The following is a 121,896-nucleotide window of genomic DNA, read 5'->3' on the forward strand; positions in this document are numbered from 1 at the left end:
CAATTCATCGATTTTTCAGTTGAATCGGTCGATTTGGTCCAATTTTAATAATACTAAAATTAATTACTAATATATATATATATATATATATATATATATATTTTGATGATTTTGGTGGCAATTTTAATATACAAATAGAAAAAAAGTTAGATATATGCCAGAATGCGATTATATTTTTTTGGTGACTGGAAAAAAATAAACAACAATCAAAAAAGAAAAAAACAATCAAGAAATTGCTTAAGAAATGTAGTTCTATTGAGTATTATTTTCAAATTTTTTTTAAGGCAACTACTTGGAGAGAAAATGTCCTTATTGCAGTTTTTGCTATGATGTTTGCTACTATGTTTGCATTTCTCAAGATCAACGGGAGATTAACATGCCATTTTTAAGATATGATTCCTTAGATTTTCAACATCAAATGATCAATAAAATCAGAATAATCCTGTAAATTATTGACAATAATAAATATCTCTACATAAACGGTCTCACATATAATATCTCTTTGTCTCGAGTCTCAAGTAAAAACAAAAACTTCTCCAAATAACAAACAACTCTACTTACAAAATATTATGACTCTCAATTATTTTCTGACAACTTTGTTGCCACCTTTCTTTTCAAAAAAATATTTTTTTTTTATTTTTGAAAAAAAGTTTCAGTACATACGTCGAACAATGTTAACAAGTATTGTATTCAAAATGTGTTTAACATAACTCAACTAAATACTTACATGAAATAATACTATTTTACTTCATCTGAAAATTGGCCTTAAAATACATGTTATATTTTTTGTTTTATAGGAAGTATCTATATTGTGATTGTCTTTTACTTTAAAAAATACAGAAGCTTATTATTACAATTCTAAATTTATAATAATTGCGGACAAGAGATATTCAAAGAGGATAACAAAAGAAAGTCCGTAGGGTAGTACGTTTATTCAACAAGGCAGTTCCAATATGTCCTTGAAAGTTTGTCAAATTAAAAGAGAGTAAGAGAGACTTTGTCAATTGACATAAATGTATATAGTATACTTTTGTTAACTATTAGCGTTTGTTTTGAGGTACTGAGACAGAGATTGAGAGACTGAGATTTAGTATCGTGTTTGTTAGTTCAGAGACTGATACTAAAATTTCTATCTCTGTCTCTAAAATTTCAGTATTTTAGTACTTTCAAAAAGTAGGGACACAGAAGACTGAAATTTTTAGAAATGAAGACTGAAACTTTAATAACATTTTATACCTAAAATACTTTTATTTCAATTAATTAATTCCAATTTTACCCCTTGTGCAAATTAAATTAGATTTTCATTCTTGTTTCAATTCCTGTCTCCTATTTTGCACCAAATAGAATACTGAAATTTATTTCAATCCCTGTCTCTTAGTATCTGTCTCTCAATCTCAGTCTTTCCGTCTCTATCTCTCCACCAAACGCTACCATAATATTTATGATTGTCCCAAAAAGTAACCGTTAATAACCATACACAACCGGCCAGTGATAACATTATTATGCCAGTAGTGTTTCTAATTCTTGAGCTAATTTAAGTCTGTTTTCTATTTTGTCGGTTTATCAATTTAATTACTTTCTTAGCACAAGTCAACGAGCTTCATTGGTTCAAGGTAACTTATTAGGAAAAGTCAACAATCATATTACTATATATGGTAGTGATTAATTGCAGTTAGTTGAAATTGAACCTAACTTTCTTGATTTTCCACTGCTCAATTAATATCGTCTGACTCATTTAACTTGCATTCAGGGTTATGTTAGATTGAACAAATTAAAGATATCAGAGTGGAATAAAAAGTAATCTAAATTAGTTGAATATAATAATATATAATAGGAGACCAAATGAATATGTCTAGTTTGTATTAATTAGTCCCACATTGAAGAAAATAAGAAAGAATGACGAGTTTATAAGATAAGAGATTCACCAATTTAGTCAAGAGTTTTTGCCCTTACATAAGCAAAGATCCTTGTTTAAGAAAAAGAGAGAGTTAGAATGAACGGTTGTTGTTTCCAATTGAAGAATCAAAGTTTGCCAATTTTGTTCTTACATTATTGAAACAAGATGTATCTAAAGAATAATTATGACAAGACCAAATTTGAAAGTGACAAACACTAAAAACACGATATCATGATCACCTTATCACTAAGTTTGTAAGGCGAAAAAGACAATGTCTATCGGAATCGGAATATTAGTGGCCATATATAGGTTTATCACTATAATTAAAATCTGTAATCACTTGTTGGAATATATGAATTCAAATAAAAATCACATTATTCGAATCAACTGAACACACCAAGTGAATTATACATGACTTTGAATTGCTATTATTTTAATTAACATCTATCTCACAAATGTAAAATAATTAAACAACTCTCTCTTATTAAGGTCTAAGCTATTTACATTTTGCAATACAAAGTCGGCTCTATTAATTTTAATAAGCCAAAATAGTTATGAGGCTGCAGTTAAATGAGTGTGATGTTTAGTTCCTTGAAAGAGATCCGGTGAATGTGTATGGTTGTCCAACTCATTCCGGCCGTCGCCGTCATCGTCATCGTCTTCAGCCTCCCAGAGGAACTTCGCATATGAAGCCATGACATAACTACCAATAAAACATTAAGATTTATAAATTGGTTTTATTGCCAAAGAGAAACAAGGACAGTATTTTTCTTTTGGATATAATACAAGTTTGAATTAATTGAGCAAAACTATTCCCAAATATTATAATTTTCTTGTATGCTAGAATATCAAGTAATTAACTAATTATAACATAGTTTAAATCTAACAAATAAAGAATAGAAACTATAATAATCAATGTTGATTTATATATATATATATATATATATATATATATATATATATATATATATATCATACCAATCTTCTGGAGAAGTATTAATAGCTTGATGAAAATATGCTTCAGCACGATCAGAATTCTTCTCTGTTTGCCAAATTAAATCTGCATAGAGTGATAAAATATGACCATCACTAGGAGTAGCCAAAATTGCTCTTTCAAAAAACTCCTTTGCTCTAGGGTAATCTCCACGAACCTATTTGTAAAAAAACAAATATAAGTCATGATATGATGCAAATAATTTTACATGTACCAAGTTTAACTTTTAATTAAATTACCTCTTTCAAAAACTTAGCATAATTTCCCAACAGAAGAGAATCATTGGGGTTAGCTTCAATCATTTGTTGATAATAAGCATCAGTTCTATCCCCACCATTATTACTATTATTTCCTTCAAAGAATTCCCATCCTCCTCCATCACCATAGCCTACTCTTCCACTACCATTACTTCCCATACCACCATCCATCACTAAAGTTTGCAATTTAAGACTCTCTTGCTTCCCCTCGCCGGCCCCGGCGCACCCTTCATGATTAAGGACTACCTTATTATCTAATCCGGAGCTTGAAAACAATCCTTGAACCGAAGATTTAGCTTCCATGCACATCTTTTGTTCCGGATCTTTTGCTTCGTCTATTTCTTTGATCTTTGTACTATGTTGAGTTCTTAGAACTTTACTACGTGGCGATGGTGGGACAGAACATTTTTTCTTAGGACTTGGTGTGTTACTATGGAGTTCTGTCTCCACCAAGTGTTGGCTTAGACAAAAAACCGATGTTGCCCTAGGGAGATGGACAACCAGTTCGGCCGGCTCGGTGGAAGACTCCATAGAGTATGGTAGCAAGGAAGTTAGAATTGGTGCTGAAGAACTTCTAAGTAACATGTTTGCAATTCAAAGAGACAATGAAAAAAAAAGGGGATTTTTTTAATTTATAATACAAGCAAGATTGATGGAAGATATGATGGATGAAAAAGAAATGGTGCAAGTTGAAGAATACCACCTTAGGAGACAGCTAAGAATTGAAAAGTGAGTGAAAAGTGCTTGATAAGAAGAATGAAAAGAAATAAAAACACTGGGAGTGGTAGAAGAGAACTCTCCCATATATTGGGACATATAGAATAGAGTTTAAGAAGGAGTGTTAAGTCTTTATATAGAGCATGACCTAAGAGCTCTAGTCTTGGAAAAAAGAGTATTTTTTTTTTCCCTATGTGATATTTAATAATTCAGTCTTTGCATAATAAAATATGATTAAAACAAAGTGATAATAATATTATAACTCCAAAAAAAAAAAGATGTTAACATCAAATAATCTACATTTTTCTTTGGGGCATTTGCTTCTTTTTTGGTTGATATGAAATATTATCCTTTTTGTAAGATTTTTTATGAAACATTATCTAAATTCCCATTTAGATTAAATTCGCATTCAATCTAATAGTAAATGATAAATACAAGTAGGAAAGTATGACCTCTGCCAGAGGGACACGTTTGCTTGAAGGATGCATGGCATGAGATTAGGGTGGTGACCCACAACGCCGTTCTTGTGTTGCTTTCAAATGCAAAATTGAACGGACATAAATTGGTCCTTGCTAGTGACACAAGTTGAGTCACTATCTAGCCTTAGCCTCTCACCAATTGAACCAACTATGTATTGACAACACCTTAAGGGGAACCATGGGCACATTTTGTTGTCATATATGAGTGTTTTCTAATAATGTACCAAGACCTTCTATTGAATAGTAACTAGAATGGGAGAGATATATGATGTTCTTAACTTTTTATAATGTGCATCACATCATTCACGTGAACTTTCATCGTCTTGCTCAAATTAATCCCTACCAAGGAAAAAATGAAGGCTTTGACTAAGACTAGTTTCCTAGTAGATAGTTTATCAATAAAGGCCTCATATTATTAGAAAAAAATCATAGTTGCGTCTTTTTGAGATATAGGATAACTCTATAACAACCTTGGTCACACTCTATTCACTTTTAAAAGGTCGTTTTATAGGGACCTATCTAAAATTTTCAAACTAAATATACAAAAGTTCCTATTTAGAATAGATACCGATTTCTCATTCGTAAGAGATACTAAAATTCTTACAACTTAGGTTATTTTTAAAAAGTTCTAATTAATTGTATATTGTTGTTATAATATGTAAACCACGAACTTTGAACCTCATAAAACAAACCATTGTTTTTATATTATATAATAGGATGTAATAAAATATAATTTATGTAACTAATGCCACAACATGGATGATTTAATCTATCAATCTTATATTGGATTATTAGCATAAAGAATCTCTAAATGGGATCTCCATTTTCAGCTTTTACGCTGTTATGTGGTCCCAGAGTTTCAACACATTAGTATGGTATTGTGGTGATAAGACACTCAGATTAATTTGAGTCGTTGTTGGTTTATATCTCATTGGTATTATTCGCACCACTAAGACAAAAGTATGCAATGTATTGATAAGTGCTATCAAATCCTAAATCCAACCCCAAGCACCAAGTTACACAATGTGCATCATAATGAAAACTTTTCTATAGTATTAGTTCTGATTTTCAACTCTCTCATCCACTACTCTCGTTTAATAAAGACATGACATGACATGAGGAAACAAAAAATTTAAAGAGTAAAAAGTTATTTGAGAACCAAGATACCAGCATAAACAACAATGATATGTAAAACTGAGACTAGATCAGTGCCTCGGTTTGGTTAGTCAACTTAGTCTACTCCCTACTTTTAGGTCTTGGGCTGGAGACCCATTAGTAGTAGTAGTAGTTAGGAATATTGTACTATAGACCTAAATATAAACAACTATTATTGACAACTAAAAAATATAAAGATGTGTACTATAGACCCTATAACAAGTGCAAAATACATAAATATTTTACTACCTTCCAAGTTGTCTTCCTAATTCTTACACTTTTAAGAATTAGAAGGATAATTAGAAAGACGAGTTAGGAATTCTAATCATTACTCTTTCCAAAAATAAGTGCTTTGTACAAGAAAGAGCGAAACTTTCCACAAGAAGCGAGCCAGTGGGAGGGAACTGCTTAGTTGACTTGTGAGACTTGAAATGTTATGAAACTATGGTTACCAATGATTTTAGTTCATAAACAAGTTAAAAAATCTCAAATGTAAAGACTATTGAAACAAACTACTAAGTCCTATGTTACCTCTTATCTATATGACTACAAGCTCCTTCAAGATTCAGTACTAACCCAAAGCATTTAAACATTGAATATATAAAGAAGGAAAATGAGACCAGAGTGATTAATCAGATATGGTGTTTAGTGTAAAATTAATGGAGAAACAGAACATTCATTCCACACATTATAATTTTTTTCTTTTTTTTTTGTTTTGTTTTCCTGTTCCTGTAAAAAATTGTCCCCCTAGATTATGATATGCTATCTATACAAATTAAATGCTTACTATTTCTTTTTTTTTAATCTTCTAGATATTGATCACTTGTTTGGTCTGTTTCTCCCATCCCAGGCAGAAGCCCAAAAGAATAGCGACACCCAGAAAAGAACAGCAAAGAAGATCTGTGCTCTGTCTTGAATTTTTGATAAAGATGCCGCAAGATCTGCTTCTCAAATAAAATAAACCAAAGACATTTATCAACACCAAAAGCTAAACCTTTCTCATAGAAGCACAATTGCAAATGCAAAATCGAAGTATACATAACAGAATTTGCTCACATGCTACTGAAACAAAATATAGACATAATTCAGCATAATCATACTTCATACTAAGACGAATTAAATGTATAACCCCAATCAGCTCCTCTCACTGTGGAAGCATACAGAATAATTATTTAGACCAGAATGAATGGCTATCTTAATTAATTAGGAATTGTGCAGCTAAGGGAATTTCTCGTTGCGTTACTTGCTTTCTTAAAAACGAAGAAACCTCAATTCATCATAGCAGTGAGTTATCATTCATACATGAATTCAACATACAAGACTTCATGATGCAAAGTATATACTATGTATGTCCTTAGTCATGAAAACAAAGATACAAATACTGATGTTAAATCAAAAGAAGATAGAAGGAAGAACTACTTAAAGTCTATGATAGCAATTTATAATAGGATCCTATAGTGTCACCAAATCTACGTAGTTGACCTCACTTAGCGGTGTAATGAGACAAGACTAAGTTTTGTTGTTCTTAATGAATACAGCAGTTAATCATCAAATGCCTAGAATGGTGACAGAATATCATCAACCCTTTCTATAAAGTCTAACATTGTCTAAAAATGAAAACCTGGTGGCCTTTATAAGTGTGAGGCAATCTTCACCTTTTAAGCTAGCTCTTGAGGTTGTGTTAGTTCCATTTAATTTCTTATACTTTCTTTCCTTAAAAGACAATAAATATGTGCCTTAAATATCAAATTGATTTCCTGAACCTATGGTCCTAAACTACACAACCTCTTCGAATCGGTTGCTAACTCTACTAAAACATACTCCGAATTCACCAATAAATTTCTCACAATGTCTTGATCTTAATGATAACAAGTCCTTATTTATCTCCAAAATTCCTAACTAACCCTTAACAATCCCTAAATGTGCCTAAATCTTGATGAGCTACCACAAGTGTTAGGCCTTATGGTGTATCATACTTAATAAAATCCCCTTGAACTTTTTCATCTTATATCACTCAATTGGAACCAACACCAAACAAGATAGAAACAGCAACTACTAAACTATCTTAATTCTTTTTTCAATTATACGGAACAATATATACATAAACATAGAATTCAGATGATAATAGAACATAGAACCATGGTCACGAACTTCATATAAATAACTCCAAACAATAAACTTCCAGCTAAAACATGAAAGATGCAAAATCAGGCAATTAAAAATGAAACCTCGAAGCATGCCGGAATCATTTCCGGGAGGAGGATCAGTCCCGGGAGCTGGAGGTGGGCCGGGGGAAGCGGCGCGGCAGCCGAAACGGCGTCGCCGGAGGAGGACGGTGGTGGAGAGTGGGTGAACAGAAGGAGTGAGTGAAGGAGAGAAGAGAAGGAGGTTCACGGAAGAAGAAGAAGAAGAAGAAGAGAGAAGAGCCATGTGGATGCATTTCAACAACATTCGTGAGTCGTGACAGTTAGATTCTGAATTTTCGTTTTGTAGTGTTTAGGGAACATCTTTTGGGCCTTAAGTGGGCTTCTTCTTCATGCATAATGGGCTACATCTAGGCACAGTATATGACCTGCCAAGCGCCACAGGCCCACACACAGACTACAAATTGGTTACCAAATAATAATAAAAAAAAAGTTTCTTATATAGATAAATATAAAAATAAAGATAAAGTATATTTTTTATTTTTAAAATCTATCAAAATTTTTAAAAATATTCTTAAATTTTATTTTGTTTTAAATTTAATTTAAAAAATTTTTATTTACATCAAATATATTCTTAACAGCTAAATTTTCAAAAATTTTAGGATTAGTCCAATAATAATATATGATAAGTCGCAGTGCGGTTTGGATCGGTTTTGCGTCAAAAACTCATCCGATTCGAACACTAATTTTACTTGCGGTGCGGTTTGGATTGAATGATTTTTTTAAAAAAAATCGATCCGATCCAATTTCAAGCGGTTTGGATTTGATTGATTTTGCGGTTTTGTAAATTAAAAAAATTAAATACATATAACAAGTCTCAATGTCAAATTTTAAATAATTAATAATGACATAACAACTCTCAACAATATCTCAAAAAGCTAATGATAACATAATAATAGAAATAAAATTATAGGTTAGTTAAAATAAATAAATAAATAATATTTTGAAATAAAATATTTATTAAATAATAATAATACATAAATAATATAAAAATATCTAACAAATTGAACATGTTATAAGTATAATTGTAAATATAATAATGAAATAATAATATTATAGCGCATTGTGCGGTTTGGATTGGATTGGATCGGTTATGAAAAGTAGATCCGAAATCCGATCCAATCCAGCGGTTTGCAAAAAATAGAATCTAATCAAATTCAAATTAGTGCGGTTTTAATAGGTTTTCGATTTGGATTGGATTGGATGAGCGATTTAATTTGGATCAGTTTGAATTTGAACACCCCTCTATGTATAGTTTGTTTGTGTTAAAAATTGTTTTGGTGAAATTATTGTTGAATTAACGTATAACTAAATCCTAAATTAACAATTAACTTAACCCTAAATATTTAATTAGCATATAATAATTAAATTCTTAATTAACATATAACTAAGTCCTAAATTAACTTAAACAAAGAAAAAGAGTGACAATGGAACTTGACGAGCGAAGAGGAAGAAGAACTCAGGAAAGGAAAATGCAATGGCGGTGCTGAACGGCAACGGCGGCACACGGAGAGAGAGAGAGGGGAGAGGATGAAGGAATGAGATGGTTTCGGTGAGGGGAAGACGAGGTGACGACAGGAGGGGCCGATGGCGACAAGACTGACGGAGCGACAGAGAGAGGAGAGAGTTAGAGAGAGAGGTAGAAGAGAGGTTAGACAGAGAGAGGAGATTTCAGGGGAAAGAGGGTTCACATTTTCAATTTTAAGACTTGTTACTGTCGGATAAATTCGACGATAACGCATTGCGGTGATCAAAACCTAGCATTCCACTAAAATAGATTTATTGGCGGATTTTTCTATTGGTAAATCCTACGATACATTTTGCGCCTATTTTTTCCGTTTTTTCTCTGATTATTATCAGCGAATTTACCGTGACAAATTCCACATAAAAATTGTCCATAAATCCGTCAATAAAATTGACGCTAAATTGGATGGCACTCAACATTTTTTTTATAGTAAATTTATGTTAGAATAATTTACCAAAGGCTTCATACTTGAGGTATATATTGTACAGAGTTATTGGTTAGTATAGATTTCTTATACATAAGATTGTATTTGTCTTATGTTAGTGTAGAGTTGCTATAGATGATATATACTTTTAATTAGAATTTGTAATTAAATTAGTATTTGTGGCAAATTAGATTAGTTTTAAAATTTAATGGTTGAATAATTTTTATGGTTTAAATAGTTGTTGTAATTGGACTAGTTATGTATGGGATATTGATTGTAAAAAAATTATTGTGTGATGTAGTCGATTTGTTGTATTAAGACTATTAAGAGTTCTTTTGAAAAGTAGCAGAAGTTATTTTTTTTATTTTTAGATTATAAAAAGTCACAATCTGTGTGTTTGGGACAATCTTAAAAAAAGCTTTTAACTTTTCAAAAGGTTAATTTGCAACTTTTTAAAAAAGTAGAAATATATGACTTCTCTACTTTTCGAAAAGTTATTCTACCACTTATTTAAAAAAAATTAATTTCAAAACAAAAAAATCTGCTTTCATTTTTTATTCTATTAAAAATACTGACCATTCACCACCATTTTCACGCAAGGTTTGCTAGGGCCTTCCACCATAATTCCACCATTATTCTCACGCAATGTTCCAAACCTCACCATTTTTACGTAATGATTCATCTGATGGAAGTATTGATCATCCACCACCATTTTCAGACAATATTGCATTTGAACAACTTATTGCATATATTCCTTTTAAGTATTTTTTTTTTATCATTTTATCACTCTATTTTTTATTATTAAATTTGTATTTAACTGTGGTATGAAATTTCAGTTTTAATTTTATTTTTTTCATATGTGATTTTATAGTTTGCTATTATTTTCATAGTTAATTATAGCAAGTTCTTGACCTCAATAAAAGAGAAGAGAGTTCTAATAGGAGTAAAAAAAATAAAAAAAGGAACAAAATATACATTAACACACATTTTATATTTATTTTTTATTTTCACCTACCATATCATACACAATATTAGTGATTAGGTTATGTAAAATCAATATTCAATATTAAAAAGTATTTATTATCATCGTTATTTTAATATTCATTCTCTTTGTAAAAAAAAAATTATTTTTTGAGTTATTTATTCAAACTTGCCCAAAAAATAATAGAGTATGTCTCTTTACTATCGCATTATTCTCTACTTGAAAGCTGTCAAACTATATTACTTATTAGGAATGATTTATGTAAAAGTTGAAACTCTTAGTAAATTGATTTAAGTAAAATCGAATTTCACAAATATAAAGTCTCTAATAAATTGGTTTAACATAAATTGAATTACAGTAAAATATTATTTTCCTACTAAATCAATTTAATTTAAAATGACTTATATAATAAGATAAATTAATTTAACTTAAAATGATGTACATGAATACATATTAAATTGGTTCGATTTATATCGATTTAAAAAATAAAAATAAAAAAATCAAAATAAGATAATAAAATAATATTAGATGTAAAATAATTAAAAAAAGTAATTTATTCCACTTTTTAATTTGATTATGTAGATAAAACTGGTGCTGGACTTGAATATGAGAAGGAGTAGTGCTTAACATTGGTATGGTGTTAGACACAATTCGGACTCAACGATTTCTTAAATTTAATTAAAAAACAAATTAACAGAGAAAATGGACCATCCGATTTCATGTAAATAGTCAAAAAAAATTTTGATAATAAAAAAATTGCAGGATTCAGTTTACTTTATGTGAATTTCAGATCCTTCCTCCATGCAAAATGGACCCTCCGATTTGCTTCCAAAAACTTAAAAACAAAGAACTAGTAGAATCCGATTTTTTAACACCAAATCTGAGTAAAAAGTTGTCCTGTAAATTAGTGTAGCACCTCCATTATCCATAATTTGACACAACACCTTCACCTCTTCCATAACTAAAAAAATCAGCCGATTTACTCCTATAGATACTTTTAATAATTTTTAGCAAAATTAATCTTTATATATATGATCAAAATATTTCATGTAAAGAATAAAAATATAGATCTTTGTAAGGACAAAATCAAAAAAATTCGTTAAAAGTGTAAAAAACCGAAAGAAAAGATCACATCATTCTACCAACCAAGGTAGCTAGGTAGGCTAGAAAGCTAGGATGGAGTTGGGGCCCTGATGAGTACTGGAATTATTTGCAGTGCATATGCCAAAAAAGTCATCACTATCGATGCAAGGTCTTATTATACCCTCTATTTGTTTCGGTCCAAATTTGCTAAACAAATTTATTTACACCCATTTGTATTTACTCTGTGTCTATTTGCTAAGGTCCCCTACCTCCATATCCGCTGAGCTATACAACTACTCCCATTAATCAAGTACATGCACCCGTTGCAAACCGACATATATATATGTTGGGAAAACTCAACACAGGTTTAAATCAAGAACCTGTCTAACAGCGGAAGCACCAAAAATAATTTTCCCACAACCTGTGCAATTAAATGAGCAACACCAAAGATACTCCAAGCAACAAATATAATGGCAGAAATTAAATAATCAGACACCAAAATTTTAACGTGGGAAAACCCCCAAAAGAGGGACAAAAAACCCACGGGACCTAGTCCAGAAAAATCTTCCACTATCAGAATAATGGGTACACAAATAGTCTTCCTAGTGACACTAGGGCATCTCAACAATCAACAAAATACATCACCAAAACTGGTGGAATCAACATAAACCCTCCACAAAAGTAGGTATCTCAAATCAGGCAAAAGAGAAGGCAATACAACAAATAAGTTATATCCTAATGTTCATCTCTACACCAGGAACAACATACTAAAATTTCATAAGAAATGGAGCAAGTTTACCAAGTTAATGTGATCAAGGTTGGCTTGCCCTTTTCCCCCTAATTTCTCTTCTCCTCTTCGGCGCTGTTGTGTTTTCTTTCTTTCTTTCAAATTGAAAGAAGCCTTTCTCTCTCTCTCTCGTGGCTCTCAGCCACTTCCTTTTACTTTATTGTTTTTTTTTTTTAAACCTGTGGGCCCCACTTAGTTTGGGGACCCACCAACAAATCTCCCCCTCACCAACTAAGTGGGGATAGGCTGCTCAACCAAGCCCGCCTTCTCTTTGCAGAAATCAAACTTCACTGCAGGTAAACTCTTAGTCATCATATCTGAACCATTATCATCAGTATGGATCTTCTCAAGTGCATATGACTTCATCTCAAGCGCTTGACGTATCCAATGATACCTCACCTCTATGTGCTTCGATCTGGAATGAAACGTTGGATTCTTGCTGAGATGGATAGCACTCTGACTGTCACAAAATAACACAAACTTCTCTTGATTGATGCCTAACTCTTGTAAAAATTTCTTCATCCACAAGAGTTCCTTAGAAGCTTCAACAACAGCAATGTATTCTGCCTCTGTAGTAGACAAAGCAACACATTTCTGAAGTCGAGATTGCCACGACACAGCTCCCCCTGCAAAAGTCATCATATAACCAGAAGTAGACTTCCTTGAATCAAGATCCCCAGCCATATCTGCATCTGTGTAACCATCCAACACAGGTTGGCCACTCCCAAAGCATAAACAAACTCTGGAAGTACCATTAAGGTATCTGAGAATCCACTTCACTGCTTGCCAGTGTTCCTTGCCAGGATTAGAGAGAAACCGACTAACAACTCCAACTGCATGAGCAATATCCGGCCTGGTGCAAACCATAGCATACATCAAACTGCCAACTGCAGATGCATATGGAATCTTCTTCATTTCCGCTTTCTCTTTCTCACTTGTAGGACATTGCTGCGAACTCAGCTTGAAATGACTAGCAAGTGGAGTATTAACAGGTTTGGAATTACTCATGCTAAACCTCTCTAAAACCTTCTCAATGTACTTCTGCTGTGACAACCACAGTTTCCCATTCTTCCTGTCACGAGTGATACTCATGCCAAGGATTTTCTTTGCAGGACCCAAATCCTTCATAGCAAAGGATCTGTTCAAGTCTTTCTTAAGACTTTCAATCTTCTTAGTGTCATGACCAACAATCAACATGTCATCAACATAAAGCAAGAGAATTATAAAATCACCATCAGAGAATTTCTTAACATACACACAATGATCAGAAGAAGTCTTACTGTACCCATGACCTTCCATGAAGGAATCAAACTTTGTGTACCACTGCCTTGGCGCTTGCTTTAACCCATATAAGCTCTTCTTCAACTTGCATACAAGGTGCTCCTTTCCTTTAACCTCGAAACCCTCTGGTTGCTCCATATAGATTTCTTTATCTATGTCACCGTGAAGGAATGCAGTCTTCACATCAAGCTGCTCAACCTCTAAATTCAAGCTAGCCGCCAATCCAAGCACAACTCGAATAGAGGACATCTTCACAACTGGAGAGAAAATCTCCTCAAAATCAATACCTTTCTTTTGCTCAAAGCCTTTCACAACCAATCGAGCTTTGTACCTTGGCCGTGAGACACTTTCATCCGCTTTCAATTTGAACACCCATTTATTCTTGAATGCTCTCTTACCCTTCGGCAACTTCACCAATTCAAAGGTATGATTCTCATGCAAGGATTTCATTTCTTCTTGCATGGCCTTCAACCAATCTTCCTTATGCTCATCAGACATAGCTTCCTGGTAGCTCTCTGGCTCCCCAGTCTCAGTGTTCATCACATACTCATGAGGAGAGTATTTCTGAGAAGGATGACGCTCTCTAGTAGATCTTCTCAATTCAGGCTCAACTGGTGGTTCAGGTGGAACTTCAACATTTGGCACCTCAGGTTGAGGTGTAGGTTCATCATGCAAATCATCACCATCATTATCAACTTGTACATCTCCCCCATCAATAGGAGGTCTAGTGGAAGGACCAGGTTCATCATCAACAGAACGTCTAACAGTTACTGTTGGCTTATCTGTCTTCTCAAGATCTTCAATAGTTTGGTCTTCAAGAAAAATCACATCTCGGCTTCTAATTATCTTCTTGCTCACCGGATCCCATAATCTGTAACCAAAGTCTTCGTGACCATAACCCATGAAGATACACTGCTTTGACTTCCCATCAAGTTTAGACCTTTCATCTCTTGGAATGTGAACAAAAGCTCTGCAGCCAAACACTCTCAAGTGACTATAGGAGACATCTTTCCCTCTCCAAACTTTCTCTGGAACATCACCATTAAGTGGAACAGAAGGAGAAAGGTTGATCAAATCTACTGCAGTCCTCATCGCTTCACCCCAAAAGGATTTAGGCAACTTTGCATGAGAGAGCATACACCTGACTCTATCATTGATAGTGCGATTCATTCTCTCTGCAACTCCATTATGTTGAGGAGTCTTAGGAACCGTCTTCTCAAGCTTGATTCCATGTCCTTTACAATACTCTTCAAACGGACCCCTGTATTCACCACCATTATCTGCTCGAACACATTTTAATTTCCTTCCTGTTTCTCTTTCAACACTTGCATGAAAGTGTTTGAAGATACCGAGCACCTGGTCTTTAGATTTCAAAACAAAAGCCCACACTTTTCGAGAATAATCATCAATAAAAGTAACAAAATATGATGCACCACCTAGTGTCTTAGCATCCATAGTGCAAACATCAGTGTGAACTAAATCTAGAACATGTGATCTCCTATGAGGTCCAGAATTATGAAATGATACTCTAGCATGCTTTCCAACAAAACAATGAGTGCAAGTATTTAAAGTTGTACCTTTCCCTGGAAGTGAGTGCTTCTTGGCCAAGACGCTTAGTCCTTTCTCGCTCAAGTGACCAAGACGTATATGCCACAAATCAGAAGAGGAATCATCAGCTACATTCACATCTTCTTTGCACAACTTTGCTTGCAACCGGTAGAGAGTAGTGAGACTATTGTCTTCTCTAGCAACAATGAGAGCCCCTTTGGTAATCTTACATTTTCCACTACCAAAGGAAGTGCAGTATCCCTCTTGATCCAATGCCTTCACTGAAATGAGATTGAACCGCATATCTGGCGCATGCCTAACATTCTTCAACTGCAACTTACATCCCATATTAGTTTCAAGCCACATATCACCCATACCAATGATATCACACACTCCTTTATCTCCCAATTTGATCTTGCCAAAATTTCCAGCAGTATAAGAAGTGAAAAACTCACGTTTCGGAGTGACATGACATGAGGCACCAGAGTCCATAATCCAAGTGGAATCATCACAGACAAGATTCACATAATTTTCATCATATGTGATAAGAACATCTTCATAAACAATAGCAGCAGTTTCTTTATCACTATCTTTACCTTTGTCTTCGTTTCTTCCCCTTGATTGTTCTCTTTTCAAGAACCTACAATACCTCTTGATATGCCCCGGCTTGCCACAATGGTGACAAATGAACTCCTTTCTTGGCTTGTACTTTCCTCTTGACTTGCTTCGACTCTCTGACCTGTCAGAACTGTGAGGTTTTCTACTTTGACTTCTCCCCCGTGACTCTGAAACAAGTGCTTCTGATTGGGAGGAGGCATTAGTCAAACCTCGCTCTCTTCTTCTGGCTTCTTCATTCAACATACTCTCTTTAACCATTGCTAACGTCAACTTTCCTTTTGGAGCTGAGTTAGTCAGTGTCACAACCAGAACTTCCCAACTATCAGGCAAAGAGCTCAACAACAACAAGGCTTGCAACTCATCATTCAAAGTGATTTCATTATTTGTCAGTTGGTTCACTGTCTCTTGAAAAATGCTCAAGTGCTCCGGCATTGATTTACCTTCAACATACTTCATATTGACAAGCTTCCTAATCAAAAATGCTTTGTTTTGCACATTCTTCCTCTCATATAACTCCTTCAATTTCTTCCACATCTTCTCAGCATTCGTTTCGGTGTCAACATGTGGATACACACTAAGATCAAGCCATTGCCTAATCAAAGCAACTGCCTTCCGATTCAGTTTCTTCCATTCAGCATCGGATTTAGTACCTTTGGATTTATCCCCTTCCACAGGATCATACAAGTCCTTGCTATACAGCATATCTTCCATGAGGGTCTTCCAAATTGAATAATTTTGGGAATTCAATTTGACCATATTCGATCCATGAGTATTTTCCTCCATTTAATCAGCACAGAAATAAACAACCAAAGCTCTGGATACCACTTTGTTGGGAAAACTCAACACAGGTTTAAATCAAGAACCTGTCTAACAGCGGAAGCACCAAAAATAATTTTCCCACAACCTGTGCAATTAAATGAGCAACACCAAAGATACTCCAAGCAACAAATATAATGGCAGAAATTAAATAATCAGACACCAGAATTTTAACGTGGGAAAACCCCCAAAAGAGGGACAAAAAACCCACGGGACCTAGTCCAGAAAAATCTTCCACTATCAGAATAATGGGTACACAAATAGTCTTCCTAGTGACACTAGGGCATCTCAACAATCAACAAAATACATCACCAAAACTGGTGGAATCAACATAAACCCTCCACAAAAGTAGGTATCTCAAATCAGGCAAAAGAGAAGGCAATACAACAAATAAGTTATATCCTAATGTTCATCTCTACACCAGGAACAACATACTAAAATTTCATAAGAAATGGAGCAAGTTTACCAAGTTAATGTGATCAAGGTTGGCTTGCCCTTTTCCCCCTAATTTCTCTTCTCCTCTTCGGCGCTGTTGTGTTTTCTTTCTTTCTTTCAAATTGAAAGAAGCCTTTCTCTCTCTCTCTCGTGGCTCTCAGCCACTTCCTTTTACTTTATTGTTTTTTTTTTTTTAAACTTGTGGGCCCCACTTAGTTTGGGGACCCACCAACAATATATAAGGGTATTAAAAAAAAAAGTAAAAACTCAGATGCAGTCGACTTTACGTAAAATTGATACCTAAGAGTCGTTAGATCTGAAGTCAGACTTCACATGAGTTTTCACCTTAAAAAAATAGTTTGCTCAGTACCAAAAGAAAAAAATAAGTTTTAGTTGAAATTATTTTAAGCAAACTATTTCTTCTTAGTTAAACTCTAAAATAATCTTTTAGATTGAATATTTGTATGAAAAAAATTATGAAAATCTTAATTTTATCATAATTAATTCTAAGATTAAAAAGATTATACCATATTAATCTTTCGTTCTATTTTTAATGAATTACTTTTTATTTGTCGAGTTACTCTTTATTTATCGTATGTATATCTTTTTATATTGGACTAAATAAAAATGACATTTTAATCTTGAAACTAAATACTAAATAAAACGATATCATTTAACCTTAATATATAGTTATACATTTTTTTTGGAAATAAGATGCTTTGTAGTTCGTTAAGATTAAGCAACGTCATTTCATTAAGCATTTAATCCTAAAACTAAATTGATGCCGTTTTATCTAATCCACTAGAGAATAGTATGTGTTAAGTCACTTATGACGTGATAAATAGTAATTTAATACGTACCGTGCAATTTTTTAAATTTATAAATGTCTATTGTGCAATTAGAATCTCAAAAATTTTTTTAGTATAAGTAGTTAATCTCAAAAATCACTTTAAGTTTAACTCATTTTTTCAAGTTTTAAATTCACCATTTTTTAATAATAAATATCTTTTTTTCTCTACAACAATTTCAATCGATTGCGCCAGTCGACCAATCTACTATGATCGCCTAGGTCAGTTTAGATTAACTTTTAAAAATATTTATTTTATCTTTTTTAAGATAATATTTTTTAATAGACAAAAATTATTTTATATTTAGGTAAACGTTTTAAAAGAGCTTTTAAATATTAAAAACATCTTTTGCTCTTATTTTTTTAAAGTAAGGTATTGTTGGTTTTTTAAAAAAATAAATATTTGTTTTTTTTAACAAAAATAATTTGCTTAAAAGATGTATATAAACGTATTTAAAACTTAATAAAAATATTTTATTTTTGATAAAAATATTTTTATTCAAATAAATCAATAAACTAAGATTAAAAATAATTTTTAATATGTTACAAATCAATTTTTTTATATAATTCAGTTTAAACTGATTTTTAAAATTAAAATTGTTTTTTTCTAAATTAATTTAAATACGTACACCATAATAAAACTAATTTAAAATCAGAGAAATTTAGTACAATTTTAAAATAATTTTGATATAATTTCAACTCAGTTTATAAAAAAAATGTATCATGATTCATGAACACCTCTTCACACACAAAGAATTTTACATGAAAAACAAATTATGTATTCACATTAATAAAATAACTAATTTTTAAATATTTTAATACGTAAATCTGATTAGATGACTAAATTAGTGTCTCAACTCTCAAATTCAAACTTATATATATCTTAAAATTAGTTACATTATATTTAATAATAAAAAGTGTATATTGACTACCTTTTATTGATTCTTATGCACAAAATAAAATGATTAAATAAAATATTTCTTTCACGTATTAAAAGAAAGCATAATATTAGAATCCACAACAATAAGACAATAGTTAGAATGTATACTCAAATAATTATAAATTATCATTATTAACTAGCTACACACACATATCATATTATAATGTATATCAATAAGGATCCGCTAGGGAGACAATAGACTATTTGTACAATGTGTATAATGGGTTATTGAATTACAAAATGAATATCTTCCATACTATTTAGAATAACCATCCGAGTACTAGGGATAAGAAACATCTTCCCAAAAAATTAAACTAATTTTGGAGTTTACCAAGAATCGAACTTTTGACTTTTCAAATCTAGCGCTCTAATACTTCATAAACTTTCATCGTACACATTGTATAAATATTCCATTGGCTCCTCGTACTTTTCCTAAACAAAAACATAGCCAACTTGGTAATTAAACAAGCTAGACCTAAAACCAAAGTAGGGTTCCTCATCCCTTTTCTTTCTACATATATAATAATAATAATAATAATAATAATAATAATAATAATAATAATAATAATAATAATAATAATAATAATAATTAAAATGAATATAGATGAGAAATCATGGTTGATACAACTTGTTCCCACATCTGCATTTCCAATGAAGCAAGTAATAGGTATCATCATCCCCATGAGATGATTTGATGAATTGGTTCTTGTTCTTGTTCTTGTTCTTCTTCCCTCTTGGATCATTGTTATTGGAATTAACAAGTGTAGCCATGCAAGGCCTACACTTCATGCACTTGTTCACACATGCAGGAGGACTTGATCCTACCTTGCTTTCCACCATTATTGCTCTCTTCAATATCAACACTGATCCATCTAACATCATCGACACATACATGCATATATGTACATCAATGCATATTCAGTTCAACTCCTTCAACAACATGCATTATATTGAATCAACCACCTTCAGAAGTCCATAAAAAATTTAAAATTCAAATTTTAGACTTTCTCATAGACTTCTGAAGATGGTTGATTCAATAGTTTTAAAATAATTGTTAATGTTATTAATAAAATACAACTTAATTTGCTAAAATACATATTATTTATTTTAAATTAATAGTTATTTTGAAACAAAGTCAAGGTTTTTATTAGCTAGCCAACTCAATAAGAACACTAGAATAATAAAAGGAAGAAGACAAAAAGAATTAGAGATATATGTAGAGAGATAGAGATTATTGTAAAACTAAAAAACCCTAGAAAATTATTTAATTAATTAAAACCATATGAAAATTAAACAGGAATCATTATATATCAACAGTTCTTATTATAACTAGAAAATAAGGTATAATTATTAATTATTATATAAAAGTGATAAAACATTTTTATTTTTTTTTACCTGATTTGGGAGGTAGAATGGAGAGGGAAAAGATGAAAAGCACAGTGAGAAATTTGATGAGTCCATGTAGTAGTAGAGAGTAGGATCTACATGCAGGTGGAGCCATGATCAGTGAAAATATAGTGAAGGGTTTTCTTTACTACTACTCTAGGGTGGAAGAGAGAGCTTTAATTATTTGACCAATGTTTTTGATGTAAGTAACAGTAGCTATGAATGAAGAAAGTTTAATGTGTTTGAGAATGAAAGAGTATGGAAGCAGTGAAAGGGAATTGGAGTGGTTGGGACTTGGAAGTGAATTGATAATGACTAGTGAATGGAAATTGGAAGGTTATAAAAAAAATAATAAAAAAATAAATGAGGTTTTAATAATGTTGTAATAATATTAATTAATTATTAAAAAATGGGAGATGTGTTTCCTGTTTGAGAGACAATGGTCTGAATTTATGGCTTATTCACCAATCAAAGTGTAAAATCATACAGTGAATAATTTCTTTCATTTTGGTCCTTTTTGGAATATGCAATGGTGATGAATAGATTTTCTTCATTGGATTCATATTGTGTGTGACTATTTTGAGTTTGACTTACTTATGATGATGAAAACCAAATCTTTGCAAAACAAGAATAACCCAGCCACTTGTTATTATTTTTTCTTAAGATAAATGGTAATTATATATATATATATATATATATATATATATATATATTTTTTTTTACGGATTGTTGCATAATAGATGTGTTTTATATATTTTTAATATAAAAATAATCATATATTCAAGCAATTTAATATAATTAAAATTTGGATGAAAATAAAATTTTAGAACGTATTTATTAAGAGTACACACAAGTATTTTTTAAGTTTATTTTATAGACTCGTAAAAATAAAAATAATTAATTTACTATTTCATAATTAAAAATATCATCAAGGTGTAATTTATAAACTATTTCATACACTTTCAAATCACAATTCGTTAATTTATTCTCTATATTTTATAAAAAATTTAATTTTAATATATTATTAGTATAAAATAATTTTATACACACATCAAATATCAAATTACATAATGTATGTATGTCATTTTAATAAAAATAATTTTTTTTGAATTAATTACATAAATGACCGGTCATTTTAAATAATAAATATAAATGAATTGAACATAAAATATTTTATATTTTTAGAATATCAAAATTAAACTTATTTTATAAAATCAATTGTTTCAAATTTTTTAATATATTGAGAAAAAAATTAAGATATATAATAATATATATTAATTAATAATAAGAAAGTAAAAATGCCACAGTAGTTATTAAAAGTGAAAAAATGTGATACTTATTTTGTTAAATAAACATTCAAGTTAATAAAATTTATTGTTAATATTAGTTAAGTTCAAGTCAACAAATAAACAACTTTAGAGAAAAGATAACATTAATTTATTATATTTTTATTTCTCATTTTCTCTATATTGGATTGATTCATATATACTTCATATAGCTTCGATCAAATTGCTCCATTAAAACCCTTATCTTACATTGGTACCATGTTAAGTCATTTGGGTTGACGAGAGAGGATGAAAGTTCTGACTTTTTTGTTCATGGATTGGTTTTTGTTGAAAAAGATAAACCGTTGTATTCAGTGCATAAACATTGGTCATGGGACACAAAATACTTTTACATTACTTAGCTTCATCATAAATATTATCCAACTTTGAAGCATAAAAATAAATTTGATTATTTTCCAGTAATTAAAATGTGAAAACCTCATACTTCACTCTATTTGTTACTAGTGCTACAATAATAATAATAATAATAATTTAATTTTGATGCACTATCAATATAAAATCGTTTTACACATACATCCAATTACATAACGTCACATTAGTAAAAATAATTATCTTTTAATTGATTGCATAAATAATTATCTAAAAATATGATTATGATTGCACTGTAAAATATTTTATACCGTTAATATATCAAAATTAAACTTTAGTAATCATCTCATTATATAATATTAATGGATAATTTATATATATATATATAGAAATATTATATTAATAATATTTCTATAATTTAAGTATAAATACGGTATTCTAAGAGTATTCTCATGTATATTTTTACTAGGATAGAAAATTATGTATTTTAATTTGTTAGGATCGTAAATTATATATTTTAAGATAGGAAATATTTGATATAGTTTCATATCAAAAGTTGAATTTTTTATATGATATTAAAGCTCTATGTCCGAAAGATAAAGACTTTGATTCTTGGTGAAATCCAAAAGCGAAAAAATAGCATAAGATAAATAAAAGATAAAAAAAGACTTATGAAAATTAGTGCTTGTTTGAGAAGAAGTATTAGAACTATTAATATTACTTTTTTTTGGAATAAGTAATTTTCATATAACAATCAAATTTTATTTAGTTTACTATGATAAGTGACAACTCAAATAAATTTAAACATCTCATTACATGCAAATAGATGTACTTATTATATTATTAACTTCCTAGAGAAAATGAAAGTTTGGAAGTGGATTTCAAAAATAAAATAAAGTTTGCCTTTAAATAATGAGTTGAGAGTTGTAACTGTTACTGCTGACATAGGAAACTTTGAAAAGTTTGCTTAATGGAGGATATGGGATGATTCTATTTTCAGAATTTTACCCACCCCATTTGCACTTGCAACATTTTCGGTGATGCCATTCAACAATCTAAAGAAACTTCAACAAGGTTCATTTTGAAAAGAACAACACCATTACCCATTTCCCAAAATAATAATAATAATAATAATGAAACAAAACAAAAACACAAACTGACGTGTACTATTGCTCAATAGTTTATATGGAAATAGTGAAAGTTAATAAGGCGTCAAATCTATCAGCACACTTTGCGGTAAAAAATTAAATCATTATAAAAAATCTGAAATATTTTTATTTTAACAAAGTAAATATATGATTTGTGTGTGTAGAAGTGATGGTTGAAAATAGATGAATGTAAAACAAGAAAAAAATGTTTTTTTTAATTTATTGAAAATTTAAATATATTTTTAAATTTTATTTTATTTTAATTTTGTTTTAAAATTTCTTATTTATATTAAATATATTTTTGATAATTAAATTTTTAAAAAATTTAAGATTGATAATTATGCTTGATAATCGACGAAATTTTATGTCTGACTTGTTTATATTAAAGGTTATTAATGTAAAATTGTCGTTGAAATTTTGTTAAATTCTTGAAAAATTAGTTGTCAGATATATATTTAATGTGAATTGAAAATTTTTAGAATAAAATTAAAATAAAATAAAATTTAAGTATATTTTTAAACAAACAACAAAAACAAAGCCTTATCCCACTAAGTGGGGTCGGCTACATGAATTAAACGATGCCATTGTGCTCTGTCATGTATCATGTCTACAGAGAGACCGTTTACATGTAGATCTCGTTTGACCACCTCATGGATGGTCTTCTTAGGTCTTCCTCTGCCTTTCGCCCTTTGTCCATCTTCCATCTCATCCACCCTCCTGACTGGATGTTCTATCGGTCTTCTTCTCACATGTCCAAACCACCTGAGACGCGATTCAACCATCTTTTTCACAATGGGTGCTACTCCAACTCTCTCCCTTATATCTTCATTCCTTATTTTATCCAATCGCGTGTGACCACTCATCCATCTCAACATCTTCATCTCTGCCACACTCAGCTTATGTTCGTGCTCTCCTTTAGCCGCCCAACACTCCGTACCATACAGCATAGCCGGTCTTATAGCGGTGCGATAGAATTTACCTTTAAGTTTTAAAGGCACTTTTTTGTCGCATATAAAACCAGATGCACTCCGCCATTTTGACCTTAAGTATATTTTTAAAATTAAAAGAAAAATTTGTAAAAAAAAATTAGAATGCCTATTTCTTTCTTACTATTAGATTTACAGAGGAGAGTAGGATTGATAAAAGATAGGGTAAGATAGAGTTTAAACTATATTCTAAACTTATTTGTGAGTTGAAAATTGTTTTAAAATTCAACTCTATTTTACCCGTAAATTGAGAATATCTCAACCTTAATTCTATTCACACCCTAAAATTTCAACCCTATTCTAACTGACCCAACAGAAAAATAAAATTTTTTCAAGTAAATATAAATTTTAATCATTTCATACTTTATACATATTAATAAAATAAAAAATAAAAATTTAAGTCTAAATTAAAATTAAAAACCATAAAATCTTTAAAAAATTCAACATAAAATGATAATAGCATGATCATCATATTTTTAATAAAATTAAAATAACACAAATAAAAATAAAATTTATTGTTACTTTTTTTAATTTCAAATTCTTGTAACATTATTCTTTAAATAACAAATATAATAAATTAGTAATTTAAATAATTAAAAGTTTAGTAATTACTTTAAATTTTATAAGAAAAAGAGCCACTGTATATATATATATATATAATTTTTACCTTGCTCGCAAGCAAACCTGCACTACACACTATCTTAAATTAATTGACATAATAATTTAGTAAGGTACATGGGTAAGATTTAAGTAGAAGTGTTTAAATTTAAATCGATTAAAATTAAACTGCTCATCTAATCTAATTCAAATCGAAAATCGATTAAAATCGCACTAATTTGAATTTAATTTGATTCTATTTCTTATAAACCGATGGATTGAAACAGATTTTGGATCTACTTTTCATAACCGATCTAATACAATCAAATCCAAATCGCACAATGTACTATAATATTATTATTATTTATTATATTTACAACTATATTTATAACATGTTCAATTTGTTGAGTAAATTCCCATAGTGGTCCCGAAATTGACGACGTGCACCAAAATGGTTCCTGAGATTCCAATTGGACCAATTATGTCCCTGAAATTAGAAAAATTGCACCATAATAGTCCATGACCCATTTTCCGTTAACGATGCGCTGACGTGGTTTGATGACATGGACTTTTGGTGACACGTGTCACCTCATGGGTTGGCCATGTGTAATAGTATGATGACGTGTCGGTCAACGACACGTGGCATGCTGACATGGATGGGTATGCCACGTGTCACAGTGCTATTTTGCCACGTGTCAAATTATGCCACGTGTTGTAATACTATTTGTCCACGTATCATCCACTATGTCATTGTTACATGTGTAACAAATTGGTTCCTGAAATTGAATGTCGTGCACCAAATTAGTCCCTTTATCAGTTTTTTCTCATTTGTTTGATAAATTTAAAATTCTCAATATTTTTTTACACTAATTTTAATTATATTTTTCATTATACATATTTTATAATAAATTTGTAATTAATAATGTTAACTTGTATCATTAGAGTACATGTTAACTAAAACCAAAATTTTATTATTGTCTCTTGTGTTTATTTGTATCTGTTTTAATACTGTTCAAGTCATGGTTACAATAAGTGCTTATATTGATTAATAGTGTAATGTACGAAAAAGCCGCCTAACTAAGTTATAGATAAAATAAATTATTATAATCCACAGTAAAAATCTATCTTATTAATTTAGTGAGAAGTTAATTATATGAAAAATCAGACATTCTTAAAATAGATGAGAATAATGAATTTATATTAGTTAATAAGTGCCTTATCAAGTATTTCTAAAATATTTATTAAAGTGTTAAATATTAAAAAAATTGTATTAAGGAATATTATTATACTCTTAACTTACACTCTTTATTAAATCAATATCAATATGTCACATAATTTTTTAATAAAATATTATAAAAAATTATATAATTAAAACTAATATTTTAAAAATATTTTATAAAAATATTTGTATTTAAATAATTTGTGAAAAGATAAAATTCAAATTATTGTATTTAAATATATAATGAGAATCTTAAATCTTTATCTTTATATCTTTATTTTTATCTTTATAGTATACAAATGGGAAGCTCATATGCTGACGTGGCGCTCATACGTTGAGTCTGGGAGTTTATTTGCTTAGGTGTCGTCATTAGAAATTTTTAGAATTATATTTATTAATTATAAATTATTATTTGTTTAGGTTGTTATTTTCAAATCTTTATAGTATACAAATGGGAAGCTCATCTTTATCTTTATAGTATACAAATGGGAAGCTCATATGCTGACGTGGCGCTCATACGTTGAGTCTGGGAGTTTATTTGCTTAGGTGTCGTCATTAGAAATTTTTAGAATTATATTTATTAATTATAAATTATTATTTGCTTAGGTTGTTATTTTCAAATTTTAAGTTTGGGTTGTTTTACTTAGGTTGTTATTTTTTAAATTTTAAATTATTTTATTTAAGTTGTTATTTTTTAAATTTTAGATTGTTGTACTTAGATTATTATTTTTTAAATTTTAAATTATTTTACTTAGGTTGTTATTTTTTAAAAATTTGTTAATTCTTTTTACTATTATTTTTTAAAATTTTGTTAATTTTTTTAAAATTTGCAGCTACATACGTTCTTTTAAAAAATTTAGAGTTTTAAAAAAATTTACGTTAATTATATTTCGGCTGTTACATACTAATATTACTATAACGATTTACGTTAGTTTAGATTTTTTAAATTATTATTTGTTTAGGTTGTTATTTTTAAATTTTAAGTTTGGGTTGTTTTACTTAGTTTGTTATTTTTTAAATTTTAAATTAAAGTCAACCAAATTTTAAAAAATTTAGTTATGATGCAACTATAAAAGTATAAGTGATGAGAGATGTAAAGCACCACAATTTAAAGTACATCAATCCCTTTCTCTACATATATCCAAAATCTCTCTACTTATTCCAATGGCTGGTATTCACAAAATTGCTGACATCAATCCTACAATTGACAATTTGTGTGTACGTATACGAGTATTACGGTTATGGACATTACCAAGTTACGAAAATTCTCCATTGCCATACTCAATTGAGATGGTTTAGCTCGATGAAGACGTGAGTTTTTTACTAATATTTTTCTATTTTATTTTAAATTTATATTATTTATTTGTTTATTTAGGGATTTAATCATTAATTTTTTATTTAGAATGCTATTTGTGTTGTCTTGGCTACTATAACTCATATTATGGATATTCCAGACTGATGGTACGACCAATGTGAATGCAACACGTCCACATATGCTTTTACAAAAACTTTCAAATGTTCAAGTTGTGGCCGTCTCCCTTTTTCCATAACTCCAAGGTTATTTATTTATTTTTTTTAAATTAAAGTCTATGCACATTGGATTAGATATTGAATAGTCTATATTTAACTTTTTTTATGTTATTTTCTTTTTTAAGCAAGTACCGAATAAAGCTTGGTATCATTGATGATTTTGACTGTGCATGTTTTGTAGTCTTTGACAAATAGGTAAAAAACGTTTTGAAAAAGAGCTGTGTGAAGATACTTGATCCACTCCTATTGATAAGATCTAACCAATATTTATTTCTAAAAACATAGTGAAGATATTTTTATTGGTAATTTTTATATTATTTATTATTAATCTTTATAGTATACAAATGGGAAGCTCATATGCTGACGTGGCGCTCATACGTTGAGTCTGGGAGTTTATTTGCTTAGGTGTCGTCATTAGAAATTTTTAGAATTATATTTATTAATTATAAATTATTATTTGCTTAGGTTGTTATTTTCAAATTTTAAGTTTGGGTTGTTTTACTTAGGTTGTTATTTTTTAAATTTCAAATTATTTTATTTAAGTTGTTATTTTTTAAATTTTAGATTGTTGTACTTAGATTATTATTTTTTAAATTTTAAATTATTTTACTTAGGTTGTTATTTTTTAAAAATTTGTTAATTCTTTTTACTATTATTTTTTAAAATTTTGTTAATTTTTTTAAAATTTGCAGCTACATACGTTCTTTTAAAAAATTTAGAGTTTTAAAAAAAATTACGTTAATTATATTTCGGCTGTTACATACTAATATTACTATAACGATTTACGTTAGTTTAGATTTTTTAAATTATTATTTGTTTAGGTTGTTATTTTTAAATTTTAAGTTTGGGTTGTTTTACTTAGTTAGTTATTTTTTAAATTTTAAATTAAAGTCAACCAAATTTTAAAAAATTTAGTTATGATGCAACTATAAAAGTATAAGTGATGAGAGATGTAAAGCACCACAATTTAAAGTACATCAATCCCTTTCTCTACATATATCCAAAATCTCTCTACTTATTCCAATGGCTGGTATTCACAAAATTGCTGACATCAATCCTACAATTAACAAATTAATGTCATAAAGTTATAAATTTTTTCTTTGAATTATTGTTGATACAATTAAGTTAGTTATTAATTTTTAATGTGTATTTATTTAAAAAAAATCTAATTATAATTTTAATTAAAGTATTATGGTTAGAATTTTAAATTTAAATTCAAATATATATTTTTTTTAATTTTTACGTAAGCAATTGGATTTGAGAATATTTTTTAAGAATTTATATAATTTATAAGCTACTATGCTAATTACAAAGGATTATAATAAAGTAAATATAATTACCAGTCTTATTAAGATGTGAGGTTATTTATACTATTTAAAAAAATATAATACTGTTTAAATTTTAAAAAAGGTACAATAAAGTTAATACTGTTTATGATGAAACTAAAAAAAATTATTTTTAAATTAACAAATTTCTATATTTCTAATAGACAACGAACATTTTATTAGAAAAATTTATTTAAAAATTTAAAATTTATACTAGCTAATTAGAAATTTCTATTTAAAAATTTGAAAATTGAATTTCTAATACTAATTTCTAATTAAGTAAGTTCTTAACCATTTCGATTTTTAAATTTAAATTTTTTTACTTGCCATATTTATAAATTTTTATTATTATTTTTTAGATTATCTTTCCACAATAGAAGTATTTTCATCGTTTTCTCTTTTTTTAAATATTTTTTCTAAATTTACCTAATTTATAAGGTTATTAATTTTTAGATTATATTTAATTTTATTTATTTTTATAGATAAATAATAGGATTGATACTATTTATGACGAAACTAATAAAAATTATTTTTAAATTAACAAATTCCTATATTCTTAATGAACAATAAACGTTTAATTAAAAAAGTTTATTTAAAAATTTTAAATTTGCACTAGCTAATTAGGAAATTCTATTTAAAAATTTGAAATTTAAAATTCTAATACTAATTCCTAATTAAGTAGCTTCTTAACCGTTTTGATTTTTAAATTTAAATTTTTTTATTTGTCACATTTATAAATTTTTTCTATTTACTTCGTTTACATTGTTATTTTTTAGATTATCTCGGCACAACAATAGATGTACTTTCATCTTTTTCTCTCTTTTTACTTATAAGTTATTCATTTTCAATCTCTTTATTTAAGGAAATGAAAAAAAGATTTTAACTATAACTTGAATTTATTGATCGTGAGATTAAACTTATATTTATTTGAAAAAAAGATACTTTTATAAAAAATATATATATTATTTTTCATAAAATATGTTTACGTAACTAAATAAATGAGAATAAAAAGGAAATTAAAGCAACCAATAAAAATAAAAGCTGTGCGATTTTACATAGACATAAGAAGATACTAATTTCATATTCTATATGGTAAGTTAGACATGAGAAAAAATTGAAAAAAATTAGTGTCTCAGTACTTTAAAGAGACACAAAATACATATTTTTAATAGGTGTTTGTGTATGACCATGTCTTTCATTATTTTTGTGTCAGTAAACAAACACCATACATGTACTCTGTGTACTCCGTGTCTATGTTTTGATGGACATGTATACCAAAAATAAACGCTGCCATATGTGTACTCTTGTGTACTTTATTTTTTTAATAATATAAAAAATTAATAATAAAAATGTATTATGTATAATGTATATATATTTTTAATTGGTTAAAAAATTTATTTATTTAGTATTTTCAAGTATATATTGAAAGATGCAAGAAGTCCAAAGAGAAGCAAGATTGAAGAGAAATTGATATTAAAAGACAAAGAAAATATAAAACAGAGCACAATTCAAGGTAGATTTTATACAAAAAAATAACTAACATGTTATGAGTATTTTGACCGAATGAAAGCCCATAAAATACAATATTCTCTATATATTATTTAGCTATTGACAAGTATTTGTCTGCATGTGAGACTGTGTGGAGAACCTTAGCGTATGATATTCATCAAAGGTGGCCTTCAATGATGAGATTAACCTTTCATTTGCCTGGAGAGCAAAATATTATCTTTAAAGATGATGACGATCTTGAAGAAATCGTGGAAGAAGAGGAAGAAAAATGTACGATATTCTTAGCATGGATGGAGGCCAATAAAAAACTTGAAGCAGGTCAAACTTTGACGTATGGTGAGTTTCCAAATCAATTTGTTTATGATAGAGAATCAAGGGAATGGCATCCATGCACAATAGGGTATTCTATCGGGAGGTTAAATTATGTTCCACCGGGTACATGTGATATTTATTATATGAGAATTTTGTTAGCTGTTCAGAGAGGTTGCACAACATATGAGTATATTAGGACAGTTAATGGAATTATATATTCTAACTTCCAAGATGCTTGCTATTCCAAGGGACTAATGTGCGATGATAGGAAATTCATTGTAGCTATTAACGAGGTAGCTGAACTCGCATCTGGTCATCAATTGAGAAAACTATTTGCGATGCTACTGATATCTAATAGCAATAGCAATCCAGAGCGTGTTTGGAATGCAACTTGGACATTATTAGCTGATGGAATACTATATGAGAGGAGAAAAGCTTTGAAAAACCAAAGTATTTTACTATGTCTTTTTTTTATATCAAGATTGTATTCTCTTATTATCTTTATTTTTATTAATAATATTAATAGTTTTATTTTGGAATTACTTATTAAATATTTCATAAAATCACCATGTGCTTTTACTAGGACTAAACATGACTCATGACGAATTGAAAAATCTCTGCCTTATTGAGATTGATGAGAAGATACTCAACAGCAATGCGAGATCTTTAAGAGACTATCAATTAATGCCATATTCTGAGATGTCTGGTGTTCGCCTTTTTCAGAATAAGCTAATAGAGAAGGATTTAGCATATGACACAAATGAGTTGACTCATACAAACTTATATACGAAACAAAAGATGACTCATGAACAAAGGTTAGTATTTGATGAGATACTCAACGCTGTTATTACATACTCTGGTGATTTTTACTTCTTTATGGGCATGGTGGGTGTGGTAAGATATTTATTTGGAATGGACTTTCTTCTACTATTCAGTCTAGAAGAAAGATTATTTTAAATGTTGCATCCAGTGGAATTGCTTCTTTACTCCTACTTGGTGGCAGAACGACTCATTCTAGATTTTCAATACCCATTACAATTACTGATGAATCTACTTGCAACATCAAGCATGGCAGTTTGAAGGCTGAGCTGCTCATCCAAAGTAGCTTAATAATTTGGGATGAAGCTCCAATGCTCAATAAAATGTGCTTTGAAGCACTTGATTGGACGCTCAGGGATCTTATGTCAGTTACCGATCAACATAAGACATATAAACCATTTGGTGGTAAGGTTGTTGTTCTAGGAGGTGATTTCAGACAGATACTTCCGGTGATTCCGAAAGGAAGTAGACACGATATATTGGCATCCGCTATTAACTCATCCCATCTATGGTCATTTTGTAAGGTTCTGAAACTGCATATAAATATGAGGCTTCTAATGTCTTCTTCGGATCAAGATGAAGGTGAAATGAAGAGATTTGCTAATTGGATACTTGATGTTGGAAATGGAAATATTAGCTCTATTGTTGGTGATGAATCAGAAGTTAAAATTTCAGATGATCTATTGATTACAACTACTGATGACCATTTGGTAGACTTTGCATATCCAAATTGTTGTAAAACATGTCAGATTACAGGTATTTTTAGAGTAGGGCAATTCTTGCACCCACGCTTGAGAGTGTCGAGAAGGTTTTTTTTTTTTTGAAACATAGAGTGTCGAGAAGGTAAACGATTTTGTCTTGACAATCTTTCCAGGGATAGAAAAGGAGTATTTGAGCTCTAACACAATATGTCAAGCTGATGAGAATGAAGGTGTACAACAAGAGTGGTTCACACCAGAGTTCCTAAATGACATCAAATGTTCGAGACTACCCAATCACAAGTTGACTTTGAAGACAGGAGTCGCTGTAATGCTACTCTGAAACATAGACCAGACTTCGGGTTTATGCAACGGGACAAGATTAATAGTTAACGAACTTGGCAGCAACGTAATTGGAGGGACGATAGTGACCGGTAGAAATATTGGATATAAAGTGTACATTCCAATAATGAATTTGATCCCTTTAGATTCAGGATTGCCATTTAAGTTCCAACAGAGACAATTTCCATTAACAGTATGCTTTGCAATGACCATTAACAAGAGTCAGGGTCAATCATTATCACATGTAGGACTTTATTTGCCAAAATCAGTGTTCACGCATGGACAACTTTATGTTGCTTTGTCAAGAGTTAAGAGTCGCAGTGGCCTCAGGATTTTAATTCTAGACGAAGACGGTAATCCAAAGTTATCAACAACAAATGTCGTGTTCAAAGAGGTTTTTAATAATATTTAGGTAAGAATAATATTATTTTCGCTTTAATAGCATGTTATGATTTATACTTTTGTACAAATATTTACTATAGATATAACTAATTTATTTATAACTCCTTTTTCAGGTTTGAAATGAAATGTGTAACAAGGAGCACAACATCCTATGCCAATTGCTTTTCTAATGAAGTTAGTAAGATACTAGGTTGTCGATAAATTTTTATTAGCTTTTTGATAAAAAAAAATTTAGTGTAAAATTAACATGCTATTATTACAATTATATATGTTTTTATTTTTTTCATGTCTCCCTCCTTATGATTCAAGAATATTATAAACTTCAAATTCTTCTATTTATATTTTACTTTGAATAAAGATAAAACAACATATTTAACACGTTTATTATATAAGGACGATAATAGTGTTATACTAACTTTAAAAAATATATAGGTATAAAATATTATTTTTAATTTAACTTATCAAATTTAAATATAAGCCCGTGCATCTCACGGGTTTAACACTAGTAGTATACAAATGGGAAGCTCATATGCTGACGTGGCGCTCATACGTTGAGTCTGGGAGTTTATTTGCTTAGGTGTCGTCATTAGAAATTTTTAGAATTATATTTATTAATTATAAATTATTATTTGCTTAGGTTGTTATTTTCAAATTTTAAGTTTGGGTTGTTTTACTTAGGTTGTTATTTTTTAAATTTTAAATTATTTTATTTAAGTTGTTATTTTTTAAATTTTAGATTGTTGTACTTAGATTATTATTTTTTAAATTTTAAATTATTTTACTTAGGTTGTTATTTTTTAAAAATTTGTTAATTCTTTTTACTATTATTTTTTAAAATTTTGTTAATTTTTTTAAAATTTGCAGCTACATACGTTCTTTTAAAAAATTTAGAGTTTTAAAAAAATTTACGTTAATTATATTTCGGCTGTTACATACTAATATTACTATAACGATTTACGTTAGTTTAGATTTTTTAAATTATTATTTGTTTAGGTTGTTATTTTTAAATTTTAAGTTTGGGTTGTTTTACTTAGTTTGTTATTTTTTAAATTTTAAATTAAAGTCAACCAAATTTTAAAAAATTTAGTTATGATGCAACTATAAAAGTATAAGTGATGAGAGATGTAAAGCACCACAATTTAAAGTACATCAATCCCTTTCTCTACATATATCCAAAATCTCTCTACTTATTCCAATGGCTGGTATTCACAAAATTGCTGACATCAATCCTACAATTAACAAATTAATGTCATAAAGTTATAAATTTTTTCTTTGAATTATTGTTGATACAATTAAGTTAGTTATTAATTTTTAATGTGTATTTATTTAAAAAAAATCTAATTATAATTTTAATTAAAGTATTATGGTTAGAATTTTAAATTTAAATTCAAATATATATTTTTTTTAATTTTTACGTAAGCAATTGGATTTGAGAATATTTTTTAAGAATTTATATAATTTATAAGCTACTATGCTAATTACAAAGGATTATAATAAAGTAAATATAATTACCAGTCTTATTAAGATGTGAGGTTATTTATACTATTTAAAAAAATATAATACTGTTTAAATTTTAAAAAAGGTACAATAAAGTTAATACTGTTTATGATGAAACTAAAAAAAATTATTTTTAAATTAACAAATTTCTATATTTCTAATAGACAACGAACATTTTATTAGAAAAATTTATTTAAAAATTTAAAATTTATACTAGCTAATTAGAAATTTCTATTTAAAAATTTGAAAATTGAATTTCTAATACTAATTTCTAATTAAGTAAGTTCTTAACCATTTCGATTTTTAAATTTAAATTTTTTTACTTGCCATATTTATAAATTTTTATTATTATTTTTTAGATTATCTTTCCACAATAGAAGTATTTTCATCGTTTTCTCTTTTTTTAAATATTTTTTCTAAATTTACCTAATTTATAAGGTTATTAATTTTTAGATTATATTTAATTTTATTTATTTTTATAGATAAATAATAGGATTGATACTATTTATGACGAAACTAATAAAAATTATTTTTAAATTAACAAATTCCTATATTCTTAATGAACAATAAACGTTTAATTAAAAAAGTTTATTTAAAAATTTTAAATTTGCACTAGCTAATTAGGAAATTCTATTTAAAAATTTGAAATTTAAAATTCTAATACTAATTCCTAATTAAGTAGCTTCTTAACCGTTTTGATTTTTAAATTTAAATTTTTTTATTTGTCACATTTATAAATTTTTTCTATTTACTTCGTTTACATTGTTATTTTTTAGATTATCTCGGCACAACAATAGATGTACTTTCATCTTTTTCTCTCTTTTTACTTATAAGTTATTCATTTTCAATCTCTTTATTTAAGGAAATGAAAAAAAGATTTTAACTATAACTTGAATTTATTGATCGTGAGATTAAACTTATATTTATTTGAAAAAAAGATACTTTTATAAAAAATATATATATTATTTTTCATAAAATATGTTTACGTAACTAAATAAATGAGAATAAAAAGGAAATTAAAGCAACCAATAAAAATAAAAGCTGTGCGATTTTACATAGACATAAGAAGATACTAATTTCATATTCTATATGGTAAGTTAGACATGAGAAAAAATTGAAAAAAATTAGTGTCTCAGTACTTTAAAGAGACACAAAATACATATTTTTAATAGGTGTTTGTGTATGACCATGTCTTTCATTATTTTTGTGTCAGTAAACAAACACCATACATGTACTCTGTGTACTCCGTGTCTATGTTTTGATGGACATGTATACCAAAAATAAACGCTGCCATATGTGTACTCTTGTGTACTTTATTTTTTTAATAATATAAAAAATTAATAATAAAAATGTATTATGTATAATGTATATATATTTTTAATTGGTTAAAAAATTTATTTATTTAGTATTTTCAAGTATATATTGAAAGATGCAAGAAGTCCAAAGAGAAGCAAGATTGAAGAGAAATTGATATTAAAAGACAAAGAAAATATAAAACAGAGCACAATTCAAGGTAGATTTTATACAAAAAAATAACTAACATGTTATGAGTATTTTGACCGAATGAAAGCCCATAAAATACAATATTCTCTATATATTATTTAGCTATTGACAAGTATTTGTCTGCATGTGAGACTGTGTGGAGAACCTTAGCGTATGATATTCATCAAAGGTGGCCTTCAATGATGAGATTAACCTTTCATTTGCCTGGAGAGCAAAATATTATCTTTAAAGATGATGACGATCTTGAAGAAATCGTGGAAGAAGAGGAAGAAAAATGTACGATATTCTTAGCATGGATGGAGGCCAATAAAAAACTTGAAGCAGGTCAAACTTTGACGTATGGTGAGTTTCCAAATCAATTTGTTTATGATAGAGAATCAAGGGAATGGCATCCATGCACAATAGGGTATTCTATCGGGAGGTTAAATTATGTTCCACCGGGTACATGTGATATTTATTATATGAGAATTTTGTTAGCTGTTCAGAGAGGTTGCACAACATATGAGTATATTAGGACAGTTAATGGAATTATATATTCTAACTTCCAAGATGCTTGCTATTCCAAGGGACTAATGTGCGATGATAGGAAATTCATTGTAGCTATTAACGAGGTAGCTGAACTCGCATCTGGTCATCAATTGAGAAAACTATTTGCGATGCTACTGATATCTAATAGCAATAGCAATCCAGAGCGTGTTTGGAATGCAACTTGGACATTATTAGCTGATGGAATACTATATGAGAGGAGAAAAGCTTTGAAAAACCAAAGTATTTTACTATGTCTTTTTTTTATATCAAGATTGTATTCTCTTATTATCTTTATTTTTATTAATAATATTAATAGTTTTATTTTGGAATTACTTATTAAATATTTCATAAAATCACCATGTGCTTTTACTAGGACTAAACATGACTCATGACGAATTGAAAAATCTCTGCCTTATTGAGATTGATGAGAAGATACTCAACAGCAATGCGAGATCTTTAAGAGACTATCAATTAATGCCATATTCTGAGATGTCTGGTGTTCGCCTTTTTCAGAATAAGCTAATAGAGAAGGATTTAGCATATGACACAAATGAGTTGACTCATACAAACTTATATACGAAACAAAAGATGACTCATGAACAAAGGTTAGTATTTGATGAGATACTCAACGCTGTTATTACATACTCTGGTGATTTTTACTTCTTTATGGGCATGGTGGGTGTGGTAAGATATTTATTTGGAATGGACTTTCTTCTACTATTCAGTCTAGAAGAAAGATTATTTTAAATGTTGCATCCAGTGGAATTGCTTCTTTACTCCTACTTGGTGGCAGAACGACTCATTCTAGATTTTCAATACCCATTACAATTACTGATGAATCTACTTGCAACATCAAGCATGGCAGTTTGAAGGCTGAGCTGCTCATCCAAAGTAGCTTAATAATTTGGGATGAAGCTCCAATGCTCAATAAAATGTGCTTTGAAGCACTTGATTGGACGCTCAGGGATCTTATGTCAGTTACCGATCAACATAAGACATATAAACCATTTGGTGGTAAGGTTGTTGTTCTAGGAGGTGATTTCAGACAGATACTTCCGGTGATTCCGAAAGGAAGTAGACACGATATATTGGCATCCGCTATTAACTCATCCCATCTATGGTCATTTTGTAAGGTTCTGAAACTGCATATAAATATGAGGCTTCTAATGTCTTCTTCGGATCAAGATGAAGGTGAAATGAAGAGATTTGCTAATTGGATACTTGATGTTGGAAATGGAAATATTAGCTCTATTGTTGGTGATGAATCAGAAGTTAAAATTTCAGATGATCTATTGATTACAACTACTGATGACCATTTGGTAGACTTTGCATATCCAAATTGTTGTAAAACATGTCAGATTACAGGTATTTTTAGAGTAGGGCAATTCTTGCACCCACGCTTGAGAGTGTCGAGAAGGTTTTTTTTTTTTTGAAACATAGAGTGTCGAGAAGGTAAACGATTTTGTCTTGACAATCTTTCCAGGGATAGAAAAGGAGTATTTGAGCTCTAACACAATATGTCAAGCTGATGAGAATGAAGGTGTACAACAAGAGTGGTTCACACCAGAGTTCCTAAATGACATCAAATGTTCGAGACTACCCAATCACAAGTTGACTTTGAAGACAGGAGTCGCTGTAATGCTACTCTGAAACATAGACCAGACTTCGGGTTTATGCAACGGGACAAGATTAATAGTTAACGAACTTGGCAGCAACGTAATTGGAGGGACGATAGTGACCGGTAGAAATATTGGATATAAAGTGTACATTCCAATAATGAATTTGATCCCTTTAGATTCAGGATTGCCATTTAAGTTCCAACAGAGACAATTTCCATTAACAGTATGCTTTGCAATGACCATTAACAAGAGTCAGGGTCAATCATTATCACATGTAGGACTTTATTTGCCAAAATCAGTGTTCACGCATGGACAACTTTATGTTGCTTTGTCAAGAGTTAAGAGTCGCAGTGGCCTCAGGATTTTAATTCTAGACGAAGACGGTAATCCAAAGTTATCAACAACAAATGTCGTGTTCAAAGAGGTTTTTAATAATATTTAGGTAAGAATAATATTATTTTCGCTTTAATAGCATGTTATGATTTATACTTTTGTACAAATATTTACTATAGATATAACTAATTTATTTATAACTCCTTTTTCAGGTTTGAAATGAAATGTGTAACAAGGAGCACAACATCCTATGCCAATTGCTTTTCTAATGAAGTTAGTAAGATACTAGGTTGTCGATAAATTTTTATTAGCTTTTTGATAAAAAAAATTTAGTGTAAAATTAACATGCTATTATTACAATTATATATGTTTTTATTTTTTTCATGTCTCCCTCCTTATGATTCAAGAATATTATAAACTTCAAATTCTTCTATTTATATTTTACTTTGAATAAAGATAAAACAACATATTTAACACGTTTATTATATAAGGACGATAATAGTGTTATACTAACTTTAAAAAATATATAGGTATAAAATATTATTTTTAATTTAACTTATCAAATTTAAATATAAGCCCGTGCATCTCACGGGTTTAACACTAGTAGTATACAAATGGGAAGCTCATATGCTGACGTGGCGCTCATACGTTGAGTCTGGGAGTTTATTTGCTTAGGTGTCGTCATTAGAAATTTTTAGAATTATATTTATTAATTATAAATTATTATTTGCTTAGGTTGTTATTTTCAAATTTTAAGTTTGGGTTGTTTTACTTAGGTTGTTATTTTTTAAATTTTAAATTATTTTATTTAAGTTGTTATTTTTTAAATTTTAGATTGTTGTACTTAGATTATTATTTTTTAAATTTTAAATTATTTTACTTAGGTTGTTATTTTTTAAAAATTTGTTAATTCTTTTTACTATTATTTTTTAAAATTTTGTTAATTTTTTTAAAATTTGCAGCTACATACGTTCTTTTAAAAAATTTAGAGTTTTAAAAAAATTTACGTTAATTATATTTCGGCTGTTACATACTAATATTACTATAACGATTTACGTTAGTTTAGATTTTTTAAATTATTATTTGTTTAGGTTGTTATTTTTAAATTTTAAGTTTGGGTTGTTTTACTTAGTTTGTTATTTTTTAAATTTTAAATTAAAGTCAACCAAATTTTAAAAAATTTAGTTATGATGCAACTATAAAAGTATAAGTGATGAGAGATGTAAAGCACCACAATTTAAAGTACATCAATCCCTTTCTCTACATATATCCAAAATCTCTCTACTTATTCCAATGGCTGGTATTCACAAAATTGCTGACATCAATCCTACAATTAACAAATTAATGTCATAAAGTTATAAATTTTTTCTTTGAATTATTGTTGATACAATTAAGTTAGTTATTAATTTTTAATGTGTATTTATTTAAAAAAAATCTAATTATAATTTTAATTAAAGTATTATGGTTAGAATTTTAAATTTAAATTCAAATATATATTTTTTTTAATTTTTACGTAAGCAATTGGATTTGAGAATATTTTTTAAGAATTTATATAATTTATAAGCTACTATGCTAATTACAAAGGATTATAATAAAGTAAATATAATTACCAGTCTTATTAAGATGTGAGGTTATTTATACTATTTAAAAAAATATAATACTGTTTAAATTTTAAAAAAGGTACAATAAAGTTAATACTGTTTATGATGAAACTAAAAAAAATTATTTTTAAATTAACAAATTTCTATATTTCTAATAGACAACGAACATTTTATTAGAAAAATTTATTTAAAAATTTAAAATTTATACTAGCTAATTAGAAATTTCTATTTAAAAATTTGAAAATTGAATTTCTAATACTAATTTCTAATTAAGTAAGTTCTTAACCATTTCGATTTTTAAATTTAAATTTTTTTACTTGCCATATTTATAAATTTTTATTATTATTTTTTAGATTATCTTTCCACAATAGAAGTATTTTCATCGTTTTCTCTTTTTTTAAATATTTTTTCTAAATTTACCTAATTTATAAGGTTATTAATTTTTAGATTATATTTAATTTTATTTATTTTTATAGATAAATAATAGGATTGATACTATTTATGACGAAACTAATAAAAATTATTTTTAAATTAACAAATTCCTATATTCTTAATGAACAATAAACGTTTAATTAAAAAAGTTTATTTAAAAATTTTAAATTTGCACTAGCTAATTAGGAAATTCTATTTAAAAATTTGAAATTTAAAATTCTAATACTAATTCCTAATTAAGTAGCTTCTTAACCGTTTTGATTTTTAAATTTAAATTTTTTTATTTGTCACATTTATAAATTTTTTCTATTTACTTCGTTTACATTGTTATTTTTTAGATTATCTCGGCACAACAATAGATGTACTTTCATCTTTTTCTCTCTTTTTACTTATAAGTTATTCATTTTCAATCTCTTTATTTAAGGAAATGAAAAAAAGATTTTAACTATAACTTGAATTTATTGATCGTGAGATTAAACTTATATTTATTTGAAAAAAAGATACTTTTATAAAAAATATATATATTATTTTTCATAAAATATGTTTACGTAACTAAATAAATGAGAATAAAAAGGAAATTAAAGCAACCAATAAAAATAAAAGCTGTGCGATTTTACATAGACATAAGAAGATACTAATTTCATATTCTATATGGTAAGTTAGACATGAGAAAAAATTGAAAAAAATTAGTGTCTCAGTATTTTAAAGAGACACAAAATACATATTTTTAATAGGTGTTTGTGTATGACCATGTCTTTCATTATTTTTGTGTCAGTAAACAAACACCATACATGTACTCTGTGTACTCCGTGTCTATGTTTTGATGGACATGTATACCAAAAATAAACGCTGCCATATGTGTACTCTTGTGTACTTTATTTTTTTAATAATATAAAAAATTAATAATAAAAATGTATTATGTATAATGTATATATATTTTTAATTGGTTAAAAAATTTATTTATTTAGTATTTTCAAGTATATATTGAAAGATGCAAGAAGTCCAAAGAGAAGCAAGATTGAAGAGAAATTGATATTAAAAGACAAAGAAAATATAAAACAGAGCACAATTCAAGGTAGATTTTATACAAAAAAATAACTAACATGTCATGAGTATTTTGACCGAATGAAAGCCCATAAAATACAATATTCTCTATATATTATTTAGCTATTGACAAGTATTTGTCTGCATGTGAGACTGTGTGGAGAACCTTAGCGTATGATATTCATCAAAGGTGGCCTTCAATGATGAGATTAACCTTTCATTTGCCTGGAGAGCAAAATATTATCTTTAAAGATGATGACGATCTTGAAGAAATCGTGGAAGAAGAGGAAGAAAAATGTACAATATTCTTAGCATGGATGGAGGCCAATAAAAAACTTGAAGCAGGTCAAACTTTGACGTATGGTGAGTTTCCAAATCAATTTGTTTATGATAGAGAATCAAGGGAATGGCATCCATGCACAATAGGGTATTCTATCGGGAGGTTAAATTATGTTCCACCGGGTACATGTGATATTTATTATATGAGAATTTTGTTAGCTGTTCAGAGAGGTTGCACAACATATGAGTATATTAGGACAGTTAATGGAATTATATATTCTAACTTCCAAGATGCTTGCTATTCCATGGGACTAATGTGCGATGATAGGAAATTCATTGTAGCTATTAACGAGGTAGCTGAACTCGCATCTGGTCATCAATTGAGAAAACTATTTGCGATGCTACTGATATCTAATAGCAATAGCAATCCAGAGCGTGTTTGGAATGCAACTTGGACATTATTAGCTGATGGAATACTATATGAGAGGAGAAAAGCTTTGAAAAACCAAAGTATTTTACTATGTCTTTTTTTTATATCAAGATTGTATTCTCTTATTATCTTTATTTTTATTAATAATATTAATAGTTTTATTTTGGAATTACTTATTAAATATTTCATAAAATCACCATGTGCTTTTACTAGGACTAAACATGACTCATGACGAATTGAAAAATCTCTGCCTTATTGAGATTGATGAGAAGATACTCAACAGCAATGCGAGATCTTTAAGAGACTATCAATTAATGCCATATTCTGAGATGTCTGGTGTTCGCCTTTTTCAGAATAAGCTAATAGAGAAGGATTTAGCATATGACACAAATGAGTTGACTCATACAAACTTATATACGAAACAAAAGATGACTCATGAACAAAGGTTAGTATTTGATGAGATACTCAACGCTGTTATTACATACTCTGGTGATTTTTACTTCTTTATGGGCATGGTGGGTGTGGTAAGATATTTATTTGGAATGGACTTTCTTCTACTATTCAGTCTAGAAGAAAGATTATTTTAAATGTTGCATCCAGTGGAATTGCTTCTTTACTCCTACTTGGTGGCAGAACGACTCATTCTAGATTTTCAATACCCATTACAATTACTGATGAATCTACTTGCAACATCAAGCATGGCAGTTTGAAGGCTGAGCTGCTCATCCAAAGTAGCTTAATAATTTGGGATGAAGCTCCAATGCTCAATAAAATGTGCTTTGAAGCACTTGATTGGACGCTCAGGGATCTTATGTCAGTTACCGATCAACATAAGACATATAAACCATTTGGTGGTAAGGTTGTTGTTCTAGGAGGTGATTTCAGACAGATACTTCCGGTGATTCCGAAAGGAAGTAGACACGATATATTGGCATCCGCTATTAACTCATCCCATCTATGGTCATTTTGTAAGGTTCTGAAACTGCATATAAATATGAGGCTTCTAATGTCTTCTTCGGATCAAGATGAAGGTGAAATGAAGAGATTTGCTAATTGGATACTTGATGTTGGAAATGGAAATATTAGCTCTATTGTTGGTGATGAATCAGAAGTTAAAATTTCAGATGATCTATTGATTACAACTACTGATGACCATTTGGTAGACTTTGCATATCCAAATTGTTGTAAAACATGTCAGATTACAGGTATTTTTAGAGTAGGGCAATTCTTGCACCCACGCTTGAGAGTGTCGAGAAGGTTTTTTTTTTTTTGAAACATAGAGTGTCGAGAAGGTAAACGATTTTGTCTTGACAATCTTTCCAGGGATAGAAAAGGAGTATTTGAGCTCTAACACAATATGTCAAGCTGATGAGAATGAAGGTGTACAACAAGAGTGGTTCACACCAGAGTTCCTAAATGACATCAAATGTTCGAGACTACCCAATCACAAGTTGACTTTGAAGACAGGAGTCGCTGTAATGCTACTCTGAAACATAGACCAGACTTCGGGTTTATGCAACGGGACAAGATTAATAGTTAACGAACTTGGCAGCAACGTAATTGGAGGGACGATAGTGACCGGTAGAAATATTGGATATAAAGTGTACATTCCAATAATGAATTTGATCCCTTTAGATTCAGGATTGCCATTTAAGTTCCAACAGAGACAATTTCCATTAACAGTATGCTTTGCAATGACCATTAACAAGAGTCAGGGTCAATCATTATCACATGTAGGACTTTATTTGCCAAAATCAGTGTTCACGCATGGACAACTTTATGTTGCTTTGTCAAGAGTTAAGAGTCGCAGTGGCCTCAGGATTTTAATTCTAGACGAAGACGGTAATCCAAAGTTATCAACAACAAATGTCGTGTTCAAAGAGGTTTTTAATAATATTTAGGTAAGAATAATATTATTTTCGCTTTAATAGCATGTTATGATTTATACTTTTGTACAAATATTTACTATAGATATAACTAATTTATTTATAACTCCTTTTTCAGGTTTGAAATGAAATGTGTAACAAGGAGTACAACATCCTATGCCAATTGCTTTTCTAATGAAGTTAGTAAGATACTAGGTTGTCGATAAATTTTTATTAGCTTTTTGATAAAAAAAAATTTAGTGTAAAATTAACATGCTATTATTACAATTATATATGTTTTTATTTTTTTCATGTCTCCCTCCTTATGATTCAAGAATATTATAAACTTCAAATTCTTCTATTTATATTTTACTTTGAATAAAGATAAAACAACATATTTAACACATTTATTATATAAGGACGATAATAGTGTTATACTAACTTTAAAAAATATATAGGTATAAAATATTATTTTTAATTTAACTTATCAAATTTAAATATAAGCCCGTGCATCGCACGGGTTTAACACTAGTAGAATACAAATGGGGAGTTCATATGCTGACGTGGCGCTCATACGTTGATTCTGAGAGTTTATTTGCTTAGGTGTCATCACTAGAAATTTTTAGATTTATATTTATAAATTATAAATTATAAATTATTATTTGCTTATGTTGTTATTTTCAAATTTTAAATTATTTGTTTGGATTGTTTTACTTAAGTTGTTATTTTTTAAATTTTAAATTATTTTATTTGTTTGGGTTATTTTATTTAGGTTGTTATTTTTTAAACTTCAAATTTGATTGACTAATTTAAAAAATTTTAGTTATGAGTCAACTATAAAAGTATAAGTTATGAGAGATATAAAGTACCACAATTTAAAGTACATCAATCCCTTTCTTTACATATATTCAAAATCTCTCTACTGGTTCTAATGACTGGTATTCACAAAATTACAGATATCAATCCTACCTTCAACAATTTGTGTGTACGTATATGAGTGATACGGTTATGAACACTACTAAGTTACAAAAATTCTCCATTGCCATACTCAATTGAGATGGTTTGACTCGATGACGTGAGTTTTCTACTAATATTTTTCTATTTTATTTTAAATTTATATTATTTATATTTTAAATTTATTTCTTTATTCCCACCTAATCGTTCTTTGATTTTTGTTCATCAATTCTATTTTATTTTATTTTGCATGTTTTTGTAGTCTTTGACAATGAGGCAAAACAAGTTCTTGGAAAGAGCTGTGTAGAGATACTTGATCCACTCCTATTAGTAGGTTCTAACCAATATTTATTTCTAAAAATATTAGTGAAGATATTTTTAATGGTAATTTTTATATTATTTATTATTAATATATTATATAATACCCTGTAGAAAGGAGATCTATCGGATACACCTACACTTTTTCTCAACCTAATTGATAAGACCTTTATCATTATCGTTGAAGTTCAAATATCGGATAATCCATATTTTTCACCTTCTTATAAAGTTAAGAAGATGACTGATAATGTATGTGGACCTCATAAATAAATTTAAAGATGCTCACCCTATTCAAATTGTGAGTATAATTATAAGTGTATTTTTTATTAAAAATAAGTTTATTTTTTGCTTCCTTGATCAATAATAGTATCTAATTTATAAATTATAATTAATAATTAATTATAATTTTAGGATGTTGACTACACCAGTAGTTTGCTTTCAATTTCAAAGGCATCCTCAATCATTAAAGGGGAGAAAGTAGAAGGGGTTAAGGTATTTGTTCAAAAAATAATTTTTTTGTTTGTTTGTTTTCTCAAAATTAGATCTTAATTTTATTCAAAAAATATTAGTGAGATAAAATCAAAAGTTAGAAAGAAGTCTTTAATTTAACGTGGTAAAAGTACAGAATTTGTTGCTTGAATTTTCTAATGAAGTTACGGCCAATGGTAAACCTGAAGTATTGAAAAATGTTATATTGTTGAATATTGTTGAACTAATAATTTGCTTAGGTGTTATCACTAAATTTTTTTAAAATATTATTTATAAATTATAATTTATTATTTGCTTAAATTGTTACTTTTTAAATTTAAAATAATCTTTTCTCTAGACCGAATACAAATGAGGAGACTTTTTGCTGACGTGACGCTCATATGTTGGTTTTCGAGATTATTTTCTTAAATATGGTTATTAGAAATTTTTGTAATTTTATTTATAAATTAATAGATTATTTGGTTAAATTGTTTGATAATAATAAGGATTTAGTTTTTGAATTTATTAGCAAGGTAGTTAGATATTTAAATTTTAATATTATTAAACAAATTTAAAAAAATTAATAAATTATTTGATTAGATTATTAGATATCAATAAAGATTTAATTTTCAAATTTATTAACAAGGTAGTTAGATATTTAAATCTCAATATTATTGAACTAATTTAAACAAAGTTATTTATAAATTATTTTAAAATTAAGACGGTTGTTTAATAATGAAATAATCAACAATTTAAAAGTAATAACAAAACAACAAAAAGCAAGTAATAGTAAAAAACAAGTTCGAAAACAAAATAATAAGAGTTTAAATTTGAAAACAGAAACAAAACGTCATCTTTAAAAGAAGTTGTTATTTTTTAAACTTAGTCATTTCTTTAAGTTGTTTTGCTTAGGTTGTTATTTTTTAAATTTTAAGTTATTTTGCTTAGGTGGTTATTTTTTAAATTTTAAGTTATTTGCTTAGTTTGTTATTTTTTAAATTTTAAGTTATTTATAGATTATTCTTTTAAATCATAAATTATTATTATTTGTTTAAGTTGTTATTTTTTAATTTTAAATTATTTTCTCATAATTAAATTTTTTAAAAAATAAAAAAAATACATATCTCAGTTAAGAGGGCTTTTATGACTTGATTCATGAATTTGCTAAGAGAAATCGATGTTAAATAATCAATTATTATTTTTTAAATATAAACACTTACACATAATAGATGAATAAAATAAAATCTATGAATTTTAATGTTAACTTCATTGTAAGTCTATATATTTGAATTTATTTATTTTAATATTTTATATTTAAATTATTAATTTAATTTTATTTTGTTAAAAAAATTTTATAATATTAATTTTGTTTGTACTTAAAGGATTTTAATTTATTAAAAAATTATTTTTTTAAATAAATATTTTTTCTATCTTTTATTTAAAATATTATTATTAATATGTTAATATTAAAAATATAAAAAATAAACATACTTTTAAAAAAATACTTTACGTCATTTTATCTTATAAAAAAATTAATTAATTATTAATGTTTAAATTGTAACTATTTCTTTAAATAAATATAATTTATAAATTGTGTTTAAAATTTTTGAATTTGTTAATTTTTAATTTTAAAAACATAGAATACATATGTATATAATTAATGATTATAATTTTTTTGTTGTTATTTGTTATAATTAGTTTTTTTAATATAAATACTTACACGTATTAAATAAGTAAAACGAAATCTAAAAATTTTAATATTGACTTCAATGTAAATTTATTTATTTAGATTTATTTCAAGATTTATTTTATAAATTTAAATTTATTTATTTTAGTATTCTCTATTTAAATTGTTAGTTTAATTTTATTTTGTTATAAATATTTTTGTAATATTAAATTTTTTTGTGCTGGAAGAATTTTAATTTGTCGAGAAAAAAAATATTTTTGGTGAATGATATTTTTTATTTTTTATTTAAAATGTTATTATTGGTATGTTAATATTAAAAATATAAAAGATAAAACATATTTAAAAAAATGTATAATGAGATCAAATAATTTTATGATTGTGGGTATTTATCTACACGGAAGGCTATACGGAGAATTTTGGCTTATGATATTCAGTTATGAGATTAATCTTTTATTTACCTAGAAAATAAAATATCATCTTTAAAGACAATGACAATCTTGAGAAAATCATTGATTACGAGAAAGGGAAAGGTACAATATTCTTAATATGGATGGGAGGCCAACAAAGAATTTGAAGCAGGTCAAACTTTAACGTATACTGAGTTTCCAAATCAATTTGTTTATAAAATAGAAGAAAAGGAATGATATCCACGCAAGAGAGAGTATTTTATCGGGAGATTAAACTATGTTCCACCGGGTATATCTGATATCTACTATATGAGAATTTTGTTAATTATTCAAAAAAATTGCGTAACATATGAGTCTATTAAGATAGTTAATGGGATTATATATCCTAACTTCCAAGATATTTTCTATTTTATGGGTCTACTATATGACGATAGAAAATTCATTGCAGCTATTAACGAGGTTTGGTCATCAATTGAAAAAACTGTTTGTGATGCTATTGATATCTAATAGTGTTAATAAACTAAAACATATTTAGAATGCAACTTAGACATTATTGGTCGACGGAATACTATATATGAGGAGAAAAACATTGAAACCAACGTATTTCACTATGTGGTCAATCATTATTGCATGTAGGACTTTACTTGCCAAAATTAGTGTTTATCAATGGGCAACTTTACGTTATTTTGTCAAGAATTAAGAGTCGCAATGGTTTGAACATTCTAATTCTAAATAAAGACAGTAATCCAAACTCATCAACAACAAATGTCGCGTTCAACAAAGTTTTTAATAATATTTAGATAAGAAAATAGTATTTTCATTTTAGTAACATGTTATGATTTGCACTTTTATACAAATATTTGTCATAGATATAACTAATTTATTAACTATACTTTCAGACTTGAAATAAAATGTATAACATGAAGCACAACATCATATTCCAATTACCTTTCTAATGAGGTTAGTAAAATACTAGGTTGTTGATAAATTTTCATTAGTCTTGTAACACCCTAACTTTTAGCACGTCATGATCATACCAAAAGTAAGGCGTTACTAACCTGTTCTACTTATTTACTATCTAATATTGAGTCTTTAGGTCGATATCGCATTTCAGTTTATAAGAAAATACCAGAAAAATTATTTGTAGTAATTAAAATCACACAATTATTAATAATAATAAATGCTATACAAATGAATTCAATATAGAGCTCAAATACAATACATATCCCTCTGGATAAAATAAAACTTAAAGCAACAAGGGCGAGGGAACTCTATAAAAACAACAGGAATCACAAGTAAATATACTAATCGTCTGCAGCTTTTTACTGAATCTCCGAACCTGTGTCTCTGAAAGGGTGGAAGATTTGGGGTGAGAGTAAACCACATGTTCTCAGTAGGAAATAGGAATGCCGTAAAAATAATGGAATAAAATGCAAATAATTAACTTTACTCAATAAAAATATATTTTTATCAAACCCTTTGAAAATACTCTTGGTTCTACTTTAGATAATTAATTACCTCCTTTTAAAATCTCTTAACTCAAAACAAAACTTAAATATAAAATTAGTCACACTTTCTGTCTCTCAGCCACATATTAATCTTCAGTCAAATGTCAACTCGTAATCACTTTAATACACTCACAAACAAGTAGTGCAAGCAAGAGATTCAATTCAATGTACAAGCAAGTCACAACAAGACAAACAATACAATCACAAAGTAATAAGACAAGCAAGCGCAATCAAATGCGAATGTGCAAACAACATGATGCATGTCTATCCCTAACGCAGACCATGAGCTCATGTGTCGGTTGCCTACCTGCTCCCGACATTACCTGGGCACAAGTCCCAGATATAGCTTTCCAGATGCATCAGTGTGCTTATAAGTCGTACGGCTAGGCCGCATCAGTGTGACTTTCCAAATCAATAAGCGTACACCTGGAAAACAGTTTTCAGTGTGTGGGCGTCCCCACTCTACATTTGACACTAAGGCCTAAACAATGTCACATCTGCTCTCCTGTGGCAGACACTTTATTAATTAATATATTCTTTAAATCATTGTTCTCTGCTCTCCTGTGGCAGAGATTCCTTTTCTTAATAAACCGAGCTCAAATCTTTACTTAAAACAAAATCTCTTCTTAAAAGATTGGGTTTAAAACATTATATTTTCCTTAATAAGTTAAACTTTAAAATAGAGTAAATCTTTTCTTAACTAAATATATTTTAAATAATTTAATTTTCCAAAACCAAATCTTTTAAAATAACTTTTCAAATAAAACCTCAAATTTTATAAAATTTTGGCAGCACTTCCCCTAAAACTCGGGGTTAGCCACCCTTTTTCGGGTTCTAACTGAACCCTTTTCAACCTCTTTTCAATCAGTAAATCAAATACATATTCATTATTCAGACATTTTAAACAATCATAAATTATTTACAAATACCCACTAGACTTCCATGGCATTTATAGTTTAAAAACAGTTAATTTCAAAACAAAATCCCCTACCTCCGTATGAAATCAAAATCAACAAAAGTTTCGAAAAAACTTTCTGACTGAGCTGCTAAAGAGAAAAACGTCAAGAATTATCTGTGCCTCCTAGAACTCCAATTGGCCGAACTCAATAGGAAGGAGAGCTATATTACCGTCAGCTTCCACCGAACAAAAATAACGTCAACGCATAAAGAAGAAAAATACGAACACTTTTACTGGATTATATTTTTTATTGGAGTTACGGATCTCTAAAAATTGGAGCCGGAAGCTCATGGTTTCCATGGAAGCTCATTCGGTCTTTCTTTCTTCTTTCTCCCAAGTTCACTCAGTGAATAATGAATAGAAGGGAAGATGATTGTGATAAGTGAAGTTTTGTGGTGATTGAAGCATTATAGGTGTCATTAGTTAATAAGGAATGAAACATGTGTCATGATATTAACATATATATACATATATATGTATTAATACAAGCTATCCTAGGTTTTTCTTACTTTTTGTTTCCTTAATGGTTTCGGCAAATAATAATAATAATAATAATAATAATAATAATAATAATAATAATAATAATAATAAATTTTTATTTTGTCTACTAAAATAATTTTTAATAAATAATTCAAACTAATAGAATAAGTTATAATCAAATTAAATTTAATAATAATAAAATTCTATTTAATTATTTTTGTTAGAAATAATTTTCTTAAAAACAAAATTCAACAAATATAATAACTCATAAATAGCTAATTATTTAATTTTCAAAAACTTGGGGTCTTACAAGTCTTATAATATATAGTTTAGTGTAAAATTAACATGCTATTATTACAATTATATATGTTCTTATTTTTTCAAGTCTCTTTTCTTACGACTCAAGAATATTATAGACTTCAAACTGTTCCATTTGTATTTTATTTTAAATAAAGATAAAATAACATATTAAATACGTTTATTATATAATGACAATGACAATGTTATAGTAAACTTAAAAAATTTATAATTATAAAATATTATTTTTTATTTATCATGTGAAATTAAAATATAAGCCCGTGCATCGCACGGGTTTAACACTAGTTTATAAAAAATGAGAAAAAAAACTAATGAAATGACTAATTTGGTACATGACATTCAATTTTAGGGACTAAACATCCACGCCAACATGTCACGTGTCGTTGACCGACACGTCATCATACTGTTACATGTGGCCAAACTATGAGGTGACACGTGTCACCAAAAATCCATGTCATCAAGCCACGTCAGCGCATCGTTAACGGAAAACAAGTGAGGGACTATTATGGTGTAATTTTTTCAATCTTAAGGACATAGTTGGTGCAATTAGAATCTCAGGAACGATTTTGGTGCACGGTGTCAATCTCGGGGACCACTATGGAGATTTACTCTCAATTTGTTATATATTTTTATATTGTTCATGCATTATTATTATTTAATAAATATTTTATGTTCAAAATAAACTTTATTTATTTATTTTAATTAATTTATAATTTTATTTTTATTATTATATTATCGTTGGTTTTTAAGATATTGTTGAGATTTGTTATATCATTGTTGGTTATTTAAAATTTGATGTTGAGACTTATTATATATATTTAATTTTTTATATTTATAAAACCGCAAAGTCAATCCAATCCAAACTGTTTGAAATTGGATCGGATAAAAAAAAATTATTCAATTCAAATTGCACCACAAATAAAATTAGTGTTCGAATCGAATGAATTTTTGACTCAAAATTGATTCAAACTGGCAAGCACCCCTAAATTTAATACTCACGTATAAGATACATGTTGCTGCCCTATATGAAGGGAGTATTAATTGACATAATAATTTAGTAATCTAGTTTTTTATTTAATATGCTTATTAAAAATAGTAAACAAATAAATATTAAATTAATCAAAAATATTTTAACTAAGTAATTTTGAATGTTTAACCATACAACTAGTTATATAATATAACGTACACACACCTTAGGTAGATTTATATTGGGTGTTTGAATCATTATATATCATATATTTACAAAAATAAAACTGCGTTTTTTTTTTTTTTCCATTGGGTTACAATTATTTGTATAACACCACGAGATTATAAAGAACAAATAAAACATATTATCTAAAAAATATTAAATTATTCAAATTAAAAGTGGGAAATACGGAATGAGATCGAACGGTTGGTGTTGTAAAGTGAGAGATGTACGGATAATAATGGAAGAAAGTGAAGAGGAGATCAGAGACGCACGTAACTGTTCCCTGTTAAGTGTTCAGTGTTTGAGATGATAACAATCACGTCATTGCTGTCCGTACACTATTTCTTCCATTGTCTAGTCTTTTCATTCTTGCTTCCCACTTTCCCCTCTTTTTCTTTCTTTTCTACTCACCACCCTCATCATATCTCTTATCATATACTACTATAGTACTAATGTCCTATACTATGTATATATGTTTGGACAATTCTATTTTTAATCTAAATAAAATATTATTATGATTAATTTTACAAATGTACAAACTTTTTGTTGTAATTTATCATTGAACTAGTAAATTTTGGTACAACTTAATAAAAGACTTACAAGTTACAAATCTTTCATCTGTGTTGAATCTCAGCTGATGAATAATTTCTTTTACAGGAGAATACAAAATAATATTTTGTAAAATATGAAGCTAAACCTAAGATGCACGGACACGAACACAGACAAGGGACACGATAGGACACGGGACATGCCGATACGTGAATTTTAAAATTTTATATAACACGGGAACATGTATACATATAAAATATAAAGTATTTTTTAGTTAAATTATAATAATATTTTAATATTTTATTGATATTAAAATATAAATTAAAAATTTTAATTATTTTTAAAGTTTTATTTTAATGATATAAAGTATCTAAAATATTTTTTTAATAAATAATAATATATATTATATCTAAATTTATTTTAAAAATATAGGTTAAGAATAAAACTGGAAACGCTGATACGTAATGGTATTTAAGTGTGTTCAGACGTGTCCAGAAAAGAATTTTTTTCTTTTTTACTAAGACACAATTGAAACACAGTAGACACACGTGTCGAACGAATGTCGGTGAATATCGTGTCCAAAATATGTCCGACACGCGAACACGACAACTGAGTAAAGTGTCCATGCTTCGTAAAGCTAAACCCAAAAGAGGATCTTTGCTTGTCAGAGTGATCTTTTTTTATTTATATTGGTGTGTAGAAGGGCCAAAGGCCCAACAGTTTCACTAGGTTTTCAGCCTACGAAGTTATTAGGGTTTAAGCCCCATCACTCATATTCATGACCACATTTGTTTTTCTCTGTCAAATTGACGACCCATCTTTACATCATTTGTTAAATTTAGAACTTATCTGACAACCAAAACAAAAAAAATTTAAAACTTGTCTTACCCGAACTAATTTGGATGGATCTATGCTGTTATTTTTATATAAAATCATTAATTAAAAATTATTAAATAATTTAATTAAATTATTATTTAATATTTTTCAACTAATAATTTCACCTAAAAGATAAATTATATTTAACTTTCAACCTTAATAATTAGACCACAATTTGTATAAACAGTATAAAAAATTATTTATTAACCAACAAAAAAAAAATAAAATTCAGATTCGCACCAACAGGCCTTAAATAAATTTAAATTTACAATAAATTAATATTTAATTTAAATAAAAAATTTAATTCAAATAAAAAATAAATTATATTATATATATATTAAAATTAATCATTAAAATTAATTATCAATATAAAATATATATTAAAATATAAATACACATTAAAAATAAATTAAATTATATATATATTTATATATAAATATTTTAGTAACTAATTTTAGTGATTAATTTTAATATATAAATAATATTTTTTATAACAAAATATTCTTTTGAAATTTTGACTTTTGAAAAATTAAAAGAAGAGGAACAAATTAAGTTGGAAGATGTGATGTCACGCTAACATCGTGATAGATGAATAAACTATTTAAGGAGTGGGTGCTAACAATTAGCAATATACATTTTATATCATAAATATTCGAATTTGGTGGTTATTCCAATAAAGATTTAATAATTATTATCATATAAAAATATATTATGTTGATTATTGAATAATAAATTATAAGTCTTAATTTTATTTAAAATAAAAATATTATTTTTATTTAAAATATTACAAAATAAATAAATTATATTTTTTAAATAAAATTGATCATAACAAAATATTTTTGGCATCTTATCGAGAGCAGTTGCCTTCAAGTTTCACATAATGTAAACTATTTCGATCTGAGTATACAAAACAAGTCTGAAATTTTATTTCTTTGTTCTCTTTAAAGTCCAAACCCACACCCTACACACGTTATTAGTGTCATAAGCCTCACACCTTGACAAATCCATGATCAAATTACATAGAAAAAGGACATATTTATTTATAATATTTGTCTAACATCATGTTAACATACTCCAACCACTAAATCAGAGTACATTAAACATGTCTCCTTCAATGGACACTAATTTGCTTAACATCCTTTTTTTGCTGCTGAGTCCTAGGAATGGTAATAGTTAAGACACCATCCTTCAACTCTGCCTTAATCTCATCAGCTTTAGCATCATCAGGCAAAACCAAATTGGTATCATAGTAGCCATAGCTACTTGAAGACCAATACTCATCATCATCCTCTTCATCTTTTTCTTCCTTGTGTTCACCCTTTATCTTTAGCACACCATCATCAATGGTGATCTTCACATCCTCCTTCGCAACTCCGGGCATGTCGTATCGCAGCTTGTAGTGGTCTTCGCGCTCCCTAACTCGGCCGGTCAAGGACCATGGTGTCAAGTTCATGTTGTCAAATAGCCTGTTGATGTTCTCACTTGCTTGCATCAATGCATTTCCAAGCCCTGAAGGGAAGAATTCTAGCAACCACCAAGCAATATTCATGTTTTCTTGTGTTTCAAGTCATCTACACATTTTTTTCTTTTAATAATTTAACACAGAACTAGAAATTCATACCTAACGACTTTTAACTATCAATTTCACGTCAGTTTTAGCATCGAATTTCACTATTGATATAAGGCAATATTCAATATGATATCAATATCTCTAAATAATTTGTGTTATGTGTATACCATTTTACAAAAACAGAGAATTGTGATTGTTTTACTTACCAATAGAAGAGTGTTATGCATAATATTGCACAACTAAATTAAAAAAAAAAAATTTGAATGTTAGGCAGAGAGAGAGGGGGGTTGAGAATTACCATAAAGTTGAGGGGTGGTGAAATCAGTTAAATCATTAGTTTCATTCCTTCTCCAAGGCCATGATCTCCTGCTCCTCCTCCTAGGGAACAGCCTGGACCTTCTCCCACCAGATGATGACACAGCTATCTCATTCCCTTCAGATTTCTCACTTGCTGTTGCTGATGAACTTGCAAACCTTCTTCTTAATAACTCATTCCCAAACCTCCGTGATGATGAAGAATTAGCCACCCTTTCTTCAACCTTCTTCATAGCCAAACGTGCCAAAGCCATTTTTGCTAACTATCTATTCTTCAATACAAATGGTTTTTGTTTTTGTTTTTGTTTTCCTCTAATTTGTCTTGTTTTCTGTTGTTATAATGAGGAACTTAAATAGTTACCTTTAGATGCTTATAGAACTCTCTAAGAGATTCTACCACACAATAGCAATATAGAACCGTCTCGAAGAATTTTCACACTAGTCTTATCTTAATTATTAGTAATAGTTTGTCAGAAAAAAAAATTATTAGTAATATGTTTATTATACTCATGTTGATATGAGTTTCGTATGTATTGTTTTTATTTAATAGTTTATTAAAAAAATAATTTATTAATGTGACTAATTTATTTATTAGAAATACTATATTTTCTATTCAAGTAGAGTAGAGTGTTCGAGATGGAAAATGCACCAGATTCCATGTCTTTCGTGACATGTAGAGAAAGAACTAGACGCTTTTTTTTCACTTGTTTTTGGTAAGATAAATTACATTCCCTTTATTAAAATAAAAAAATCTTTGGGCCAGGCCCAAATAGATACATTTTCTACACCAAAAAAAAAATGAACCAATTCTCATTGTCTTGCATGATGATTAAAATCTAATTGAGTAAAGTGTCGTTTTTGTCCCATCGTTTGAGGTAAATCTCAAAGTTGTTCCTAACGTTTCAAATGTTCTATTTAAGTCTCTAACGCTTCAAAATTGACTCAATGTTGTCCTGCTGTTAGATATCCGTTAACAGAATTGACGGCGGAACAAAATTGAAACGATTTTAAAACGTTAGGTATTTAAATAGAATGAAAACGTTGAAGATAAAAACAATACATAGAAATAAATTTTAATTTAATTTTATCCTTTAATAATATCAATTTTTTACTATACATAGTATTCAATTATTTTTTAATCACATTTAAATAAATTACACTTAATCATATTACTTTCATTCTAAATAAATTATTGTTTTTAATAATTTTACTCTTAAAGATTTTTAGTTATCATGAAATGTTTATAGAATAACTAGTATATAAATTTGTGAAAAAAAATAATATATATATATATATATATAATAAAATATAAATTATACATTTTGTCTCTAATGTATGAAAATTTTTTAAAATTATAAAAAAATAAATTTGTTTAAAATAAAAGTAATGTGATTAAGTGTAATTTACTTAGATGTGATTAAAAAATAATTGAATACTATGTGCAGTAAAAAATTAATATTATTGAAGAAAAAATTAAATTAAAATTTATTTTATGTATCGTTTTTGTCCTCAACATTTTCGTCCTATTTAAGTCTCTAATGTTTCAAAATCGTCTCAATTTTGTCCCACCGTCAATTTTGTTAACGAATCCCTAACGGCCGGACAACATTGAGTCAATTTTAAAATGTTAGGGACTTAAATAGAACGATTGAAACGTTAGAGACAACTTTCGAACTTACCTCAAACGTTAAAATCTAATTTAAAAAAAGATGGAGCTATCATTCAACTAAACGAGAAAAAAGTATACAACTTTCTAAGGGATTTGATAGAGAAAAATTCCCTCCAAAAATTGGCATGTTGAAAATTTTGATATACAAACTGCATTTACTGCCAATCTTCCTCTTCCAACTGAAGCATATAACTCATTATTTCAGGGACTTAACCAAATAGGCGGCGCAACCTCAATCTTCGACCGGTCAGTCGTATAGGCCTTCCTGTTCCCAGACCTCCACAAGAAAATCTACCATTTCCTGTCAAAATTGGTGTAACAAATTGTTATCAGCTAATCAAATTTTCACTTGAAAGTTCCTGATGCTTAGAAGTTTGGGCTTTACTGCAAGAGAGACGGGCTGCCGGAACGGCTTGCTGGTTCCTAATAAACTCTCATATGTGGCATTCCAACTGCAAAGCCAAAAAATGTTGGCAAGGCACAGACAATGAGTTCTGATAAGATCAAGAAACAAAGAAGGAAATCACAATTACTGACAGAAGATAAAGTTCATCATTGGTCACTCATGGGCATCATATTAGACCAATTTGAATAACTTCTGCAATACGCAATGCTAGCATGGTGTGTTGCTGTGTGCCATAGGAGTTTCAGTATAGAATAAAATGATTTTCTTTCTTCTCTATGGATCTAAGAAATGTAGAAAAGTAAACTCATTCCAATATTATCACACAAAGATGTATAACAATATGGTACAAAAATCAGGACAGAGGAAGGAATATAACATACCAAGATCCTAAGATGAAATTATAGAAACAAGCAAGATGAAATGGACTATGGACCCAACAATGTAATTTACCTCAATTTAGGTTCACGCAATTGTTGTGATCGGTTCTCAGGTCTTTTATCTCCTACCCAACGTTGCCGAGTCTGATTCCAGAGAATAAGACCTGAAACCAGAAGTATTTTCATTAAAACACATAATGCTAACCAAAATTAGGAGTATTTTGCAAATGAGGATACTGCATTACTGTTCAAACTTCAAATAAGATTCTTGAATAATTCAATTTAGCCAAAGTAGCAACATAGTCTAACCATCCATTAACAGACTCATTATGTGTTAGCTTTAGCATTGTTGGAAAACAATGTCTTTGGTTTTAAAGAATAAAAGCTCTAAAGAAATACCATGGTTTACAAATTCTTCAGGGTTACTGGTCTTGGAAGCACTAGGCAGAGCCACAGGTAGGTTTGTCGTACCAATCGAGGACATGCTTCGTTGCGACTGACCAATACTATTGTCTATGTCATGTGTGCTGGTGGTCCAGAAATCCTCTGAAGAGGTAGGTCTCTTTACCGACTCTGCGGTACCTTGATTTTGCAATTCATTTGATGGTAAATCGGTTGTAGTAACTACTACAGGCTTTCTATAGCATCCCACACAAGCACTGCACTGTTTCAATTCATTTCAGTTATGCACCATATAATTATACTCATAACATTGTCTCAAAATCGATTAGCACACAATGCAATCTAGTCATTCTAATTTATAAACTTCCAGATCCATATAACCAATCATCAAAGGACAACTAGTCTCGGCATAGCAATAAGATTGCTGTCTTGTGACTTGAACATCAAATTCATAGGTTCAAATTCTGAAAGCAGCCTTTCAATTTGCATAATCAACTATATTGAGCCGACTTTTCTATATATACAGAAAATCACAAGAACAAACATAAAAAGTTCCCCATTTTCAACTACTTGATGTTGTTTCTGTGGTTGGTCTCAGATTTTGTCAGGAAAGAAAATGAAAATTCCACTTATTAACAATTGGTTTCATCACATCACTAATCTGAGTTACCCTATTTCCAGAACAGAAATGCTGGCATTGGAAACAATAATCCTCCTTGATTCCAATTCATCAAATTCACAAAAAGGAAAAATTATCATAAATCCACATGATTATCAATGAATATAATGAAAAGTAGAGATACCCATTTAGGCATTTAGCATAAATCTAACTGAAGGGGAACGAAATTAACTTTCTTCAGATACTATGGTTGGATTGAGAAAAAGAAAAAAAACATACCCCATAGTATATGCATGCAGTATCTGAAACACCCCAAAAAGGAAACTTTAGAATCAGATCTAACACAATGAATTTGCAGAGATAAAAGAATCCACAGCAATCCTAACAATTCAGGAAGGAAAAAATTCAGAACTTTCAAATAAGAGAGAAAGAAAGGAGTGATTATATAATAAGACAAATGCACAAAAAAATAGGGAAAAAAAAAACCTTTTTTTTTAATTTTATTTTATTGTGGCCTTTTCCTTCTGATGTGCAAACACAAAATGGGGATGGCTTTTTTGGATGCTTCTCCTTTTTTTTCTTCGTCCTTTTCCCCTTCTCCTCAGAGAGAGAGAGAGAGAGAGTAACGTAATGCAAAGAGTATTGGAATATTATGCAGCAATGTGTTAATTATTTGTTGTTAAACTGTAATAATGAATTGGATGATGAAGGTGAAGAAGGTATGAGATTTTGAATCAAGATTTTTTTTTTTGGGTGTCTATTTTGAATTAAGATTTCATCTGCTTTGTGGTTTTTGCATTGAGTTGCAATAAGAAATTGTTGTTTAGAATTAGATTTGATTTGATTCAACTGCTTTGTTTGTTGCTATTCCTATTTCCCTGTGTTTGTATTCTCTAAATGACTAAATCCTTGTTTGTGAAAGTTAGGCTCCTTTTGTTTATAGAGACACGATATTGGGACAAAGACACGACATAAAATTGTGTTTGATAAGTAAAGATATGGATAGAGATAATGTGTCTAAAGATATTAAATTAGTTTATTTTGTGTTTATTTTGATAAAAAAGATACAAAAACACTAACAAGAGATACAACTTATTTTTTTTTCTATTATTCTTATTAATTTTTTATAATTATATTTTTTATTTCAAATTTTTTGAATAAAAAAATTTATTTTTTTATAATTTATTCTAGTTTATCATGAAATCAAATATAAAAACATAAAATTTTATGTCTTTATCTATTATAGTGTCTTATCCTATTATGTTCTTAATGTTTTATTTTATTCTTTTTTTAGAAACAAACACAGTTTTAACTTTTCTTGTTAAGACAGTAAATTTACCCAATAGTTAGATAATTTAATAAATTATATTAAAATATTATTTAATAATTTTTAATTATTAACTTTATAAAAAAATAATTGTGTTTAAATTTTGACCTTTAAATATAATAAATTTGAATTAACTTGTAAGTTATACTATTGAATATTCAGTATAAGAGAAACGAATTAGATGGTAACAAACAAAAATTGTGTTTGACTGAGTTTATTTATTAATTATCGAATTTTTTTATTTTATTAGACAAAATTGCTGTCTATAACATATAAACTTAGTATTGGCTAAATCTGATCTTATATACATAATTTCCATCTAAATTAAAAATTTAAAATCCATAACTTGTGTGCCATTCACACATTGGCCCCTGCTTCTTTCAATTTTCTTAAAAATAGCCCCTACAACACATACAAACTACATAGAGGACCCAAATAACAAAGAACTAACATATCAGCCCAGAAAAAGGGCATCAATCACCAGACAGTCCCACAAAAATTTTTAAAATTTTAATTTATTAATTATATTTTTGACATTAATAAAAGTATATTACATTAGTTTTCGATCATTTTTTTAGTAATGCTATGCTAATATAGCTTATTGAGGTAGATTATTAATAATACGTGTTACTCTATAATTTAATTACGTGTAATAGTACAATAATAATTCGAACAATAATATCATATATTACGATACTATTTGGCTATATGTCAACTTGCACTATATATTATAATATTATTTGTTCACGTGTTATCTGTTATATTATTATTGTAAATATACTATGTTATGCACTAAATTAATCTCTTCATCTATTTTTTAAATTATTTTATACAAATTTAAAATTTTCAATATCTTTAAATCATACTTATGTCAACTATTTTGTTGATTAAAAAAAATTGATTTTAATAATATATAATAGATAATAAATTTTTACTATGAACTTATTTAGACGTTATTTTTAACAAAGTTCTTTTTTAAAATTATATTTTTTAAAAATATTTTTTACAAAAATAAAATTAATTTTTATATTTAAATATCTCATATAAAAAGATCTTTTTAATTTATTTATCAATGATGTTTAATAGATTTTTATTATGGACTTATTTAGACGTCATTCTCAAAATTTTTTTAATTATATCTTTTAAAATTAATTTTTACAAAAATAAAAATAATTTAATATTTAAATATTTTATATAAATTTTTTTTATCTATTAATTATATTTAGATAAAATAAGATAAAAATATTTATTTATTTATTTATTATGTAAAAAATATTTTTTTATATTTTAAAAAATATAAATTATAATTTCTTAAAAGATATTTTTTATTTTTTAATATTTTTATTTTTATTATTAAAAATTTATTAAACATAATAAAAAATGTTTTTCGTTAAATTTTTTTTATGGATTTAATAGCTCCAAATACACGCTATATAAAGTGCATTGGGTGACTGAAATTAGGCTTTCTGTTTTTTGGCATGAAGAATTGAAGATGAAAACGAAAAATGAGGACGACAAGATCAGCGCCTTATCGGATGAGTTGCTCCTCCACATCCTCTCCTTTCTCTCCGTCACCGACTCCGTCGCCACCTGCGTTCTCTCTCGCCGCTGGCGAAACCTCTGGGAGAGTCTCTTCGTCTCAGACTTTGACTATGACGACGGCCACCGCCAGATTGATTTCGTGGAATTCGTGAAGAGCGGTGTTGTTATAACCCGCCGCAAGGAACCCAGCAACATCTGCAAGTTTCACCTCTTGTCTACGTCTTCCACTGTTGACATTCAGAGCCCACTTGCCACGTGGATTTCTGCTGCTCTTGGGCCCCACTTGCAAGAAATCTCCATCACTCTCTCATCTCCATGTTTCTTCCCTCTCTGCATTTTCAGGTATTATTCCTTCATTCTTATTCAATGTTTTCGTGAGAGATGCATGCCGGAAATGCGTGTGAACCATCAAATTAGGAATTTAGGATCTAGGGTTCAACAGTTGTTTTAATTTGTAAAATGTTGAAAAACTAAATGTGTTTTTGTTTTAAATTAAGGTAGAAATTCACTGTGAAATTAATAAGTAAAAGTGATTAAATAATTTAAAAAATTGAACTAAATTTTAGTCTAACAATTCATTTTACCTTAAATTAAATTTACTTATAATTAGCATCTAATTCTTCTTATTATTATTATTACTATTATAGTTATTACTATTATTTTATCTAATGGGATCAATAAATTCTATTATAAAAAGATAATAATAAATACAATACATAAAAATTATAACTATAAAAATATATAATGTCAAATAAAAAAATTAATAAAGAATATAAATAATAAAAAAAAAAGAGTTCATATAGAGAGAAATGATAAGAATTCTATAAATAATGTAATAATATGTATAAAGGATAAAGTTAGTAAAAGAAAAATAAATATTAAAGGTATTGGCTAAAAGGACGTTAGTGCAACGGAGAAGGTAAAAATTATAGCTTCTTGTAAACGTGATTACCAAAAAAATGAAGCTTTCAAGAAACTCTAATTCTTTCAAACGTGGTTACCAAACACACTCTTAATCATTTATAGATGTAAGTCGCTGGTGTCACCCCGCTTGGAGTGTCGTCGTATGCATGTTGAGACGATTGCCAATGCCTATCAGTTGCCATCACTGAAGAAATTAGAATTGAAAGTCTGCTCTGCAAGCTGCTTAATTTCACTTTTATTGTGCTGTCCAAATCTTGAAACTCTTGAGCTCGATTTCTATAAAGGTTATACACCTCTACAGCACATTGGTATGCTCTCTTCATTGAAGAGTTTAACCCTTTTAGGTCTTGGCAAACAAGTTGGTAGCATCACTATAAACACCCCACTTCTTGAGCACCTTAACATCAACCTAAAATCAACCAAGTGCGGCACTTTATCAGTAACAAGCAATTTGCACAGCTTGGTCCATGTGCATCTTAACATTCTTCATCCTGTTGGAGATGTTGTCAAGCTTCTCAACAAACTCTACATGGCACAATGCCTAAGTTTGAACGTAACAACAATCACGGTAACTTTTTATAATAAATATGCTTATTTAGAAATTATAATGACAATATTTATGTATAACAAAACAATTAGCCATCAAATCAATTACCAAGTATTACATCATTGTTTAATTTATTTTTAAGCGTATATTTTATATTGACGGCTGATTTGGTAATTGATTTTCGATAGATACAATATGATTATTATTTTAAAGTTATATTAGTTTTGTGCTAATATTATAGATTATAATTCACAAATTTATAAAATCAAACTATTTTTAAAAAAGTCGTAAAAGGACAAAAGTTCTTGTTGGCTAAAAAAATTAGGTCTCTGTCAACAAAAAATTAAATAAAAAAATTCTTAGTTTTTAGTTATTACTTTTATATGAAAGAGTTTAATTTTTTATTTACTATTTAAAATTTAAAAAAATTTAACGTGCATATTCTTATATTTGATTAGGTGTTAATTTTATTGTATAAATAAAAATAATTTATTTATGCTTATTCTTTAAAAGTAATATTTTTTTATATACATAATAACATGATTGTTATATGTAATTAGTATATTAAATTAGCCACTAAAATCACTCACTAATATATTTATATATAAATATATGTGATTTAATTTATTTTTAATATGTATTTATATTTTAATAAATATTTTAAACCAATAATTAACTTTAATAGTTAATTTTACTATTTTAGTACACACATAACACAGCCATTAATTTTTGTTACTTTTCGTGTATACAGAACTTTCACGAGGGTGGGGGCATGGAATTTCCAGAATTTCATCGTTTGGTTCGTCTAGAATTGATCGTAAATTATTTAGATTCGAGCTTCGTAATGGACGTACTTCAACATTGTTGTGTACTAGAATCTTTCCAAATTCATTGTTTGGAATATCGGAGGGTACGATATAACTACTTCTCTGTTCTCTCAACAAGTTTTATCTTCAATATATCATACGTGGAAATAATTTGACATGTTTAATTAAATTATTTATTATTTAACCAGAGAACAAACAAACATTAGTTAACTTCAATCAATAAACAAATAAATTTAATCATTCGCAAAATTTTTAAATTGTTTTTTTTTTCAACGTCACAATTTCATCCACCACAATCTCCTCTAGTCACATCAAATTTTAAATCCTAAATTCAATTTCTAAATTTTAGAAAACAATTTTATTTTATTTTATTTTTAAATAATTTTTATTTGAGTTTTAAATATTTTTATTGTTTTTAATGTTTAATTATTATGAGCTGAGATTCAAATTTCTTAGATGAACTAATGTTAGCTCTCTAAACTTTTTCAATTACTTAACATAACATATATTATTGTATTAACTACATCTTAACTTTTATCTTATAAAAATAGTATTCATGTGAGTAACTATTTGCTAATTTAATTTGTTTTATTATTGTTGGCAGAAAAGAAAACGTACTTGTTGGACACAGCCAACCGTTGCTCCTTCTTGTGTTGAATCACACTTGAAAAACCTTGAATTTAGAGGATATTGTGATTTTGAGGAAGAACGTACATTTCTGGCTTATTTTCTTGAGAGAGGACTTGTTCTGAAGAAAATGAAAATCTTTCATGGCTTCAGAAACTTATCGGTAGTTAGAAAGCATCAGATTCTCAAGACATTATCTACTTTACCTAGAAGCTCTAACATATGCCAACTTATGTTTGATTGACCCATCATGTTATTTCATACAAATATATATACTTGAATAGGTTTGATTATGGCATTGTTTAATAAAAATGCTGAAACATTTCATATAATCCTTAATCTTTGTTTTTTAATTTAGTTTAAAAATTGAGATTCCATGAAAATAAAATTTCATATACAATTATTTTTAGTCTAATTTTTTTTTTCTCGTATTACTAGTTGGAGTTTCAAACATTCACCTAGTGCCACGTTTCTTCTAAACACAGAAACTCGTGTACGTACGCTAGAGTGTACACGTGTCCATGATCACATTACATGTGTGAAAAGAAACAATGCAATAAGAGAAAATTTTCACACGTTACAGTGTAGGAAAGTTATCAGGTGTACCTAGGAACACCAGTGTTTCTGTTGTTTTAACCGTTGATTTTAATTAATATATAAAAATCAACATATATTATATATATTTTTTATAATTCAGATCAACGGTTAAAACAACTGAAATACCGATGTTTCCGGTACACCTGATAACCTTCCTATAGTGTAACACAAAAAGGTTGTCCTAGATAGCCATCCACTTGTGAGAACTAAATTTAGTAATAAGGGTCATTCTTCACATGATTTTTTAACTTGCTAGTTATTACACGTCTCGTCGCTTATTTTATTAAACCACAAAAAAAGTTGAAGAAAACATAAACAGGGTAGTGTTTTTTTCTAGTCTATATTGAATATATATAATAAAGAATTGGAAGAATTTATGGCACAATTTTTATTTATAGTATGCATAAAAAATATCTATCTATTTATATGACTTCAACGTTAAAATTCTTATTAAAAAATAAAAAATATTTATCATCTCTTGTATAAATAAACTCCGCCTATGTTACACTTGCGGTACATAGTCGGTCCCAAACCCGGATAAAGGAGGAGGGTTGTGTTAGGTCTTCGGCAACCAACGTAAAAATATAGCCGAACCCCCCATGACATGAATCAAAGACTTTATTGCGCTAAAGCTAGGTCGTTACCCGGAAGTAACGCGCCGTATGGCTCGAGTACGGTGTCAAAGCAAGAGCCACTGCATCGGTGCCCGGATGTAGTGTTAAATGAGCAAGGGTTCTCGCGTTTTCGTGAACGGACGAGAGTAAATAAGCTAGTTCACAAAGGAAAAGGTAAAGGTCGAAGCGACAAAAGGTTGAGATTTGGGACATGGAACATAGGCACTCTAACAGGAAAGTCCATGGAGGTGGTGGACACCATGACAAGGAGGAAGATTAACATTATGTGCCTACAAGAAACAAAATGGGTTGGTGCAAAGGCTAGGGAGTTGGATTCTTCTGGTTTCAAACTTTGGTATACAGGAAAGGTGAAGAATAGGAATGGAGTTGGAATAATTGTGGATAAGCAGTGGAAGAAGGACGTAGTTGATGTCAAGAGGGTGGGAGATCGGATCATCTCTATCAAACTTGTGGTGGAGGGAGGTGCTTTCCATGTGATTAGCGCCTATGCACCGCAAGTGGGTTCGGACGAACAACACAAGATAAGGTTTTGGGAGGATCTAGAGAGTTTGGTTCAAGGCATACCTTTGGGAGATAAGATTTTCTTAGGAGGAGATTTAAATGGCCATGTTGGAAGAGAAGTGACTGGATATGGGAGTATTCACGGAGGCCATGGTTTCGGAGTGATCAATGCCGAGGGTAAAACTATTTTGGACTTTTCCTCAACTTTTGATCTTCTCATCGCAAATACATGTTTTAAAAAGAGAGACGAACATCTTATAACCTATAAGAGTGGCATGACAAGCTCTCAAATCGACTTCTTCTTGTTGAGGAGAGTCGACTGAAAATTTTGCATTAACTGTAAAATTATCCCGGGAGAGAGTTTGACAACACAATATAGGGTGCTCGTCATGGATTTTCGCGTTGAGCAAAAGTTGAGGAAAAGACACCATACGAAGAACCCAAGGACGAGGTGGTGGCGGATGCAAGGTGAGGAACAAAGAAGCTTCCTAAGACGGGTAGGAGAAGAGGCAAAGTGGGATGGGAATGGAAGCGCGGAAGAGATGTGGAGGGAGATGGCAGAAGTTATTAGAAGAACAGCAAAAGAAAGTTTTGGTGAATCTAAAGGAATAGGACCAAGAGACAAGGAGTCCTGGTGGTGGAATGCGAGTATACAAGAAAAGATAAAGATAAAAAGAGAATGCTTTAAAGAGTGGTCTTTATGCCGCAATGAAGATAACTGGGAAAAATACAAGGCGGCTAAGAAAGAGACAAAAGTGGCTGTAAGTGAAGCAAGAACAAGAGCATATGAGGGTCTCTACCAGTCTTTGGGCACGAAAGAAGGAGAAAAAGGTATATATAGAATTGCAAAGAGCCGGGAAAGAAGAACGAGAGATTTGGATCAGGTTAAGTGCATAAAGGATAAGGATGGAGAGGTGTTGGCTCAAAAGGAGAAGATTAATGAAAGGTGGAAGAGCTACTTCTACGAGTTATTTAATGAGGGACAGAAGACTCTTCCGAGCCTTGGTCGATTATGCACAAGGGAAGAAGATCAAAACTTTGACTACTATCGAAGGATTCGAGACTTCGAGGTAAAAGAGGCTCTAAAGCAGATGAAAAATGGCAGGGCAGTAGGACCTGATAATATCCCGATTGAGGTTTGGAAGGGTCTTGGAGGAAAAGGCATCAACTGGTTAACCAAGCTTTTTAATGAGATTTTAAGGTCAAAGAAGATGCCTGATGAGTGGAGAAATAGCACCTTGGTACCTATCTACAAGAATAAGGGGGATATACAAAGTTGCGGAAATTATAGAGGGATTAAGCTTATGAGTCATACTATGAAGTTATGGGAAAGGGTGATAGAACGGAGGTTGAGAAAAGAGACACAAGTAACAGAGAACCAATTTGGATTTATGCCAGGCAGATCTACCACTGAAGCGATATACCTATTAAGAAGGATGATGGAGAGGTATCGTAATAATAAAAGGGATCTACACATGGTGTTTATTGATTTGGAAAAAGCGTATGATAGGGTACCAAGGGAGGTCTTATGGAAGGTTTTAGAAAAGAGGAGAGTAAGGATCGCATATATTCGGGCAATTAAAGACATGTATGATGGGGCCACAACTAGTGTGAAGACTCAAGGTGGTGTGACAGAGGAATTCCCTATTGGTATAGGATTACACCAGGGATCATCCTTAAGTCCATATCTTTTCACATTAGTCTTAGAAGTACTCACAGAGCACATCCAAGAGCCTGTGCCATGGTGCATGCTTTTTGCCAATGATATCGTCCTTATGGGAGAGTCAAGGGAAGACCTAAATAAGAAGTTGGAGTTATGGATAGAAGCTCTAGAAGTGTATGGTCTGCGCATAAGCCGTAGCAAGACGGAATATATGGAATGTAAGTTCAGTCTAAGAAGGGAAAACTCCAATATAGAGGTGAAAATTGGAGAGAACACCCTACGAAAAGTTAAAAGTTTTAAGTATCTTGGGTGCATCATACAGGATAATGGAGAGATTGAACATGATGTAAATCATAGGATCCAAGCAGGTTGGTCAAAATGGCGGAGTGCATCTGGTTTTATATGCGACAAAAAAGTGCCTTTAAAACTTAAAGGTAAATTCTATCGCACCGCTATAAGACCGGCTATGCTGTATGGTACGGAGTGTTGGGCGGCTAAAGGGGAGCACGAACATAAGCTGAGTGTGGCAGAGATGAAGATGTTGAGATGGATGAGTGGTCATACGCGATTGGATAAAATAAGGAATGAAGATATAAGGGAGAGAGTTGGAGTAGCACCTATTGTGGAAAAGATGGTTGAATCGCGTCTCAGGTGGTTTGGACATGTGAGAAGAAGACCGATAGAACATCCAGTCAGGAGGGTGGATGAAATGGAAGATGGACAAAGGGCGAAAGGCAGAGGAAGACCTAAGAAGACCATCCATGAGGTGGTCAAACGAGATCTACATGTAAACGGTCTCTCTGTAGACATGATACATGACAGAGCACAATGGCGTCGTTTGATTCATGTAGCCGACCCCACTTAGTGGGACAAGGCTTTGTTGTTGTTGTATCTCTTGTATAAATAAAAGTGTTAATTAATAAAAGTAGCAACGTAAAAGAGAGAACACATGCAACACACACATATATATTCTTCTAAATCAATAAATTTTCAATATATATATATCAACAACTACTATATTTGATAAGCGAAAAAAAGGTGCATATTCATCTATCAAATTGTGTTTTAAAAAAGATTAATATTTTTTATAGGACATATTTTAATTTTTTTATTTAATGTAAGAAATTATATATTCCATCTTGTCTTTTTTTTGTCACTTTTTTTTTAAAAAAACATGTTATCATTTTTTTATAGTCTTTTTTTCATATTTCTTTTAAATTATTTTTTCAAAAACTAACATTATATTTTTTACGGGTGAGCACGGCAGCCGGTACTTGATTGTCCGTTCGAACTCAAATCGAACCAATTAAATTGGTTCTAGAACCAACGACTTTCTCTAATAATTGGTTCGGATAACGGTTTTGGGATGCAGAATCCGAACCAATCCGTAGACCTGATCATATATTAATAAAATAAAAAATAAAAATTTAAAAAATATATATGCCTTTTAATATGTTTGGATTTTAATATCTTTAATGTTTAATACGTTTGGATTTTAATGTATTTAGTTTTTAATGTATTTGGTGTTAACATGTTTGGATTATTTCTATTAATGTTACATATTTATTGTACTTACAGAATATTTAGGATAAAAATTTTATTTTTTTATTTTTTATTTTTTTATGAATTTCTGTTTTATCGGGTATCTAATTATCCGAACCGAATCAATTTATTTTTAATCGATTTGGTTTAGTTTGGATACACACAAAAAATATAAATCTAAACCAAATCGAACCAATTATAATTCAATTGGTTCGGTTTTAATTTAACCTTAAATCCAAACCAATTTAACTCGTGCTCATCCTTAATATTTTTTTTTAAAGTAATCCCATTTTATAAGAATAAAAAAAGTTATATATTGAAACTACAAAGTAAAATATAAACATAACATTATTGTTTAAGCTTCAAAAATGAGAAGACATGAATCATACTTTTGTACATATGTTGAGTACAATATCCCATATTTTAGGCTTAATATTCAATAACATATCCTAATTATACCTGGTCAAAAAATACGGGGAGGGAGGGGGTTAGGGAATAGTCCATTTAATCTCACCATAAACTTGGCCAGAATAAATTCATTGCATATTTAATTATGTTTTTAAATACTTATTTAGTATGGTACCATGGAAACTATGTGAGGCTCATGCATTGCTGGTTGGCCAAAGATGCTAATATAGAATTAAATCATGTACTAAATTCGTTCTTGATATTCTAAGAGCATCTCTAATGGTGAAGAAATGAAAGATTCGTTTACTGTTTGTCTGATAAAAAATAAAAAATCCGTTTACTATTTGTCTAACAAAAGATAAAGACCAACTTTTAAAGTAAAATAAAAATGACTTCCAGCACATTTTTCAAAACAAGTAAGGAGGGATTTGATTTGTTTTCATTTTAATCAATAATATTTCAATATGTGGCAATTAAATTAAAAAAATTAAATAATATGGTATTAATATAATAACTAACTTTACATAATATGTTAACCATACATATATTTAACTTTACGTATATAATTAAATATTATAATTATTTATAAATTAAATATGATTTAAGTATTTAATATAGTTATTTAAAAAATTATATTAAATAATTAAATTAATATTGAATATTAATTATATATTTATATTAAATTAGCCGTTGTAAAACTAGACGTTACAAAATTAGTCGTTGGAAACTAGTCGTTACTATGTTACCGTTATCATTAACAAATTAATATTTTGTTACTCTATATATACCACTTAGATACACTTCTACTCTCACACTTTCTACTACTCTTCTTCGTCTTCTTCCAAGTTTACAAAATCAAAGTTCTGCTAATATTATTTTTTTCGAAAGAATGGATCCAAACCAACTCAACTCTTTCTTCAATTATTTACAAAACTTTTCTCAAATTCCAAATACCCAACAATCTCAAACCGCAAACTCTCAAGTTCCAAATCAAAACTTCACACTACCAAATACATTTCAAAATCCAAATCCACAAAATCTTTATAATTTCAATTTTCAAGCTCCTTATAATAATCAATTTCCTATATTCCAACCGCAAAATCAAAATTCACAAACACCACATTTTCCATTTTCATCTATATTTAACTCTTCTATTGAAAATGTTACTCAAACTTCCTTACCATTTCCAACTCAATTCAATGCATCAAGACATAACTCATCTGGTGTTGGTGGCTCTTCTAACTCATCCTCTCAGACTCCTATACAATCTAGTTCAAATTCGCAATATTCAAATTTTGTCAACCCTCATGAATTAGATGCTATCGACCTCAATGATGATGATATTGAAGATCGGAGGCAAGATAGTATTTAACATTGGCATTGGAAAGAGGATGAGATGTTGATCAGTGCATGGTTAAATATTTTAACTGACCCTATAGTTGGTACTGATCAAAAGGAGAAATATTTTGGATCAAATTCATAGCTACTGTGTAGAATTTTGCTCCGACATGACAATGGGGTTGTTTCATGTTAGAAACGATGATATAAGATCAACAAGGCTGTTGCATAATTTGCTGGTTGCTACGATCAAGCTAGTCGAAATATAAGAAGTGGTTCAAACACTGATGATATAAAGGAGTTGGCCTATAAACTTTATTCCACAAATTATGGTAAAAAATTCACTTTTGAGAGGCATTGGAACATGATTCGGTTTGAGCAAAAATAGAGAAGCCAACTACCTACATAGAGTGGCAGTTCGAAGAGAACCAAGGTTAGTGCAACTGGAGTATACTCATCCTCATCAAACCCAGAAACACCGCTGGCTGACGAACCCGGTGTGGACTCTCCCGTTCGCCCACAAGGATCAAAGAAGAGCAAGCGAAAAGGTAAGAGAAAAGCACAAATGTCTGAAAATTTTAGTGAAAAGAAATCATCAGTTGTTAAAAAATTATCTCTCATGGAAGATATTAAGAATGTTAGAGAAAAGAAACTAATGGATAGGAAAAAAGAAAGAGAAGAGGAGAGGAAACATAGAACAAAGATTATGGCAATCAAAGAGAATGAGTTACAAATTCAAGCGACAATGAAAGAACAAGAATTACAAGCTCAAGCGGCAATGAAAGAACAAGAATTACAAACTCAGAGGTATATTAAAGAAATGGAGATAAATACAAAAGAAATGGAAATAGAAAGAATGGCCAAGGAAAGGGAAAGGGAAATGTATATGCAAATACTTAATGCTGACACGTTTACAATAAGCGAAAAATGACGAGCTCTTCATGAGATTGCATGTGAGAAAATAATCGCCAAGTGGTTTACTTAATGGTTCCTTATATTCGTAGAGTTATGTAGTATGTTCTTATTTTTATTGCGTATTACTGGTATGTGATGTAGTTTGTTTTATTTATTTCTGATGTAATTTTTTAAGTTAGTCAATATTATTGTGCCGTTATTGTTCATGAAAGTGGTCGTTGCAAAACTAGCTGTTAAGTAGCCGTTGTAAAACTAGCCGTTGAGGAGTAGGTACTTATTGCAGACACACTTATAAATATCAACTATCAATGACTCTGCAACTCCACTTCAACTCTTCTTTCCCACCTCGAAAGAGAACTAAAAATTATATTTCTAGATATGGCTATAAATTTTGATGATATGTTTAATGAGGTTTTGTATGGCAAAAGAAGACAGCAAGATAACACACTCATAGATAATTGGATCGATGAGTGTTTACTCGAAGATTCAGAAGAAGAAGATATCGATAGAAGCTCTATTCCAACTCCTCGTAGATGGATCAACAGAGATAGAGAAGCAGGACATGATCGCCTTTTCCAAGATTACTTTGCAGATGAACCGGTGTATAATATTGACATTTTTCGACGGAGATTTTGAATGAGAAGACATGTGTTCCTTCGGATAGTAAACGCTCTCTCAAACGTCTATCCGTATTTCCAACAGAGGGTTGATGCAATTGGAAGAAGAGGCTTGTCATGACTCCAAAAATGTACCACTGCAATACGGATGTTAGCATATGGCGTAGCAGCTGATGCTGTTGATGATTATGTGCGCATAGACGAGAGCACTACAATTGAATGCTTGAAAAAATTTGTTGAAGGTGTCATTTCGGTGTCCGATGATGAATACTTGCGAAAACCAAATTTAAATGACGTACGACGCCTACTACAAATGGCGGAGGGTCGTGGCTCTCCTGGCATGTTGGGTAGCATTGACTGCATTCATTGGCAATGAAAAAATTGTCCAAAGGTGTGGAAAGGTATGTACATGAGTGGTTATCGTGGGGTTGCAACCATAGTACTTGAGGTTGTAGCATCTTCAAACCTTTGGATATGGCATGCGTTCTTTGGAGTTTCTGGTTCAAATAATGATATCAACATGTTAGATCGTTCTCCAGTGTTCGATGATATTCTAAATGACCGTGCTCCGGAGGTAAATTATACTATTAATGGTAATAATTATACTATGGGATACTATTTAGCAGACGGTATTTATCCTGAATGGGCCACATTTGTCAAATCAATCTCAAAGCCACAAGGGGAGATACACAAGTTATTTGCACAATACCAAAATGGGAAAAGAAAAGATGTGGAGCGAGCATTCGGTGTGTTGCAAGCACGCTTTGCAATTATACGTGGTCCAGTTCGCTTTTGGAAAAAGAAGAAGCTTGCCAACATAATGAGAGCTTGTATTAAATTGCATAATATGATTGTTGAGGATGAAAGAGACACTTATGCAGGAAATTTTGCTCAAGACTTAGAGTATGATGATGTTGAAAATGGCTTATCACAACCTCAGCTGGGAGAAGAAGATTTTGCACCATACCATCAATTTCTCCAAAGAAATGCCCAACTTCGAAATAGGCAGCAACATAGACAATTGAAAGAGGACTTGATTGAACACATATGGTAATTTCACAATGCTTGTTGTCAACTATAGAGCTTAATTATGTTTTTCTTTGTATTAAGTAATTTTACAAATTAGTGTAATCCCGAATTATATATTATGTATTATTGTTATATATGAATTTATTTAATATTTATATCTTTTAATAGTGAATTATTTTTAAATTTATAAATTTAAATTATATTATTAAAAAAATTAATTACATTAATTTTAAGTATTTTAATTAATTAATTAAGTGAGACCACAACAGGGACTAAAGTTAGTTCTTCTTAATGGAGAAGAGAGAGATACTTTGAGTTTCTATTTATTGTTTATGACGCAAAAGTTGATGTGGAGTTACTTTTTATGACAGGTGGGCCATAAACAAGAACTGAGATGAGTTCTCTACTGGAAATGATCTAATGGTATGAATTACATTCCTAAAATTGACAAAAGTACATCATATTAGTTCCTGATCCATTTTTTATTAAAGACGTGAACATGGCTTGATGATGTAGAATATTAGTGACATGTGTCACTCCATGGTTTGACCACGTGTAATGGTATGATGATATGTTGATCGGTAACACATAGTATGTTGATGTGGACAGTTGTGTCACGTGTCGCAACAGTAATCGTTCACGTGTCATCCGCTATATCATCATTGTAGATGTACCAAATTAGTCCCTCACTTTACATTTAGGTAGCGTTTGTTTTGAGGTACTGAGACAGAGACTGAGAGACCGAGACTCAGTATCGTGTTTGTTAGTTCAGAGACTGTTACTAAAATTTCTGTCTCTGTCTCTAAAATTTCAGTATTTCAGTACCTCCAAAAAGTAGGGACACAGGGGACTGAAATTTTTAGAGATGGAGACTGAAACTTTAATAACATTTTATACCTAAAATACTTCCATTTCAATTAATTAATTCCAATTTTACTTTTTGTGCAAATTAAATTAGAGTTTCATTCTTGTTTCAATTCATGTCTCCTATTTTACACCAAACAGAATACTGAGATTTATTTCAATCCCTGTCTCTTAGTCTCTGTCTCTCAGTCTCAGTCTTTCCGTCTCTATCTCTCCACCAAACTAGTTCATTCACTAGTTTTTTCTCATTTTCTTTCTATAAATTTAAAATTCTCAATATCTTTGAATGCATTAATTGCAATTCTATTTTTCACATGTTATTTAAATACAAGTATTTTTATAAAATATTTTTTTCTTGCGGGTACCGCCATTTTGGAGTTGACGTGAAGACATTTCAAGTATTCGCACTACCATCTCCGACCTCTTTCGTCTAGACTGAAGAGGTTGGAGATGGTAGTAAGGGTGCTTGAAGTGCCTTCAGTCTAGTCCATATATTTCATAAGAACAAAAAATGTATTTTAATTCTTGATTTCTTGTTAAAAACACATGTTTTTTTATTAAAAAATATGTATAATCAATCATATAATTCTTTTTTTTTATAATAACATACTTATATATTACAAAATTTACCAATGTTAAATTATTATAAAAAAATTATATAATTAAAGCTAAAATCATAATTTTTTTTATAAAAGTACTTGTATTTAAACGATATATGAAAAAATAGAATTGAAATTAGTGCATCTAAAATATTAAATATTTTAAATTTTTAAAAAAATAAATAAAACTAGTGAAGGGAATAGTTTGGTGCACGACGTTCAATTTCAGAGACTAAAAGAGTTACTTAATGTAAAATGAGGGACTAATTTAGTGTATCTACAATGATGACATAATAGATGACACGTAGACGAATAATGTTGCGATACGTAGCACAAACGGACACGTGGCCAAATAACATTGTGACACGTGACACAACCATCGACATCAGCATACCACATATCACCAGTCAACACATCATCATACCATTACATGTGGCTAAACCATGGAGTGACATGTGTCACTAACAACCCACGTCATCAAGCCATGTCATCACGTCGTTAATGAAAAATGAGTCAGGGACTAATATGATGCACTTTTATCAATATCAGAAATGTAAGTGGTGCAATAACAGTGCAATTAGAATTTCAAAAACATTTTAGTACACGACGTTAATCTTAGAGACCATTTTGGAGTTTAATTCGGCCAATATATCCATAGCAGAGATAATAATTTATAAAATTAATGTATTAAGCTACACATTAAACTCATTCAATGAATTTTCTCAAGAATGGTAATGCAATTAAATTTGATGAAAGGTTTTCAAGAAAAATAAAATCAAATATATGAATTTAATTTTAATATATTAATTATATAAATTATTTTATACATTCATTTAATTATATTTATTTCTTTAAAGACAATCATTTTAAAAATGTTATTATTTTTAATATATTATAATACACGATTAAATAAATACATAAAAAAAATTTATATCATCCCTTCATCAAAATTATATATATACCTAACACCCTTAATTAATTTGTATCAGTGTTTATATGAGTTCATAATGATGCGAGGTCCATCATAAAAATCTAAATTCTAATATCCCATTCCATGACTACATTACACTTCTAGAACAACTAGAGTAATTAAGCTATATGCATACGCACAAATGACAAAAATATTAAATAGTGTACTATCTTTATTAATATTTTTAACTTTTTAAAACCATATCTGTTGTTATAGAGAAATACTAGGTCATTCAAATTTATTGTTTTGATTATTATTTAGTTATTAACTTAATTTTTTTATTTTAATTTTTTAATTTAATAATATATTTTATTCTATATTTTTAAATATTAATAATTAATTAATAATAAAAAATAAAAAATTCAGATAAATTTTTAATATTTTTTGTTTTTATATATACAAAATTTATTTTTTATTTATGAAATTTGCTAATATACACTTAACACTAAAAATACTAATTTTTTAATCACTTTTATGCATTTAATATTTTAAAAGTATATTAAAAATATTTAAACGAAAAAAACTAAATTTCAATAAATTTTTTTCCCTTTAATCAAGGACGACATGTGTGTATATAAACGGTAAAAATTAATGTACAATAATTTTTTTATGAAATTAATAATTAAAAATTATTAAATAATAATTTAATCAAATTTATTAAATTATCTAATCTAATAACAAAGAAAAATGTTATTTGTATACTAAAATTAGTCATTAAAATTAGCTATTAATATATTTATGTATAAGTATATATGTGATTTAATTTATTTTTAATGTGTATTTATATTTTAGCATATATTTTATATTAATGACTGACTTTAATAATTAATTTTAGTGTACACATAACATAATCCAACAAAAAATATTAATTACACATAAAAACTACATATGAATTTTTATTTATATAAATATACATATTTTCCAAATAAATCTTCCTACTTACATGCAAAGCTTCGCAACTCTTCCCATTCACTAATATCTATATCTATATAAATAAAAATAAATAGAGCAGCTCTCCATATTTAATGGTCAACGTTTCTGATTTATTATTCGTCACCTCCTATTCTATGTTCTCTTCTCTCCTCCGTTTCTAACAAAAAAAACAACAGTTATAGCTTCAATTTTACAGGATATCGTACTTACAACTGTCATATTTATTTCAGGCACAATTCTTTATCTTGCTTATAGTTATAATAATAAGTGTTTTCTATCGTCGTTCCAAATTCCATATGATCACTATTTAAATAACAGTCTCACTAAACAGTGTCTACGCTCTTGCTCGTATTCAGGTAACTAAAAACTCACTTACATCTTTCAGCTCTCTTTGTATTTTTTAATTTTTTATATTTACTTCATTATTCGTCACTCACTACTATTTGATATTTTATAAAAATTGTATATCATTGAATGTAACTGTGATTAAATATATTAAATTTTGGATGAAAATTCAAATATAACTCAGGTAAAATTAATAATTGAAAATAATTAGATAATTTGACATATTTAATTAAATTGTCATCTAATAATTTTTTATTATTAACTTAATGTGCATTTGAGTTTCAACCTAAATTTTGAATCAATTTATAATAGTCAAATAATCAACTTATTTTTTCGCTTAAACAAATGTGAAAAATTTAAATTTTATCTACTTACCTGAATTTTAATTAATTTTATGATTTTTAGGGGAGAAAAAAAAGAATAAGAAGAAAAGGGTGAAGTTTGCAGAGAATGTGATGATAAAGGAAATAGGAGAAGAAAAAAACGAAGAAGAACAAAAAAAAGTAAAACAGAAAAAGAAGTACAAATTGCATAAACGAGACAAAGGAAATGCCAGCAAACAGAATCGCTCTGTACAATAGGATTATGAGAGATCGAGTCAAGAGAATTGCTTGTTGTCACTGATTCTTATATAATTTTTTTTAGATATTTTCTTGTTTGATCATACCTTAATATTGAAAAGTTTAGGTGGTTAGATCAAAGATGTAGTTGTAGAAGGTGAAAACTTGCATACTATTATTTTTTCAAGAATCATTAGATAATAATTTAGTTAAATTAGTCAAATTAACAGTTCTTTGTAAATTTAATGTTGAATTTTGATCAACTGTGTTAATGATATTGTGTTGTAAATTAGTGAGATTGGCTCTGTTGTTTTTTTTTTATATAATTTGAAAAATAGAAACATAATTTTTATAAGAATGTTGCTCACTTAAATAAAGTAATATATTAAAAATCAATGTATGTAAAGTTGTAATCTTAATCTATCATGGCCAATGAGTAATAGCTCAAATGACATAGTCTTCCTATACTCAATTAAGAGGTTGCGGATTCGAGTCTCCTATCTTTGATAAAAAAAAATCTTAATCTATCATGTACTACATCAATATTAAAATTTAACTATCAGAGATATTATATGTATAAAAATATGTATTTTATATTTTAAAAATTATTTTATTATATTATTGTAAATATATTTGATTATTTGTTCATTATGATAGAATTAAAAAATATATGAATTAATGTGTATAAATATATAATAATTAATTTAACAATTGATTTATTAATGTACTTAAACTTAATTTATGTCTAAAACTCTAAATATATTTATTTTTTATAATTTTTTAGATAAAAGAAAAAAAGAAAATATTTAGGATGTGGTTGTGGTTGTAGATACATGATTTACCGGTTCAATTAATGGTTTCTTCATGAGTTCTTAAGATTCTGTGTATTTTTTATTAAAAAATATTATTAAATTTTAATGTCTCATAAATGTGGAAAATCTTATTGTATACTACATTCTTATTAGTGATATGCTGAGCATTTAATGTATTCAAATATATAGTGTCAACTGTCAATTACAATTTTTTTGGTACACTATCTTTATTTCTTCCATGAGAAAATTATTAATAATATTTGTGATTAAATATAAATGATTAATTATCAAAAGAGAATTTTGACCTCATAAAAATGTCTATAATGAAATTTCTTTTAAGATTTTTCTATTGATCGCACCATAATGAAAGAGATACTCATTTTTATAATCACATCATATGCATAAACAAGTTGGACTTAATTTATATGAAACCAAACCAAAATATTAATACTTTACATCATAGTAAAACATATAAAAAAACAAACTAAATATCAATTAGATTGATATACTAATATAATATGTAGACATTAAAACATAAAATATCCCCAAGAGAATTGTTTCTTATCAACTCTTGAAACCATTACTCCATAATTGAACAAAATGAATATAATATAATTCTTTTTCTCAAAAAATTTGTGAAATTTCAAATGTAAAATTTTATTGTCTCTAAAGAAAGAATTGTAATTGAATAAAATATAGGGAGATATTTTTAGTTGTGACTCACATTGGAGGAACAACAAATTGCACCAAAATCAATATCAAGAAAGGAACACTCACATCCTAAATACTTAAACAATATACCATTTCATTGCATTTCATTAACACTACCAAGCATATTAACATGATACCTGAATTCACATGTTAATGTGGTGAAGAATGAGCAGCATGCAATGCAAATAAAACATGGACCACAAAACTAGTTTGGATGAATTGATTTGTTAGAGATTGAATCTTGAGCAAAGGGAAACTCAGATGATTTGAACATGTGAAAAGAAAACCGATAGAATATTTAATGAGGAGGATAGATGAGATGAAAGATGGAGTGAAAGACAGAAGAATACCTAAAAAGATCATCATTAAGATTATCAAACAAAATCTACACGTAAACTATTATTGTTGTATTCATCTATAAGATGCACTTTAAAAAAATATTAATATTTTTTATAGGATATATTTTGATTTTTTTATTTAATGTAAAAAGTTATATATTCTCTCATCTTTCAGCTATGTCATTTTTTTTTCAAAAAAATTATTATCAATTTTTTATATAGTCTTTCTTTTATATTTCTTTTGAAATTTTTTTCAAAAGTTAACATTATATTTCTTTTTAAAGTGATATAATTTTATAAGAATAAAAAAATTATGTATGAAAACTACAAAGTGAAGATATATAAACATTATTATCCTTTTCTCTTCATTGTTTAAACTCTAAAGATGAGAAGACATGAATCATACTTTTCTGCATAAGTTGAGTACAATATCTCATATTTGAGGCTTAATATTCAATAACAACGTAATTATACCTTGTCAAAAAAATAAGGGGGAGGGGCTAGGAAATAGTCCATTTAATCTCACCATAAACTTTTCATTGCATATTTAATTATATTTTTAAATGCTTATTTAGTATGGTACCATGGAAACCCTGTGAGGCTCACATGCATTATTCGTCAAGGATGCCAATATATCCATACTAGAGATAATAATCTATAAAAATTAATGTATTAACTATTAAGCCACAAATTAAACTCATTCCATGAATTTTCTCAAGTAATGACATTTGATGAAAAATTTACAAGAAAAAAATTTAAATATTAAATTCATATATTATATTGTCACTTCATCAAAATTATATATATATATATATATATATATGTATAACATCTTTGATTAATTTGTATCTGTGTTTATATGAGCTCACAATGTTGTGAGGTCCATCATAAAAATGCAAATTCCAAATGTCCCATGACCATATTATACTTCTAGAACAATGAGAAAAATTAAGTTATACCGCCTAAGCTATACCGCCTATACGCATAAACACAAATGACAAAAGTATTTAGTGTACTCTCTTTATTAGTGTACTTTCTGTTATTTATCACCTCCTATTCAATCTCCTCTTTTCTTCTCTTATGTTCTTTTCTTCTCTATTCCTAACAAAATAAGAACAGCAGTTATGGTTTCGATTTCACAGGGTATTGTACTCACAGCAGTCATATTTGTTTCAAGCACAGTTCTTTATCTTGCTTATAGTTACAATAATAAATGTTCTCCATCATCGTTCCGAATTCCACATGATCACAGTTCAAATAACAACCCCACCAAACAATTTCTACGCTCTTGCTTATACTCAGGTAACTAAAAACTCACTTACATCATCGCTCTTTCTCTTATATTTTTTAATTTTTTATATTTACTCTATTATTCGTCACCCATGATTATTGGTTACTTTATAAAATTTGTATATTATTGAATATAATTTGATATATTAAATTTTGGATAAAACTTTAAATATAATTTTTATGAAAGTAATACCCGAAAACAATCAGATAACTTGAGATATTTAATTAAATTGTCATCTAACAATTTTTTAGTATTAACTTCATGTGTATTTGAGTTTCAACTTAAATTTTGAACCAATTTTTTAATAGTCTAGTGATCAACTTATTTTTTCGCTTGAACAAATATAAAAAATTTGAATTTTGTCTGCTTTGACCTGAATTTTAATTTATTTTATGATTTTTAGGGGAGAAAAAAAAGAATAAGAAGAAGAGGGTGAAGTTTGCAGAGGATGTGATGATGAAAGAAATATTAAAAGAAAATAAAGAAGAAGAACAAAGGAAGAAGCAAAACAGAGGACGAAGAAATTGCATAAACGAAACAAAAGAAATGCCAGCAAACAGAATTGCTCTATATAACGGGATTATGAGAGATCGAGGCAACAGACTTGCTTGTTGTCACTGATTCTTATACAATTTTCCTTTAGATTCTCTTGTTTGATGATATCTTAATGTTGAAAGGTTTAGTTGGTTAGATCAAAGATATAGTTGTAAAATGTAAAAATTTATATATAATTATCTTTTGAGTATTATTAGATAATAATTTAGTATTATTTAACAATTTTCTGATGATCAACTTTACAAAAAAAAGTATATGTGAATCTTCTCAAATTCACTAAAATAGTTTCTCACATCAATAACAGAAAATCAAAAGTCTTCGTAAATTCAATGTTAAATTTTTATCAACTCTGTTAATGATATTTTGTTATAAATTAGTGAAATTGGCTCTGTTTTCTTTATATTTTGAAAATGGAACATATTTTCTCATAAGAAGGTTGTTCATTTAAATAAAGTAATATATTAAAAATCAATGTATGTAAAGTTGTAAACTTAATTTATTATGCGCGAATGAATTATATGTATAAAAATATGTATTTTATATTTTTGTAAATATATTTGATTATTTGACTATTATGATAGATTTAAAAAATTATGAATTACTATTTTTATTTCTTCCATGAGAAAATTATTAATAACATTTATGATTAAATATAAATGATTAATTATCAAAAGAGAATTTTGACCTCATAAAAAGATGTCTATAATGAAATTTCCTTTAAGATTTTTCTATTAATGGCACCATGAAAGAGATACTCATTTTTATATTCACATCACATTCATTAACTAGTTGGACTTAATTTATATGAAATCAACCCAAAATATTAATATTTTTTTTAAAGGTAGTAGGTTATATTTCATTAATTATTAAAAAATAAAATATAAAGATGTCCAAAAGTAGGACAGCACAATAAAAGATGGGAATTTTTCAAAAATATTACACTGAAGGTATTCATCCAACAGTGCGGGGTCAAAAAACGAAGAAAAATCTTAAAAAAGAAAGAATGATAAATCAAATTGAATGCAACTAAGAGCTTGCCTCATGGAGATGACGACCTAAATGGGGAGTTCTTTGGATTTCATAGAGCAACTTGACAGAGCTTGCTAGAATGGCAGACGATATAGAAGTAGAACCTTCAAAAATCAACTAGTTGCGAGCTTTCCAGCAGTTCCAGCAAATGATGGCAAGCAATTGAGGGTTACGGTCAGCATTCTTCGACGGGTTAAGTATCTCTGTCGATGCAGTCCACCATATCCAAAAGTCGTTAGAACTCTGAGGGGAAAAACAATCACGAAGATAACTTTGAGACCATACGTCTTTAATTCTAGAGCAATCGATCAAACAATGAGTGACTGTTTCCGTTGCTTCATGACAGCAGGGGCATATTGGTGATATAGATGAGATGCAGTGATAAATCCGAGCAAGCACCGGAAGTCGGCCATGGAGAGCTTTCCAGATAAATAGCTTAATTTTGTGAGGCAAGTTCAACTTCCATAGATCAATCCATGACTTTTTCTGCTGCATATAATTAGGGCAAAGCTCTAGAGACGGATGGTAAAATAAATAGCCAATTCTGTAACCTGAAACTGTATCATATTGCTTGGATTTGTTCAAATTCCATTGCAATTTGTCTCTATTCTGCTGAATTTTAACTGATAAAATCCTGTTTGCAACGTCTTGGAGAAATAATTCTTGAATTAGATTCTGATTCCAATTTTTATCTTCAGTAATTAGATCTTTAACTCTTGGAACCAACTCAGAAATAGCCTGTCTATTTGGCATGTCAGAAATCATTAAAGGATACGGAGGAGGCAGCCAAGGATCCTCAAAGGTTCGGATATTCTCACCAGTACCCACAGCCCAATTAAGACCTTTTTCAACAATCTTTCGGCATTTCAGTATGCTCCTCCATCCCCAAGAAGGTAAGACTCTAATTTCTGCCGTTATAGCATTACCATTGCTAAAGTATTTACCTCTTAAGATTTTGGATAATAAAGAAGTAGGTTGTGTTACAAGTCGCCAAAACTGTTTGCCTAAAAGCGCCAGATTTTGGATTTTGAGATCTTTAAATCCAAGGCCTCCTTCTTTTCGTGGGCGAGTCATAGTGTCCCAGCTAATCTAAGTCATCCACCTTTCAGAACCTTTTTGTCCCCACCAGAACTGAGAAAGTAGAGAGTGAATTTCCAAAATTAAACCATCAGGCAACTTGAAGCAAGACAATGTATTAAATAGGAATAGCTTCTCCCACTGCCTTAAGCAATACGTGTCTACCACCTGACGAAAGAAGATTACGCTTCCACCCTTGGATTCTTTTCCGAACCTTTTCTTTGATCATACTAAAAGAAGCCTTTTTCGATTTAGAGATTGTAGAAGGCAAACCAAGGTATTTATCCTGAACCCCAATATGATTAATATTCATAGAGGTAGCCAGTAGTGTACGAGTAGTGGAGGGAGTGTTGTGGCTAAAGAATATTGCAGATTTATTAAGATTTACCCTCTGGCCACTATTGCTTTCATAAGAATTCAATAAATTCAGGATATTTGAACATGTTTCAGGATTAACCTTACAGAATAAGATGGAATCATCAACAAACAGGAGGTGGTTGACCTTGGGACATCGCCTATGTATCTGAAGACCCAAAATTAGTCTGTTTTGTTCTGCCTTGTGTAGCAAGAAGGAGAGACCTTCTGCACAGAAAAGAAAAAGATAGGGGAATAGAGGATCTCCTTGTCGAATACCTCTATTTGGTTTAAAAAAACCATAAGGTTGTCCTTCCACAAAAATAGAATAAGAAACAGTTGTCACTAATTCTCGAATCCACATGATCTACCGGGAGTCAAAACCAAACTTTTCCAATATAAACCAAAGAAAGTACCATTCCACCCTATCATATGCCTTACTCATATCTAATTTTAGCGCCATTTCATTTTCGAGTCCCCTTTTTTTGTTCTTCAAGTAATGCATACACTCGTGAGCAATTGGGATATTATCAGAGATTAATCTGCCTTTAATAAAGCACTCTGCGTAGGGCTAATTAGTCTATTCATCATACCTTGAAGTCTATGTACAATTACTTTAGAGATAATCTTGTAAAAGACTGAAGATAGGCTTATTGGTCTTACCTGAGTCATATCTTTAGCATCAGAAATCTTGAGAATAAGACAGATCTGAGTGTGGTTAAAACCCTTCAAAATTCTGCTCCCTGAAAATAAGCTCTTAACTGCTCGAAACACATCACTACTAAGTATGTTCCAGAAGCTTTGAAAAAATTTTGCTATCATACCATCATCTCCTGGAGCACTTTGAGGATGAATGCTAAATGTTGCATGTTTCACTTCCTCCATAATCACTAGTCTTTGAAGCCTACAGTTCATGTGAACTGTAACCTTAGGTTCAAAATCAGTAAACAGAGGTTCAGGGTTCTCATGACAAGTGGAGGAAAAGATGTCCTTGAAATAAGATTCAGCCACAGAAGCAATACCAGCATTTGAAGTAGCAACTTCACCATCACTGCCAGTTAGTTGCCAAATTCTATTCCTTCGGGTTCGATTTCTAAATTTCTAATGAAAGAAAGCTGTATTTTGATCACCAGATTTGAGCCATTTGACTCTAGACTTATCTTTCCAATAAGATTTCTCATTTTGCAATGCTTTTTCAAGTTTGTCCTCTATTTTTGAAATAATGTCGCCTCCATGAATTCCTGCTAAACGAAGTTCCTCTAATTCCGACTGTAGTAAATCAATCTCCACCTTCAAATTAGATCTGTGTTCTTGCTACCATCTGACAATCTTATGCCGACAACGCTTTATTTTTTGAGTTAGGATATACATGGCTGAACCATCAATCTGTTCGTGCCAAACTTCTCTAACAATCTTCCTTATTTCATCATTGGAACACCATCTTTCTTGGAATTTGAATCGACGTTTAGATCTCTCAGTTCTCAAATTAGAGTCTTAGAGAAGAGGGGAGTGATCCGAGCCTGATTCTAACAGTCTAAGAACCGTTGCATTGATATAAAAAATCAAACTAAATAATTAAATATCAATTACATTGATATAATAATATAATATTTAGACATTAAAACATAAAAGATCCCCAAAATATCTAAAACCCAAGAGAATTGTTTCTTATCTACTCTTGAAACCATTACTCCATAATTAAACAAAATGAATACAATATAATTGTTTTTCTCAAAAACTTGTGAGATTTCAAACGTAAAGTTTTATTGCCTCTAGAAAAAATTGTAATTGAATCAAATATAGGGATATATTTTTAGTTGTCACTCATATTGGAGGAACAACAAGTTGCACAAAAGTCAATATCAAGAAAGGAACATTCGCTAAATACATAAACAAATTACCATTCCATTCCATTTCATTAACACTACCAAGCATATTAACATGGTACCTGAATTCATATGTTAATGTGGTGAAGAATGAGCAGCATGCAATGCAAATAAAACATGGACCAAAAAACTAGTTTAAATGAATTGATTTGTCAGAGCTTGAATCTTGAGCAAAGAGAGACTCATTCAATTACTATTCTGACTATGCTAAATTTAAAGACACAAAACTTCTTCATGTTTTTATCAAGATAGCCCAACATATTTGAATGATTCAAGTCTTTACATATATTAGATATAGGTTTAATTACTCTGTTGGTCCTATAGTTTTGTGAAATTTTTAATTAGGTCTCTATACTTTTTTTTTTCTTTTAACTGGGTCCTTGTACAAATTTTTTTTTCAATTAGGTCCATCTTAACAGTAATTGACTTAATTTTATAGGGACCCAACTAAAAAAATTGGTGCAGGGATCCAAATAAAAGAAAAAAAAAATTTAGGGACCCAATTAAAAAAAATTGGTACAAGGACTCAATTAAAAGGAAAAAAAATACAGGGACCTAATTAAAAATTTTGCAAAACTATAGAGATCAACTGAGTAATTAAATCTTAGATATAAAGTACTATATTTCTTATTTTTTAATAAATTTAGTAAGTTCTCTTACAATAAATTTATATTCTGCACATTTAAAGACATTTAAAAAGTCACACTAAAAGATTTATTCACTTTAGAAAATTGATTTGCATATTTTGATTATAATCAAAACCAAAGCTTAAAACAAGAGAGCTATAAATATTCCATATCTATATATAAAAGCTTCTATTTTTAAAAACTATCTCTAAAATTTGCCAAGATACAACAATAACATTGTTGTAGAAAGAAAGAAACATTTTACATTTATTAGAATAAGATAGCAACTATATTTGATTAAGCAATTAAATCTCATAACAGTCAGATTAAAGTTCTAACAAGGCAAGACATGAAATGCTACATTAAGGTTATTACTCTAACATAAGAAGATTAGAATGCAAGCAATAAACTTGTTTTGAACATGGTAAGAAAAGGAAACTAAGTAGTAAGGATAGGGGGCAGGTAATCTGCTTTGGCGCCAAGAATTCGCGCTTTTGTGTCCGGGAAGCATTCGAATCCAGGAAGAGTTGTGATGTGTCCCTCACTAGCAACGCTGATCGGGTATCGGAGCAGGTGGCCGGGAAGGTCATGCTCAAGTGACTCCTTAGAGAAGAGATCCCAATACTGATCAGCAACTTTGTTCACCCTGCTGATACATTCTTTGCTTTCTGGCCTCAGGAATGAGTCATGAAGCATGCCAAGGTGTTCATACCACAATGCCATTCGGAAACCATGGATCTGGCCACGCGCCGGCTGCCTGGTTGCCAAGTGGTAAGGCTGGTAACCTCCCATGGCAATTTCGGAGTCCCTCGCACCGTCCATTGATCTTTGGTTGATGTTGGCTGATCCGATAATTATGTATTCATCATCAACTATATACAATATAGGCCAAAACAAGTAAGAAATTATGATGATAATGGAATAAACAGTTTAGTCAAATCCAATGATGTTTGCTGTTATAAGCTATGCAGATATTTTAATTTAGTCAAATCATGTAGTGACTCTCAACTATCAACTTCTCATGCTGCACCTAAACTTACCAATCATCATCTTGGTATGAACATAAATCATGAAGCGGCGCGCATTTTGGGCGTTCTCATAATCCGAACCAGGCTCTGGTTTTTGAGAAGGCTGATACTCTCCATCCTTCTTCACCTCGCGATTACCAAGGCAGAAGAATGTCAAATAGTTCCGAGGATCGTCCTCAATACCCTTGGCTTGGAGAGCCTCAGTAATGTCCTTGTACATCATCTCCATTGTCCTTCTTTGCCAGTCCAATATAGCCTGAACTGATGAACTCTCCGGCACACCTTCCGGCCACATTGGGACCACAACATACACAGCAAATCGTTCCCCGGCTTCAATCTTACTAACAATCTTAAGGGAAAGCTCCCTTGGAATTAGATGTAAAGCACCAATATCTTCAGGCTTAATATCCTCAGGCTTCCAGTTATAAGAGCTTCCAAGGAAGTACTGATTTTCAATATAGATGAAATTCTTGGCACGACGAATGGCATGGATATAAGCATCTTGAATACTACGGTCTATGATGTTATCCTTGCCACTAACAAGGCCTACTTTGGCAGCCTCTTCAGGACTATCAGGGAAACCGAAAGCAGCACCACCATCAATTGATCTGAATAACTGAACATTCCATGTCTCATGATCTTCAGGAAACATCACAGGGGAGGGGGGAACAATGGAATTTTCGAGCTCTCTCATATGGAGAAGTACATCCTTTCCACCTTGCCTCCTCCATCTCTGCTCAAAGTTAAACAAAACATCCCAAGCTACCGGCCCTTCGAGCCGGCAGTGGATATCATGCCAAGGCTCCCTAGGACCGCCTTTTGAGATATCCGCTCCAGGAAAGTTAGGTTGATGAAAATCATCATGGTGTGCTGTGTCTAAGGTTCTGAAGAGTGAGTGGAATGCTGTATCATATCTTCCATCACAAAGATCAATACCCCCAACAAAACTCACAACCCTTCGCATATGTGTTCCTTTACCCGGCATCTCACTGTCCACAACAACAATCTTCTGGTGATGAGTAAACATGGTAGAAATTTGGAAACTCTGAACAAAGCTACCTCCATCATCAGGATTTCGGGGGCATAAACAACAGTTTACTTGAGTGTTAGAGAAGAACTGTGCTGTTTCTTCATCATGAGTAGCCATCAATCCATCTTTTTTCAACAAACCAACCGATGTTCTATCGTCCCAAACAAGCATCAACACCTTAACACCTTCACTTGCCTTCTTCTTAAGAAGCTCGCCGAGTGTCGAATCTCCACCGGCCTTTGGCCTCCTAGAATCCCTTACCAAGGAAATCTCGGTATAAACAGACCAACCAGTAATGTATATCAAGTGTTTTGCATTTGTGATTGCATCAAAAATATCCTCCCAGCACCTGTGAGGCTCATAAGTCTTGCCTCCAGCAAGTGGAATCTTGGGGATAAAGTTTTCAGGCACATGAGCATCTTGGTACAGAGATACCCTGCATCCTTGTCTTTGTGCAAAGAAGGTATAGGGAACTCCAGGAAACTTAGGACTCCTAATGCCTCGACCCCAGCATCGATCTTTCTTGATATCAAAGTATTGCAGCCTCACATGGATCTTTGAATCACCTTGTACTGGTTTTTTGTGCACATCCAATATTTCAACCCATTTATCAATCTCCTCACCCTGCAAGACCTCCTCCACAGGCACATATGCTCTTCCGATCAACGTCGCCCCAATTGGATTATCATCTTTCACAGTGAATATGATATTTGAAGCTGTATGGGCACAGTAAATGTGAAAAGACTCATTCCATTTTGGATTATGATCATTCAGTATTTTCCTAGTCCTTCCCACTCTTGCTTTCTCTAAATCAACGGTTGCATAGATTTTTGGAGCTCCCTTTCCAATACCAACAGTCTCCTCAATATTTTGCCTGATCTATAGTAGAACAACATACACTAAATGAATGAGGAAAACAAAGGAACAAAACTAAAGCAACTAAGTATTCTCTTTTCATTCCATGCATATATATATACACACACTAATTTCTTCTTTTGTAAACTCAAAAATAGAAAGACTCAAGCTTTAAGAAATAGATTTAGTTGAATGAATACAAGGCTATTTCATCAATGAACTGGGATTTTTTCTTTAACTAAGATCTGGTTCATAATCCTTGGATACAATTACAATTATGCTAAATGTTTAATTTCAACAAGCCTCACAAATCCATGAATCAATCACATGATTTATAATCTCAAACCTTGATTTTGTGGAGGATAAAAAAAGAAAGAAAAATAAAAACGATGTTACTTTTCATCATGGACCAACCATAATTTGAAAACTATAAACCAGACACATCCTATGATCTTACCATAAATCAACATTGTTCTGGTTTATTATTAAAAAAAAAAGGACTTGCATAACTGCCAAAGTTCATTCCAGTTAAAATTTAAACAAAAGGATATTGAACAACTGGTTCTACTAGAACAGCATAATGAATTACAGAATCATCATCATCTTATTTTATTTATATTTTTATATATAATAAAAAGTTTTGAGCTAAGATTCACTAGAACACAACCACCATCAATGGATATTTTCAAATTCAAGAATTCTCAAATCAACAACAAAAATAGAAACAAAACAAAACATTTTCAAATCATAAACTACAGCAACTAAGAGCCCAAAATAGGATCATCTGATTCAACAAGGATCCAAAAAATAAAAAATAAAAGAATGAAAATAAAACAACAATTTTAAAATAAAGAAAAATACCATGGTAAAAAGATTTCCACCCGAGGCACCACTGATCGTATCGACTTCGTAAATTGTAGCATGGAGAGTCCCATGAAGCATAATCATTGCCATCTTTTACCTACGAAAAGTTAAAAAACAAAAACAAAAAAACAAAATCACACCATTTCCATTTTAAACCAACCACAAAAAAACCAGATGAAAAAACACTTCAAATGTACCAACAAATCACGCGGGATTCGAGTGTTCAACACGAAAAGATACAAACTTTGAGGTAACAAAGAGTGTAGATGGAATTAAAAGGTTCAAAATTGAATCAACATCACAATAATGGAGAATAAAAGGAATCCACAAACAGCTTTTGAAAACAGAGAAAAGATAAGAACTTGAACGGAGAATGCAAAAGAGAAGGAGAAAAGGATAAAAGGGTGTGTGAGAGATCCGAGAAAGGAGCAAGGAACTATGGTAATGGAGAGAGTGTGTGTGGAGAGAGAGAGAGAGAGAGAGAGTTTTTGGTGTAAGAGTCTCAGTTTTAAACGAAAGGCAAAGAAGAAAATCAAAACAATGGCATGCAAAATTATTAAATAAAAATAAAAATATTTAATATTTAATATTGATATTGTGTTTATTTATTATTATTTTTACAAAAAACGTATCTAATCTCTTGGTAGGAATGCCAAGGAGAATCATGTCCTTGACTTGTTCCTCTTCTTTCTTCAGGTGGATTTGTTTGCATTATGATATGGACTAAAAATAAATAAACCGTTATTAAAATAATTAATTTCTTTATAAATACTAAATGGGCATTATTATAAGTGTTTTTTTTTAAGTAAAGTCTCACGTAAAGTTATTTTCATATGAAGTTAATAATTGAAAATCGTTAGATGATTTGATATATTTGATTAAATTATCATTTATTAACTTCACATAAAAATAACTGCACGTGAATTTTTATTATTTTTTGTGTTGAATAATTTGAATTATATGAAGTGATAACTAAATAAATGAAGTTGTACAATCCACTTATCTGAATTAGCAGGGTATTTTTAACTAAGACATTGAAAATAGGTGGGTACTCCCATGAAGATATTATAATTGTCTTCATGTGATAATATTTTTTTTTTTTATCTTTAGATGATGAATTGTAGAGTTAGATTTTGATATGTTATAAAAGTGTTATTTTTATTTAAAGTGTGGCCAAATCAATAAATCACATTTTTATACAAAACATCTTCATAAAAAGATGTTTTTGCATCTTCATTTGAGTAGCTCTCTGGAAATATCATCTCTTCTTGACCAAAAGAAAGCAATACAAAAGAAGAAAGTTCATCATAAAAACAACTTTTGACAACAAACTTCCTAGTATTAGGAGTACAAACGAATCCACTTTGTAATGTGGTTGTAAGTTGCAACTACTTTAACCCTTGATGTCAATTTTACAAAAGAAAAACAAAGTGAGGAACCAAATAAAGGATTGTTGTTGTAGAAACGTTGTGACCCATAATTGCTTCTCATAATGTCAATGAGGTGATGATAGGATGTGACTTTGGCACTCTAACATGAGTTCTCACATTAGAAAAATGTGGCATAAAGAGATACTATCTCATTTGAGGGCTAGTTAGAAACTTAGAATGGTTACATTGAAAATTCACAAAAAGAGCTAATATTAAATTATTTCATTCTAATACTATAGCATTTTTCAATTCATAGTGAAACAAGTTCACTCACAAACTCATGTTCTCACATCTCTTTTATATGTGTTGTATTTTTAGCATTAAAAATAATTGACAAAAAATGAGAGAAAATAAAATATTTATTTTTATATACAAAAAAGAAGATGTACAATAAGGTGGTGCAAATATCATTTCTTATATTATAATAGACTATTTTAATTTGCAAGTAACACGCTTTGTATTTTTAATATGGGAGTAGAAGGTGGTGTTTTTAAATAAGGTGGAAACTTTGTGTGTTTTTTATTTATATGGATACCACAAACATGAGGGTTAGATTTGTGGTGTTTTAATTTTTTTTTTTTTGTTGATAACCACAAATTTGAGGGTCAGATTTGTGGTTTTAATTTTTTTTTAAATACAAATATGAAGTCAGATTTGAGTTTTTTTATTTTAAATTTTTTTAATATACAAATTTGACTCTCAGATTTGTAATTCTATGAAATTTGACCCTCAGATCTCTCTAATCCATCAAATATGAGGGCCCAATTTGTTACTCAAAATTTAAAAAAAAAATAATCCATATTCAAGAAAAACACACCAATAATCTATGATGATGAATTACACACAATTTTTTTTCATATAAAAAAAAAATAGCCCAAGTAACATGTTTGGTTCTTTTTCCACAAGAACGTGCGTTTTAGTCATGTTGACTTGGTGGTGCAACGTATAAACTATATAAAAATTTTTTTGAAATAGTATGAATCTAACAAAAAAAACTTCGAAAAATAGAACAAACAAAAAACTTTCAAAAGATAGTAGTGTATTAGTTTAACAAAAAATGGCAAAAAATATTTTTTTTTCATAAATAATGATCAATTTATGTATTTAATCCAATATTTTATAAAAATATTTAGATAACTTTTTAAGAGATACACAAAAAAAACCAATATAAAATTCAATCTCTGGATATATTTTCTGATTTTTTTAAAAAATTTCATTCATTTTCCTCTAAATAAAATCCCTCTCTTACAAAAAAAAAATCATTAAATTTTAAAATAAAAAATATCTTATTTTTTAAATATACCTGTAAAAAATACATCAAATCCAATCTTTAAAATATCTTAATTTAAGAATATATATTTTTCATATTTGATTATTTCTATCAAACTAATACTATCTTTTAAAAACATTTTTATCGTTTTATAATTACTTTTATCATGGTATGAATTTTTCAATTGCAATTTTTTATAGTTTACAACATTTTGGTTGGATTACAGCATATCCCTCCAAACTTTGGTCCAAAGAAGATGGGAACAAAAAGTAATATGATATCATAATTGCTTTCATTATCACTTCCATTTGTGTAGATCTTCAGATGATGTGCCATTTTCCGTTAGGGAAACATTTCAAGTGCACCGGGGAGTACCGGTGCACCAATTATTTTAACCGTTGATTTTAATTAATATATATTATATATACTTTTTATAATTCAGATCAACGGTTAAAACAACTGATGTATCGGTACTCCCAGTGCACTAGAAATGTTTTCGTTAGTATAAAATGAAGGATAATGTTATGGTGAAAACTGAAAAGTGATGTTGAATTAAGAGTGAAAATCATATTTTTTATAATAAGAAAAAAATAAAAAAAATTAAAGAAATCATATATATATAATACACACTTCTCTAAAAATTCAACTACAATCTTTCCTCTTCACCCAACTTTACCCTCCCTAAAATGAAATGTGTAAAGCTTAATATAATAGTTGGGAGTTGGGAGTTGGGACTAGTTATAAAATCCATGGATATAAAAGGTGAATTTCTTTAAAATTATCTGAAGATACTTGATTATATCAAAGGCTAAAACCACCAGAGTACAGTATAAAATCATGCTTTAATGTAACATTGCCAACCCATCAAGGCCTATAAAGAGGTTTATAAAAAGAAAAAGTCACTAATCTGATTTAGTTCTTAACATTAATTTTGTCCACCATACTAATGAAAAGGGATGGCATCTTCTGAGACAGTATTCTTGGAGGTTTACACCATTGACTTGGATTTGGATTCATTCATATTAATCTTTTGAAGTTATCACCAGCAAACCCAATGCACCAATCAGAATATACTGCAAGAAATGAAAAACAGCTTCTCATAACTCATAAAATACTATGAAAAAAAATGCAATTTTAATTGCCAACACTTATCCATTACTATCTATGTTCTCATGTAGATTTTAAATGAAATCAAGTATATTGGAAAATGCTAGTTACCAAATAATGTGCTATGCTTATTTTTGTATAAGGTCAGAATAGTTTGAAGTGATATATAACAGAATAATGGTACACGAGAAACGAACCTTGATGATAGGTTTCTCGGTCATAATAATCGTTACCCAACCGACATAAGGTAAGAACCTGCCATTGACATATATAAGAAAATAAGCATTGTTACAGCCATTAGATGAAATAAGCATAAATATCTTAGTTTCATACTATCTGTCAATCAAGCATGGTTTTTCATAATATTAGAAAACCGTCACATGGGTAGCTAGGGTTAACCATTAGCATTGTGCATCTTCATACATGATGCCGGAGGCTGAAAAGTGTTTCAAATCAAGAACAAGTGTAGCTAAATTAAATGTCATACCCGACGGCTCTACCCATAATGTGGTGTCTTTGCAGCCAAAGCTGACCTTGGGCATAGAGTAGCCTGTCATCGCCGTAATTGTTGTCACCTATAATCAGCAGCAGAATACACGACATTAGAGTAACAGATTAGTGTAAATTGCACAGATAATTAAACAACAATATGTGATATTAAATATTGGAGAAAGAGTGAAATTAGAAAAATGGAACTATAGATAGTACTCTATAAAAATCATCTACTCATGTAAAGGTTTCTACCTTTTGTGAGAATATCAACCTCGCCATCTTGCCTTTCATGAACCTACAAAATAATAGACACTCTTAAATAGGAAGATTTTAACCATCACACACTACATGATAACAGAACCAAGCCGTTTATCTTTCAGACGAAGAATTATCCTCAGAATCTTGGCAACTTTTCAAATGTTGACTAAATAACTTCTTCAATGACCATTGATCAGGGAAGAGAAGATTGATTTAATCAAATTATAATTCTTTGAAAGCAAAATCAGAGTGTGACAGACATCTTTAGGGGCAATAACATTGCAGAGACTAAGCCCCCACGTGAAAAAAAAAAAAAAAAAAAAAAACCATGTTGAATTTCAATTTGTGTCTCTATGACTAGCTCGATTTTCATTTCAACAATTTGAAAACTTGAATTATCATTATTTTACCAAAATTTGTCAAAGCAGATTTGGATCCTCTCATTTGAGGTTGGTATATGACTTGTCACATAAAGGGAGACTGATAAAAGTACACAACCGCGTGTAAAAAATTTGGAGACCTAAGCAGTAAGCAGAGATTGTGGTTCTAAACACGATTTTTTTGTGATTATCTATCTCCTCAAAAAACAAGATGAGACACTACCAACAGAATATCCAAACCATTTAATCTAAGAGTCACATTCAACACATCCAAGTTGATATGCATGTACCAACTGCAAAAGATAACCCCATACCTTAATTACACGGTGAACAATAGGGATCTCCCGGCCCTAAAACAAGGTAAAACCAAGTAAAGTATGTAAGTCAAAAGGTATTGAGCAAAATATTAAGCAGCAGGGCATAAATATAGTAATTGCAAGAACAAAAAGATTCTAGTAATCAACTGAATGTTCATGTAAGTAAATAATTAAAATTTTCACTAAGCCAAGCATAAAGGTACATAAACATGTGAGATAAAGGTAATAGCTAAACACTAAAATAAATTTTCAATGAAGTCTACAACACTTACGGCAACTTTGCTAAATAGGAGAATCTATTGAACATTCTCAGCAAATAACATAACATGAGCATGGATAAGGAACATTTCCATTAGTTTTCCATGTACTTTTAGTAATAAACCCAATTCACGAATTATTCACCTCAAAATTTTACAAATGTACCAATCTTAACTAAATATCAGATTCCCTAAGTTCTCCAATATGATAAACTCCATTTGAAAAGAGTATGCTACCTACCTGCCACCAACAGGGATCTATCTTATCGAAGATTGTAGCTATAAAATAAGATTTGGGAAAACAAGACATTGCTGAGTTGGAGAAATTAAGAACAACATAAACTAAGAAGCTTAGCAATGAACAAAGCCGTCTAACTGAGGAAGAACAGAGAAGTCACATACAATCACACATATAAATGTTACTGATATTGCAAAGAATATATAAAGATAGAACTGAGGAAGAACTTACATCCACATTAAACACAACAATCTCCCCTGCACGAATTGGATCTTTACTCATGTGCAAAAATAATATGTCACCCTGCATGTCAGATGTAAGACAAATATGTTAACTGAACAAAGAAAAGTATATTTGATGTGCACATATTTTTAGCAAATAGAAAAGTAAATTTATAACTGAACAATGCGGAAATCGAATTCAGAAAAAGGTGGAACATTGCTCATTGCATATGTTTGAACTTTGAAACAGAATTGCTTATGTAACCCTACTTCCATACAATATATTATACTGACTCACCCGCTTGAATCCTGGTTCCATGCTTCCAGAAAGAACAACAACAACAGGAGATTCGCTTCCAGTTATGCACATCAATGCCTTCCATATTATCAGTGCAGATGTAACAATCATACCTGAGGCAGAAAAGGCGCATCAGTAAACAGAAGTTACTCGGATTAAGAAATAGAACAATGATCATGGTCTCAGCTTTACACCTATACTAACAATTCACAACAACAGAATATCCCTATATACAACCAACCGATTTTCTGAATAATGTATTGACTAACCAAAGGTGACAATCATAACAACCATTACAACTCACAATAATCTCAGAGGAAACCATTCGAATAAAAACTTCAATGGAGTAAGCTATTATTTCAGAACAAATTATTTGCAGTAAGCTATTAGTTAAAATCATCTCTGTTTGTCTCCTTTACAAAAGAATTAAGGAACACACAATTATCCCACAACCCCTCTTCCAGTTATACACTAAAAAAAATCAATGAATAACAAAAATCCCGAATTCACAAAAGACTCGCTAAAACCCTCATCCAGAATTGCATTTGTTCTTATTGGAACATTCAATTGCTAGAGGAAAAATTATCCATCCAAACAGCTAAAAGATAATATTTTTATCCCCAAAACCCAATTTTTTGAAACTTTGGAACTGACCCACATGATTATAACTCCAAAAAAGTGCTTCAATAATTCAAAGTCTAGATTTTTTCGAGCAAAAGAATTATGGGTCAGACAGAGAAAAGAGAGTGAGACAAGAACAAACCAAGGCTAACAGCTTGAGTGAGGAGCTGACGGATCTGAATGGATTTGATGGAATCAATAGTCTCACCGATCCAACCCATTGTTTCTTTCGATTCTTCCTTGTTCTTCTGACTCAGACACACACGAGACTGTGCAATGAAAGTGGGGTGTGTGTTTGATTCAGCAAAATGGGGTGTGTCTGAGTGTGTCAACCCTCTTTTCTTTCTTTCTTCTTCTTCTTCTTCTCCAAAGGCCAAAACCCGCCTTCAAATATATATTTCGCAATCTGGGTCCTTCCCATACTGCAAAGAACTCTCTTTTATTTTTTTTATTTTAATTTAATTGGTACACGCTGATCAGAATCATTATTGAATAATACGTAATAATTAATATAGAAGTATATAATAATTAGACAAAAAATATTCTATAAAAAAACAAAATGATAATGTCACTTTTATTTTTTCTCACATAAATTTTTTGTATTGTATTTTATACGAATTTGTAAAAAAAGAAAGTGACATTATTAAAATAAGAATGTCATTATCATCTTATTATTATTTTTTTTTATCAAAAATAGGAAAGACTCGAACCCGCAACCACTAGATAAGTATGGGAAAATTATGTCGTTTGAGTTATAGTTCGTTGGTTTATTATTTTTTTATTTATAATTATATATGTTGTTTCATTTAATTTTTTAATAAAATAATAAATTTTTTTATAAAATAACAAAATATTAAATACTAAATGTGTATTATATGGTAATTGATTAATGGTTAATTTTGCGTGTCTATATAACATAATTGTGATTAAATAACATTATTAAAAAGTTTGTCTTTATAATGAATTAAATTTATTATTATTTTTTTTTAAATATGAGAAATTTATAAAAGGATTGAAAAATTTTACACACACAAGTTTGGTTTTTAAAATATGAAAATACTGATAATTGTGGATTCAAAAAGTATTATAGCAAGTCAAACCCCAATTATCAATTACTATAAATGTATTACTAGAGAGTAATGAAGTAGACCAATGAAATAAAATTCTTCAATTTCTTTTTAAAAAGGGAAAAAATTGAATCATGCGGTGGCTATTTTTTTTTATATACATAAATTGTTTTAGTATAAAATACGAAAATATTTAATTATTTTATTATTTTATACTATTATGATAATAGTATACATCATTGATAAATATTACAAAACGTGAGTGACATTTTATAAAAATTTATAATAATATATATCACATAGTTTAGATTATTTTTAGAAATTCATCCCTAATAATTTAATAAAAAAAAAATTCATGCGGTGGTTATGCTGGTGAAAAAGAATATCATCTTAAACTAATACAAGGTTTTTCAGAAGTTTAGCTTGGGACAAGCACCAATGTGCCAGCAGGGTTTTTTTTTTTTTTTCTGAAAGAGATAATATATTACACCTAAAACCACTAAGAACATTTTTATAGCAATTAGCAGGATGTAAACCAACCACTAACCATGTCAACCCGCCTTTGACATCAAAGTAAAATTTATCCAGATCGTAGTCCACTTTTGGTATGATACACATTTCTACTATTTTTTAAGGTATTATTCAAATTGTAATTATAAGATTTTTTTTTTGGTAGACATAATGCAATTATAAGATATATAAATAAATAAATAAATGCCCGTTTTGAATTTTGCCAGTTCTTTCTTTTCTACGATCGTTGTACTTTATCAATGGACTTAAAAAAGAAAATGTTTAATTAATTTAAATATAATATTTTATCCATGGACTAACAACGTCGGTGTATTTAATTAATATTGTTAGTATATTAATAAACAGTTAAACACTAACGTTATTATTTAAACATCTTTTTATTTATTAAGTATTAAATGTAATAAATAAATTTGTAATTAGTTAAAATAGTAAACATCTTACCCTATAATAAAAAAGATTGACCTTGGGTTCAAATTCTAAAAATTATACTCCAAATAAAAAATTGTAAAAATTATATTGACGGGCATTTCGGAAACAAAAATGGTTGCATATTTGTGTATCCTATCAATCATCATCATCTTAGTTCCCCGAAGGATATTTGTGTAATTTTCCTCCTCTCTTCCTTGGCTTTTAGACCCGTTTCTCAACCGATATAAAAATTCATCATCTTGGTTCATATATAATAAATTATGTTTACAATCACAATTACACCCGTCTTATTTTAGTTTGAGAAATGAGCACATATGCTTCAAGACCAATGTTGGTGTACCAAAAATCATTGCGGAACATCAATATGATTTCCTAAATTAGAGGCAATTAAAAACTAAACATGTGATTCCAACCTCAACAAGTATTCATTTTACTCACAAGATGCAATTTTAACTTTAAACGTTAAATCCTAACTTCTATGATGTAATATTCTCCAAAAGACATGATAAACAAAATAAACATGTATCAATAATACCAAGATAACCTAAATCCAGTTAACTCTACTTTTTCTTAATACTTGACTGAATTATAAAGCATGCATTTAAGTGTTCAATAAATTACTGATTAGCAGTACCTTTATAAGCTATGCTGACTACCTGGGTATTTTCTATATCTTAAATAGGAATACAGAGGCAACAAAAAAAGGATTCAAAGAATAATGTCTGTCAAATATTCTTTGTCTAAATACTCAAAAGACAGAGATGCTAACTACTCCATCTCCTGTCGCTCAAATAGATCTTTTCAAACATGCCACAAAATCGATCAGTTTGGCACTGCAAAAAAATTTTAAAAAAAATGTTACAACACATCTCTATAAGCTTCACATTTGAGGTGTATTAATTAACCCAACCTTTCTGCATTAATTTTGTCACAAAAGGTGTTTATAAAGAATCTCTTAAGCAAACATCATACTTATAAGTCAACATGATACACAAAGGGGAGGATAATCTTACTATATGTGGAGGTGTCAATTTGTTCTGGAAGCTCCTTTATATCAACTTCAAACCTTGATTGCACCTGGAATAATATTACAAATTTGTTTAGCAATTGATTAAAGGAAGGATCAAATTTTTCCTTTTTCCCTTTCTAGATGGAATTACGCAAGAAAATTCTGGAAAGTGGTCCTAACCTGATTAAGAACTTCAGAGTCAGCTGTTGAAGAGACAAAAGTAATTGCAAGCCCCTTGGTGCCAAATCTACCAGCTCTTCCTACCTATCAGTTTAAAACAAAAATACAACCATGTAAATATGGATTGCATAATGGTTAAATTAGCAGTACATAATGAGGTAATTTAATTCATATCATTTTTCGCAAAAAAAATTCGTAATGATATGCAAGCAATTACCCTGTGCAGGTAAGTGTCAGCAGAATCAGGCATGTCATAGTTGATAACTATGTTAACCCGTTCTATGTCGATACCCCTTCCTACTAAGTCTGTTGCAACAAGAATCCTTTGCCTCCCTTCTTTGAAGCCTTTGTATCGTTTCAACCTGAAATACAAATTGCATGTTGTCAAAAAGATACAATTCACTTGATAGGTAAAAATAAAAAAACACGCAAATATATCAAATAGATAAATAATCCAGTAAGCAAACTGCTAATCCCCTTGATTAGAGAAAGATCCAGCAAAGAGAAAATAAGTTTAAAAAAAAAGGCTAGCTATTGGGGGAACTCAACACAGTGTCATTACAAAATTCAAAATATTAGATAAATACTCAAGAGTGGGAATATGATTTCATTGAATGTCATGCATAGACATATCATAGAAAGCTTGAAACCAAAGATAGACAGGTCGGGGTATGTTATATAAAAAAGAACATGTAAGCACCTTTCTTCCTGTGACATTCCAGAATGTATACATATTGAAGGGAAGTTGCACTCCACAAGCAACTTGTTCAACTCTGCAGCTCTGCTAACACTTTTTACAAAAATAACAACTTGGTTGAAGTCCAGAGCATCAAGAAGATCATTCAACTTACGATTCTTCTCCGATTCTTGCAATTTGATATAGTGCTATAGGAGAAAAATAACTAGAAATGAGATTGTGGACAATATGAATTAAAACATAAAATATAAAACAAAATTACTTGACCTCAAAAGGAGGATTAAAAAGTCCTATGAAACACACCTGAACAAGACCATGAAGTGTTAACTTGGCCTCATCATCCACATAAATTTCCATTGGCTGAAAGAAGAGAGTCATCAATAAGATGGCTAAGCCAAATCTCATTTAAGAAACATAATTCAGTTATTTGAAACTACAAAGCAGAATATTTGCAATAATAACAATGACCAAGATTCAAAGCTTTTAACACACACAACCACCCATAGCAAAGAACAAAATTGACACAATAACTTCAAAGTATTTCAAGGAAAAGGAAAAATCAATATATTAAGGGGAACTATGAAGACCATGCTTCTAGATTCAGTCCAATAATAACCACATAAATAGAATATTACATCTTGCATAAATTTCTTGCAAACAGGTCGGATCTCTTTGCTGAGTGTAGCAGAAAACATCATGACTTGCTTTTCATGGGGAGTCAATTTGAAAATCTCTTGCACATCTCTCCTCATGTCTGCAATGGTCAAACAGTAAACATGCTAATAAGCATGAAAAGTAGAATAAGCTATCAAATAGCTCATATGGCTAAAAGGCTAAAATTGCACAAAAATAGAACTGGAAGAGAGATACCAAGTGATTCAAGCATCTTGTCACACTCATCAAGAATAAAATGCCTCACATTCTTTAAGCCAAGGTCCTTATCTCTAGTCAGGGCAAGAATCCTCCCAGGTGTTCCAACCACAATATGAGGACATTCATTCTTAAGCAATTCTTTGTGAACCTTAATATTGACACCCCCATAGAAAACAGCAACTTTGATATCAGGAAGATATGTGCTGAACCTTTCAAATTCATGGCAAATCTGTACAAGTCAGGAAACAAATCAGGATTTTCTTAAGTATACATTCATTTTTTTTTCCACGTTATTGGGTATTGGTGGAAATAGAAGTGATTCTTCAACATATTAAGGAAAACATACCTGATAAGCTAGCTCTCTCGTATGGCAAAGAACAAGAGCTGCAACTTGACCAGGAAGAGGATCGATTTGCTGAAGTGTTGAAAGAACAAAAACTGCAGTTTTTCCCATCCCAGATTTTGCTTGACAAATGACATCCATTCCTAAAATTGCTTGAGGGATGCACTCGTGTTGCACTAATGAAGAAGCAAAGAAAATTGTAGTGGACGAATCCTCAGTAAGTATATATGATCTGCCAGATCCTTTTAATGGAAAGGTTTACCAACCAATTTTCATGACCTATTCATAACATGGTAGTAGTGATTACCTGACATATCCAAGAAAGAAAACAATATATTAGACTCATACCAATGAAACAGAAACTGACATAAATGGAAGAAAAAGAAGAAGAAAGCATGTACTTGATCAACTATCTATTAGTAGAAAGTGATGGGACTAAATCAGGCAATGACCTACTAGTCATGCCAAACAAATAGATATAATTAAGAATCAAATGAGAAATTAGGTCATCTAACTAAAGTAAGTTGAAATTACAAAACATCAAGAGCAACAGCAAGGGGAACCAGTTATGAACTTATAATTATCCCAAGAAAACATCAAACTACTAAAACTTGCCTTCGGATGGATGCTCGAATCCTGAATCGACAATAGCTCGAAGAAGCTCAGGTTTCAACAGGAAGTCTCGGAATCCTGAGCTATGGATGCCAACATATCCCCTGCGTCATGTATAAAAGGTACAGCAAATTAGGATGATAGTTCCTCAAAGACTGGATAGAGAACTTAAAAAGACTTTTAAATCATTATAGTCTTCGGGATAAATTAATTTTAGAATAAAAGATTAATGATGTAGAGAAATTGTGAAAACCCTAACCTATCGTTTTAACAAGTGCTCTTAACCCTTAAATTATACTGTTTTGAAGCAAAAATATCTTAATCGAAATACACTCAATTAACGAAGAAACCGTAACTTATGAATTCCACTCATCACGCTAATCAAGTAAGTTCAGCGTGACAAATGATAAGAGAATCACGTACAGGCAAAAAGAAGAAAAAAATGTACTAAATACGCAACTTTTTTTGTTTTTGTACTTACTTCAGTGACGTAATAAAAGGATTAAGAAAAAACCAAAAATTTAGACAATCACGGATAAAATTTCAATTAAAAAAACTGCAGATTTCGATGAAAATAGGGGAAATAAGGAAAGGAACTAACTTCTTGCCGGATTCAGCAGCAGGTTTTGCAGAATCGGGGGCTTTTTCATCTTCTTCTTCGTAGTCGATGAGCTCTTCCTCGTAAGCCTCGGTATCCTTCAATTCGCCCATCCTATTATTCCAAATCCGATTTAGGGTTAGGGTTTTCAGTTACTATAGTTCATATGAGAGTAAATTAGTAGGAAACGATGGGAGAAGGAAGAGGATGAAGATTTGAGAGCAGGGAGCAAGCAGTATACGTATGTTACCTTTGAGCTATTGCGTAGATTTGGGAATTTGAAGTTTGAAGCGAATTGAAGTAAAACAAAACCCTAGATCTGGGTTTTAGAGAGAAGCAACAGAGAGGGGAGAGAAGGGAAAGAAGGAAAGGAACGGAGAAGATATAGCACCCAGCAACCACCGTTATTACGAAAATGACCCTGTGATGCTCCACACTCCTTTAGGCTCCGCTCCAGCATTCTTTAATTCTTTCTTCTTTTCTTTTGCGATCAAGTGGTAACTTTAGATCGACTTGTATTGGGAATAAAAGTGATGCATTCTTGTTAATGTAGAGTAAATTATCAATTATGTCCTCGAATTTGTAAGATACTGACAAAAATAACTCTAATATTTGATATCGACAATTATATCTTTGAAAAATTTAAAAACGCTATAAATCTGACCATCCGTGAGGAGAACCCTTTTTCGTTTAACGGAGGTTGGTGATGTGTTAAATGGAAGTCCAACGTGATCTTCGTATTAGGCTTCAATCTCTTTTCTCCTTTATTTAGAATTGAGAGAGAACGTTTTTTTCAATTTGGGTATAAAGCAAAACCCTAACCATTGCCATGCATGGTGGAAGCTCAGTCATGTCCAGTTATAATCGAAGGACACCGTCTATGAAAAATAGTGGATCTGAAGGGCTCGAAGATCATGTAAGCAAGCCATATGATGGCACATGCTTCTGCCGTCTTCAGGTGGTGGCGTTGAAGTCAAAGACGAGGAGAAATCCAGGAAGATGGTTCTTCAGGTGTCCTCTGTAGAAGGTATGTATGAATTTTCTGCTTCATTTGTTCCCTCCTTGACAATTGAGCTTGATGAATTGTTTTTGTGTTGGGCAGACGAAGAACACTGGGTGCCGTTATTTTCAATGGATGGACAAAACAAATGAGAAATCTGCTAGGGTGGAGGAATGCTCTAAGAATGGCACAGTAGTATGCAATGCATGTGGAGTATTGGAAGGGAGGTTTACCAGTATTGAGAGTGAGACGACACAAAGAGATCGAAAGATGTTGATAGAGCAGATGAAGAGAGTTGAATTGCTTCTGTGTTTCATACTGGGTGGACTTGTACTGAGTTTGAGTATGAGTTTGATGTGTTTGGTTAGATAGGACAACGGATGCATGCAGGACAGGGTTTATTGATGAATGTTATGTGTTATTGTTGCATAGAATTTATGTTGACATTGATGTGGCTATTTACTTACTTGTTAATGAATTGGACCTGTGTCTTGAATTCAATTGCATCACTAAGAAAAGTATGAATGGAGTGAAGTGCAACTAACTAAAAAGGCAGCTCAGATATGTTAAATAAGTTCAAATAGACCTAAGAAATCAAAATTGGTAAAAGCACAAGATTAAAACCGAAATAACTGGTCTGCATAACATTAAGCATTAGCACTAACTGTTTCAACCAAAATACTGTATACATGCTAATCAGTCTTCATACCAGACACCAAAATAAACAAATTATCCAACAAAGGACAATAACCAACCATACTAAATATCAACATACAACACAAAAACTAGATAAAGTTATAACTAAATACCAACCATACTAGATATCAACATACAACCCAAAAACTAGAATTGTCCAACAAAGGGCAACTAAATATCAAGTTATAACCCAAAAGATGAACTAATTATATAGCCAAGTCTCCTTCAAGCTAACTAATTTGGCATAAACTTTGAGAACCTAGAAGTGGTTGCTTTAGATGCTCCATTCATGGTTTCATTTGACACAAGTGGAGTCCTTGTGGAGTCTGGAACTCCTGAACCAGTAGCAACATTTGTAACAGGTGCAACGGGCCTTATTTGTGGGGGCCTAATTTATCAATTTATCCGGTAAACTATTGGGAGCTCATGTAGCTCATGCCGAATTAATGGTATTCTGGGTCGGAGCAATGAACCTATTTGAAATGGCTCATTTCGTACACGAAAAACCTATGTATGAGCAAGGCTTAATTTTACTTCCCCATCTAGCAACTCTAGGCTGGGGGGTAGGTCCTGAGGGGAGGTTATAGACACCTTTTCATACTTTGTGTCCGGAGTACTTTACTTAATTTTTTCTGCAGTATTGGACTTTGGTGGTATTTATCATGCACTTCTGGGACCTGAGACTCTTAAAGAATCTTTTCCATTCTTCGGTTATGTATGGAAAGATAGAAATAAAATGACTACAATTTTAGGTATTCACTTAATCTTGTTCGGCATAGGTGCTTTTCTTCTAGTATTCAAGGCTCTTTATTTTGGGGGTATATATGATACCTGGGCTCCGGGAGGGGGGATGTAAGAAAAATTACCAAATTGACCCTTAGTCCAAGTATTATATTTGGTTATTTACTAAAATCACCTTTTGGAGGAGAGGGATGGATTGTTAGTGTGGACGATTTGGAAGATATAATTGGGGGGCATGTATGGTTGGGTTCGATTTGTATACTGGTGGAATTTGGCATATTTTAACCAAACCTTTTGCGTGGGCTTGGCGTGCACTTGTATGGTCCGGAGAAGCTTATTTGTCTTATAGTTTAGGTGCTTTATCTGTTTTTGCCTTTATTGCTTCTTGCTTTGTTTGGTTTAATAATACCGCTTATCCGAGTGAATTTTATGGGCCCACTGGTCAGAAGTTTCTCAAGCTCAAGCATTTACATGTTTTCCATCTTTTCTTAAGAAACAAGCGGGCTATTTCTTTGCAAAATTGTGCTCAATTTCATATGTGGCAATTCCGCCAAGATCTCTTTGTTAGTTGGGGGAAGAATTCGCACGAATCAAATTTTTTGAGGAGCATATCGAGAGAGAATTGGATTTGGTTAGACAATGTGTGGTTGGTAAACAATGATCGGTTTTTTAGCAAGGTACGGAATGTATCATCAAATATTCAATATGATTCCACGAGATCTAGTTTCATTTAAGTAACAGATTATAGCCAATTGAAAGGATCTTCTGATCAATCTAGGAATTCCATTAGGAATGAGGATTCGGAATATCACACATTGACCAATCAAAGAGAGATTCAACAACTAAAAGAAAGATCGATTCTTTGTTCGGATCCTTCCTTTCTTCAAATGGAACGAACAGAGATAGAATCGGAGCGATTCCCTAAATGCCTCTCTGGATATTCTTCAATGTGTCGACTATTCATGGAACGTGAGAAGCAGATGAATAATCATCTGCTTCCGGAAGAAATCGAAGAATTTATTGGGAATCCTACAAGAGCCAATCATTATTTTTTCTCTGACAGATGGTCAGAACTGCATCTGGGTTCGAATTCTACTGAGAGGTCTACTAGAGATCAGAAATTGCTGAAGAAAGAACAAGATGTTTCTTTTGTTCTTTCCGGACGATCGGAAAGTAAAGAAATGGTTAATATATTCAAGATAATTATGTATTTACAAAATATTGTCTCAATTCATCCTATTTCATCAGATCCGGGATGGGATATGGTTCCGAATGATGAACTGGACAGTTCCAATAAGATTTCATTCTTGAACAAAAATCCATTTTTTGGTTTATTTCATCTAATGGCCGAAGTCCTTCTTCACGCACAGCCAGACTTTCTGCTCGATTGTACGTCTTCTTTATCTTGACCAAATGGGTGGAATGGCTATCTAAATGCCCAAAATATTCACAGTTTTCAGTATCTTATCAATGGCTTCTCTTGCATTGCCAGGCATGAGCGGTTTTGTTGCAGAATTGATGATTTTTTTGGAATACTAACCAATCAAAAATATCTTTTAATGACAAAAATACTAATAATTTTTTTAAACACAATTGGAATTATATTAACTCTTATTTATTCATTATCCATGTTACGGCAGATGTTCTATGGATACAAGCTTTTTAATACAACCGCAAAATCCGATCCAATTTATCGTAATCGATTAGTTAACATGTTGGTTAACCGTATTCTAAAACACGGAAAAAAATCATTGGCTTATCAAATTATTTATCGAGCTATGAAAAAGATTCAACAAAAGACAGAAACAAATCCACTATCTGTTTTACGTCAAGCAATACGTGGAGTAACTCCCGATATAGCAGTAAAAGCAAGACGTATGGGCGGATCTACTCATCAAGTTTCCATTGAAATAGGATCCATACAAGGAAAAGCACTTGCCATTCATTGGAGCTGTGGGCCTAACATGGTGTTGGGCTGCTGGAGCTGTAGCTGTGGGCCTCAGATGCGGTTGGGCTAATGGGGGTCTCATGATAGGCATCTTGACCCTGATTCTTTTCCTGCTAGTAGATGCTGCATCAGCCGCAGCAGTGTTGGAGGGAGTTTTAGGAGTTGTTGCAGCACTCTTGGTAGATTTTGGTGCTCTCCTTGCAAGGTTAGATCAAGCAGCTCTCCTTCCTTCACCACGACTAGTTGAACCGGATGTGTTCATGTTGGCCTACAATAAATTAACTTTAATTACTACATCTGAAGTTAGTGTAAACAACAATAATTGAAAAAGGTGCTACTTCTTCATCAGCTTCAGAGTGTGGATGGCCTTGTGTGAGCTCCTCTTCGACTGCATCCATGGTTTCCTCCTAATACATCTCTTGCTCTGAGTTTGACATGTCTTGTAAGTCCCTGGGTGGCACAACTCCTCCTGTTGCTGGCTGACCTGCTTGAGGTACTTCTTGTGCATCTGCATCTTCCCCAGCTGCAACATGATTCTTAACAGGGCAGGTCCTAGAATTGTGTCCCACCTACGAAGACAACATCAGTTCAAGCATCAACAGAAGATAATAGATAACGGCAAGAGTTATGGAACAAGTGAGTTTTTATTTACCTTTCTACAATATTTACAACTTGTTTTTCCATAGCTCCTCTTGAGTTTGTACTGGCTCCCACTCTGACTCTCTGATTCATGTCGTGCTCTCTTCTTTGTAGGCCTTCCTATTGGCCTCTTATAAGGTGGAGGGAGACACGGCATGCCCTCTGCATCAGCCCAATATTCTTGACTAGGGACAATGTTGATGTGAAATTGATATGTTCTATTGTATGCTTCCATGGTCAGTCAATGGTGGGCATAATCCTCTGGTCGTTGATTTTTTCTTTGAATTGCAGCAACTCCATGACAGCACGGCAGACCTGTCAGTTGCCACTTTCTACAAGTGCAAGTCCTGTCCTAAGTGTTGACTCGAACTGTTCGGCCATGCCTTCTAACTTCAAAGGCAGTGTGGTCATCGTCTCCCACCCATTGAGCTTCCCAGTAACTTCCTTCCTTCTTTTCCTTCTCCAATCTGCTCATTTGGATAGGAGCCAATTTCCCTGTATAGGCCATTAGTATAACCTAAATTTAGAAACAAGCCTTCCCTGGCTCCAACCAATAAACTTCATTATACCTAGTATAACCTAAATTTAGAAACAAGCCTTCCACAAGGAATAGATTACATGTATCAACGTGCACCCTCTCGATGATACTCACTGAACCACCATTATACTTCAGCACACCATCCGCATCTTTCTCTAACCAACCCTGATGGTGATAAACAAATGTGATATGCATAGCCATCTGACAAAAGTCATCACAAAAGTCATAATCGGACTGTCCATTTTCCCTTCTCCCTGTCGCACCGTCCGATTTCAGTTGGCCTGACTCCACACCCCGATAAAGCTCACATGCATGCCATATGTGGCCTACTCCAACCCCCACCCCCCCCCCCCCCCCGCGCGATAAAGCTCACATGCATGCCATATGTGTGGCCTACTCCACCAACGGCGTCATATGAAAATTAAAAAGCGGTAGAATACAAGATAGGGATCTATCTATTCACACCAAATTAGGGATTAGAGGGAAAGATGTCTATCATAATAAAGAGAACAAAGTCTAAAGGGTGGTTTGTTAAAATTATTCAGACTGTATAGATGGATTCTTGATATCTATCTATCCAAAAAACACAGACCATTTGATTGAGTTTGGTTAAACAAAGCTTGACCAAAGTAACATTTAGTGATATGATTTTTTCTCAATGAAAAAATAACAAGTACACAGGAATCAGTTAGTTTACAGAAACTATGGTATGCCTTTGTGGAAAGCTAGGCAAAAGCAATTGCATATGCATCAAAATTAAATTAATATGCCAGAAAAGGAAATTAATGAATTAAAGGCTCAAAGTCACAACTTAAATTCACAGAAACATTCAGGCAGAGCAGAGCCTCTTCCAATGACAAAATCATCTCTGTGAAGCTTCCATAGTTCTTGCATCAACTCCTTTCCCTCCAGACCCTTCGACGTGAGCTCCGCAAAGCCTTTTCGGCTCAAGAATAGGGTCTTGTACAATCCTTTGAAAGCTCTCATCGCCGAAACCATCTTATCCATGTTCCCAAAATATGTAGCTACATAAGAATCACTATTGATGGAAACATAATAATCCAAAGCAGCTTTTGTATTGCCATGCATGTTCATGAAGTCTTCACCACTAAGAAGGCTAGCCTTGGTAAATATATTGGTGTAGACATCTGTTAAGCCTTCGATTTCCATCAACCCATCTCCGGCTGCAAGGTATATATTTGTGGTTGGTGAGATAGAAAGTGATTTAAGTATTAAAGCTGTCTCATTAGGTGTAAGAGGACATTTCCCACGTAACCGCCATATCCGGGCTAATTCTCCAGTCCATGGTTTTCGGTCTATTTGAGCTGCTTCTATGGCTTTCATGGAGGTAGGTGAAAGCCCTGGATACTGGCACTGGCTGTACGCAACCATGTCAGGCTCAAATCGAAGATGAAGGGACATAAAGGGTTTAGGTATCGCATCCAGAAGCTGAGAGGCTTTCGTTTCCAAGGATCTGGTGAGACGCAGTGCCTTGTAACAAGCTTGACACAGAGCAGCTTTTGCATACAAAGGGTATCTGCAAAGTTATGAGAATATCAAAGTGCTACCAAATTTACTAAAGTGAATGAAATTGGAAAATATTACACTCTGATTGACTTATTCTTGCCACTTTAACCGTATTACTTATCCCATAGAACATAGTCAATGATTTTGATCATGGACAATGATGAGGTGTTCAGGAATTAATCCCACACTAAAGTTAATGATAAGAATTTTCTCATTATTAGTATTGCCATAACAAAGTGAAATACCCCTCTAAAAAATTGAAGACAAATAAGAATACATGGAAGCAAAACCTAACCCAAGTCACACTGAAATTCTGAGTCAGCAAATATCCCAAGTGTCTTTTATTTTAAAAGCAGTTAATTTTTTTTTTCTTTTAAAAGCATGGTCATACCTGTCCCTTCTTTGAGACGCTGCTGGTGTGATTGAAATGTATTTATGTTCTAATAGGGATGGAAGAACACTTTCAATATAATCAAATTGGCCTTTCCGTTTGCTACAATCCACATGAACAGGTTCTTTTGAAGCAATCTCCGGTGGTAACTGTTTGACAACTTTGACAAAGCCACTCATTTGTTCAATGAAGTAGTCTACATCATACACATCTGCAAAGCCACTGTTATTGAATCAAGTAAGTCAATTCAGCATGACTAGACACATGGTATGTCGTAACTTCAAATACCATCGATTAAATGATAGCAATTTACTGGCCAACATATCATTTCTAAATAAAAAATTGGGGAATTAAAACAACCTCACATAAATTGAAGGTTACCTTGATTCATTCCAATATGAAGCCACTTCAAACTTTGGCAGGACAAGGGTTGCATTTAAAAGACGAGCAATGCCCACACCATCACAGAACTGCAACCGTTGCAAATTTTATCTCAATTTAAAGAAAGAAGCAAAATTGTTTCAAACAGTTTCTAAAGATCTGAAGTTGAAATTCAAGAGTATCTTCAAGCACTCACATCTCTTCGCATCTGATTGAGGCCCCATAGCAATCCACTCTGATATATCCATTGGTTTCTAATGGTAGAGCTGCACCATTTCAAGAATAAACAAAAAACGAAAGCAGTTGTCTGCAATGAAAGCCAATTAAGGTTGATTCAGAAAAATAAAAAGCCAATCCGCAACCCGACCCAGCTTGACCCTATTCCTGTCCTTTGTAACTCTACTATCAAAAATCATAATTCTTGACTTTTCCCCCACAACACTTCTACAACATTCAAATTCCAAAAGAAAGCCCTAAATTCCTATTTATTTTATTTTAATGAACTCCTCCTATACAAGTACTCTCATTCCAAAGTCCAAACAATTTCAAGCTATGGGACTAACACTATATTATGAATGCGAAATCAAGATAAAACTCATTTCACTGAATGAATCTAGTTCCTCCAACAGATTAATGGAAATAACAAACTTTTAACCTCCAAGCAGAAACCTCATGGAAACAAATATCATTTGATTATAAACATTAAGTACCTGTTTGATGCCCTTGTAGCCACCAATTGCAAGGTCTCCACTCTACTAATCTCCGAACACTCCATATATCCACCTCCCCTCTGCAGTCACACACATATACACACAGAAACACCAATTCTCAGATCAGTAACCACTAACCAGAAATTGAACAACAATAACAACAAAACCTTATGCCACAAAATCCCTTTAGATAATGAACACTGCCCAAAATTGAAAAATACCCATTTGGCAAGTTCAAAACTTTATGGCAGACCTAACATAAACAACTAAATAAACAAAATGGGAAGTGTGGAAGCTGTGGCCAAAAGCCAAAAAATGCCATATTCCAAATTGATTATACCCAGTTGCTAAGTTCAAAACTTCATAGTTGATTAGGCAAAAATAAATGAAAAAATCGAAGGGATTGAAGATCAATGAACTTACAGTAGTGGTGGTTTCCCAGAAAGAGGAATTTGGGAGAAAGGGGAAGAAGAAGGAGGGGATAGAAGTGCGAAAAGAATGAGGAGTGAGAGCGTGGCGACGAGAATGCTGAAGACAGGTTTCACCGAGAAAACGAACATTTCATTTCACAAAAAACCAAGTGATCAAGTTGTGTGATCTTTGTCTTTCTCTTTCGATTTTTGTGATTTGATCCGCGAGAATGGCACAGCTCATAGCTCATAGATCTTCTTCTTCTATTCATAGGGCTTGTTTGGAAGTTACAAGTAAAGATTTTTTTTCAGAATTATTATTTTTTAAAATAAAAAAATAAAAATAATTTTATATTTAAAGATATCAATTCAAAATATTTTTTTATTTATTAATTATGTTTAAGTATAATAATATAAAAATATTTTTTTGTTAATTTCTTATATAAAAAATAAATTTTTTTAAAAAAATATAAATTATAACTTTTTAAAAAAATAATTTTTTTTACTGTTTTTATTTTTACTATTAAAAATTTGTGAAACATATTAAAAAAAATTTTTTATTAAAATTTTTTTTTATCAAAATAATAGCACCCAAACAAACACATTATTTATATTTGAGTTTATATATTTTTCTTTTTTTGGGAATAATATACCTTTCTATTGTTTAAAATTACACTGTCAAAAATTGAAAAGTAATAGAATAATAAAATTATTAAGACTTTAAGTGTATTGTTTTTTTTTATTGCTCTTTTAACAAGTTTATTGAGATGGAATTTTTCTTTTGAGTATTTAAAAATTATAAAGTATTGAAATTGCATCAAATCAAACATTTTATGTTTACTCTCAATTAATTAATCATAATAATTCTTTTATATAAATTAACATGAAGTGTTTCTTTGACTTAAAAATTAAAAAGTTATTAGATGCATTAGAGTATACTAATTTATTCTTTTATTTGCTAAATTTAGTTAATACTGATAATAATATGAAATTAATCAAAATGATAAATATTCTTTATAAATAATATTAAATTTAAGATATAAAAAAAGTTAAATTTTTTTATCTAGGTTAAGTATTTCTTGTCGGCACTACTATTGCCAATTTGCCATTATTTTCAGCTTCCATATTCGCCACTCAAAAACAGAACAGAAAAGAGAAAAAGAGAAGAAGACACTCGTAGTGGCGGCACGCTCTCTTCACCCTCCAAGCTGCGAATTTCCGGTACGGCCATGATTTCTCTTGATGTTTAATATCTTCTGTGTCCTCTTTTGCCGTTATTGTGATTTTGTTTTTTCATATAAAGTGGTATAAAAGCTGCACACCATGTGTTTGATGTTTTGCTTGATGTATATTATTGTAATATTTTACCTCAGAAGTTGAATATATACTGCCATATACTTAAAGCAACAAGGTTTTTTATGCTGTGCTAGGTTTTTTCATAATCCTTATAGATACAAAATGGGTAAAGCTAAAAAAGGACCTAAATTTGCTGTGAGGAAGAAGGTTATTACCACTAAAGCTATCAAAAGGTGGGTTTTTCTATTTTCGTTTTCTAAATTTCCTATTTTGTTTGGTTTAGCTCAATTTTAAGTCCTTTGTTTTAATTCATATATTGGAATATTGGGATTCAGCTACAAGCAGGAGGTTTTGGACCCAAGAAAGAAGGATCATGACAAGGAAAAGCTACCCAGAAACGTGTAAGGCTTCATGAGGACTATAAGTTATCTCTTTCTTTTTAATGTTTTTTTTTTTTTTATCTATTTTGACTACTGTTTTCCATAACCCATGGTCCGAATTTGCTTCATCTAGGCCTCGCTATTCTTCAGCACTTTTCTTTGAATACAATACTGCATTGGGACCCCCTTATCGTGTTCTAATCGATACCAACTTCATCAATTTCTCCATCCAAAATAAAGTGAGTGTGCTTAACTTTGAATTTTTTATTTTTTATTTGAATGGAGTTCAATGTGGGTAGAACATAATAAAAATTATATATATATATATACCTACTGTCATATTTCTCAGGAAAGACGTCTTTCTTGTCTCTTTTTCCAAATGTGTGTAACCTTATAACTTGGTGGCATTTCTTGTCATGGACTACTTTGTTCGTATTTGTGTGATATGTAGATGTTTGTGACCATGATTTGATGATGATAGTCATGATTCTGTCGTCATTCTAACATGTAACCTTGTTAATATGTGAGGGAATTAAAATCAATTACTATCAAATGTATAATTTTCCTGTTAAGTTTCCTAGTTGGTCGCTCACAAATCTTTGGCCTTGTTTATGCAGTTGGAGCTGGAGAAGGAAATGCTGAAGTGTTTATATGCAAAATGTGAGTTAGAAGCAATGGTTACTTACCTAAGTTCATGCCATCATAGCTTTGCCAAGATTATAAGATTATTTTCCCCTATTGGGCAGTGAACACATTAATTCCAATCCCACGTTATCTTCTTACCCGTGGTCTATTGGTGTTTCGGATTTTCAGGCACTCCTTGTATCACGGATTGTGTGATGGCAGAGCTTGAGAAGTTAGGGCAGAAATATCGTGTTGCTCTAAGGTAGATGTTTTGTGTTGTGCCTTATATAGTTGATTATGTGGCTATATCTTCATATGCTTGTGATGGATATATATATAGTCTCTGTTTTTGCAAACCTTCATCATCACCATGTCCTTTATTAAAACTTTGATTGACAAAGAAACAGACCATTGCTCCTCTGAAATACCTAACTTTTCAAAAGAAAAGTAGATATACCACTTGAAATTTTACTCATTTATCAATTTTGTTTGAAATTGAAAGAGACATATTGAAGCTCTAATTCAAATAGATTAAATCACATTGCTCGCATCTCTTAAAACGACACAGGTTTAGGTTGAAGAAATAACGGGACTCGGTGATTTTTTCCCCCTTTGAAACATTGTAGTTCTCAGCCTCTAGCTTGCTTGCTTATGCTACTATTGGTCATATTTCTTTGATAGGCCATTTCTTTGATTTAGATGAAAGAGAAACAACATTTTTTTTTAAAAGTAAACGTACCCGGAAGATGTACATTTTGACACCTTAATGAGTCCTCAAAAGACTATAATTTAAGGTATAACTTGTTTGAATACAGATCTTACTAGGTCCAAGGTGTAGTTTTACTTTTCTTCTCATTTTGTTTTTATGATAAATGATTATAATAGTTTCAGCTTCTTAGTATATTTTAAGGTATAACGTGTTTGGATACAAATCTTACAAGGGCTAGAGTGTAGCTGTTTTTTTTTTTTTCTTTTCTTTCCTTTTTGTTGATAAATTATTACTATATTCAGCTTCTTATATACAAGTTTTTATTTTTGTACATGACAGGATTGCAAAGGATCCACGATTTGAGAGAATACTCTGTACTCATAAAGGGACCTATGCTGATGACTGTATTGTTGATAGAGTTACTCGGGTGTGGTTCTATTTTAATTATGTGTGATACTTTTGTTTGTTTTCAAGTATCTGTTAAAAATGTTTCGCAGACAACTGTTAATTTCTTTTCATCCCAATTTATTTACACAAACCATTTTCTTGTAAGCAGAATAAGTGCTACATTGTTGCAACTTGTGATCGGGACTTGAAGAGGAGGATCCGGAAGGTAAAGCATTAGTCTCTTTTTTGCTTTGCTTGCGTTGCTTCTGAATGCAATTGTGTGATTCATGAAGTTGGTTTGTCTATTGCAGATTCCTGGTGTGCCAATAATGTACATCACGAAACGCCAGTACTCGATTGAGCGCTTACCTGAAGCAACTATGGGTGGAGGTAAACACCATTATATATACAACACAATATAATTTATTTTCTGTTTTCATTTTTGTTTTTGCCTTTTCCCTCATAAAATTTTGAAAATAAAATGTACTACATAGGAAATAAAATGGAAACGAATCTAACCCTTTATTTTTATTTTTATTTTCATATTTGGTACTGAACGATCTGAACTATGATTCTTAATACAGCACCAAGAATATGATGGAGTGACAGAAATGGCAAAGCTCTGTATACTGATAATTCATGCTAGATCTTGTTACAGTTTTGATCCTTTTCTAGCAGCATGGAATTCGAGAAGCTTGGCATGTACACTGTTAGATTGTTTCATGAAAATTTCCTAGTTTAATTTCATAGATATATGTTATCAAATTTTGTTAATATATGTAGGTTAAACCTAATGTCTCACATACTCCAGTGTTCTTCGTTAAATCACTTGCTGAAGATTAGAAATCGTAAAGTTGAAATTCTCCGGTATAAGCTATTATTAATAAGCTTTACAAATTGTATGAGAAAATGGATGATAGCAATAGTATATAAACTTCATCAAGAATTTGTTAATGTTGAGATACGTCTCTTTTAACTCTTGAGTTCTATCTTACACATTATTCTTTGACCAAAGCTCTATTTAATTTGGTCATTGTAATTATAGAATTCAAACTAAATTGACGGATTATCAATGACCCTTTTTATAATTCTACTGCCAAGAATAATTTAAATTTATATTGAGTAAAGTATCGTTTTTGTCTCTAACGTTTAAGGTAAGTCACTATTCTTCTAACGTTTAAGGCAAGTCACCGAAGAATAGTTGGATCTACTTATATATCATGACCAACCTAATAGAATGTGGGTAAAATTAGTTTTCTTGGAAGGAATTCGATTTTTTATTGAGGAATTGTTTTCACGGAGCTTTGTAGGCTCTATCCCCTCCATGCTTTCTACGTCTGTCCGAAAATCTTCGAAGTGGAGTGCATAATGAGATTGAATTTTTTCAATTTAAGTTCAGTTTAGGTAAATTTATGTCAAACTAGGAGATGCAATTTCAACTATTGGTAATATATTCAAATTTTCTTATTTTAAACTTTTCGTGATTAAAATAATTTTATAACATATTATAATTTTTTTCAGAAATTATCGGCATTCTCTTGCATCAATGTAATGTCATTGAGGGGAATAAAAGTTAGTTTAGTTTCTCGATGTGATAATTCTATACCTTGCCGCGTTGCATGGATATATAGCGGATGATGAAGCTTATTTAACAAGGAGATGGTCTGAATTTGCACAAATTTTAAATGTTCAAACTTATTATGTTGTTTTAATTGGTTGTCGTTACGAGAATGACCCTAATCTATACTTGTTTAAGGATTAGAATAGATTAAATATTATTTAAGTAATTTAGTTCTAATATTGGTATTTGATTAAATTAGTTTTTAATTAATTTAAATTTAAATTGTTGCTCCACAGCTTGTGCGGGCCCCGTCAATTCCTTTGAGTTTCATTCTTGCGAACGTACTCTCCAGGCGGGATACTTAACGCGTTAGCTACATTGCCTCAATTTATCAATTACGATTATTTTTCTTTAATATGTTATTTTTAAATTTTTGAATACGAAGTTTCTTTCTTTTTTTATTTTTAAGTTATTTTTATTTTTATTTTTATTTGCTTTCAGGATAACTAAGAAAAAAATAGCAAAACTAAAAAACTACAAATAATAAATATTATTTTTGATATAACAATTATTTTAATCAACTGTATAAAATTATTATAAATAAATAATAAAATAATTAATAATTGGGTATGAATAAATCAACAATAATATTTATTAAAAATTTTACACGTCTAATAATATTCTTAGTTGTGTTTAAATTTTGATAATAAATTTAACTTATTTATTCTATATGATGAATACATTGAAGATTATATCATTCTTTATAAAATACAAAATTTTTACTCTATATTATTTGACAATTATTTATTTATTTAGTATTATATCTTTTTTCTCTTCTTTAACTATTTAGATAATATATATATATATATATATATATATTGAGTAAATATTTTCATTGAATTAATCATAAAGGTTAATAAAATATAATGGCATAATTTTTACCTAATTGTAGTAAAAATATTGTCTAATTATCGTGTACAACTAGTGTATATATATATATACTGCCTTACAATTATTTATCATTTAGGGGATTCATAATTCAGATATATTTTCTCTTTTTTTTTTTGAACAAAAGAAGCTCAACACACAAGTGGAGCAAAGGACAGAAACCAAAAGAAATTAGAAACGAAAAGTACCCACCCAACAACTTTGCAAGCTAAACAATCCCCTTGTCATCTTCGGCACTGCCATTAACAAAAAGGATCATCCCTCCTCCACTCCTGATAACTAATGCTAGTCAAGTTAACAACTTCTTCCACCTCTTTGACTTTATTCTAAAATATCCTCCTATTTCTTTCAATTCAGATGTTCTAAACAATAGCAAAGAATGATATATACCATTTTTTGCACTCCTCCTTTCTACAAGTCGCGCCTGTCCAGCTTTGAAAATGGTCCTTCAAAGTACTCGGGACGCACCAATTCATGTCAAGAGGAAATAACCAAGCGCACCATACATGCCAAGAAAACTCACATGCAAGGAATAAATGACGGACATTTTCTACATCCGTATTACATAGGGCGCACATATTATCCTCATTATTAACTATCCCAAGTCGACACAATCTCTCTTTTGTATTCACACTCCCTACTAAGGCAAACCAAACAAGCAGCTCCACCCTTGGAGGAACTAGTCCTTTCCAGATGATCTTGGTGAAACTAAAACTGGTTACGTCCACCGGAAGCGTTTCCTCCTGCAATACCTGCACAAATGAGTTAGTGAAAAATACAGCTTGTCTATCAAACTTTCACACCACTCTATCCTCTCTGTCTGCTAACTTAACTAGTCTCAAAGTGTCATGTAATTGATTCACAATTTTCAATACATAATAGCTACTAGCTACGATTCTATCAATAATATTATCTCTGGTAGATTATGTGATGAAAAAGTTTAGAAAATAAAGGAAAGAATTATAAGGTTATGGAAAGTCTCATCCAAATTTGACAAGAGAAATATGACTTACATAAAAATGGTTTTTTCTAATGGATGATAAAGTTAGTTGATTATTTTTCATGATTTTTTCAAGTAATACTAGATCCAGTTTATAAATATTTTTAACAGGATTATAAGTGCTAATATCTTTTATATTTAATTTGTTTTACAGCAATAAAATTCATTGTTCAATCAAGAGTTATTTGACAAAGATATTTGAGAATGAACTGATCGAGGGAATGGTCTATGTCTTCTCAAATTTTGTGATTAAGAAATCAAGCGGAATTTTATCTTCCAACTGCATACGTGTGTAGAATAACTTTTAAGAAGGAGTCACATATAGTAAATACGGTCAATAATCATAAAACTTCTAACAATCATTTCAATTTTTTTGCTCATGCTGATATACTAAAACAAACAAATAAACAGTTAAACTTATTTGGTACATAATTAATTTGTATTAATCTACACAAAATTATTTTTTTATGCAAAATTAAAATTGTATTGTGACTTTTTTAAAAGTATATCCTTTTATTAATATATTGTTAGTTTTATTGTTTAGTATAAAATAAATTGATAAAACCTCTTTAATTTATAAGTAATTTATTATATTATTCATTTATTTGTCTTTAATTTGATACTTTTATTTCATTTTTTTAATTAGATGGTATTAGACTCTTGACCAGGAAATAAGAGCTCATATCATGGTCAAAAACAGGGAGAAATGGCCATTGTATTGTGGTTGATCTTCATGATTTGCAGTATGTAAAATTTTAATCTTTTACAACGAAATTTTATTTTGTAACAATTATCTATTCATATGCAAAATATTTTATCTTTTTTATGATATATTACTACTTATTTTTCTTAATTTCCGCTTTTATTTAGAAATGAAAAAAAATAAGGTGCACACTGTGGAATTAATTTGCAACCCAATTACTTAATTATCTACGTGATTACCAAGGAATTGAATATATACTTATTCTCTAATTTGCAAAATTAAACAAATGCATTGGTATGCATATTAGTTTAATATTTTATTTAATATATTTGTTTATGTTATATCTGTAATCATATTATATATATTTTTACGTATATATCTTTTTAAAAAATACTCTTAGTATTAGCACATAGTCAGGCACGGACCCAGTTATAGTAACGAGGGGGCATTTGCCTCCACAGGGTTTTCAAGTTTTTTTTTTTTTAAAACAGTTATATATATTAAATTTTAAATGACCCCACTATAAATAAATTAAATTTAATTAGCTAAAATTTTAAATGAGAAGTGTTAAGGGGTCAGCAACTTTTGTGATTTATAGCCATCACATAGCCATCAATGATGATTTTAATAGTGTGAGATTAGTGTGAGATTTCATCCAATGGCTCACTTTTCTTTACTGGTTATATGCTGGCTAAAATTTAACAAAATTGCTAGCTCCCTAGACTTTTCTATTTCAAATTTACTTTTTTATTTCTCTATTATTTTGACTATTATTTAACCTAATCAAATTTAATTTTTGTGCCGTCACTTCTTTAATTCCTTAAAACCTCTTCTTATTTTTATATTTTCAACCTCTTTTTTTTTTATTTTTTGTCCAGTAGTCATCTTCTTTTCATCAAAAAGTAAATTTCAAATTCTTCATTTTTTTATAGAACTCTCTATGACTCTATGTATCTTTTAATTTCATTGTTTCTCTTTTTGATATTTTCAATTGCAAATTTTAATTTAAACAATTATAGTTTAGGTATTAATCTAATATTTTATTCTCTTCATAATTTTATATATTTTATTTTATTTTAAATTTATTCATCCTTATTACTTATTTTTTATTTTTCATTCTATTATATATACCTATATTGTATATAAAATTTTAAAATGAATTGATTAATTTACTAATTTAAAATATATTTTTTTA

The 121,896-nt window shown here is 30.1% G+C and overlaps 10 protein-coding genes across 18 annotated transcripts; 2 read left to right on the forward strand and 8 right to left on the reverse strand.

Annotated features, from left to right (window-relative positions):
* Positions 1-2,220: 2,220 nt before the first annotated feature.
* On the reverse strand, positions 2,221-7,965 carry LOC112731607 (uncharacterized). 2 transcript variants are annotated; one of them, XM_025780874.3, is made up of 4 exons: positions 7,728-7,965; positions 3,131-6,440; positions 2,876-3,048; positions 2,221-2,600 (listed from the first exon to the last, which is right to left on the reverse strand). In XM_025780874.3, exons 2-4 carry the CDS (start codon positions 3,731-3,733, stop codon positions 2,450-2,452), a joined length of 927 nt encoding a protein of 308 aa, XP_025636659.1. In that variant the 5' UTR covers positions 3,734-6,440; positions 7,728-7,965; the 3' UTR covers positions 2,221-2,449. The 2 variants fall into 2 exon arrangements, with proteins under 2 accessions (XP_025636659.1, XP_072068841.1); XM_072212740.1 differs by having other exon boundaries at positions 3,131-6,443; positions 7,728-7,964.
* A 46,697-nt stretch (positions 7,966-54,662) lies between these two features.
* LOC112731650 (26.5 kDa heat shock protein, mitochondrial) lies at positions 54,663-55,986 on the reverse strand. The gene is made up of 2 exons (XM_025780877.2): positions 55,629-55,986; positions 54,663-55,284 (listed from the first exon to the last, which is right to left on the reverse strand). Exons 1-2 carry the CDS (start codon positions 55,897-55,899, stop codon positions 54,872-54,874), a joined length of 684 nt encoding a protein of 227 aa, XP_025636662.1. The 5' UTR covers positions 55,900-55,986; the 3' UTR covers positions 54,663-54,871.
* Positions 55,987-57,085: 1,099 nt separating this feature from the next.
* LOC112731666 (uncharacterized) lies at positions 57,086-59,887 on the reverse strand. 4 transcript variants are annotated; one of them, XM_072212576.1, is made up of 6 exons: positions 59,605-59,887; positions 59,398-59,499; positions 58,497-58,756; positions 58,171-58,261; positions 57,700-57,766; positions 57,086-57,615 (listed from the first exon to the last, which is right to left on the reverse strand). In XM_072212576.1, the coding sequence occupies exons 2-6, from the start codon at positions 59,400-59,402 to the stop codon at positions 57,562-57,564; spliced, it is 477 nt and encodes a 158-aa protein (XP_072068677.1). In that variant the 5' UTR covers positions 59,403-59,499; positions 59,605-59,887; the 3' UTR covers positions 57,086-57,561. The 4 variants fall into 4 exon arrangements, with proteins under 4 accessions (XP_072068677.1, XP_025636664.1, XP_072068672.1 ...); XM_072212571.1 differs by having other exon boundaries at positions 57,341-57,615; positions 57,700-57,808; positions 59,605-59,629; XM_025780879.2 differs by lacking the exon at positions 59,605-59,887 and having other exon boundaries at positions 59,398-59,535.
* A 2,015-nt stretch (positions 59,888-61,902) lies between these two features.
* On the forward strand, positions 61,903-65,244 carry LOC112731692 (probable FBD-associated F-box protein At1g32375). The gene is made up of 4 exons (XM_025780880.3): positions 61,903-62,329; positions 63,014-63,479; positions 64,210-64,368; positions 64,890-65,244. Exons 1-4 carry the CDS (start codon positions 61,938-61,940, stop codon positions 65,154-65,156), a joined length of 1,284 nt encoding a protein of 427 aa, XP_025636665.1. The 5' UTR covers positions 61,903-61,937; the 3' UTR covers positions 65,157-65,244.
* Positions 65,245-87,373: 22,129 nt separating this feature from the next.
* LOC112731709 (phospholipase D alpha 1) lies at positions 87,374-91,201 on the reverse strand. Its single transcript, XM_025780881.3, has 4 exons — positions 91,082-91,201; positions 90,882-90,981; positions 88,148-90,044; positions 87,374-87,979 (listed from the first exon to the last, which is right to left on the reverse strand). Exons 2-4 carry the CDS (start codon positions 90,972-90,974, stop codon positions 87,546-87,548), a joined length of 2,424 nt encoding a protein of 807 aa, XP_025636666.1. The 5' UTR covers positions 90,975-90,981; positions 91,082-91,201; the 3' UTR covers positions 87,374-87,545.
* A 3,150-nt stretch (positions 91,202-94,351) lies between these two features.
* LOC112731725 (uncharacterized) lies at positions 94,352-99,810 on the reverse strand. The gene is made up of 8 exons (XM_025780882.3): positions 97,916-99,810; positions 97,153-97,265; positions 96,865-96,936; positions 96,136-96,171; positions 95,436-95,478; positions 95,179-95,266; positions 94,889-94,946; positions 94,352-94,657 (listed from the first exon to the last, which is right to left on the reverse strand). The coding sequence occupies exons 1-8, from the start codon at positions 97,992-97,994 to the stop codon at positions 94,607-94,609; spliced, it is 540 nt and encodes a 179-aa protein (XP_025636667.1). The 5' UTR covers positions 97,995-99,810; the 3' UTR covers positions 94,352-94,606.
* Positions 99,811-100,340: 530 nt separating this feature from the next.
* Positions 100,341-104,668, reverse strand: LOC112731741 (DEAD-box ATP-dependent RNA helicase 15). Of its 2 annotated transcripts, none has more exons than XM_025780883.3 (12): positions 104,363-104,668; positions 104,116-104,226; positions 103,518-103,618; positions 102,906-103,078; positions 102,557-102,788; positions 102,322-102,440; positions 101,990-102,046; positions 101,690-101,874; positions 101,207-101,351; positions 100,990-101,073; positions 100,814-100,877; positions 100,341-100,633 (listed from the first exon to the last, which is right to left on the reverse strand). In XM_025780883.3, the coding sequence occupies exons 2-12, from the start codon at positions 104,223-104,225 to the stop codon at positions 100,623-100,625; spliced, it is 1,281 nt and encodes a 426-aa protein (XP_025636668.1). In that variant the 5' UTR covers position 104,226; positions 104,363-104,668; the 3' UTR covers positions 100,341-100,622. The 2 variants fall into 2 exon arrangements, with proteins under 2 accessions (XP_025636668.1, XP_072068859.1); XM_072212758.1 differs by having other exon boundaries at positions 102,906-103,209; positions 104,363-104,632.
* A 3,480-nt stretch (positions 104,669-108,148) lies between these two features.
* On the reverse strand, positions 108,149-110,023 carry LOC112731757 (uncharacterized). 2 transcript variants are annotated; one of them, XR_011870042.1, is made up of 3 exons: positions 109,150-110,022; positions 108,836-109,066; positions 108,209-108,765 (listed from the first exon to the last, which is right to left on the reverse strand). XR_011870042.1 is itself a non-coding variant. In XM_025780885.2 (2 exons), exons 1-2 carry the CDS (start codon positions 109,369-109,371, stop codon positions 108,905-108,907), a joined length of 384 nt encoding a protein of 127 aa, XP_025636670.1. In that variant the 5' UTR covers positions 109,372-110,023; the 3' UTR covers positions 108,149-108,904. The 2 variants fall into 2 exon arrangements, 1 of the variants encoding a protein (XP_025636670.1); XM_025780885.2 differs by having other exon boundaries at positions 108,149-109,066; positions 109,150-110,023.
* Positions 110,024-110,294: 271 nt separating this feature from the next.
* LOC112731783 (O-fucosyltransferase 13) lies at positions 110,295-113,376 on the reverse strand. Of its 3 annotated transcripts, none has more exons than XM_029290742.2 (6): positions 113,107-113,376; positions 112,684-112,763; positions 112,170-112,239; positions 111,974-112,062; positions 111,593-111,814; positions 110,295-111,211 (listed from the first exon to the last, which is right to left on the reverse strand). In XM_029290742.2, exons 2-6 carry the CDS (start codon positions 112,746-112,748, stop codon positions 110,479-110,481), a joined length of 1,179 nt encoding a protein of 392 aa, XP_029146575.1. In that variant the 5' UTR covers positions 112,749-112,763; positions 113,107-113,376; the 3' UTR covers positions 110,295-110,478. The 3 variants fall into 3 exon arrangements, with proteins under 3 accessions (XP_029146575.1, XP_029146582.1, XP_029146576.1); XM_029290749.2 differs by having other exon boundaries at positions 111,593-111,803; positions 113,107-113,356; XM_029290743.2 differs by lacking the exon at positions 113,107-113,376 and having other exon boundaries at positions 112,170-112,280.
* Positions 113,377-114,168: 792 nt separating this feature from the next.
* Positions 114,169-117,465, forward strand: LOC112731799 (uncharacterized). The gene is made up of 10 exons (XM_025780887.3): positions 114,169-114,314; positions 114,524-114,622; positions 114,725-114,790; positions 114,903-115,008; positions 115,387-115,429; positions 115,583-115,655; positions 116,442-116,529; positions 116,659-116,715; positions 116,801-116,879; positions 117,074-117,465. The coding sequence occupies exons 2-10, from the start codon at positions 114,552-114,554 to the stop codon at positions 117,085-117,087; spliced, it is 597 nt and encodes a 198-aa protein (XP_025636672.1). The 5' UTR covers positions 114,169-114,314; positions 114,524-114,551; the 3' UTR covers positions 117,088-117,465.
* Positions 117,466-121,896: the final 4,431 nt, after the last annotated feature.

The sequence above is a fragment of the Arachis hypogaea genome, chromosome 2, assembly GCF_003086295.3.
Source record: "Arachis hypogaea cultivar Tifrunner chromosome 2, arahy.Tifrunner.gnm2.J5K5, whole genome shotgun sequence".
NCBI lineage: Eukaryota > Viridiplantae > Streptophyta > Magnoliopsida > Fabales > Fabaceae > Arachis > Arachis hypogaea.

What these genes read in the sequence shown, in the direction of transcription:
- LOC112731607 (XM_025780874.3), bottom strand. Translation starts at nt 3,733, where the DNA reads ATGTTACTTAGAAGTTCTTCAGCACCAATTCTAACTTCCTTGCTACCA. An exon ending in ATGCTAAGTTTTTGAAAGAG is followed by an intron (nt 3,049 to 3,130) that starts GTAATTTAATTA and finishes TTTTACAAATAG; the next exon opens with GTTCGTGGAGATTACCCTAG. An exon ending in AATACTTCTCCAGAAGATTG is followed by an intron (nt 2,601 to 2,875) that starts GTATGATATATA and finishes TTTTATTGGTAG; the next exon opens with TTATGTCATGGCTTCATATG.
- LOC112731650 (XM_025780877.2), bottom strand. Translation starts at nt 55,899, where the DNA reads ATGGCTTTGGCACGTTTGGCTATGAAGAAGGTTGAAGAAAGGGTGGCT. An exon ending in CACCACCCCTCAACTTTATG is followed by an intron (nt 55,285 to 55,628) that starts GTAATTCTCAAC and finishes GGTGGTTGCTAG; the next exon opens with AATTCTTCCCTTCAGGGCTT.
- LOC112731666 (XM_072212571.1), bottom strand. An exon ending in TGAAGAATTTGTAAACCATG is followed by an intron (nt 58,262 to 58,496) that starts GTATTTCTTTAG and finishes TTCTGGTTTCAG; the next exon opens with GTCTTATTCTCTGGAATCAG. An exon ending in TTGCGTGAACCTAAATTGAG is followed by an intron (nt 57,809 to 58,170) that starts GTAAATTACATT and finishes TGATCTTATCAG; the next exon opens with AACTCATTGTCTGTGCCTTG.
- LOC112731692 (XM_025780880.3), top strand. Translation starts at nt 61,938, where the DNA reads ATGAAAACGAAAAATGAGGACGACAAGATCAGCGCCTTATCGGATGAG. An exon ending in TGAACGTAACAACAATCACG is followed by an intron (nt 63,480 to 64,209) that starts GTAACTTTTTAT and finishes TCGTGTATACAG; the next exon opens with AACTTTCACGAGGGTGGGGG. An exon ending in ATTGTTTGGAATATCGGAGG is followed by an intron (nt 64,369 to 64,889) that starts GTACGATATAAC and finishes TATTGTTGGCAG; the next exon opens with AAAAGAAAACGTACTTGTTG.
- LOC112731709 (XM_025780881.3), bottom strand. Translation starts at nt 90,974, where the DNA reads ATGGCAATGATTATGCTTCATGGGACTCTCCATGCTACAATTTACGAA. An exon ending in GTGGAAATCTTTTTACCATG is followed by an intron (nt 90,045 to 90,881) that starts GTATTTTTCTTT and finishes GTTCTACTATAG; the next exon opens with ATCAGGCAAAATATTGAGGA. An exon ending in TCATACCAAGATGATGATTG is followed by an intron (nt 87,980 to 88,147) that starts GTAAGTTTAGGT and finishes TATTGTATATAG; the next exon opens with TTGATGATGAATACATAATT.
- LOC112731725 (XM_025780882.3), bottom strand. Translation starts at nt 97,994, where the DNA reads ATGGGTTGGATCGGTGAGACTATTGATTCCATCAAATCCATTCAGATC. An exon ending in TGGAACCAGGATTCAAGCGG is followed by an intron (nt 96,937 to 97,152) that starts GTGAGTCAGTAT and finishes TCTGACATGCAG; the next exon opens with GGTGACATATTATTTTTGCA. An exon ending in ATTATGGGTAGAGCCGTCGG is followed by an intron (nt 94,947 to 95,178) that starts GTATGACATTTA and finishes TGTCAATGGCAG; the next exon opens with GTTCTTACCTTATGTCGGTT.
- LOC112731741 (XM_025780883.3), bottom strand. Translation starts at nt 104,225, where the DNA reads ATGGGCGAATTGAAGGATACCGAGGCTTACGAGGAAGAGCTCATCGAC. An exon ending in ATTCGAGCATCCATCCGAAG is followed by an intron (nt 103,079 to 103,517) that starts GCAAGTTTTAGT and finishes CTTCTTCATTAG; the next exon opens with TGCAACACGAGTGCATCCCT. An exon ending in CAAGATGCTTGAATCACTTG is followed by an intron (nt 102,441 to 102,556) that starts GTATCTCTCTTC and finishes TGACCATTGCAG; the next exon opens with ACATGAGGAGAGATGTGCAA.
- LOC112731757 (XM_025780885.2), bottom strand. Translation starts at nt 109,371, where the DNA reads ATGGAAGCATACAATAGAACATATCAATTTCACATCAACATTGTCCCT. An exon ending in GTTGTAAATATTGTAGAAAG is followed by an intron (nt 109,067 to 109,149) that starts GTAAATAAAAAC and finishes TTGTCTTCGTAG; the next exon opens with GTGGGACACAATTCTAGGAC.
- LOC112731783 (XM_029290742.2), bottom strand. Translation starts at nt 112,748, where the DNA reads ATGGAGTGTTCGGAGATTAGTAGAGTGGAGACCTTGCAATTGGTGGCT. An exon ending in GCTACAAGGGCATCAAACAG is followed by an intron (nt 112,240 to 112,683) that starts GTACTTAATGTT and finishes GAAATGGTGCAG; the next exon opens with CTCTACCATTAGAAACCAAT. An exon ending in TCATATTGGAATGAATCAAG is followed by an intron (nt 111,815 to 111,973) that starts GTAACCTTCAAT and finishes ATTCAATAACAG; the next exon opens with TGGCTTTGCAGATGTGTATG.
- LOC112731799 (XM_025780887.3), top strand. Translation starts at nt 114,552, where the DNA reads ATGGGTAAAGCTAAAAAAGGACCTAAATTTGCTGTGAGGAAGAAGGTT. An exon ending in ATTTCTCCATCCAAAATAAA is followed by an intron (nt 115,009 to 115,386) that starts GTGAGTGTGCTT and finishes TTGTTTATGCAG; the next exon opens with TTGGAGCTGGAGAAGGAAAT. An exon ending in GAAGTGTTTATATGCAAAAT is followed by an intron (nt 115,430 to 115,582) that starts GTGAGTTAGAAG and finishes TCGGATTTTCAG; the next exon opens with GCACTCCTTGTATCACGGAT.